General features: G+C 35.5%; 1 protein-coding gene and 2 pseudogenes across 29 annotated transcripts; all 3 read right to left on the bottom strand.

The window, feature by feature from the left end:
- Positions 1-55,802: 55,802 nt before the first annotated feature.
- On the bottom strand, positions 55,803-66,087 carry LOC141494065 (NADH dehydrogenase [ubiquinone] 1 beta subcomplex subunit 5, mitochondrial pseudogene; annotated as a pseudogene).
- Positions 66,088-71,289: 5,202 nt separating this feature from the next.
- On the bottom strand, positions 71,290-142,640 carry CREM (cAMP responsive element modulator). 29 transcript variants are annotated; one of them, XM_074193171.1, is made up of 10 exons: positions 142,295-142,640; positions 134,369-134,396; positions 131,630-131,732; positions 129,210-129,333; positions 107,825-107,971; positions 100,883-100,980; positions 100,584-100,726; positions 90,421-90,609; positions 79,743-79,899; positions 72,016-72,519 (listed from the first exon to the last, which is right to left on the bottom strand). In XM_074193171.1, the coding sequence occupies exons 3-10, from the start codon at positions 131,671-131,673 to the stop codon at positions 72,375-72,377; spliced, it is 1,047 nt and encodes a 348-aa protein (XP_074049272.1). In that variant the 5' UTR covers positions 131,674-131,732; positions 134,369-134,396; positions 142,295-142,640; the 3' UTR covers positions 72,016-72,374. The 29 variants fall into 29 exon arrangements, with proteins under 29 accessions (XP_074049268.1, XP_074049273.1, XP_074049282.1 ...); XM_074193169.1 differs by lacking the exon at positions 142,295-142,640 and adding an exon at positions 142,024-142,288; XM_074193176.1 differs by lacking the exons at positions 134,369-134,396; positions 142,295-142,640 and adding exons at positions 73,258-73,310; positions 142,024-142,288 and having other exon boundaries at positions 72,430-72,519.
- Positions 123,091-124,216, bottom strand: LOC141492643 (serine-threonine kinase receptor-associated protein pseudogene; annotated as a pseudogene).
- Positions 142,641-144,179: the final 1,539 nt, after the last annotated feature.

Raw genomic sequence — 144,179 nt, 5'->3', positions numbered from 1 at the left:
GTTGTCTGACTGAAAATTGTCTAAAGAAAAAGATATGCCCATACTATCAATCAGTTTAGATTTTTAAAAAGAGAAAAAAATGATGGGGGAACCCAGGATGAATATAAAAGTGACACAGTTTTGTAAGGACACTGCTGGGAAAGCTAAAACTTGAGGTGTGCCGAAGTTGATTGGAAATGTGGAGGACCAAAAAGGGTGATAGTGTTATTCCACTATATTGGAGAAAAGAAAAGAATCAAAGGATGGCTAGAACCAGTACTTGGGTAGATATTAGGAAGATAATGGATGATAACAAGAAAGCAATATTATATAATTCAAATTGCTTCTTTGGGCTGGAAAAAGATAAACATAATAGCTAATAAGGTTTTGAAATTCAAGATAAGTAAGGAAATTAAATGAAAGTATTTGGCTGCCTGTGATGAATTCAAGTCCAAAGGAACTACAAGTATCCAAAAGCAATTGGCAAATGTGATGCTAAAAAACTGCCACTGTGATATTTGAAAGATCAAAGGAAATTAGGGGAATCAGGATGGAGAAGAACAAATGTCTCAATTTTCAAATGACCAAAAAAAATGAGGTCTATAAACTTTATACAAGTGAGTTTGCTTTCTCTACTTGCCAAGATTCTGTAATTTATCATTATTTTACTTTTATTGTGAACTTGAAAAATATGATATATAAACATACAAAGAACACATAAAGAGAACAGTATATGAAACTGTGAACTTAAAACAAAATCCTATATAAATTTGTATGATATTCTTATTGTCATTTGTGTGCTCTTACAGTCAGTCTCTAAATATTTATTTTTATAAGGGATTCTTTAAAACTTCCCTATAACTCTAGATGTTTGAGACATTGTGTTCTGTAGTGAACTATCAAGGAGATGTAGGAATGGGGTGATATAGTCACCATTGTAATGGTCAGTGATCTCAGTCACCAAGGTGAGAAACCTTCAAATCACAAAAACCTATTTCCAAATCAGTAAGTAGTCAAAGGATATAGACAAACATTTCTCAAAATAAGAATTGCAAACTTTTAACACGATGATTATAATGTTTGTCCTTAATTCTCAAGGAAGACTGTGACATCAGGGAGCTGATGCCATGACAAACAAATGAATTAGATTTGAGTGAGTCAGGCTGTGCTAAGTCACTGGTCTCAATTTCTCCTCCAGAGTCATCTGGGTTCAGTGGCCAGATAAAACTTTTAACAACAACATGGAAGAATACTCCAAGTTATTAATAGAGAATATAAATCAAAACAACTCTGAGCTTTTACCTCATAACTGGAGAATTGGTAAACCTGACAAAAGATGGGAATAGTCAATGTTGGAGGAGTTATGGAAAGATGATCACGTGTCAAACAATTCTAGAAAAATTTGGAATTATGCTAAAAATATTAAAATGTTCTTACTCTTTCACCTAGAGATCCCCATTGTTAGGCATGTATCCCAGGGAGGCCAATGATTTAAAAAAGGTCTCACTATAAACTGAAAAATTCATAGTACTTTCTATAATCACAAAGCACTGGAAACAAAGAAGTTGCATGGGAAATGATTAATTTGTGGTACATGAGTGTGATAGATTATTCAGCTGTTAGAGATAAGAAACCCAGAAAAGACATCAATAGGGACACAGTGAAGCTAGTGGCACAAGGAAAATAGTATATCATGACTATAACAATGTAAATGGGGTAAAACAATAACCAAAATGGAATGACCAAATTTTAACCCCCAAAAAGAGATACAAGAAAACACTTTTCTTTATTCTTTGCAGATATGGAACTATATATAAGTATGAAACATTATATAGTAGGCTTTTTTGACCTTTGGTTAGTTTTGCTGTTCTGTTTTTTTCCTTTTTTTTATTCTTCATTATTGGAAGTGACTCTCTGGGTTAAAGAAGGAAAGGCACTGAAACAGAGAAGTGATATTTAAAAACAAGATGATTAGTTGTCTTTAAATTCATGATTTCCTTCACATACATATTGCCAATTACTAATTCTTATTGATCAGGCTATAACTGTGATTCTTCCTTCTAATGTGTTGTGAATCTTTTGTTTGCTTTTCATTTCCCCTGTCACCACCATCCCTCATTATCTCATGCATGGATTTTATCATTCCCATTGATCTACCACCAGTCTCTCCTCTCCTTGAATTCAGTCTGTGTACTTGATTTCCTTTCCCTGCTGCCAAGTACTTTCCTTTGGGAATGGGCTCTGGAGGAAAGTTAAGTTTTGGTTGGATTCTCCTAAGTTACATTAAATAGAGTCTGAATTTACAGCTCCTCATCATTTGCTTACTCCACCCTGCTATAAGAAATTAATAGCTTCCAATCTATATAACCTTTAACTGAGACAAACACCTGCAAGCACACATACACACACACACACACACACACACACACATATATATATATATATATATATATATATATATATATATATATATATACACACATACATACTCCATAGTATGTGTATATGTGTACTTACTTATTTGGGAACTATGTGCATTTGTGATTTGAAGGTTTCTCACCTCCATACTCCATAGAAAGGGATCCAAAGTCATTTAATGACATGCCTCTAATGACAGGTCTCTCATCTCTTCAGTACAACTCAATACTCATCATAATCACTGATTCTTCTTCCATACTCAAACACTCTCTGCACCCACACTAACTTAGCACATCGCCTTCCACCACCTTGAATTATAAAGTGGTCTCAAATATTTCCCAATAAGGGAACAATTTGCATAGAACTGCAATCAATCTCTCTCTTCCTGACCTATTCAGTTATGGTTGCTACTAGCTCTGTTGATCTACTCTATAACTTTGATTGTTGAGGAGACATCTCACAGCTCTTTTAAATTTTCAAAGCTCACAAGGACATACCTTGGTCAATTTTAAGATAAGGAAAAAATAAACACAAAAGAAACAAGTGGAAGAGAAATATCATGTATTCATGGACCATAGTAGATGGGTAAGGAAATAGGTAGCTGTTCTCATGCTTCTTGCCTGGAAACTTATGGCAGTATTCCTTACTCAAAAATCACCATGGAGAAAAGTCAAGAACTGCCCAAATCTTTTGTACTTTCATCCAGTTCTGACTCATCTTCTGTTGAAACATTAGTCCTTCAAGCTCTTCAGTCAACCAGAAGACTTTTCATGATCAAATAATACTAACCCTGAGTCATCACGCCTCAAAAAGACTTTTGAAGTTCCTCATGTTGGATTGGCAGCAGGCAGAGAATAATGTGTATACTCATTAAGAAAGGGTATATCTGGGTGTACATTAAGGACTGGGGCCTCTTTAGTCAGTTTTCCCCCAATTACACTAGAAAAATATATCCATCATGACTTCCAGATTATCTGGAGTGAGATACTTAGATAATTTTGGCAGTTCCTCACTCAAACCTAAAAAGACCTTAAACATCATCTAGTTTAATTATCTCATTTTTCAGATGAGGAAATAATGGTTGAACAAGGTTGATTAACATGTTGAAAATCTCAAAAACAATAAATGATAGAGCCAGAATTTTAACCAAGGTCTTCCATTTCTGTGCTCTCTCCACCTCATCATTTTGCCATTGAAAGCCCTTTTGAGAAGTTCTCTACTAAGACCACTTCCAACTCCCAGGACCAAATAACTTTTAGCCACCACAAAGGAGCTGAGTTTCTTGAACAAAACTCAGCCTCAAAGCATACACTCTCCAAACAAGAGTTTCCCTCTTCTAATACTTCCAATAGTCAAGGGTGGCCACTTCCAAATTCCCAGTCCTGAAAAGCTACCTGCACCTGATTGGTGAGAATATATAGGGCTGCATCTTAAAGAGAAGCTGGTATTGCTCCAGAGAAATGAAGTTGGTTTTCTGTTGGGGGGGGTGGGGATGGTTGGGGTTATGCTCTCTGGTTGTTAAAGATCAGTCTTATATGTTAAAGCAGTTATTTTCACCTGGATCAAGTAATTTTGTGGAGCTCAATTCAAACAGGGAACACCTGGAACTATTGTAATTTTTCCCTCCTGAAGGTTCTGCATAAATACAACCAACCCAACCAAGGAGGTGAAAAAAAGAGGACTCTTTCCATGGTACCGGTGGGGTAATTTTAAGTTGCTGCTGCTCCACCAGGCATTCTTCTTTGAAAATTGGTACTGAGGCAAGCTTGGTACTATTCAGCTAGGTCATCCAGGACAAAGCTGATCTTACATGTCTCATCATGGCCTGCCCCATACTGGCATATGCCATAGGGGAGTATCACAAAACCTGTCACCCACTCACACAGCACAACACATGAGGAGGTCCAAGATAAATGCCATATCACTGAAGCCATTATGCCCTCCTTTCATTCTTCCCAATACTTGCTCATTTCTCCTATGAAGGAACACACAGTTCATCATGGTCACTGCCATGCTGTACAGACTGACTTCATTTCTTCTGGCATATGCCAGCCATCTGCCTTTTTCACAACCCTCTCTCCCCAATTTATCAATTTACTCTCTCTCCAGTTGCTTCACAACAGTGAAAACCATAGAGTAAATTTTCCCACACAAAAAGCAGTCCCTGAGAAAGCTTCTCTCTCCCCCTCCCAGCTCCTCAGTGTTCCAATCTCCTAAGAATAGCATTGCCACATTAAATTTTCTAAACTCTGATTTCATTTTTTTCTAACTTTTCCCAATCAAAAACCTTCCTTGACTCTAACTAAACTGCAAGATCAATCAACAAAATAACCAACAAGGATTTATTAAGTGCCAAGGTCTATGGGCTTTGGACTTTGGACAAATATCAGTCCCAATCCTCAAGGAATTTCGATTCCATTAAGGGAGATATTTAGACCTTTATATATATATATTTATGTCCATATGCAATATTCAAATTAAAGCCAATAAAATTGTGGTGGAGGCTAGGCTCATCCAAAGCTTCATGTCTAAAGTGGTGGGGTTTTTTTTTTAAGGTTTTTGCAAGGCAAACGGGGTTAAGTGGCTTGCCCAAGGCCACACAGCTAGGTAATTATTAAGTGTCTGAGACCGGATTTGAACCCAGGTACTCCTGACCCCAAGGCCGGTGCTTTATCCACCTAGCCACCCCTAAAGTGGTGTTTAAGGTGAGTCTTACTAGCTATGTGACCTTGAGCAAGTCACTTAACCCTGATTGCCTCACATTCAGGGCCATCTCCAGTGTACTGATCCATATCTGGCTCCTGGATCCAGATGATTCTGGAGGAGAAGGTGAGGCTGGTAACATATCACAACCCCCTCACTCAAATCCAATCCACATGCTTCTCATGGCATCACCTCCCTGATGTCAGGGTCTTCAAGAAAGAAGGACAATCATCATCAAGGGAGCTGGGCATTTTAAGAGAGAGGTGAGGAGAGTGCATTTCTAACAGAAAGAGGAGTCTAATGAAACAAGGAAGACTCATAAAGTGACACGTATGAGTAGTTGCAAGAAAGTCAACTGAACCTTACTGAATAGTTTGGAAAGAGTGCAATATATATAAGAATACTAGACTCATAAGTTGGAGTTACTTTTGCAAAGGTCTTTACATGTGAAATTGAAGTCTGCACTTGATTCTAAAGATCACCAAAGTTTATTGAGAAGGGAAATGACATGTTCTTTTTAAAAATATTCTATTTTATTTTTTTTCTCAATTACATGTAAAACAGGGGCAGCCAGATGGCACAGTGGCCCTGGACTCAGGAGGAACTTAGTTGAAATCCGACCTCAGACATTTAATAATTGCCTAGCTGTGTGACCTTGGGCAAGTCATTTAATTCCATTGCCTTAATAAATAAACTTTTTTAAAAATTACATGTAAAACAATTCTTAATGAGTGAGTTTTTGAAAATTTTTTTATTTCCAAATTCTTTCCCTTTCTCCTTCCCCTCCCCCTTCAGTAGAAGTCAAGTAATTTGATATAGGTTATACATGCGGAGTCATGCAAAACATATTTCTGTGTTGGTTATGTTGTGAAAGAAATCAAGGAAAATAAAGAAAAAGACTGTTCTGATCTGCTTTCAGGCTTCTTTCTTTGGAGATGGATAGCATTTTTGTCATAAGGAAATGGCATGTTCTTGAAGGAAAAAATAACCTTTGGATTGTCTTTCAGGATCCTCTAGCCTGTTCCCTACTTTGTCTACCAACCTAACCTCATACTTTACCTAAGTTGTTACTAGTTCAGCCCTCTCAGTTAGATAGACAGTTGTAGCATTTCTCAGAATAAGGAGAGCAAAGATGTGGGTCTCTTAGTATGAAATTTCTGGAAAGATAGGGTGAAGACAGTGGTATGTGGGAGCAACCTTGGATAGATTTCAGGGGGTCAGTGAACTTAGATGGGAAAAAAAATTACAGTTTTATTTTTATTCACTTCTATATGAAATTTAGCATTTTCTTGAATTATAAATGTAAGCAATATTATTTTGAGAAGGGGTCCATAGGCTTTACCATATTGCCAAACTGGCTAGTTGAATGCTAAATTTTCAGTGTGGGTAATTTGTATATGGGGAATTAATGCTTGATTCATTGTTTTGTTGATTATATCATGGGTACTGAATATTTTAGCTTTTCTGAGCTGCATCACCGAACAAAAACTTGTCAAGGGCCACACATATAATCTAATATTTATTTATGACTATAATGTAATCCATATTACCAATGATTATAATAATAAAATGTAATATTGTAAGAAAGTATAATAAAATATAATAAAATCATGAATATAATAAAATATTTACTTTTTCAAATAAATCTATATTAATTTTTCACTATATAAAAGAAAATAACAACAATAAAATTGTCTGTTGCAAGTCAAATAACATTTTAAAATAAAGATCCTAATTCCTATATGCATATCTTTTGTAAAAAAAAAATAGGGCAATCTGTAAGACCATACAATAATTACATGAAAAAGTCAAGTGCTGTTAGTTAAGGATTAAGTTGCAATGTTCCATCCTTGGCACAAACGCTCACCTGTTCATTCATTTTCCAGAGACTAGTAGTATCAGGCAGCCTAGATTTAAGTGATTTAAGATAATTCACATTATACATAAAAATGACACCACTAGTTGGAGCCAAATAATAGAAGGTTTGTTTGCCTAACTAAGGAATTTATATTTTATCTTAGAGGCAACAGAAAGCCAAGAACAGTTTTTGAATGGGGGATCATCAGACTTATACTTTAGGAAAATTTTGGATTACTTTAGGAGATGTCTTGTTAGGGGCAAGACTTAAGGGAGAGAAAGCAATTAGGAGGATTTTGTAATAATCCAAGTATGTAAGGAATACTCCAAATAATTGGGGGAATATGACTTGAAAAGAATAAAAGGATATGAAAGACAGCAGAGAAATAGATAGTATTGGCCAAAATTGACTGTTTATTGGAAGAATGAGGTGAGGGAGAGGGGAAAGATCAAGAGTGACTTTGAGATGTGGAACATTCTGAATGTCTTGTTCGATGGAAGTGCCTGCTATCTGCCACTCACTATCTGTTTGTTTTGTTTCCCTCACTAGGTTCCTCTTATGGGTGGAGTTGACAGTCAGTTTAGTCAGGGACCAGAGAAAATGACAAAAATTACCTGTAAAGAATTTTTTTGAGTCATAATGGCCTCGAGGCCAGGACCACTTTTACAGGAAAGTGATCCTGAAGCTTGATAAAGTCTGAATTCATGAAGGACAAAAGTCAAAGCAGTTGAGGCAAAGAAGGGAGGAAAATACCAGGTTATAGAGCACAGAATCAGAGGAAGAGGGAGGAGACAGAAACAGCAACAGTGAATTGGCAAAAGCTGAGTAAGGATCAACAAAAACAGGGTAAATCAAAGAAAGATATTTAGATTGAGAAAGAGATCCCCCAATTTGTCACATGATCAGGGACATACCCGAAATCTTTTATGCTCAAATATTGGAATGTTCTCTTTCCTGGTTTTTGTTGGGTTTTTTTTTAGATGTGCCAAATTGGAGGTGTACTTCCATTTTTCCCCTAGGAGTATCTAAGTGAATGGAAAGTGTATTACCAACAAATCTGCTATTACCAACAGATCTGAAAGGCAGCCATGGTGCTATATTGCCAGGTTCACTTATACCCTTTCCAGGTTCATTATAATGGGTTCATTATAATATAACTGTTCAGTTTTCCCTAGAAGGGGGTAATTAAACTAAGGTCCATGGACCATGGATAGATTTCAGGGGTAAACTTGGATGGGGAAAAATTTATTTTTATTTTTATTCACTTCTAGATGAAATTTAACATTTCCTTGAATTATAAACATAAGCAATATTCATTATTTTGAGAAGAGGTCTATAAGGCTTCACAAGACTGCCAAAGCATTAAGAACCCTGACCCTTGAAGAAGAGTTTGAAAAAATTCCCCTTCCCACAATTCTCAAGTTTTACTACCCTTTCCTACCATTATCCTGCTCTTTTTTTCCCTATGGTCATCAACAGATTGGTTTCTGGACTGTCAAAAGCTGCAGTGGACAAGAAACTAAATCTGTATGTTTTTCGAGTGCATTATCTATGTACATAGCTTAGATGGCTCCGTGGATAGCACAGTAAGTCTGAAGGAAGACATGTCCTCAGGTACTTACTAGCTCTGTGACCCTGAACAAGTCACTTAAACCTCTATTTGCCTTAATATACTAGATAAGGAAATGTCAAAGCATTCCAATATCTTTGTCAAGAAAATCCCACGTCTGGCCTCAGACACTTAATAATTACCTAGCTGTGTGGCCTTGGGCAACCCACTTAACCCCACTGCCTTGAAAAAGAAAATTCCATGGGCAGCATAGTTCATAGGCTCATGAAGAGTTTATCACAACTGAATGACTGAACAACAACAAAGTAAAATATATAATAATATGTTACATATTCTATATGTTATTTGTATACATAATATAATGTTTCTAACATATGTACATGGATATGTTTATGTGTTTGCTCACAGAGATACACTCACACATGTAATGTATACACACACAGTACCTATCTGTCATTTGATGTAATCTCCTAAAGGCAACCACAGGTTCCAGGTCTAGTTAAGTAAGAGCTCTTGGGAAATGAGAAGTAACTCTCATTTTCACAAAAACAGGGAAGCCAAGTTAATGCAACCCTTTCCCAAAACCTCTTGACAAAATAAAACAAAACCAAAAAAGGAAGCCTGTAACTGTAATTGACTGAAGGGAGCAGTGAGAAGACTTGAAAAGTGAACAAATATTTCTTGGATGAAGCAGTTTTGGCCATTTGGCTAAAAACTGGGCTTGAATACTAAGGATACAAAGGGAAAAAAAAACAAAAGTCTTTAAGAAGCCTAAATTCTGATGGAAAAGGCAACACAAATATAAAAAAGAATATATCAGATACATACATAGAGTGTGCATGGAAGATAGCTTTAAAGAGAAATGCTTCAGTAGCTGAGGTGGTTCCATAGAAGGTGACATTAAGACTTGAAGAAGGAAAACATTAGTTTTAACAGGAAGAAAGGAGTGGTGGAGCATTCTGGGCAAGGCAGACACAAAGAAACAGATATGAGAAATGGAGTATGATCATTGAGGAACTGTAAACAGGCTACTCTGTCTGGATCATAGAATAAGTGGAGTAAAGTCTACGAAGGTTGAAAAGCTAGGAAGAGATCAATTGTGAAGAGCTATAAATTCCATACCAAAGAGCTTATATATTTAATCATCAAACTAATTGAAAGCCAGTAGAATTGATCCAGCAGGAAGATGACATGGTCAGACCTATGTCTGAGTATATTTTTAATGCGCACAACTAAATAAATTCTGAAGGGATCATATTTCTTTCTCTTTTCTTCCCTCCTTTCCATCTTTAGATTCACTAGATGGTTTCACATATTAGGTTTTGATGTGTTGCTATGCATTTTATTTGTGTTTTTCATTTCATTGGGCTTGAAAAACAAGAGCTAATTTTTGTGGATGAGTCCAGTCTGGGCTTCTCCTGAATATGGCAAAAAATAAATCCAAAAATGAAGAGACATTTTGTAGAAAATTCTGATTTGGTGAGGTTTGTTGTATGCTCACGTGCTTATTCCAAGTCAATCGCCATCTTAATGAGAAGTGAAAAAAGAGGGCCTCTGTTATTTTCCCATGACTAGTTTGCTTTTAGAGCTACACAGTAGAATAGTTTAAGACATCCCAACACTTAGAGGTTGAAGAAAAAAATAACTTGAAGAGCACAGTGGTACTTAAAGTACTTGAGGGGGTCTCCAGACAAGGAGTATATCCATGTTTTTCTCCCTTAATAAACTGTTCTATAATATATAATTCTATTGAAATATCCTTTACTATTACTTTGCAGTGGTTAATCTAAACTTGAAAATAGTTTACTCTGCTCCCCAAATATAGACCATTTTACATAACAAAAAAAATCTATTTTTAAGAAGGATTCTAAGGGGGTAAAAAGAAAGAGAACCCTTTTTCTTGCCCTTGATTCTTCAGTTAGGATAGTGATAGTAGATAGGAAAGCCAGAATCAGTCCTAGGAATTATCCTCTCAATATACTCAATTAAGCTTAGAGTGTTGCAGGAAAACCTGCAGTATTAAAGTTTTCCTAGCTTCTGGGGAATTTGGAAACCACAAGAGAGTTGTTCCATATGGATCCTAAAAGCAAACTGTTCACTCTCACCTTCTATGGTTATCCTCCTTTAACCAGAAAGAGATTTGCTGGGGTTTTAATTTTTATTGTTTTCATACTGCAGCTTACCACAGACAGAACTACAAGCCAAGACTATTGTTTTAAAAACCACACTAGAAATATGAAATGACTTCCTAAAGGATGCCCAATGAATAAATTCCAGTAATTAAATGTTTTGCAAATTAATTTAAAAAAAGACATGATAAAGAACTCTTGCATAATAGAGAAAGGAAGCCAATATGGTGTTAAAAAAAAAAAAGAGTGCTAGACAAGCAGGCAAGAGATATCTGGGTTTGAATCCTGCCTCTAGCACTAATTAGCTATGTATATTATAGTATAGTCTCTCCGCCCCATCCAATCTCCATATAGCTGCTACATTGATAGGTTTTTTTTTTTTACTTATTTTATTTTCATAGCATTTTTCCAAGTACCTGTTGTTAACCATAATTTTCCTTGGGTTAAAATGAAACAACAAAGTTAGTTTTATAAATGAAGGTGGATGGTATCCTTACAAATGCCAACAAAAACAGAAAATTTGGGGGACAAGCTATACAGAATGAATACAGAATCATACTTTTGGTGGCCAACCATTCAGGTTATATATTTGTATGTCATTGATCACCTTTGATGATTATCTAACCTATCCATAAGATCTGTTCCTGCATCAAAACTAGCAAGATCTGATTTTCTCCAGGATTGCTGTCTCCTTTTTTTACCAGTGTCAAAAAGATTATAATTCATCTCTTGTCTAGATGACCAGAGCAGTTTTCCTATCTTCTTGGGAATGACCCTCCATCTTAATACACAATTTGAAATGAGATGCACATTTGAAAAGGTCTGTACAGACAAAGCCTTTTCCCTTAGATCTATCAAAAAGAACAGACCCTGTGGGAGGAGCAGAGGTAAACATCCTGAAACCTACAGCCCTCAATCAGAGCTGATAGAACAAATTTTTAATCAGAACTATAGAGATAAGAAATGTTAACAAACTATTAAAGGATATTAGATTAGACAGTGTAAAATTTTGACATTCACTTTAAAAATATCTAATTTATTTATTTTTCCAACTACATGCAATAATAGTTTTTTTTTTATTTTTGCAAGGCAAATGGGGTTAAGTGGCTTGCCCAAGGCCACACAGCTAGGTAATTACTAAGGGTCTGAGACCAGATTTGAACCCAGGTACTCCTGACTCCAAGGCCGGTGCTTTAACCACTACGCCACCTAGCCGCCCCAATAATAGTTTTCAACAATCATTTTTGCAAGGTTTTGAGTTTCACATTTTCTCCCTCCTTTTCCCTTCCTCCTCCTTCTGACAGAAAACAATCTAATATAGGTTAGCTATACACAAATATAACTATAACTATTTTTTTTTTAGGTTTTTGCAAGGCAATGGGGTTAAGTGGCTTGCCCATGGCCATACAGCTTACAGCTAGGCAATTATTAAGTGTCTGAGGATGGATTTGAACTCAGGTACTCCTGACTCCAGGACCAGTGCTCTATTCACTGCGCCGCCACCTAGCTGCCCCTCAAATTTTAAATAAAATTTTAAGTTTCAAATTTTCTCCCCCCTCCCTAAGGTGGTAAGTAATTTGATATAAATTCTACGTGCAATCATACAAAATCCATTTCCATAGTAGTCATGTTCACAATGATGTCTTTAAAGGACAGGTCTGACTACACCATTTCTTTGCTCAAGATGCTTCCATGGCTACCTGCTGTCACTAGGATAAAATAGAAACAGATTTTTCAGCCTGTATTTAAAGCTCTTCACAGTCTTACTCCAACCTATCTTTTCCAGACTGATTTCACATATACTCCCATAATGTATTCCCAAAGTGGCTTATTTGTACTTGTGCACATATCCAGTATAACATTCCATCTTCCACCTCTATTTCTTTGTCTGAATGCTCATGGTCCTCTTTGAGAATGAAGGAGAAACGACAAGTCTTCCTCCTTCAAGGTGGGGACTTCAAGAACCTTCAAGACTCAGCACACACAGCACTTCCTATAGGATGCCTTACCTGGTTTCTAGTAGTTAATGTCTTCCTCTTTCTATATGTGAAATTACTTTATTTATATTTTTACCCATTTGCATTGATCCTTCATCCTCTTAGAAAAATATAAGCTTCTTGAGAACAGGGGCTATTTTTATTTTTTGTCTTAATATTCCCAGGACCCAGACAAGTCCTGGTTCATAATTGAATTAAGTTGGAAGTGATGTACAGAATTATGAATTGTAGCAGAAACAAATTCTATAATCTTAAAGGCTGTTAAATTTTGTTAAATGGGTGGAAGATCTTTGCTGTTGAGATGTAAATTGACTCCTTATTGTTTCATTGTTTAATATAAAATTTGTATCCTATCTCCTCATTTCCAACCCCCAACCTTCTACCCGGTTCTGGTCTTGTAAGGGGTAGGGGAGAGTTTCCCCTTCATCTCGAAATACTTTAGACACTGACATGACCAGAAATGACCTGTTGAACTTAGAGGTTGAACACCTTGGGATAGGAAGGACCAGTACATAGTTTGCCATGGAAGATACCTGGCCCAAGGTGCAAAACCACTCCCCAGGGGCCATCCCTTGCTCAATCTACCACAGAAGGGTATTTACTAGGAAGTGCCAATCCTTCTTGGTCTCTCTTCTTGATTTTATCTTTTGATCCTGAAAGATGACTACATCTCTCTTTCCTTCCTGGGCCATATGTTCCCATGCTAGGTCCTGGTGGTCCACCATGGACCCCCATTCCATGTGATCAGAGCTATTTCTCTCTCTCTCTCTTTCTCTCCAATTACATGCTATAGTTTTTCATCCTTCACCCTTCCTTCCCCCATTTCTCATGGCAGCAAAGAGCCTGGTTAAAAAAAAGTACATGTACATTTGTGTTTAACATTTTGTGTTTAACATTTTGTGTAAGAGAAATTACAACTACGGGGAAAATAAGAAAACCATGAGATATGAAGGGGAAACATAGGAGAAGATTTTAAAAAGTAAACATTGATACCAAAAAAAATAAAAAGGAAATATTGTATGCATTCAGATTCCATGGTTTTTTCCCCTCTGGTTGTTGATGGCAAATTGATATTTTGATATCACTATTATAAGGAAATTGATTGTTATCCTTATGATGCTTTGAAATCTAAGTGATTTTTTTAACAGCTAAATCTAATATGAAGTGTGAGCTGACAGTAGATGAAAGAAGAACCAATGAGAGTGTCATTGTTGGAGTAGCAGAAAAGAGAAGACTGCCCATATCCTTCAAGAACTTATAGAATACAAGGTGACATCATTTGTTCAGAAATCTTAAAATTTATTAAATCTTAAAATTAATCTAAAATTAGAAAATTTCAGCTTATATTTTATGAAAAGGTAATAAAATTATTTTAAATATCTGTTTTGAAAAGAATTTTTGTTTTAAAATATTTTGTTATGGTAGGTATGCTATTATTTTGAAAGTTAATTTTATAACTGAGCAAATACCAATTGCTCATGGATAGGCTGAGTTAATATAATAAAAATGACAATTCTGCCTAAATTAAATTACTTATTTAGTGCTTTACCAATCAAAATTCCAAAAGATTACTTTAATGAGTTAGAAAAAATTGTAAGTAAATTCAGATGGGGAAATAAAAAGTCAAGAATTTCCTGGGATTTAATGAAAAAAATTACAAAAGAATGTGACTTAGCCCTACCAGATCTAAAATTGTATTATAAATCATCAGTCATCAAAACTGTCTGGTATTGGCTAAGAAATAGATTGGTGGATCAGTGTAATAGACTAGATGCAAAAGAAATAGCAGGAAATGATTATAGTAATCTGCTGTTTGATAAACCCAAAGAATCCAGCTTTTGGAATAAAAACTCTCTCTTTGATAAAAGCTATTGGGAAAATTGGAAGTTGGTATGGTAGAAACTTGGATTAGACTAACACCTCACACCCTATATCAAGATAAGATCAAAATGAATATAGGATTTAGACATAAAAGACAATATTATAAGCAAACTAGGAGATCAAGGAATAGTTTACCTGTCAGATCTATGGAAAGGGAAATAATTTATGACCAAGGAAGAACATCATTAAAAACAAACCTGATAATTTTGATTACACTAAATTAAAAAGTTTTTGCATAGACAAAACCACTGTAACCAAGATCAAAAGAAATGTAGTAAATTGGGAAACAATTTTTACAACTAGTATTTCTGCCAAAGGATTCATTTCCATATATATATATATTCCAAATATATATATATATATAAATATATATATATATATATAGAGAGAGAGAGAGAGAGAGAGAGAACTGAGTCAAATTTATAAAAAAAAAGCCATTCCCCAATTGATAAATGGTCAAAGGATATGCAGAGGCAATTTCTACATGAGGAAATCAAAATGATCCATAGTTATATGAAAAATTTCTCTAAATCATTACTTATTAGAGAAATACAAATTAAAGCATCTCTGAGGTACCACCTCACACCTCTCAGACTCACCAATATGGACCAGAAAAGACAATGATCAATGTTAGAAGGAATGTGGGAAATCTGGTACATTAATACATTGTTGGTAGAGCTGTGAACTCCTCTAACCTTTCTGGAGAGCAGTTTGGCACTATACCCAAAGAGCAACAAAAATGTGCATACCCTTTGATGCAGCAATACCACTATTGGGTCAATACCCTGAAGAGATTATGAAAAAAGGATAAAAACATCACTTGTACTAAAATATTCATAGCAGCTTTGTGGTGGCAAAGAATTGGAAACTGAGTGAATGTCCATCCATTGGGGAATGGCTGAATAAATTGTGGTGTTTGTATGTCATGGAACACTATTGTTCTATTAGAAACCAGGAGGGATGGGAATTCAGAGAAGCCTGGAAGGATTTGCATGAACTGATGCTGAGTGAGATGACCAGAACCAGAAGAATATTGTACACCACAGCAGCAACTTGAGGTTGATGATCAATCTTAATGGACTTGCTCATTCCACCACTGCAACAATCAGGGACAATTTGGGGCTGTCTGTGATGGAGAATTCCATCTGTATCCAGAGAAAGAATTGTGGAGTTTGAACAAAGACCAAAGATATTACCTTTAATTTAAAAAAAAGTTATTATGTAATTTTGCTATCTTATTATGTATTTTTGCTATCTTATATTTTAATTTTTTCCTTTCAATTTAGATCAATGTATAGCATGGGAAACAATGTAAAGACTAACAGACTGCCTTCTGTGGGGGGTGGGAAGAGAAGTGAGATTAGGGGAAAAATTGTAAAATTCAAAAATAAATAAATTAGTAATAAAAAAAGTTAATTCTAAGGAACTTTCTTATACATGATCCTGCTGTGATATGGCTCTTGGGGACAATAATCTCAGCAGAAAGGAAAGGAACCATTTACATTTATAGCAGTACCAAGTTTGTAATAACTTATGTGAATTAGAGGGTTTCTAAAAAAAAAAGAAGAAATTAATTCCCTTCTGATTGGAGTCCATGCTGTGAGCATTGAAATAAATCTATGTATATCTACAATTACTACAATTACTATCTTTTTGCTCCTACTACATGTGATGAAAGTGGAAAGGCAAATTAAAATAGCATTCCTGATTACCTGAAAGAAGTTTAAAAAAAGAAAAGATTCTCTTCCAAGTAGAGGGTAGCTTTTGATTCTAAACTGACTTGAAGTTTAATTTAAAAAGCATAGTGTCTAATTGCCTAACTGTGTGACCTTGGGCAAGTCACTTAACCCTATTGCCTTAAATAAACAAAAAAAATCAAAAATAAAACTGGATTCTTAAAAAAAAGCATAATGACTAAGGGGTGGCTAGGTGGCACAGTGGATAAAGCACCAGACTTGAAATCAGGAGTACCTGAGTTCAAATCCAGCCTCAGACATTTAATAATTACCTAGCTGTGTGGACTTGGGCAAGACGTTTAACCTCATTTGCATTGCAAAAACCTTAAAAAAAACCTCATAGTGTCAGAGGAACCATATTTTTAACTATTTAGAACACAATTTATGATAGAGCCATGCTGTAAAAATGAAAGAATGACTAGGAAGGGACTATCAAGGAATGACACAGTCATCATAGTCAATTCATCTTAGGTGCTTCTTTGAGTATTAGTCCATTCATGTTGGGTGCCTCAAACTCAAAGTCAATTGACAGTATTTAACAATTGAAATTGATGATTAAGTTATGAAAAGTTTTAAATCCTAATGCAAGTTAGTACATCATGGTATATATACCTATATTTCAAAGTAGTTTGATTCTTTGACATTTGAACTTATGGTAAGATAGGTGAGAAAGTATATACAATTGCTGCTAATTCTGACCACCTCAAAACAGTTAGAAATACACCAAGTAACTAAGCATAACAACTAAAAGAGGAAAAATATCTCAAGGAATCCTCATTCCAAAATAAATAGTAGAATGATAGACAAATAAAGAAAAATTCCTAATGAAGAAAGATACTAATTGATAGAAATTCTTTAAAATAAGAGAATCCTAAGATAATACTCCAGAGAAAGAGAATAAAGAAGTAATTTAATTACTTTTTTAAAATTACAATTAAAACTCTAGAAAAAAGGATGAAAAGGCCAAGTAATGGCTATTTTAAAGCCTGATCTTAATTTAAAAAGTCAGAAGAAGACTATGTGGCTTAGAGCAAAAGGTGGAAAATCTTAGGAAAATAATGAATATAAAAAATTATAGGATAGGTGGAGTTCAAAAATTCAACAATACAGCAAGAATTATTAGAATTAAATCAAACAACTTAAGACATATAATGCTAAAAAAAACTTGGCCTAGAAAACAGACTTTGGAGAAATAATTTAAGAATTATTGAATTTTTACAACAGTATTATGATACCCCCCAAACACACAAAAAAGACCACATTTCAAGGAATAATAAAGCTTCCCAAAAAAGATTGCTTACCAACAAGCAAAGTATTTTTCCAGCTACATGCAAAAATAGCTTTCAGCAATCAATTTTTCATAAGATTGTGAGTTTCACATTTTCCTCCCCCCTCCCTCTGATAGAAAGTAATCTAATATAGGTAATATGTATATAGCTATGCTAAACACATATCCATATTAGTCATATTGTGAAAGAAGAATCAAATCAAAAAAGGAAAAAAACGTTAAAAGAAAAGAGACATAATACATAGGACACCTATCAAAAATTGAAGAAAGTAACCTTTGGTCTACATTTAAACTCCACAGTTCCTTCTTTGAATATGGATGGTATTTAGAATTGTCTTTATTGTGCTATTGAAATGAACAAGTCCATCGTAGTTGATTATCATGCAAGATTGCTGTTAGTGTGTATAATGTTTTGGTTCTGCTCACTTCACTCAGCATTAGTTCATGCAAGTCTTTCCAAGCTATTCTGAAGTCCCATCTCTCAGGATTTCTTTTAGAACAATAGTGTTCCATCACATTCATTTTACTACAATTTGTTCAGTCATTCCCCAATAAATGGATCTCCCCTCAATTTCCAATTTTTTTTTCCACTACAAAAAGAACAGCTATAAATATTTTTGGACATGTGAGCTTTTTTACCCAGTGATACTACTGCATCAAAAGATATGTACAGTTTTATTACTCTTTGGGGAAATTGCTCTCCAGAAAGGTTGAATCAGTTCACAACTCCACCAACAATGCATTAATATCTCCATTATGTATCCCCCCAAAACACTGCTAGTTTTTCCACATCTCCTATAACATTGATCTTTTCCTTTTGTTATATTGATAAATCTGACAGATGTGAGGTACTGCACAGTTGTTTTAATTTGCATCTCTCTAATCAATAATGATTTAGAGCAATTTTTCATATGACTATCAATAGCTTTAATTTCTTTATCTGAAAATTGCCTGTTCATATTCTTTGACTATTTATCAATTGGGGATGACTTGTATTCTAATAAATTTGATTCAGCTCTCTATTTTAGAAATGAGTCCTTTATTAAAAACACTAGTTGTATAAATTGTTTCTCAGCTTGCTTCATTCCTTTTAATCTTGGTTGCATTGGTTTTATTTGGGCAAAAAAATTTGAATTTAATGTAATCAAAATTATCCTTTTTGCATTTATAATGTTCTTTATCTCTTCTTTGATTCTAAACTGCTCCCCTTTCCATAGATCTGACAGATAAACTATTTCTTGTTCTTCTAATTGGTTTATGGTATCACCTTTTATGTCTAAATCCTGTACCCATATGAACTTTACCTTGGTTTAGGATAAGAGATGTTGGTCTGTGTCTACTTTCTACCATACTATCTTCCAGTTTTTCCAGCAATTTTTATCAAAGACTGAGTTCTTATCCCAGAAGTTGAAATCTTTGGGTTTATCAGAAATAGATTATTATAGTCATTTACTACTGTTTCTTTTGTACCCAAACTATTCCATTGATCCATCACTCTATTTCTTAGCCCATATCAAACAGTTTTGATGACCAGTGCTTTATGATATAATTTTAGATCTGGAATGGCTAGACTCCCTTTGAATTTTTTTCCCATTAATTCCCTTGATATTATTGACCTTTTGTTCTTCCATATGAATTTAGTTACTATTTTTTCTAGGTCAGTAAAGTAATTTTTTGATAGTTTGGTATGACATTGAATAAATAATTTAATTTAGGTAGAATTGCCATTTTTAATTATACTATCTTGGCCTACCCTTGAAAAATTGACTTTTGCCCAGTTATTTAGATCTGATTTTATTTATGTGAAAAGTGTTTATAGTTCTTTTCATATAGTTTTGAGTTTACTTTGGCAGGTAGACTTACAAGGATTTTATGTTGTCTACAGTTATTTTATTGGGGGGGAGGTGTTGCAAGGCAATGGTGTTAAGTATTTTGCCCAAGGTCATACAGCTAGGTGTCTGGGGTCAGATCTGAACTGAGGTACTCCTGACTCCAGGGCTGTACCACCTAGCTGCCCCACTAGAGTTACTTTAAATAGAATTTCTCTACCTCTTGTTGCTGTGGTAGTATATAGAAATGCTGATGATTTATGTGTTTATTTTATATCCTCCTAAAGTTGCTAATTGCTTCAAGTGTTTTTTTAGATTATTTTCTAGGATTATCAAAGTATACTATCACATTTCCAAAGAGTGAGAATTTTGTTTCCTCACTATCTATTCTAATTACTTCAATTTCTTTTTTTTCTCTTATTGCTATAGTTAACATTTCTAATACAATATTGAATAATAGTGTTGATAATGGGCCCTGATCTTATTGGGAATGTCTCTAGCTTATTCTATATAAATGTTTATTAATGGTTTTAGATAATACATATCATTTTAAGGAACACTCCATTTATTCCTATTCTCTCTGGTGTTTGTAATAGAAATGGGTGTTATATTTTGTTAAAAACTATTTCAGCATCTATTGCATTATCAGCATCTGTGATTTTTTTTTAGGTTTTTGCAAGGCAAATGGGGTTAAGTGGCTTGCCCAAGGCCACACAGCTAGGTAATAATTAAGTGTCTGAGACCAGATTTGAACCCAGGTACTCCTGACTCCAAGGCCGGTGCTTTATCCACTCTGCCACCTAGCCGCCCCAGCATCTATGATTTTTGTTAGGTTTATTATTGATATGGTCAATTATGTCGATAGTTTTCCTAATATTGAACCAATCTTGCAATCCTAGTATAAATCCTACTTAATCATATTCTGTTATCCTAATGATAATCTGCTGTAATTTCTTTACTAATTTGCTAACTTCATTAAAAATTTTTGCATCAATATTCTTTAGGAAACTGTTCTATAATTTTCTTTCTGTTTTGTCTCTTCCTGGTTTAGGTATCAGCACCATATTGGTGTCATAAAAGGACTGTGATAAGACTTCTTTTTCACCTATTTTTTCAAAATGTTTATTTAGAATTGGAATGAATTTCTCTTTAAATATTTGGTGGAATTCACTTGTGAATCTATCTAGCCCTGGAGATTTTTCTCCTTAGGGAGTTCATTAATGGTTTGTTCAATTTCTTTTTCTGAAATGAGGTTATTTAAGCTTTTAATTTCCTTTTCTTTTAATCTGGGCAATTTATAGTTTTGTACATACTCATCCATTTCACTTAGATTGTCAAATGTATTGGCACACAGTTGGGCAAATTACTTCTGAATTGTTACTTTAATTTCCTTCTCATTTATCTTTTTCATTTTTTTTTAACATTTTAACATTTTGTTTTCCAATTATATACAATAGTAATATGTACCCATCATTTTTTGCAAGACTCTGAATTTTACAATTTTCCCCCTTCTTCCCTTCCCTCCCCCCCCCACAGGTGTCTGACAGTTTCTACATTGTTTCCACGCCATACATTGATGTAAATTGAATGTTATAAGAGTAAACATAAGAATAAGCACCCCCCCCCAAAAAAAGATGAGAAACCTCAAGAATAGAGAGAGAGAAAAAAAAATTGTACTTCAGTCTGTATTCAGATTTCAATGGCTCTGTCACTGGGGTGAGTTGCTTTCTTTATCATAAGTCCACCAGAGAAGTTGCTTCAATATTTTTCCCACAGTTGCTATTACTAGCTGTACCTCCACTCTATTTCTCCTCACTCTCATTTATTCTATTCTCTTTCTCCTTTCATCCTGGCCCTGTCCAAAAGCCTGTTACATCTGAGTACCCTCTCCCTTGATCTTTCCTCTCTTCTGTCACCTATTCCCCCCTTCCCCCCCCCCCCCATTTCCCCTCATCCTGTCCCTTTCCTCCCATCCTTCTCCAGGGCAAGACAGATTTCCTTACCCTATTAAGTGTGTATGCCATTTCCTCCCTGAGCCATTTCCGATGAGAATGAAGGCTCACTCATTCCCCCTTGCCTTCCTCCTCCTCTATTCCATTGAAAAAAAGCTTTTCCTTGACTATTATGTGAAATCTCTCAGCTTCTTCTTCATCTCCTTTTCCTTCCTCCCAGTACTTTCCCCCATCACCCATTGACCCCATCCCTTTACCACATACCATTATATTCCACTCCTTCCTATGTCCTGTCTATATATGCTCCTTCTAATAGCTCTTATAAACAAGAAAGTTCATATGAGTTAATATCTTCTTCCCGTGCAGGAATACAAACAGTTCAACATCATCAAGTTCCTCATAGTTAGTCCCTCTCTTCCACTCCCTCTGTGGTTCACCAGAATCCTTTACTTGGAGATCAAACTTTCTGTTCAGCTCTGGTCATCTCAATAGGAAAGTTTGAAAGTCCCCTGTTTCATTGAAAATCCATCTTTTCCCCTGAAAGAGGGTGTTCAGTTTTACTGGGTAGTTGATTCTTGGTTGTAAACCAAGATCTTTTGCCTTCCAGAATATCAAATTCCAATCCCTATGAGCCCTTAATGTAGATGCTGCCAGATCCTGTGTAATCCTGACTTTAATGCCACAGTAGCTGAATTGTCTGTTTCTGGTAGCTTTTAGAATTTTCTCTTTGATTTGGGAGTTTGGGAATTTGGCTATAATATTCCTGGAAGTTTTTCTTTTGAGATCTCTTTCAGGGGGTGACTGGTGAATTCTCTCGATTTCTATTTTACCCTCAGCATCTAGGATCTCAGGGCAATTTTGCTGTATTATTACTTGAAAAATGAAGTCTAGGCTCTTCTCCTGGTTGTGGCTTTCAGATAGGCCAATAATTTTTAAATTATTTCTTTGGAATCTGTTTTTGAGGTTGGTTGTTTTTTTCCCAATGAGATATTTCACATTTTCTTCTAATTTTTGGCTTTTTTGGCAGAGTTTTATTTCTTCCTGATTTCTTGGAAAGTCATCAGCTTCCTTTAGTTCCATTTTGTATTTGAAGGAGTTATTTTCTTCAGAGAGCTTTTTTATAATCTCCTTTTCCAGTTGGCCAATTCTGCTTTTTAAGGCATTCTTCTCATTTGCCTTTTGTTTTGCTTTTTCCATTAGGCCTAAACTGGTTTTCAACATATTTTCTTCAGTATTTTTTTTTTGGTTTTCATGATTTTTCTGCATCGCTCTCATTTCTTCTCCCAATTTTTCCTCCACCTCTCTTAATTGCTTTTCAAAGTCTTTTTTGAATTCATCCATAGTCTGAGCCCATTTTCTATTTCTCTTTAAGGTTTTGGATACAGAAACTTTGATTTTGTCATCATCGAGTATGTGTTCTGATCTTCCATGGGGCAGAAGTAATTCTCTATGGTCAGATTCTTCTTTTTCTGTTGTTTACTCATTTCCTCAGCCCAAGACTTATTTATAGAACTTCCAAGGCTTTGGGGTTGTTTTTGGGGGGGGAGACACCCCACCAGGACATTTATTCCTCCAAGGTCTTATGCTGTCTTGTTTGTGCTTTGATATGTAGACGACCACAGTACTTCCCTCTGCCCTTGGGGCTATAAGGTGGGATCCAGCTAGCTTAGTATGGAAGCCCAAACTGCAATATGTGAGTGTAGGCAAACAGCAGTGTCCTACCCCAGGGAGGGCAGAGAAATCTCTGCAGACTTCCCTTATTGTCTCTGGGGGGTGCAGGCTGCTTTCTCCCAATTCTCGCTGCAGATTCTACAGCCATGCTCTTCACTCCACACTTACCCAGGTGGAGCAGAGCTCTCTCACTGCCCCTTCAAGCTGTTGGTAGTGATCTCTGGGCTGTGCTGGACTGTGCTGAGCTGGGCTGGTCTGCGCCTTGGCTTTTTTCCCAACCTTGGGTCCTGGTGAAACCCACCTTTCCTGTGGAACTTCTAAATTATCTTGGACTGGGAAAATGTATCACCCAGTCTTTCTATGGGTTCTGCCCCCTCTAAATTTTGGCTACAGTCATCCTTTGTTTTGGGGGGGGGTTTGGGGGGTTGGAGTTCTCAGGAAATGTTGCCTTCACGTGGCCATCTTGGCTCCACCCTTCCCTTTTTCATTTTTGACACTAGTAATTTGGTTTTCTTTTTTTTTAATCAAATTACCCAGAGGTTTATCTATTTTGGTGGGTTTTTTTATAAAAAAACAACTCAGTTTTATTTCTAAATTCATTAGTCTATTTTTTTCTTAATTTCATTTTTCTTAATTTCTCCTCTGATTTTCAGAATTTCTAATTTTTTATTTAATTGGAGATTTGTAATTTGCTCTTTCTGTAGCTTTAAGTTGCATGCCCAATTCATTTATCTCCTTTTTCTATGATTTGTTACTTGAACCACTCATTTTTTACAATTGGGTTATTTAGTTTCCAATTAATTTTAGATCTATCTCTCCATGATCTTTTATTGCACATGGCTTTTATTGCATTATGAACTAAAAGGATGCATTTAATATTTATACTTTTCTACATAGTAAGGTTTTTATGCCCCAGTACATAGGCAATTTCAATGTAGATGCCTCTTCTCCAAATTTATTACAGGATGGGGGTAAATGACTAGCCTAGGGTCACAGTGTCTGAGATCATATTTGAACTCTGGTCTTTCTGATTACAGGCCTAGCTACTGTTTCACCCTTTGAAGAGATTATCTTTATTTTTGCTTTTTTTCATACTACTAGTTCTTATTTCAGGACATAATAAACATTTAACAAATACTTGTCAACTTAGCTTTTTTTTCTATATAAAACTATTTTTTATTGTCCAGGGTGGCTCTCTGGAAAGGGTGGAGGGTAGGGAGAAATGAAGAGAGAAAATTAGACGTTATAAAAGATAATAAATATTTATCTTTTAAAAAATTAAAAATTCAGAAAAACTTAGAAACTTATAAGAAGCAATATAAGTCTAAGTAAGTTGAGCTAAAAAATAAAAACAATAACTATAACAATGAAAATAACGTAAACATGGAACTGTAACAAAATTTTGGTCCAATACTAGAGTCAATATTACAAACACAGGGTCAGAATTAAAGGAAATGTCCCTCTTTTCATCTAAAAAATTGGCAAACTCTTTTCATGGGAATATAAAGAGATTTGTTTGACTATTTTGTTAAAATATATTTACTGAGTCAAAGTGAGATATATTGATAATTTTTTAATCTTATTGCAGAAGTATCAACTTTACTGTATAAGCTATTTTAATAAGGAATTCTATTCTTGTATCATACATTTCTATTCTGGAGATAATTTGTCAATATAATCCATCTTGAATAAAATATGTCTGCAGCCTAAGTTTACCTCTTGGTTTGGTTCTACCAATTCTATCTGGGTGACCTTGGGGAAATCAATCATCTTCTCCAAGTCTTAGCTTTTTCATCTGTAAAATGAGCTCAGACTAGATGATCTCTAAGGTCTCTTCAAGCTTTTTGTCTGGCAACAAGGTTATAATAAAGACACTACTATTCAGTGATAGATTAACTTAATTATATGCACCATACTTGAGGAAAAAAAGTTTCCTGAGTTCTAAATTTACTAACTTATAGCAGCTTTTAAACCCTTTGGAAATCTTTCACTCTTTTTAATCTAACAGTCTTATTTACTTTCACAGTAAAATAAGTTAGTAGCTGTTTGTCTTAAATTATTTATCCTATAATGATTTATCTCCCCCTATACTATGTTAGTCTCCACTTTTATTTGGTGTTCTGTTGTTTCAGTCATATTAAACTGTGACTCCATTTTGGGGTGTGTTTGTTTTTTGTCACAGATACTAGCACAGTTTGCCATGTCTTTTCTCCAGTTCATTTTTACAGATGAAGAAATTGAGGTAAACAGGGTTAAGTGACTTGCCTAGCCAGTAAGTGTCGGAAGTCAGATTTGAACTCTTGAAGATGATTCTTCCCTGGCTCAAAGCCAAGGCCTCCATGCACCTAGCTGCCCCCATGCTGTAGTAGTTATTATCATTTCCTGAGGGTTTTTTTTGAGTATTTTAATTAAATAAAAAAGCTTTCCTCTCTATTATTCCTAAGTCTCTTAAAAAGTATAAGGTTGAATACTCTTCTTCCCTTACCCTAATTTAATGCAGCAAAAATATTTGCAGTGATAGATTTTCACAACCAAATTATCTTTTCCCCTTTTATTTCCTTTGAGAACTTTGCTCTTTAGTAACTTCCTAAATAATATTAATGAGTTCTAATAATTTGTTTTCCTATATTTTATCCAGTTGTGCATTGGACCAAGTTATTCACTTGATCAGTCTTCCTGGAATGGGTACTTTATCTTATCTATGGGTTAAGGGCTATTCTCGATTTTTTCAGGATTTCTCTAACTCAAATGTTGGCTTAATATTCCAGTAAATCAAACTTGGAACTCCTTAAATCCAATTTTTCTAAACAGAAAATTTAAAATCAGCCTAGTTAGACTTAACCCTGATTCTCTGAAATTTATCTGTAGAGTTCATGCTACTAAGGCTTCATCTTTGTAAAGCATTATCTTCAGAATTTAATAACAAAGCTGTGGCTTCATTAACATATATCTTTCCTAAATCTTAAAGACAGGCACAGTTTTTTTAATTTAGATAACTTAAATGTAATTATTAAAACTGTTTGATCAGTGACTAAGTGTTCCCAACATAGGTGCCATTGAGTTCTTTGTCAGGAGTTTGGTAAATGGAAAGGAAAATTTCTCAAAGTGTAATGTTGGCAGTTGGGCAGGGCAAAATATTGAAGGTTGAGAGGTTGCTTGGGTCCATTATAAAATCAGTTCTTACACTTTTCAATTTAAACTTTCATTCCAGGTGACAATATTCTGGGAAACCTAAAAGGAAGGTTGGTGATAAGGCTACCTCTACCCAGGCTTTTTTTTTTTTTTTTTTTTTTTTTGGTTTTTGGTTTTTGCAAGGCAATGGGAGTTAGGTAATTATTAAACACTTGAAGTCAAATTTGGACTGAGGTCCTCCTCCCTCCAAGGCTGGTGCTCTATCCACTGGACCACCTAGCTGTCCTGCTACCTAGTTCTAATCATGGAGAAAGAGAGAACAGCAGCAAAAGAACCATACTCATCTATGTGATAAGATTTGAAGGATACTAAGCAAGCCTTCCCTGCCCCGCCCCAGACCCTAAATGTATCTGAAATTCTACCACTGCAAATTTTCTTCTCCTTTAAAAAAAAGTCAAACATTCTTGGGAAAATCTTGACATAATTTTACAAGTTAATTTAACTTTAACAGTTATTAAAGCAAGAACAGGGAAGTATTCAAGTAGGATGATGGAAATGATAACTCTTTAAAAAGAGGAGAAATGTATACAAAGTAGAGGTAAGATTCCTGAGGACAAATTTTGTATGCTGAAAGATCATGCTGAGGGGCTAGTTCCAGAAGTGTCAGTGCTTTGATCTTAGCATAAAAATTATATATAAGGTCCAGGGATTTTCTTCTCCACCTGTTTGCATGTGGTGACTGGGAGCCCAGGAAATAATCACAAATTATTAAGTTAGGTGATAAGGATTTGCCCACAACTCCTACTTCAATCTAGCCATACTAAATGAACTTTAAGGTATAAACAAGATGCCACTGTGCCCTGGTCTCATTACCTGTTGTGAATTCCTCCAAGAAGTAAACACTGGCATTGGCCCCACAAATAAAGCTAGCTACACCTCTTGAAGGTTTTAAATAGGTGGATAAACTACAGTTATAGGTTCTTGAGAGAACAGACTTCACTTACATCAGAGAGCAGCCTTCCTCCCTTCCCTCCACTTGGCTATGTCATCAGTCCTATAAAACCAGAAGGCTTCAATATACCAGTCTGGCAGTAGGGACATATCCAAGGAGAGACATGGATAAAGAATCTCCTGAAAAAGGAAAGCTTTCAAGGAATGTAACTCCTCACAGCAGAGCTATGTAAGGAGCCTATAAGAGAAAAAAAGACTTCCAGTACTTACAGCACCAGAAATTGTGAAATACTCTTTGCCACAAATATATCTTATATATTACATCATACTTTAAATTTCAGCCCCCTCTCTCTATGGATGTTGTATATATATATATATATATATATATATATATATATATATATATATATATATATATATATATATATATATATATATATATATATTTGTGAGAAAATGCAGCCAAATGGGTATATTTTTGGTGGAGATGTCTTATACCAACCCTTTTTTTTAAATTTTATCACCTTAGAGATAATTATCTATCAATTGAATGTTCCTGGGAAATATATAGATTGGAATTCATAAACTGCAATAGTAGGAGTAACTAACTATCCAACAGGTTAGTCCCAAAACATGGAAAGCCTACCCTTAAGTATTAGTACCAAGAGAGAAGTAACCCAGAAAAGGTATTAAACATAATATTTGCTGTTGTTGTTGAATTGTTTCATAGCTGACTTTTCATGACCACATTTGGGATTTTCTTGGCAAAAATACAGAAGTGGTTTTCTTCTCCAGCTCATTTTACAGATAAGGATACAGAGTTAAGTGACTTGCCCAGGGTCACCTAGCTAATGAGTGAGAACAGATTTAAACCCAGAGAGATGAATCTTGTTGACTTCAAGCCCAGGACTTTAATCCATTTCACCACCTAGCTGCCCCGTAACAACAATAACAATAATGCTCATATTTACATATTATTTTTAGGACTGCAAAAAGTTTTAGTCACCATGGTTCTGGGAAGTAAACAGTGAATTGCCAAGTTGTTAGAGGTGGCATGATTTCTTCAATTTTCTATTCTTTTTTCAAGTAGAGATTGAGTCTTTGAGGTCCCTTCCAAATCTAAAATTTTTCCTCCATGCCCACAAACATGAGCATGTTTGAAGTATTTGTTTTTGTAGTGCTTCAAATAGTAATGATAAGAGTACTTTACTTTTTCTTTTTTCTTTTTTTTTTTTTAGATTTTTTCAAGGCAAATGGGGTTAAGTGGCTTGCCCAAGGCCACACAGCTAGGTAGTTATTAAGTGTTTGAAACTGGATTTGAACCCAAGTACTCCTGACTCCAGGGCCGGTGCTTTATCCACTGCACCACCTAGCCGCCCGAGTACTTTACTTTTAAGTTTTACAGACTGTCCCATATAAAATATCCACAATAGTAATGATATAAGTTCTTTATTTCTTTTAATTCTTACAGAATGTCCCATATAAAATGTTCACAATAATATATAATTAGAGATTATAATATTATGGAGTTTTCATACTTATGTATACAAGATTTTTATATTATAATTACATGATGCAAATTTTTATTTTGCTCCTTTAAGGAGGCAAATCTCATCATTGTAGTTATTATAAACACCTGAGGAATAAATCAAAAAGAGTATTTTAAGTAGTGAATCCATTACCTTAAGGGTAAACAAGGCATTTTTTGGTGTGTAGTAAGGGGTTCTCAGAATAATGTTGGCAACAACTGATCTAGTTGAAAATTTCTCCTTATGTGAATGAAGACACTGAAGTCCAGAGGTAAACTGATTTTGCTCAAACTCCTACAAGCTTCTAGAAGAACTGGTATTATAACACAATCTATAATAGAGTAGAAAAATGCAGCAATGGTTAGGAAGGAAAGAAATTTGGCAGAACTAATACACACTAATGTGTGAATCACAGTTCCTTACTCAAGTAGAAGCATCTGTTATGTTTTTAAAGACAGATGTTTATTAAAGGACTCTAACTGGCAGAATTTCAGCCACTGTACACAGCAAATTTAAAAAATCAGACAGTGTGGGAGAAACAATGGTTTGGGACCCACAACAAACCCTAGCATTGAACCCAGGATCTAGCCCCCTGGTCAGCTGGTCCTTATTTTTCACTTTTCTTCTTCCAATCCAATAAACATTTTATAGAATCACAGAATTTCAAAGTTGAAAGGGACCTTAGAGACTATCAATCCATACTGAAAAAGAAGAATAGAAAATTTCATTTATATGGTATACTTAAGTTTACAAAAGGATAATGTGTGTGTGTGTGTAAAATTTTATTTGATTCTCACAGCAAACCTTGGAAGGAGGAGCTGCTATTAAACAAAACTGAGAGAGGTTAAGTGACTTTCCCAGGGTCACAAAGCTAGTGAGGATCTGAAGCAGGATTCAGCTCTCTCCACCTTGGGTAAAGTAGCCATCCAATATTTGCCTGGAGACTTCTCGGGAAGGGGAACCCATTTCTTCCTGAGATAGTCCCTTCTTTTCATGAATCACTAATTGTCTGGAAGTTTTTCCTTATATTAAACTTATATTTGCCACTTCGCACGCACTCCCACTGTTACTAGTTCTGCACTCTCTGGAGCCAATCAAAATAAGATTAATTCCTAATTTAATAAGGCCTATGAAGTCAAAGACATTTGATACATGGGTACTAGGTATTCAATGAAGAGATAGAAGCCCTGTTCTCAATATGCCTCAATATTAGAGATAAAAAAACCTGTAAAGAGGTTGTCATTGCTTCACATCCAATTCTTTGCAGCAAAGATGCTGCAACAGTTTACTTTTATTTTTCCAGCTCATTTTTACAGATGAGGAAACTGAGGCAATGATTTACCCAGGATCACACAGCTAATCAGTGTCCAAGGCTGGATTTGAACTGAGGTCTTCCTGGCTCCCAACTGGCATTCTAGCCATTGTACTACCTTTCTTCTCCATAGATAAAAGATTATTTGAAGAGGCAGGAAAGAGAACTAGTTAACAGTTAGAAATGCTCCCCAGAAGAGATCATATATGAGTTGAGGCTTGAAGAAATCTGATAGGAAAAAATGGAATATAGGGAGGCAATTTGAAATTTCTTCTACAGTAGCAGTGACATTGACACTATTGCCCTTCATATGTATATGTATATAAATATATATATAATTGCATATTATATTTATATATTTTAATTTATTATTTACACACACACACACATATATATAGATATAGATATATAAATAGGTATAAATAGCTTCAAAGTCCCCTGATTGCTCATAGCTAGACAGAATAATTGTTGATGCTGAAATTTATTGGATGCTGGTTCAAACAATTAGTACTAAACAGTACTTGAATGGACAAACATTCAACAATAAGACCATGCCTTATTTAAAGTTTGTAGCTCATTAGAATACATTGTCCTGCCCTGAGGTTAAAAGCACAAGTTCAAGGTTCTGTCTGGGCTTAATGAGGATCTCCCATCTATACCTAAATGCAAAGCTGATTGGGAATCATTTTTTAGAAATGAAGCAAAAATCGTTTAACCAAAACATGCAATTTCAAAACAGCTTCAAATACAAAAGACTCATCGATTCTCGGCCTTTTGGCTAAGATCACGTGTAATCAGGGTATCTCAAAAACGTAGCATTTCTAGAAAGTAACTTTGCTGAATAATTAAGTCAAAGGATTAAAGCAGGTATTTAATTGATTTATGTGTTCTGTTTATTAGCCAACTTTTCCAGTCTCTTCCTCTCAAAAACAGAGGGAAGAAAAACTTCTTCTCAAAAGGAAAAATGACTTATTAACTTTGAGGAGTATAGACAACTCTCATTATGTAAGCAAAAAGCTAATAATACAGTTTAATCCCAGTTCTGTTCCTCCTGTCAAATGTGACACTCTAGATTTGAGGTCTCTTGAAACTAACTGAAACCCCACTTTCATCCTGCCCCCAGATTCCTCATTTATAAAAATGGGCTAGCAATCTACCGTACCCACAAATAGAAGTGCAACAAATAAAATGACTGTAAATCCCTTTACAAATATAAGGTGGGAGATGACTATATTGACTTAATTCTCCTTAGTCCTTCTACAGCCCTCCTATATTTTAAGCTTTAAGATTAAATTGTTTTTTGTTTGTTCCTTTGTTTGTTTGCTTTGAGGCCTTGTTTTATATTGTTCCAGTTTCCTTAATCATTCTTGGACTCCTATTCTGCCCAGGGGTGAAATTACTTACCACTTTTATTGTCCAATTATTCTGCACAGAATGAGCACCTTCCCACACACAATACACATTCTTTATCCAGGAAAGACAAAACTTTACTTCATTCCATTTTAGGCCTCACTGCCCCTCATTGTTCTCACCCACTATGTTGAAAAAAACAAAACAAAACCAAAAAAAAGCACAACTGTAAGTGATGACTTTGATTTTAAATTGGTTGTAGAAACTGCTGCGTCCTTGAATTAGATCTACTGGTCCCCCCCTTGCAGCTTACCTTCTTTCTTTCTACTGGGCTTACCTTCTATAGTTGTGTTCCTCTCTAAAGGCTTTTTAGCTGCTATGATTCTGCAGACAATGGGACCTAATGCTGCTTAGTTAGTTTCTGAAACTTTAACTTTTATTAGACTTCAGGGTTAGAAAAAAGTGTATGTGCATGTATACATGTGTATGTATGTTTATATGTGCACGTGTGTTGTGTCAATGCACGCACGTGTTACTGTGTGCACCTGTGTGTGCATATGCATGTGTGTATGTTTGCATTTTGTCCATGTGTATGTGTATATGTGTGTGAATGCATGTGTATCAATGTGTCCATGTGGATGTGTGTCAGTGTGTATATGTCTGTGTTTGTGGTGTATTGTGTGCCCATATGTAAATGTGTGCATGTGTTGGTATGTATAATTGTACATGCGTATTAGTAAGTGCATGTCAGTGTGTGCATGTGTTTCAGCGCATGTATTTTATGTGTATGCATATGTGTGTACATGTTTGGAGGAAATTTTCCACTGGTTTGTGTGTGTGTGTGTGTGTGTGTGTGTGTGTGTTTGTGTGTATGTGTTTGGGAGGGGGTTTCCTTCCACTAATTGATTTAGTCAGTTTGGTTATGGGATCAAAGATAGATATGGAGTGGGGGGGCACGAGAATAGGAGCAAGAATAAGGAGGCTAAAAAAGTCATATAGATTCTAGAATTCAGAAAATTCAAAGCCCATTGAAATAATCACCTTCTCCATGCCATCCTATTTCTTTCAACAATCTCTGCCTCACCCAATACACAGACACACGCAGACACACACACACACATACACACACAGAAAGCATTTCCTAAGAAAGTAAATTTTTTCATCCCACATCTGGAGAAATAGTTCAACTGCCAAGAAACCACAAATAGCCAACAATTACATTATAGAAAAATTAAGCTTGGTACTTTGTTTCATGCCCTTCATCTTGGAAGAGAAGTAAATGTAGTCATATGAGTCTCCTGGTGTAATAGAGAAAGAGCCTGGAGAACCGAAGAAAGATCTGGGCTCTTCCCAAGTTATTTCTCTTTAAGCATTTCACACAACTTCCTAAAGTTTAAACTAACTAGAGTGAGGTCTGTGATACTGATTACAATGCAGCTGTATCTGGGGTGGATGGAAAGCAGGACTTGTGGCCAAGAAGGCTTGAGTTCATGTCAAGAAAAAAGGGGGATCCTGGGCAAGTCACTTAACCTTTCAAATTCTTGGTATATAAATGACAAATCACTTCTATATTAGGAGTTACCCACATTGATGAATGCATAAATCTAGATGAAAGAAGAAAGAAAAGGGGAGAGAGAGAGAGAGAGGAAAGAAGAAGAAAGAAAAGAAAGAAAGAAAAGAAAGAAAGAAAGAAAGAAAGAAAGAAAGAAAGAAAGAAAGAAAGAAAGAAAGAAAGAAAGAAAGAAAGAAAGAAAGAAAGAAAGAAAATCTCCTTTATCATCTATACTATCTCCTGTAGCAACAGCAGGGAATGTAGAAGAATGAATTGCCACCACCACCTTCCCCCATCCCAATATTTCATTTTAGAGATTCCCTAGGGAAATCTTTTTTATCTATATATTTATAAATGCCCTTTAAAACAGATGATTTTAGTGATTAAGTTTTTATCGATGACTTATCATCATAAGGCAGTTTCATAGTTCAGTGGCTAGAACTGGATTCGGGAAACCCTGAATTTAAATTCATCCTCAAATAATTACCAGCCATGTGATTCCTAGGCATGTCAAACTGTCAGACAAGCTCCATCAGTCTCAGTTTCTGTGTCTGTAAAATGAAAATTATAACAATACTTACTTCCCAGGCTTAGATGAAGATATAACAAAATATTTATGAAACATTTAAATATATAATGTATTAATATTAATACACATAATAATATGTAAAGCATATTATTACAACATATTTATAAAGTATTTTGCACATCTTCAGGTGTTCAGATGCTGGCTTTTATTATCATTATTGCTTTGAAGTCTGGTATTTTTCTGTGCAGTCACAGTCATCTGGCTTTTTTCTTGTCCTCCATATCAGGTTGTCAATAAACCCTTATACTGTATTCACTGTGTAGATTGATTCTAGTCCATCTGCCAACCACCTTCTAGGTTACTGCTTCTAACCTGCTGTGAAGTTGTGAAATGAGACAATCAAGCTTTTTTAGGGATGATTTGTTAAATAGACCACAAAAGGACCCTGAGTAAGAATCTAAGTGGTAAAGTGTGCATCTCTATGTCAGAAGCTTCAGGACATAGGTTTCTGGGGTTTTTTAAAAATGTATTTATGGCCTATGTTCTGGAAGTATGACAGATAAGTATGACATTAATATATAAATAACATGCTTGAACATGAATATACAAGCAAAGTTAGGAACTAGGTCCATTTATCTGGATATGGATAGTGAACACATATGATGGTGTTCAGTAAATACAAATGAGTGGGATACTTAGAATAAATAAAAGCCTGGGACTCAATGGAATTTTTATCTCAGCCATGTCTCTAGCTGTATTTCTTACTGTCAGCCTGCTCAAACCCACAATGTACCACTCTTTTGACCTTTGGGTGATTTTTCAATTTTAATTCTTTGGAAACTATTCCACAACTCATAGCCATACAATAGCAACAGAAAGACAATGGTATTAAAACAATATAGGCCTTTTATTTAAATATCGAAGGTCATTAAAAAAAACTCTTCAATTTCCCAAAATATAATCCAGTCAACTTTGCTACCTCTTGTTCAAATTTGGCCCCATTATATAGTCAAGTGAACTGTTTGGATATTTATAATTTGAATATTCAAAATTGGATATTTCTAACTTGATTATTCAATATCTTATATTTAATGCAAGATGTTCTAGCAGATGGGTTGCAGGGTCCTTTAAATACAGAGATTAAATTGCAGATAATTTATAATATGAAATATAGAGAATATTTACTAAGAAAGTCAATATGATGAAAAAATCTGGCAAAAATGTATAGAACCATGAGCACAGCTTCCTGCTGTTAGGCCACCATAAGGAAAATGTTGCAGCCAAGACTTCAACTGAAAGAACTGGGAGTTTACTTTATTGGTAATTATTCTTTTTTTGCAAGGTAATGGGGTTGAGTGACTTTAACAAGGTCACACAGCTAGATAATTATTAAGTATCTGAGGCCGCATTTGAACTCAAATCCTCCTCATTCCAGGGCTGGTGCTTCATCCACTGCACCACTTAGCTGCTCTTATTGGTAGTTATTCTAATGGAAATAACCTTTCAGTGAGTACAAGAAAAAGGGCAAGAGGGATTTGATAATTTTTTTCCACCCATTTTAAACCATTATATTCTTGGTTCCTGACTCAAGTCAGTAACCACTTGCCTCTGGGTGTCTAAAAGGCAAAAATGCTTTAAGGAACACTCAGGTGGATCCTCCCTTCGAGAATTTGTATTCAAAATATTTACCTAATTACAGAGTACACATGCTAACAAGGTTTAACCACCTGCTCAATGCATTGTGGATTTGACTGCTTGCCACCAGGTGTCACGATACGGACTTGGATCAATTATTAATTGATATACCTAATATCTAATAAATAACTAATTTAATTACCTAATTAAATTCATCCAGTTTATACAAATATGGATTTTTTGATCATGTGGTCCACTACTAAAAAACCTGGAAGACTCTAATCTAGCCAGCAAATCTGCAAGAATTTGAACAAGGGTTTCCTCTCAGATTTCTCATGATAACTATGCACCTCTCCTATGTATTTAGGTATAATTTTGTGTTATAATTGATTGTGTGTCATATTCACCTACCAGGTTGCAAATTCCAAGAGATCAGAAACTGTCTTATCTAAGCTTTGTCTCCCCAGTGCCCATCACAGTAGGTGCTTAATGTTGAATAAAGAAGTGTGATCCACATGTACCACCTGTAATACCTGTTACCTGAGAAGAGTTGAGACTAAGATTGGTCGACGACTTGGACTCAGGAGTTTTGAGTTGTAATAGGTCCAGGGTAATTAGGTGTGGTGCAGTGGATAGAACACTGGCCTTGGAGTCAGGAGGACCTGAGTTCAAATCCAGTCTCAGACACTGATTGTCTAGCTATGTGACCTTGGGCAAGTCACTTAACCCCGTTGCCTTAAATAAAAATGAAATTTAAAAAAAAGAGTTGTAGTAGGTCTAAAGCTGATTAGGTATGTGAACCAAACCTGGACTCAGTATGGTGACCATGCCCCCATAATCCCCTACCACCACCTCACCCAAGTGGAATGAATCTGTAGTGGAATAGGCTTCATGAGAGGTGGCTGCATTTTCCGTCTGGGAGGAATAAGAAGACCTAGATAATTGAATGAATAAATTGCTGAATGAATGAAAAATTCAGTAATTCTAACATATTGTAGGAATTTCCTTTCAAGAGCATGACACCTCTTAAGGATTAGAAAATGTGTTCATTAGAATTTTAGAATTCAAGAATTGGAAGGAATCTTAGAAGTCTTCAAGGACCAATGGTATCAAACAAACTCAGATAGAAACAGTAGATAGAAAAGCATATAAAGGGATTCCTGCTTAACACATTTGACTTAGTTTTAAAATATATTATCTATGTTTTATTGCTCTTTTGTTAATTTTCTTAAACATTTCCCATTTACATTTTGTCCTGGTTCATGTTGTACTCATGAGTGTTGGCAGCTGCATGAACTGACATCTCTGATCTAGTACAAGTCTCTTACCAGGCGATTCTGGAATCATTACCACAAAAATCCTTGAAAACCAAATTTTCCTTAAAGGTCTCCATTGTGGGAGGAGCATAATTTCTTCTTTGCACAACTGCCAGGAGGGTTCTCATTGCCATCTTCTCCCCCCCACCCCCATAGATAAGTTTTATAAAGGGAAGTTTTGTGCAAATTCATCTGAAATATAAAGACTGAATACATTAATTATACTAACCAAAAACTTAATACTCACCAAATAGGAGGCATTTTGAACAAATATGTTGAAATTTAAATCTATACAAAAAAAAAAGAGGTCATCCAAATTTGGTTGTTTTTTTTTAAATCAATTTGGGGGCAGCTAGGTGGCACAGTAGATAAAGCACCAGCCCTGGAATCAGGAGTACCTGGGTTCAAATCTGGTCTCAGACACTTAATAATTACCTAGCTATGTGGCCTTGGGCAAGCTACTTAACCCCATTTGCCTTGCAAAAAAAAAAAAACCTAAAAAAATCAATTTGGCTCCCTTTAAAGTTTGAATAAAACATGTAAATTCTTAATAAATCCTAATTTTAACATTTTGTGTCCTAATTTCAAAGGGAGGCTGATGTCTTGTCATTTGAAGAGAAATATTTTGCAAATATTGTTAGTATTGTTAGCCATAGTTTAATTTTGTTATGCATCTCTTACTAAATCTATATTCTATGTTCTGGGATAAGCAATCCCTTATTAGAAATGTTATATATACCATACATACCATATATATATATATATATATATATATAAAATATATATATATATATGTATGTATATATATACATATATATATATGTATATATATATATATATACCATAACAAAAGAGAGTCCTGGTCTTGAATTCAGGAATAAATAGTTTTAAATCTAACACTTTGACACTTACCAAAAAGCAAATCATAAAACTTTTCTAAACCACATTTTCTTAATATGTTATTTGAGGATAGTAATAATTAAGTAATAATTAAGGTACAATCCTCACAGGGTGCTTGGAGATTCAAATAAGATAACTAACACATGTAAAAGTACTTAAATATTAGCTATGGCTAGATGATTTCCAGAAATTAGGACTTCTAGACAGGAAAATAAATTGAAGCATCTATCTGAAAATATAACCTATATTTTTAAATCAGAAGAATTTTTAATTAACTATTTCAGCTTGGCTCTGCACTATGCATAGGAAATGATGTCTATGTATTTAACATCATTCTAGAACCTTGATAAAGGAAAGGTCATATCCATTATATTTCATTTTTGTAGGCCATTTACATCCAACCATATCCAGCAGATGAATAAATTCACGTAGCAGATAAACAATTAAACAGCTCCAAAGTTTTTGGAGGAATTAGACTGAAGTCAGTATGTCGTACTAACAAACATGCTCTTAGATCAAAGATTTCTCTGAAAGTTTTTCATTTTATTGGGCATAGTTTTGTAGATTCTAATACTCTCAGTGACCTGTGATCTCATCTATGAAGGTCTAACAATCTGACAATGTAGAATGAAACCTATCTCTCTACCTGCCCATCCCATGAATTTTGTTTATATTCTCCCATAAATTCACCATGATTAGTAGTGGAGAATTCACTCAGAGGATTGGATGCTTTCAATGAGTTTTCTTTATGTTCATCAATGGAATATACAGGTTATTGGTTGTCCACCATGATTGGCCCATTATTTTTTCCTCTTATATGACACATAATTGCTTATATGTAATGTATAACCACATGCTCTTTAGGTGATCTCTAACTGTGCATTTTAGCAAAGTGGTTTCAAATTTGAACAGAAACAGTGTATCTGTATATAGGGATCCCTATGGGTCACATATTGACTTTGCTTTAAAATACAATGTATCTATATTTATTTTCTTAAATATTCTCCAATTATATTTTAGCTTTGTTCAGCACACTCAGGAGACATAAACACTTATCCTTTATTTGAAGGTATAATCTAACATATACAGTAGCAATAGCTAAATTAATGTTTATAGACAGTACCATGGGATTCTTCAAACCTACACTCTGTCCCACTAATTCTGCCACTGTCATGGACAGTAGGGGCTGCGTAGAACTGAGGAATATATTGTAATTGTCACCGTTTAATCTGTTGCCATCATCAAAGAATTCAAACAATGATGAATCTCTCCATTTTTAAGCTGATCCTTAAGCAAATGGCATGTTACTAGAATAATTAAAAAATCTAGGAGTCACCTTCACACTATGAGGAAGTATAAAGGTAGCCAAATGCTTCTTTAACCTTAACACTTTCTTTGAGAAAAGAATTGGTAGTTATTGGACTGAGTGAAGAGCAAAGATCAAAATAAATTCTATTTTGATCGCAAAAAGCTTATTATTGATATAAGATTATCTCTGAATTACCTGTCTGGTATCTGGTGGTCTATGATTGTCAGTATGTTAGATCAATATGAATAAGTAAAAGAATAGGAAGAAGCAAAAATAATGGAAAAAACAGCACACAGTTAAAATAACAGCTCTGAACTACTATATTTAAACAAGTAACTGTGTATCAATAATGGAAAATGAACCACAGAAATTATATCGACTATAATCATTTTATCTAGAAACTGAATCAATGTACATTAACCAAAAAGAGCACCCTAGTCATTAAACAACATCTTACCATAAGCAGAAATGTAGCATTCAAAGACTGGTTTTCTCCCTTGTTAAGAATTTCTCCCTTCGTATTTCTGCCTCTTGACTTTCTTCTAAAATCCTTTCTTCTAGAATTTGGAAATAAAGATAATGTAGTTCAGGACCTAAACAGCCTCTTAGTCCATTTAGATCATACAAATACTGTCCGAGGTGGTATTCAACTACAGGTCCTTTTGACTCCAAAACCAAACCAGACCTCCTTTCATTTGACCATACTATAAATAAACATTAGATTTAAAAGAAATAAAAAATTTGGACAAAAAATAAAAATCCTTTCTTCTGTAAGAAATCTTTCCCAATCCTTAATTGTGCCTTCTCTCCATTAATTATTTCCTATTTATCCTGTTTGCACATGTGTTTGTGTCTCCATTAGATTGTGAGCTTCTTGAAGGTAGGGGCTATCTTTTCTCTTTCTTTGTATCTCCCCAATGCTTAACAATGTTGGGCCCATAGTGCTTACTAAAGGCATATTGACTGATTCTGAATCATCAGCATAGAGATGATAATTAATTGAATCTGTGAGAGTTGATGAGATCATCAAGCAAAATGGTATGGAGAGAAAAGAGAAGAGGGCTTAGACAAATTTAGAACAAAAGTTTTACTTTTGTTTTCTAGTTTCAATAATAGCAATAATGTCAAAATTTATGATTCCAATCTTCCAGTATCATAATGACTCATTGATAACTATACAAAATCTCACATTTTGAATATAAATGGTGAGAGAAATTATTTTTCTATTACATTAATATCAATTACCAAACTAGATCCAGGTTTTTTAGTTTTTCATTCAGGGACCAGTCCCTATAGGTCAACCAGTCTCTGAAAGATGTGCCTGAGAGATGAGATTGCCCAAATCCTCCAAGAACATTCTCCTGGATCTTGGTCAGGGCTCTGTCTAACTAGGAGACCTTACTTCTGATTAGAGTGTAAACAGAATCAAATCTAATGTCCCAAAGTATTAAACCCAAACCCCTGGAGTTTAGAGAAACCCAGCTCAAGGAGACAACAAACTAGAGTAGTCTGGGTAGGGATGATTAATTCTCTGGTCAATTCTCATGATCAAGCCATATTCTCAGCAGGAGGAGCTGAAAACTTACAGTCCACCAACTAATTGTTCATACATCATGGCTGATATCATCAGAGGCATTTCTTTAAAAAAACATTTAAACTATTCAGTGTCTACATTAAGTGTCTGGTTACTGAAAGAAATCACTGATCATCAATTTATTATGTTACCTAGAAACTCTGGAAATGCTAATAAAAAGCAAAGATAAAGTTTTTACTCATATAGAAATTGATTAAAAGTTATATAAATTTTAGCTATTATTATTAAAAGGAAAAGAGTAATAAATATTGGAGGAGAAAACTAATTTTTAAAATTATTGTTTTGAATTTTACTATTCTAAATTTTCCAGGAAATAAGTTTCAAAAGGGAATAGAAAATGAAATTTATAAATTTACCTTGTAAAAGAAACACATTTAAAGTTCATCCAAGTTCAAAATAAACATTGGAATAAAATATATTGTTCTGCCACTGAATTCAAAATACACACGGGGCAGCTAAATGGTGCAGTGGATAGAGTACTGGCCTTGGACTCAGGAGGATGGGAGTTCAAATCAAGCCTCTATAACACTTACTAGCTATGTGTCCTTGGGCAAGTCACTTAATCCTGACTGCTCTGCATACAGGACCATCTCCAGTCATCCTAATTCATCTCTGGCCACTGGACCCAGATGGCTCTGGAGGAGAAAGTGAGGCTGATGACTTAGCACAGCCCCCCTCCCTCACTCAAATCTAATTCGTTTGCTTGTCATGTCATCGCTTCCCTGATGTCATGGCCTTCTTCAAAAACTAAGGACAAGGGGCGGCTAGGTGGCGTAGTGGATAAAGTACCAGCCTTGGAGTCATGAGTACCTGGGTTCAAATCTGGTCTCAGACACTTAATAATTACCTAGCTGTGTGGCCTTGGGCAAGCCACTTAACCCCATTTGCCTTGCAAAAAAAAAAAAAAAAAGAAAGTACCATGTTGAATGTATCATTAGGGGCAGCTAGGTGGCATAGTGGATAAAGCACCGGCCCTGGAGTCAGGAGTACCTGGGTTCAAATCTGGTCTCAGACACTTAATAATTACCTAGCTGTGTGGCCTTGGGCAAGCCACTTAACCCCCTTTGCCTTGCAAAAAAACCTAAAAAAAAAACAAAGGACAAACATTATTATTACATATACATACATAAAATATAAAATATTATACATATATCATTAAGAAAAATGCACGATAGGGTTAAAATTACTATATATGTGAAAAATATAATTTCTAAATACATATTTCCAGAACTGATTAGGTAGCCAAGTACATTTTAAAAAAGCTACTTGAAATGGAAAAAAGAAAGCTACTTGAAATTAGACATTAAATCTAAGTAACTTTGAAATTCCTCTTTCAAAGCTGGACAAATACAACAAAAACAATAAAGAAATTAAAGATTTGTAAAAAATGTTAAGAGCTGAATTTTATCTAAAAGTCTTGGGGGGGTAACAAAATACTCATAATCAAAATAAATTTATTTTTTCAACTACATAGTTTTTGTAAAATTTTGAGTTCCACATTTTTCTCCCTTCCTCCTTTTACTCTCCCCTCGACAGCAAGTAATCTAAGTTATACATATATGACTATGTTAAACATATTTCCATATTAATCATGTTGTAAAAGAAGAATCAGAACAAAAGGAAAAAAATATGAGAGGGGAAAAAGCCACATAAAATTTAAACTAATTTTAAAAGTTGAAAATAGTAAGCCCAAGACTCCAGAGTTACTTCTCTAGGTGTGAGTGGCATTTTTCAGCACTAGTCCTTTAGACTTGTCTTTGATCATTGTAGAGCTGAAAAGAACAAGTCCATCATAGTTGATCATCCCACAATGTTGCTGTTAATGTGTACAACATTCTTCCAGTTCTGCTCACTTCATTCAGCATCAGTTCATTCAAGTTTTTCCAGAGTTTTCTGAAATCTGGCAACTTATGATTTCTTTCTCTTTTTTTTCCTTTTTTGGTTTTTGCAAAGCAATGGGGTCAAATGACTCAACCAAGGTGACTCAGCTAGTAAGTATCCAGCATCTGAAGCCAGAAGTCAAATTTGAACTCAGGTCCTTCTGACTCCATGGCCAGTGCTCCATCCACTGCACAATTCATGATTTCTTACAGAACAATAGTACTCTATCACATTCATATACCTCAGTTTGTTCAGCTATTCCCCAATTGATAGGAATCCTCTTAGTTTCCAAATCTTTGAAAGGCAGAACTTTTTTTTCAGCGAATATTTTATTTTTCCAACTACATGCAACGGTAGTTTTCAACAATCATTTTTTTTTGGCAAGGTTTTGAGTTATATATTTTCTCCCTCCTTTCCTTCCCTCCCTCTTGCCCCTGATAGAAAGAAATATAATATAGGCTATACATGTATAATCAAGATAAACATAGATTCACATTAATCATGTTGTGAAAGAAGAATCAGACTGAAAAGGGGGGAGGATTAAGAAAAAATCCATAATACCTAAGATAACATTGAAATTCCACAGCTCCTTCTCTGAATATGGATGGTATTTAGAATTGTCTTTGATTATGGTGCTCTTGAAATGATCAAGGCCATCATAGTTGACCTAATGTTGCTGTTAGGGTATACAATGTTCTGATTTTGCTCACTTCACTCAGCATCAGTTCATACAAGTATTCCCAGGCTATTCTAAAGTCTCATCCCCCATGATTTCTTAAAAACCAATACTGTTTCATTACATTCATATACCACATTTTGTTCAGTCATTCCCAAATTGATAGGCATCCCCTCAATTTTGAATTTTTGTCACTACAAAATGAGCTGCTATAAATATTTTTGTACTTGTGGGATTTTTTTAAGCCTTTTATTTATTTCTTTGGGATACAAACCTAATAGTGATATTGCTAGATCAAAGAGATGCACAGTTTTATGCCTCGTGGGCATAATTACAAATTGTTCTCCAAGAAGGTTATATCAGTTCACAATTCCACCAATATTAATATCCCAATTTTCTCACTCTCCAATATTAATCATTTTTTTAGTCATATTGACCAATCTGATAGGTGTGAAGTGGTACCTCATTTTAATTTTCTAATCCAATAATGATTTAGAGGATTTTTTCATAATGTTTATAAATCCCTTTAATTTGTTCATCTGAGAACTGGAAAGACAGTTTTTGGGTTGTTTTTTTTTTAGGTTTTTGCAAGGCAAATGGGGTTAAGTGGTTTGCTCAAGGCCACACAGCTAGGTAATTATTAAGTGTTGAAATTGGATTTGAACCCAGGTACTCCTGACTCCAGGGCCGGTGCTTTATCCACTGCACCACCTAGCCACCCCAGGACAGAATTTTTAAAGAAAAAATATCTCTTTATAAAAGCTTCAAAAACAAATATTGTTTTTCAAACAATAAAATGTAGAAATATTAACTTTATTTATCAATTATAAGACAAAAAATTTTAAACATAAAATATGAATAAAATTTGCTGACCTAAATGGAAATTTCAAAACAAAATCCTAAATGTTAGATGGGTCAGAGGTCAAATAGAAACCAAAAAAGTGATGAAACTGAGGCTGACAATATCAAAATTGGTATCTTGCAAATAGTTGTAGAAAGGCTGTTGGTATAGATAAAAACTCTAGACTGTAACTTAAGAGGGAAATAGGAAGCTTCTAGAGGGTCAGGAAAATCTATTTTAATGCCAAAGGCATTAAAGTACCAAAGGCACTCAAAGAGTGGAAATGAGGTTGATAAGATATGTGATTTACCAGGGTCACAAAGTTAATCTTTCTGATTTATAATTTGATCCTAGATCTTTCAAGACTCAGTTTGGTGTTCTAACCATTATGTCATATGTTCTGTGTTACTATATGATATGTTGGTTAAATACATGAATGTTACTGCAGTAAAATCCAATATGAATCCTATGAGGTGCCTATCTATACACTATATTTTGTAATTAAGGTTGCCATAAGCACATTCTTTTGAGGCTTATATGTTCACTGCTGCTCAGGTGCATCTGATGTATTTGTAAGAAACTACAAATGTCTCACTGAGGGAAAATGCAAGGGAGTATATAGTCATTAGGCAGCTGTTTTATTATGTACTGCTTACTTTCTTCTCTCCCCAAAGACAATGGTATGCAGTTGAACTTCTGTTTCTGTGAGTAGTGGTTTCATTATACCAAATTCCATTAATTTTAAGTCTCTTAACTAGGACTCAGTGATATAAAGCAGATTTATTGAGAGGGTATGGTTTCTGTTAGGACAGATGATTAAAATGGATTCTGATTGAATAGATCAATCCATAATAATCCATACTCCCTAGACAGTGAGTCTATTACTAATCACTTATTTGATAGTGAGTCTATCTCTAAAGGGATTAGGTCCTCCCTCCCCTTCTAGAGTTCTCTGAGAAACAGAAAACTGGATTAAGTACAGGACCACCCAGCTTCAGAGTTTTCCTCACTGACATCAGTAGAGTAACATTACCACCTGGCCATGTCAAAGGTATTGTAAAATTCAAATGAAATAAAGTTCATAAAACACTTTGGAAACTTTAAAATCTATGTAAATGTAGGTTATGAAGCACCAATATGTATTCTGTTCCTTTTAAATAATGCTATTTAGACATTTGAGTTACTCTCAATTACATCATGCTCATAGTTTGCTCATAGACCACCCACCCCAAACACTTTTTGCCCAGTGGAAACTTCAGTAGGCTCAGAAAATACTGATCATATAAAATCTAGGATATCAAAGCTTATTCATAATTATTCATCATTAAATTCAAATATGGGTTTGGATCTCAAAGCCTATCCCTTATCTCAAGATTTACTTTTATTCTAAACTTACAAACTGCTAGAATGGCAAGCCCTCTCCTTCCTCCTAAGTTAACCTTCCTCAAAGCGACCACCATGACTTAGCAGAGTCCTACATTCTTTCTTGCTGATTTCTTGTTCTTTGCACCAATTTCACATATTCATGTTATTCTCTGCCTACAAACTCAGTCATCTACCCCAAATAAACATTTCATAAATGTACCCATAGAATGACTTGACAATTGCAAGTTACCCTACCTTCCAAAATACCCCTCCAGAGTCACATTTTAGGCATGAATTCCATTTCACTGTTAAATTCTATTACAATTAGATTCAGCCTATCATTCTGGCCAAGATTTTTTGGAATCTAGATTCTGCCCACCAATTAGCACTTCCTCTTGAGCTTCATGTCATATAAATATGTATAAATATGTTATGGATACCTTCATCCAAGTAACTGTCCCTCTAGTCGGCATTCTGAACCCCCAGTAGGCAGGAAATCATTTGTATCCACCAGAGGGTCAGGAAAATTTACCCTGTCAAGGAATTTTCTCTTAAGAGTGGAAGAGAGATTAAACCAGAGGCAATCTCTTTTTAGGTTATTTCATCTCTTAGATATCTAAAAGTCAAATTTTACAAATTATGAAACTGAGGCTTTACCCAAGGACAAAGAACCAGGGAATAACTCTTTTCCCTTAGCTAACATATGAGATTTTTATTTCTATTCCTCTCCTTTTCAGAGCCTTAATCCAACACCACTATTTTCTTTTGCTATGCCCTCTAAAGTTGAAGTATAAACATCTATTGATTTGAAGTCAAAGCTCTTGGGTTTGAATCCTGGCTCCACTTCCCATCCCAGGTCCTCTAACCTTCCTGGGCTTCAACCTTCCTATCTGCAAAATACACAAGGTATAATATTGGGATTTTTTTTTTGGGGGGGGTGGATAACTGGTAATGGAGAAACTAGGAATTGTCTCAGCTAGGAAAAATACAATGGCTATTCACATGGGTAAAATATATATTTCAGACTTCTTATGTATCTGATTTCAAAAATTACCTACTCTAATTTTGTTGTAGTAAAGGTAAAAATGTACTTTCCAAATAATGTGTCCTGAATATTAAATATGGCAAAAATGGTCATTAAAGCCCATTATCATCAATCCTCTATGTAGTTGTTAAATGTATCATTTTAAAGTGCAAAACCAATCAAGTTACCTCTCCATATTCAGCCAAATCCAGTGGCTTACTTCAAGAATTAAATATATGTTTGGTCCTTAACTTGAGCCCCTCCTGCCAGTCTTCCTGTCTTCCTCATCCCCATGAACACTGCAATCCAGTGACACTTGCTCCCTTACTATTCCTCCAATAAGACCCTATCCTCCCAACTCTTGTTCCCTATTCCCATAATACTCTTTCCTTATCTCTGTCTTGCTTAATTTCTGCCTAAAATCACACCTTCTACAGGAAGACTGCCTCGATTCCCTTTTATTCCAGTGTTTTCCCTGGTTGTCTCTCCTGTACACACATTTTTTTGTGGTTAATTATTTGCATATTGTTTCCTCCATTAGAATTTCAGCTCCTTGAGAATGAGGAATGTCTTTTTTTTGCCTTTCTATTTCCAGTTGATACATGCTTAATACTTATTTACTCGATAGTTCCTATTCCAATCCTTGAAACCTGATATTTCAGTGTAACTGTTATATTTAATGCAACAGTTCAAATTTCTTCCAAACCCCAGAGTAGTATGGTAAAAGCAAATTGCTACATAGATCAAGTTTATTTGTATATTTAATAAAAAGGATGAAATTAGTATTTTATTTAGCTTAATAAACAGCACTAGCAACCCCTTACTCTTCTTTCCTCAGATGAAAAAAAAACAATTGGATGAGTAAAACATTTTCCCTATTTAAACAGTATGAACAATCCACAATCACTTTCTGTAGGTGTCCCACATATAAGAATAAGTATAGTCATACATTCAATTTTGAGTGTAAGCCAATGTCCCAATAGTTCTCATTCTTCATCATATCTTTAAGAGTATTATTACTGAGTCACTGATCTGGTGGATGGATTTACATGTTTAGTGGGAACTTGTGTTTTTTCTTGGCATAATTTAACTTTGATTGATGGAGGTGAATTTAGGGTCAAGTTGGAAGGTTTGGGAGGCAACAGTCTGGGTCATGCCTTCTATGTCAAAAGTTGACTGTCAATTCCTTCTTCACTAAATTAAAGAGAGCATTAAAGGCATTGACAGTTGCCTGCTGACAATTATAAAGTAAATTGAAGAGCTAAATCCAGATTAAAGTTCTCCCTCATTCCCTGAGAATATTCAAATTCTTTTTTGTTACCTAGAATTTTAGATAGTTACAGTCAGACAAGAGTCATGGATTCAAATTTTTCATCAAGCTTTTTTTGTCTCCCACCTCCTATGCTAATGGAAAAAAATCCTACTATGTATAGTCAAACAAAAACAAATTATTGCATTGTTCATATACAAAAATGTGTCATATGGTATCTTGATTCCAGCTCCTATCAGAAGGTGGAGCACAAACTTCATCACAGATTTTCCCAGATTTAGAATTGGTCACTATATAGATCAGAATTCTTAAGTCTCTCCAAGCTGTTTATATCATCATTATTGTATAAAGTTTTCCTGGCTCTGTTCACTTTATTAGTTCATAAAAGTCTTACAAGGTTTTTCTGAAATCCATTCCCTTTGCAAATTCTTACAGTCCAACAAGATTCATGTCCATAATATTTCTGCCATTCTCAAATTATTTATCTGCTTTAGTATTCAGGTCTTTGGCACAACCAATAGAGTTGCTATATTTTATACACTAGGGGTCCTTTCCCTCCTTGACTGATTTAAATTCCAGCTGGGTATGAACTATTAGCCAGGTGCCCTGTGGCAAGTGAGTTGAGTGTCTGATTCTTTATTCATTAAATGGGGATAATATTTGAACTATCTATCTTATAGGCTGTTGTGCAAAAATGTGTTTTGCATGCTATTTGAAAATAGTGAACCAATTCCTGGAGCTGTATTTTGAGAGAAGATTTGCCCAAAAGCAAGTTGAGAATTCTCTAAAATTAAGAGTTTTGAAAGATGTTTGATACTATGTACAAGACCCTGTGGTTTTGATCAAGTTACTAATCAGGAGCACCACCATTCTTTCCAGTCAAATTCAGGATAATGGCATTTGACTCTTAATATCCCTATTCCTCACATCCAATCACTTGACAAATCTTACAGATTCTATCTCTTTAGTTCTCCATTCAAAGTCACCATTCAAAATTAAGTTCCTCCAGAAGTCTCATCCGGACTACTAATCTTTTTTTTAATAAAAATCAGACTCACTGGGAAGTCTTTTAGACAATTATCACATCTGAGACAATGGTTCAGATAGAGTGAATTCTGGTTGCCCATTTCAGATGGGAGTATTTAGAAAATATAAAATTAGGACAAATTTTTTATTAGAAATTTGAGAAATAGGGGCAGCCACAGAATTCACAGTACTCTGTACCTGGCTTAACTCTGAGACAAGGACACATACTGAACTGTTAACATTTAATGAAAATAAAAGGTCCGGAGCAGCTAGATGGCGCAGTGGATAAAGCACCAGCCCTGGAGTCAGGAGTACCTGGCTTCAAATCTGGTCTCAGACACTTAATAATTACCTAGCTGTGTGGCCTTGGGCAAGCCACTTAACCCCATTTGCCTTGCAAAATCCCCCCAAAAAAATTGAGAAATGATTAATCAGCTAATGGTGTCACACATAATGATGATAATAATATCTACATATAGTTTTAATGTTTTCAAAGTACTTTACAAATATTTCATTTGGTCCTCACAACCGTCCTGGGAAGTAGGAAACATTATTTCCTCCATTTTATAAAAGATCAAACTGAGGCAGATATTAAATAACTTTTCCACTGTCAAACAACTAGTTATCTAAATATGAAATCAAACTCAGGTTCTATGTCTAGAGGACCAGTGCCCCAGAGCACTGAGCCTGAAATCAGAAAGATCTGGGATCAAATTTGACTTCCCTCATTTGTGGGAGTCACTAAACTTTCCTTAGTCTCACTTTCCTCAATTACAAAATGCTGATTACAGCACCTTGCCCCCCAGGGTATTTTTGGGGATCAAATAAGATAATTGTAAAGTGAGTAGCAGAGTTGAGGCACTTGGTAGGCACCACTTAGAGGAGGAAGAGTAGACCCATTAGTTTTAGAAGTAGAACAATTCAGAAAAGGTCATTTGGGGTTGGATTGTGGAAGGCCTTGAATTTTAGTTCAAGAGTTTGAACTTTATTCTGTTGTAACTGGGAAGCCACTGAGAAGGGAGTAACATGGACAAAATTGCATTTTAATAAGTTTCACCAGGTAGAAACAGGTAGGAAAGATTAAGAAAAAGAAATAAGGAGTTGAAGTCAAGATGGCAGAGAAAAGAAAGGAATCACTCCAATTTCCCTCAAAACAACTTTAAATTATGCCTGCAAAGGAGTTCCAGAATCACAGAATCCAAAAAAAGGACAGGATGAAACTAATTCCAGTCCACAATAACTTAGAAGTCTTGAAGGGAAGGTCTGTCTTCCTTGAGTGGAAGAGTTAGTGTAGCCCAGCACAGCTGGTGTCCAGGCAAGCAAACAAAGCCCCTAGGCCAGCCCAGATCAACAACTGAGGTATCACGGTCCAACTCTGCAGGCCGGCAACACAGAGGGCCAGGCTGTGAGACCCACTCCCCCATTCCCACAGAGCAGGCTAGTGGTCAGGCCTGGTTGGTACAGAGGCCCCAGTGTAGTAGGCTGGACTAGGCCAGGTGATGCCAGCACAGAAGGCAAGCTGTCAGTTCTCAGGGTCCCAGAACAGCAATCCAATGACCAGCCCTAGTCCCTGGTACAAGGTACAAGAAGCTTGGGACCGTGGTCCTTGTAACCCAAGAGAAAAGCTCAATTTCAGGTCATGAAACAGGAAGGAAAATGAGCAAAGAAGTAAATAAAAAGCCCTGATCTCAGAAAACTAGTAAGTGTCAGGAAAGATCAGAAGAGGGCAACAATGACAAAATGCCTACATTCAAAGCCTCAAAGGGAAATATGAATTGATCTCAGACCCAAAAAAATCCTCTTCAAAGAGATCAGAAAGGACTGAAAAATTGAGCAAAATAGAAGAAAATTGGGAAGAGAAATGAGTTATGCAAGAGAATCATGAATAAAGAGTCAACAGGCTTGGTTAAAGAAATGCAAAAAATAGAAAAAGATGTACAAAAATTCACCAAAAAGAAAAACTCCAATTCCCTAAAAAAGCAGAATTGGTCAAATGGAAAAGAAGTAGAAAAATCCACTGAAGAAAACGACTCCTTTTAAAACAGAATTAGTCAAAAAGTTCAATGAAGAAAATAATTCCTTAAAAATTAGAATTGGGCAAGTGGAAGCTGACAGCAAGAATCAATGAAATAAAACCAAAAGAATGAAAAAATAAAAGAAAATGGAAATTGGAAAACCAACTGACCTGGAAAACAGATCCAGGAGAAGTTAAAAATTATTAGACTACCTGATCAAAAGAAAGCCTAGACTTCATTTTTCAAGAAATTATCAAGGAAAACTACCCTCATATCTTAGAAAGAATAAAATAACCAAGAATCTACCACTCATCCCTTGAAAGAGATACCAAATAAAAATTCCCAGGAATAATGTGGTCAAATTCCAGAACTCTAAGGTTAAGGAGAAAATACTGCAGAGTCAGAATCAAATAATTGAAATACTGAGATATCTTAGCATCACACAGGATTTAGTAGTTTTTTACATTAAAGGATCAGAGGATATTCTGGAAGGCAAAGGAACTTGAATTATAACCAAGAATGAACTACCCAGCAAAACCGAGCATAATCCTTCAGGGGGGAAAATGGACAATGAAATAGGGGATTTTCAAAACATTCCTGATGAAAAGAGCAGAGCTAAACCAAAAATTTGATATTCAAATACAAGACTCAAAATCAAAAGAAGCATTAAAAAGGTAAGCAGCAAAGAAAAAATGTTATTCAATAAGCTTAAACTGTTTATGTTTCTCATGGAAAGATGATACTTGGAATTTCTTTAAGAACTGAATCTCTATTGAGGCAGTTAGAAGGAATATATGTAGACAGAGGGTCTTTGATGGGATGATATAAAAAAGTTAAGGGGTGAGAGAGAGGATTGCACTAGGAGAAGAGGAGAGGGAGAAGTAAAATATGGCAAATTGTATAACATAAAGAAGCATGAAAACTCTATTATAAAGTGGAGGAAAAAAGAGGGGGGAGTGATCATTGCTTGAACCTCATTCTCAGTGGATTTAGTTCAAAAAGGGAATAGAAATCTATATTACCCATAGGAAAGTAGGAGGGGAGGAGAATAAGAAAAAGAAGCCACTGATTGAAGGAGAACAGATTGAGGGAGATAGAGGTCAGCAGCAAAACACTGATGAGAAAGGACAGAGTGATAGGAGAAAGAAAGAAAAGTGTTATAAATATAGGAGGAGGCAGGGGGAGAGAATAGGATGTAAGCAAATGAACAGTAATTATTTTTTTTTGAACAGTAATTATTAACTGTGAATAATACACCCCCAAAATGGAAGTGGATAGCAGAGTGGATTAAAAACTAGAATCTTACAATATGTTGTTTACAAGAAACAAACCTGAAGTAGAGAGAGACAAAAATAAGTGTAAAGGTAGGGAACTAGAGAAGCATATATTATGCTTCAGTTGAAGATTAAAAAAAAGCAGGTGTAGTAATCATGATCTTAGACAAAACAAAAAGAAAAACAGATTTTTTTTCTAGAGTGATTAAAATGGTTTTTATTAAGATGTCTTAACAAAATGGTGCACCTCTCTCGGGGTGGGAGAGAGGAGCCAAAAACCAGTTCTAATTAAAATAGACAAGGAAACTAAATCTTGATAAAAGTACCATAAATGATATATCAATGTGAAACAAATATGCACCTAATGATATATCATACAAATTTCTAAAGAATAGGCTAAATGACTTATAGGAGGAAATAGTCAGTAAAACTATACTAGTAGATAACCTAAACTTCCACTTCTCAAAATTAGAGAAATCCAACCACAAAATAAACAAATTAAGGAAGTGAAAAAAAATTTAAGAAAAGTTAGATATGACAGACCTCTGGAGAATATTAAATGTGGATAAAAAGGAATATATCTATTTCTTTATATTACATTACATCTAAAGAAAACTTGGTCATGTATTAGGGTATAAAATCCTCACAATCAAATGAAGAAATACTAAATATATCCTTTTTAGATCATAATGTAATAAAAATTAATTTAATAAAAGGCATTGGAAATACAGATAAAGGGGTGGCTAGGTGGCATAGTGGATAGAGCACCAGCCCTGGAGTCAGGAGTACCTGAGTTCAAATCCATCCTCAGACACTTAATAATTACCTAGCTGTGTGGCTTTGGGCAAGTCACTTAACCCCATTGCCTTGCAAAAAAAACAAACCTAAAAAAAGTTTAAAAAAAAGAAAGCTAAAAATCAAAGTTAAATTACCTAATTATAAAGCATGAATGAGTCAAACAAATCATAGAAAGAATAAATAACTTTATCAAAGAGAAGAAAACAAGACAACATCCTAAATTTATGGGATGCAGTCAAAGTAGTACTTAGGGGAAATTTTGTTTCTTTAAATGTTTATATCAATAAAAAAGAGAAAGAGTAGATCAACGAATTGGGCAAGCAACTACAAAGACTAGATTAAAAATATCCAATTGTAAATAATGAAAATCAAAGGAGAGATTAACAAAATTGAAAGAAAACCACTTAATAAATAAAATCAAGAGCTAGTTTTATGAACAAAAAATAAACCATTTGTTAATTTGATTTTAAAAAAAGAAAAAATTGGGATGGAGTCAAGATGGTGGAATAAAGGTAGGAATTTCCATAAGTTCTCCGCTACACCACTCTAAATACCTTTAAATAGTGATTCTAATCAAATTCTAGAGTGGCAAAATGCACAAAAACAACTTGGAAGATCCACAGGAAAGGCTTGTGGCACTGGGATTAGAAAAGGTCCCAACACAGCCTAGGCTGCAACCATCCAAGAATAGCCCATGGGGCACCTGGATCCCTAGGGACATCTGGGTCCATGGTAGCAGTTGGCAATTTCCAGACCTCTCAGCCAAAGACAAATGGGAAGCTCAGGAGGAAAAACCTGCCACAATGAGAGAGGAACCCAGTCCACTGCAGATGCAGATGCAGATGCAGACCCAGCCCCAGTCCCAGCCCCAGGAATCAGGAGCAGGCCTGGGGAGCCACACAACTACTACTTCCAGCATGAAGTATAACCAAGAATCAACTATTCAGGAAAGAAAATTTGAATGTCAAGTACAGGACCCAGGCAAGGCATAAAGAGAATGGACAGAAAGGGAAAATGAGGGATTTAGTGATGCTGAACTGCTTGTATTCCTGCATGGGAAGATGATACTAATAACTCTATAAACCTTCTCATTTATTAGGGCAGTTAGAAGGAGCATATATAGACAAGACACAGGCGGGAGTTGAATTTGAAGGTTTAATATATATTTGGTTTTTGCAAGGCAAACGGGGTTAAGTGGCTTGCCCAAGGCCACACAGCTAGGCAATTATTAAGTGTCTGAGACCGGATTTGAACCCAGGTACTCCTGACTCCAAGGCCAGTGCTTTATCCACTACGCCACCTAGCTGCCCCCGAAGGTTTAATATATTAAAAAGATGGAGTGAATGGGTGAGAAAGGAATGTACTGGGAGAATGGGAAAGGAGAGGTAGAACAGAGTAAGTTATTTCACATAAAAGAGGCAAAGGGAGGAAGTGAGGAGTGAGTGAGCCTTACTCTCATCAGAAGTGGCTCAGAGAGGAAATAACATACATACAAAAAATTATCAAGATTCAAAAATGTAAAAGGTGAATTCACCACCAATGAAGAGGAAATTAAAGCAATAATTAGGATTTTTTTGTCCAATCATATGCAAATAACTCATATATGCTAAGGGAAAATGGATGTTCACAAAAATTTTAGTTGACTGGATTAACAGAAGAGGAAATAGAATATTTAAATAATTTTTTTCTTTTTTAGAAAACATTTTAGAAAAAGAAATTGAATGAGCCATCAATGAACTCCCTAAGAAAAAAATCCCCAGGGCAAGATGGATTTGCAAGTAATTCTAACAAATATTTAAAGAACAATTAATTCCAATACTCTATATTTTGGGAAAATAGTTGAAAAAGAAGTTTTACCACTGGCCTTTTATGGTGTTGGACCCTAAACCAAGAAGAGTCAAAATAGAGGAAAAAAAACTAGATGAATTTCCCTGGTGAATATGGATGCAAAAAAATTAAATATGAATAGTAAGCATATTATAACAATGTATTACCAGGATAATACACTATGAGTAGGAATACAGGACTGGTTCAAAATTAGAAAAACTAGCCAGACCAGATTTCAAACTATATTATGACATAGCAATCATCAAAACTATCTGGTTTGGGCTAAGAAACAGAGTAGAATAGATCAGATAAGCAAGACACAGTGGTAAATAACTATGGTAATCCAGTATTTTATAAACCCAAAGATCCCAGTTTCTGAGATAAGAACTATTTGATAAAAACTGTTGGGAAAACTGAAAAATAATATGGCAGAAACTAGGTATAGTGCAACATCTTACACCATATGTCAAGAGAAGGTGAGCAAGGAATAGTTTATCTGTCAGATCTATGGGGAAAGGAAGAATGTCGGACCAAACAAGAGATAGGATTTTACAAGATGTAAAATGTTTAATTTTGGTTATATTAAATTTAATATATTTTTCACAAACAAAACCGATGCAACCAATAAAACAGAAAACTGGGAAACCATTTTTACTGAAAATGTCCCCATAAAATAAGGCCTTTTTTTCTCAAATATATAGAAAGATGAGTCGAATTTATAAGAATACAAGTCAATCCTGTGATAAATGGTTTAAGGACATGAAGTTAGATTTCTGATGAAATCAATGCTATCTATAGTCATATTAAATTTTTTTTCTAAATCACTACTGATCAGAGAAATGCAAATTAATATAATTCTGAGGTACCACCTTTCACCTATGGATTGACTAATATGACAGAAAAGGAAAATGATCAATGTTGGGAGAGGATGAAGGAAAACTGGGAATCTAATACATTGTTGGGAAAAATTATGAACTAATCTAGCCATTCTGGAGAATAATTTGTAATTATGCCCAAAGAGCAGTCACACTGTATACTCTAGGTGTGTACCACAAAGAGATAATTAAAAAAGGGCTAGAGGATCTACAAGTACAAAAATATTTATAGCAGCTTTTTGCGGTAGCAAATAATTGGAAATTGAGGAGATACCCATCAATTGAGGAATGGTTGAATAAGCTGTGGAATATGAATGCTATAGAATACCACTGGGCTATAAGGATATGAGGTGGTGGATTTCAGAAAAAAAAAACCTGGAAAGATTTACATTAACTGATGCTGAGCAGAACCAGAACATTGTACATATTAACCACACCGCACAATGATTAATTATTAATGACTTTGCTCTCTTCAGCAATTCAAGGACCTAAGGCAATGACAAAGGACTTGTAAAAGAAAACATTATCCATATCCAGAGAAAGAATTGATGGAGTCTGAATGCAGAGAGAAGCAGCTTTATTTTTAATGTTTTTTTTCTTTTGGTCTTTTTCTACTTTCACAACACAACTAATAAAGTTATGTTTTTCCTGATTGTATATGTATAACATATATAAAATTGCTTACCATTTTTATTAAAGGTACAGAAAAGGGAGGGAGAAAATGTGAAGCTCAAAAGTTTTTTAAAATTAAACATTCTTTATGTATAATTAGAAAAAATGAAATATTTTAAGATTTTTTTAAAGGGAAATGACTAGTTTATTCAAAAAACAATATAGTAAGCATTTCTTTATTTAACCCCCATTAAAAAAGAGAGTTTTACATCAGACATGTAGAATCAATAACTTAATAGTCAGGTACTGCTTTAGGATCATTATCAATAAGTTCCTTATCAACAGTTGGGTAATGAAACCAGGGTCCATCCCCTCTTCCTCGCATAAGTCTTTCTGTTTCCCGAAACTTTAACCTCAGATCAGCCTTTTCAGCTTCTACCTGAAGGATTGCCATGATTCTTTCATAATTCTTTTCAGGAGGCTCATAAACATAACGAGCAATACATTTGGTTATAGGGTGCTTGAAGTACTCCCAATGTTCTGGAACGTAGCCTTCGGGGATTTCTGCTAATTCAGCTTCACCAATGAATATATTCACCAATGTTATGCCAACTGCTCCTGGAATCCCAGTCAGCAAGAAATAAAATCTCAGCAGTTTCAGGAACCTCTTGTCGTAGAACTCGTAAGGTTTGATGACGAACATTCTCTTCCTGTGGCCCCCGCTGTGCCGGGCCAGCAGGCCGCCGAGGCTCAGCTGCGGCCCGAGCCCGCGGCGACTCAGGGCCGGGCCCGTGGCCGCCCAGGCCGAAGCCCGCAGCAAGAGGCAAGATTTTTTTTTTTTAAAGAGAAAGATTAGAGGTAAGAAGATCCATTTCTCTTTCAGTGATTTAGGCTTGAAAAGGCATCATAATTTGGATATGAAATGAACCATAGCAGTCACTTCATCTATACCCCCAAAAGAATCTTCACAAACTTTAGAAATCAAATCTCTTTTCTTTTATAATTAATATTTCCTTTTTATCACCTTTAGAAATTTGATGGTTATTCTTAACCTTTTCCTTTTCTTACTAAATTCTTATCTTTCCTTACCTTATTTTGTTTCTCGCCTTCTCTTTCTCTTTGAATTCTTTTGTCCTCTTCGGATTGAGTCTTCTGCTCAACTTTCACTAAGGTTTTCCCAATTTCTATAAATTATTCCATCCTAAATTCAAATGTCCTTTATAAATCCACAATCATCCAAATCACTTCCACATCAATCAGAATCAAAAGCAATGGGAATTTAAACACAGTTAAGAGTTTTGAAGAACATTAGGAAGAATTGACAATAATTTGTGACTTGGGAATCTAATGCATTGTTGGGAAAATTATGAACTGATCTAGCCATTCTGAAAAATAATTTGTAATTATGCCCAAAGAGCAGTCAGACTGTATACTCTTTGATATAATACTAGGTGTGTATCCCAAAGAGATAATTAAAAAAAGGGCAGATGGCAAGTATTCATATATGTACTTTAAAGTATTGGGGAAATGTTTTTATTTTAATGTCTGGAGGGAAGTTATGTTTTGAGGGAGCAAGAAAAGTATTAGGCATACAATTAGTTTCTTATCCAGATGAGAAATGTGTAGTTGAAATCTCAGTCAAGAGGCTAGGGCTGTAGATTTGGAAGTCATCAAGACATAATAGGTGAAATTTTGTTTTTTTGCAAGGCAGTAGGGGTCAAGTAACTTGCTCATGGTCACACAGCTAGGTAATTTTTAAGAGTATGAGGCCAGATTTGAACAAGTCTTCTTGACTTCAGGGTTGGTGGTCCATCCACTGAGCCACCTAGCTGCCCCTCAATAGATGAAATGTTGAAGGGAAAGTATGGATAGAGAAGAGCTGATTAAGATTTGAGGTATGTCCATTTTTAGGGTGTGGGAAGAGGAAAAAGTCAGATGAGGCAGATGAACAGTCTAAAGGTAAAGAGAAGGAAATTAGAGCTACTAGAGTCAAGGAAAGAAGATTGTGTGGCCAATAAAAAACATCCTTCTACTTCCTTACACCTTATGAAGCCTTTGCTCATCCTCTTTAATGATAATGCCTTCCCCTTTGTTCATTATTTTCAATTTCTCTTGTATATACTATTTAAATCGTTGTTTTCATGTTGTCTCCCTATTGGACTATAGTTGTTTGGGGGTAGGGTCTATTTTTATCCCTGACAGTATGGCTATGTAAGATGATCAGGAGAGGAATTACTACCTTCAATTTTTTTTTCCAACTGATGAGTAAACTAGTTTGTTTTCCAAGGCCACATGGCTAATGAGTAGTGGAACTAGGACTAGAGACTAGGTCTTTTGACTTTTAGACCAGGGTTACATTTCACTCTACTGTATTGCCTCTCAATGCTTCAGAGAGGTTCAGATGATTCAGGAAAAGATGTTGGATTTGGCTGTTGGGAAGTGATTGTGAAGAGAACCATTTTTCTAGACTGCAAAGAGATAAGAAATTGTGAGAGAATGGAGATATCAAGTTAAGAACTATTCTTTGGTGAAAATGTTACACTGGAAGAAAATAGAAAATGGGCAAGTTTTAGAGGAAAGCTTTTTCAGAACAAGATATACTGAAGCATATTTGCAGGGAAAAGGGAATGAACCACTACAGAGATAAAGAGAAATGGAGTTTAAGTTAGATGAAAGAACTTGAACCAGATGACCCCAATTTACTCCAGAAAATAGGAGGTAATGTCAAATGACAGAAAGGGAGATAATATTGAAGATAGGGACTTATAGGAACAGCCTTTAGAAAGAACATGAAAGCAAAGCAAGAAGGGATGAATAAAAGGAATTCTGAGTGGTCATGACAGCTCAGTTGATTATATATACATATAAGATAGCATGGATTTGCATTTAACTTAAGCCCTCATATTTTTGTGATTTTCATGCTTGGTAGCCCAAAAGTAGAAGTTAAAGATGGAGGAGGAGAGGCATAATTAGAGGTGAGAGAACTTTGTGAGCTAGCTAGAAAGATTGTTATTATAAGAGGGATGAAGGACTAGAATAAGGGAGGGGCTGCAATTCACTATGAAGGGAAAAATTGATAGGTGTGTGAGCAAATGAGAAAGGCAGGGTTAAGATATTTTAGAAAAAAAAGATGAGAATTGCTGACCAAACTTTCTAATTTAATTTTAATTCAATATAAGTGTCTTCTAGGTACAAAGTTCTGTGCTCAATAAAAATTGGAACAAAAAGCAGGGTATTGGACATTATATATTATATATATATATATATTATATATATGTCCTCCTTTCAAATATTGCACATGACAATAAAATGGGGTAATGGGGTAATAGCTATTTACAGTCTATAATTAATTCTCCTTACAGGCCTTTCTAAATCCAGGTCTTCTATAGTTTTTCAATATACTTCATGTTGGAGCTGGTATCGTAACTAAAGATGAGAAATAAGACTGGCCTATCATCAGCCAACTGGAATTAAAACTGGTAATCAAAGCCAAATCAAACCAATATTCTTTTACAGGATACTTTTCTGTATATACTCAGATCTAATTTATTTCAATTTTATTTTTAAAAAGTTTTCCTAAATTAAAAGTTCTTCTGTAAGTAGTGATAGTTTGGTGTGCATAGGCCCCTAACACAGGCAGGGATGGTGCTTCCTATTTTTAATCAGTGCATCTACCAAGCATTTCTTAATTGTGCTAGATGTCACAGAAGGATAGAAGATATATAAATCTATTCTGACTTCCAAAGGCTTAAAATCTAGCTTGGGAAACCATACACAAATTAAAATTAGTTTAAAATTAACTGACAAAAGAATTGTGAACAATGCAAGCTTCAAGTTCAGAGGAAGGAGAAATCACTGTGTGAAGCATTCTGAAAAGACATTATGAAGACAACTTCTAGATGGGTTTGCAAAAATGGATATGATTGAGAATAAATTGATGGAATAGTCTAAGCCTCTGTCTCACTTCTTTGCTATGTTTTTGATCTCACTATAAAAACCAGGATGAACAAGATTATAACTTTTTAAATCTAAATACCTTTCATACAGGTTTTTCTTAAGACAACCTTTACATGTGCTATTTGCATCCCAACCTGTTCTGCCAGCATCTAAATCTGAGAGTTTGGAACAAGGTTACAACATTTAGAGCAATAGAAGGCCTTGGAGATGAAATGGAAGACTAGCATAGCAAACTGCCTTGCCTAGGGTCAACTGAAATCCAGGTCTTCATACCCTGGTGCTCATTCCCCTTTTAACAACTTTACCTGATAACAAGGAGATTAAGGAAAGGTAAAGGAATCCACCTAAACATATATTATGCTTTCTTCCTCCTCAGCCAAATGTAGGCTTACTATTGATGAATTAACCAATCAGGTGAGTTTACAGTACAAACTATTTTTCCTCTGAAACTGGCAGTGTCTGGAGAAAATGCATTCTAAAAGCATTCTGCCTAAAAAGCAAATGATAGATTTAGTTAGGCCTGGTTTTCCTGGGACTTGGTGTCTTTTCTCAAACAGAGGCTTAAGAAAAGGATTCTTTCTATACACCTCAAATGAACATTTGAACCTTCAGATATTAGAAGAAAAAAAATTTCCAAAACTAGACTCTGCAATGCTTCATATGTCCACAAGAGGTCAGACAAAGGCAATCATTATTAATTTTTCCTTGATTTCTATCTTTCCAGAAAGACCAACAAGAAACCTTTAGATGTAGCAACTCAGAAACTTAAATTCTTTAAAACCAAAACAATTAGGAAATACTTTCAAATGCCTGCTTGATACAAATCTGTTTTTGAGTTCAAAGTCACTGTATAATCTTTTTACATCAAATTACAAGTGAGTAGTCTCTTTAAAGAACTGAGGTAGTAAATAATTTCACATGGACAAAAATTCTTGGAACAATGGAAGTTCAGGCTTTTATTAATAGTAAAATATGATACAGAAAATTTTAAATAGATTAGTTTTTAGTTTATGAAATTTATTCTGAATATTCTTAGTTTTATTTTTAACTACCACCTGGCTTTTGCTGTTTTTTTTTGCAAGGCAATGGGCTTGTGACTTGCCCGAAGTATCAAGTATCTGAGGTCACATTTGAACTCAGGTCCTCCTGACTCTTGGACTGGTATTCTATCCACTGTGCCACCTTGTGCTTTCCACCACTTTTTAAAGTGTACAACACTATATACTGGAAGATACAAGAGAAATTGATTTAAAATGCCAAGAAAAAACATCTTAAATGAATGAAACATCTTAAATAAATGAAAAAAATCTTAAATGAATCAAAAGATTTCGAGAAGAAATTTAGAGAACCAATGAAATATCAAGTCACAAGCATTTATTAATGTCAATTATGCACCAGAGACTGTGATAGGCTCTAGGGTTATCAAGGCAAAAATAAACAGTCCCCGCCCTCAAGCAGCTTTTATATTTTTCCAATGGGTTGAGGTGATCTAACCTAGCTCCCTCAAATGTACAATTTATTTTTCCAGTTGAAGCTGAGGACCAGAGGTGAAAGAACTTGTCCAGTGTCAAATAACAAGGGGAAGAACTGGGATTTGGACCCAGGGCACTGACTTCTTTCCAAAGCCTCAAACTGCCTAATAACTCATTGTATAAAAAAAAATTACAGCATTTTAAGCTTTATATAAGTGAGCAAGTGCAGTTATTTCAATTTCACAAATGAGTCCAAGTAGTGTCATATGTAAGTCCTTTTCTGACCTCTCCACACCCCAAATTTTTCAAATAGAGAAATGTCTCTCCAATAGAACAGAAACTCTTTAAGGGCAGGAAGTATCTGCAGTTTTGTTGGTATAGCCTTGACATATATCACATTTCCTGGCAACATATTAAACCCTTAGTACATAATTGATTTTTTTTGCCTGATAAGGGACAGGGCAAGGTTCTCTTCAATATACTTCATGTTGGAGCTGGTGTTATACCTAAGATGAGAAGTAAGATTGACCCATCATCAGCCCACTGGAATTAAAATTGGTAAAGCCAAATCAAACCAATATTCTTTTACAGAATGTTACTTTTCTTTGGAAACTCCAATCTAGGTTATTTCAATTTTATTTTTAAAAAGTTTTCCTAAATGAAAAGTTCTTCCATAAGTAGTGATAGTTTGGTGTTGCTTCACTGGTTCATTCTTTCAAGAACATCCATAGAGCTGTTAATGGAGAATCCTAAAACATTTTTAAAATTGCAATGATTATACCACCAGATATATCATAATTTTCCTTTTTGGAAAGTTCATAGTAAACTCACTCATCCTAAAAGGAGGACACTGATCTTTAGGAAGGCTAAACAACATTAAGTATGTTTTATCTGTGGCCACAGTGGAGTAGGACAAAAATGATTCACAGGCCAAGTTGTCAAACCAATGATTGTGATCTCATCATTATCATATTCTCATCAATAAAAGGAAACAGGTTTTTAACACTGCTGCTCATAGTAAGTTTCCTTTGAGTTGCTGTCTGATTTAAATGTACTTTGAATAGTGCCTTTAGCAACAATCACAATACATCTACAAGACTCTTTAAAAAAAACAAATCAATAGGAACAAGATTTTGCATGTGTATAAATTAGTTGAAAATGTATGACAATCTTCTAGTGAGAATAAGGATTGACAACAGCCCGAATGTTTCAGTTTGCTATAAAAGGAAAAAGAACCTGGAGTCTATATCCCAAAAGAGGGAAGACTGGGGGAAGCAGAGGAAGAAGGAAGGGATGAGGAAGGTGATGATGAGGAAACCCGTATGTAAAAAAATATTTATAGCACCTCTTTTTGTGGTGGCAAAGAATCACCTGGGGAATATATGAATGTAATAAATACTATTATTCTGTTAAAAAAAATGATGAAGGGGATGGTTTCAGAAAAACCTGGCAAGAACTGGCAACTGTAACCAAAACAGTGACCTACCAAAATTCCAAGACTAATGACCAAACATCCCCCTCCAGATAGAGAACCAAATAGTTTTTTTGATAGAACATGAAAATCTGTTCTACATGACTATATATATATATATTGGAAATAGGCATTTTGTTTTTTGCCTTCTCAATGGAAGAGAATTTGATTTTAAAAATAAAATTAAAAATGAATTAAAAAAGACTTTGAGGATGGTCACTCCACAAGCTAAGTAGAGTGACCATCTGTGGCAAAAAAATCAATGGGAAAACCAGATGAAACTAGAGGCAAGGTCTGGGACTGGAACTGTTGGAAGGAACATTCCCTATAAGTATGTTTGAAAAAATGTGTGGGTGTACTTTTTATTCAAATTATTGCCTATAATGCTGATTTTTAGGACTGTGAGAAATCTTTTCCTCTTTGTTGATAAACATTAAATAGAATTTAGAAAAACATTTTGGGCTCATATCAGGAAAAGGTGAGATGGGAAACAGAACCATGGTCATTTATCTCTATTCTACCAATGAACTGGAGCAGCCCTTTACCCTGGAAAAAGGAACCTGGTGGACAGGAACTGTAGGTAAGTTTTTTTTTAATTTTATTTAAGGCAATGGAGTTAAGTGACTTGCCCAAAGTCACACAGCAAAGCAATTATTAAATGTCTGAGGCCAATTTGAACTCAGGTCCTCCTGACTCCAGGGTCGGTGCTCTATTCATTGTGCCACCTAGCTGGTTCTGTAGCTAACTCTTTAGGGGAGGTTGGTCTTTTATGGAACAAACTATGTGCTGAGTAGATTTAAGAAAAAAGGTTATTTTAGCTGCCTACTGGCCCTTTCAGAAAGTGCATCAGATATGAGTATAGAAAAGCTAAGGATCATCAGGTCAGAAACCACCATGATGAGGTAAGTCAACTTACTTTAGGAAGGGGTTTTCTCTTCCCTTCTCCTATAGTTTCAAGGTGAATTAGGATTTCTACTAGGTAAGGAAGTTATGTTCTTGCAGAATAACATGAAAGCTATGAGGTATTTTTAAAGTGTAGAACTCAAGGATTATAAACTCAGAACAAGAAAGGACCAAGGCGATTATCTGTCCATGGTCAGGAGTGAAGGTGGGATGCTAAACTGAATGGATGTCATTAAAACCCAGAAACATATGAGAAATCTTTGGGAAGTCAGATTAGTGTCTTTTGTTATTCAGGAGCCTGAAATGTGTAAATAAAGTTGATAAAAAAAAAGGTTCCAGATGATAACCAAAAACGTAGCAGATTTGATAAAACTAAATCCTCTCAGGCTACAAAAACCCAAGTATCAGCACTGAGCTTTTAAAAAAGCGGGAGAATGACTCAAAAAATCTTTATTAGAAGGATTTAGTTTGCAGAGAGAACAATCTAGGCATAACTAGCTTAACTTTTAAATCTCTCTAAACCTTTCCCCCACTTTTAAACACCTGCACATTTCCTTCTAGTTAACTGAGGTATAAAAATTCAAGGAGTGTGGGTTAAGTTCAGGAACAGCAGGGCAGAAGAGTTGGAGATCTGTCTCTTTTGCCAGTCTGAACAGAACCTAGAACAGGAGGGGTGAATGAAAAACCACCAAAAAAAAGTGTAGCTTTCATTTTAAACATGCCAAGAAGCCCAGGAGTCCCTGCCAATCTAGGTTAGATGAGAAAACCCTTCTAGTCTAAGAAGCCAGTGAAGGAGCCTAGGGCTGTTTAAAGGGGGATGGTAGAGAAGAAATTACTTTGCATTTGAGGGCTTTAATGATGTAAGAAATTTGGCTCTCAGCAATGAAACCCGGATTTCCTTAGATCCCCAGGTAGTGACTGCTTTTCAGTTCTTGCTTCTCCCATATAACTTACCACAAAGTTATGTGCTCATTAAATACTTAAATAAAATTGAGGGATTAGATGCCTGGGGCTCTGTCAATCAGGTGCTTCTCTGACATGTGCCGACTTATTGATTAGGTGTTATCCTCACATAATTCATGAAAATGATTACTGTAAGAAATCATGGTTAAACAGTTAAAAACATTGACTAATATTACTCACCTTTTTTTTAAAGTTTTATAATGTCACAAAAAAAAACTCTCAATGTTCATAAATGCTTCATTCTCAGACCCTTGGCAGTGAGATTCTCCTTTTAAATTCTCCACTGCTCCTAAGACCTAATCTTGTCCATTTTGGATGGGGAAAGTATACATTCCTAGGTGAAGATTGAGCCTTTGCTATCACAACTTAGTATATAGTAGTACATTAGGTGAATCTCTAAAAGTGAGATACCTATGATTTTTACTGAGAGGTGTTCACTAAGGAAACTATAGGTCAGATACCTTTCCTAAAAAAAAAAAAAGCTTCCCAAATTTACATATCATTCTTGCACAAGGGACATGCTAATAAAACTATTTCCAGTTTTAGTATGTATATGTACTTTTCCTCCCAGATTATTATTTTTTTTGACTATGAAAAAAGGCTCTTCTTGACCACTGACTAATTCCTTCCCAGGTCATTCTTGGTCTCTTATCTCATCTTTCTCTAACCTAACCATTAATAACCAAATGAACTTTTGCCCCCATCAAACTGACCTAGGAAAAATCTTTAAAAGGCCAAGGTCTCCCACCACATCAGGGACAATTTTCAGTGGTCCTGATCCATATCTGACCACTGAACCCAGACGTCTCTGGAAGAGAAAGTGAGGCTGGTGACTTAGCACAGCCTGCCCCTCAATGCTACACTTTTTTTTTTTTGGTGGTTTTTCAATCACCCTTCCTCCAGTTCTGGGTTCTATTCAGACTGGAAAAAGAAAAAGATCTTAAATTCTTCATGGCAACACCTCCTTGATGTCATGGTCCTCTCTGAGAACAAAGGACAAACATCCATCACTCAGGCCCACGAAGTATTCAACTTCTCTATGCTTCATTTATGATGGTGTTGAATTTAAATCTCTATTGTCTTTTTTGACTTGATAAATCAACATTTCTATTTCACTTTGCTTTGCTCTTCATGGGGTGTCAGCCTGAGTTCAATGTAACATCTCATTTGATCCTAACAAGCCCTAACTTATTAAGGGAGGTGCTGTTCAGAGGTGAAGTGATTTGCCCAGGATCATACAGCTATTGTCTGAGGCTGGATTTGAACTCAGGTCTTCCTGACTGCAGGTCCAATGCTCTATTCACTTAACTGCCTATTCTTTTTTCAATCCCCAAAACTAGTTAGCCTTAATTTCCAATTATTCTACAAGGTAGTCATCTTCTGTACACCAACACATGGAATCTTAATTCTGTAAGACAAGTATAAAGGAAGAAGCAGATCGAACAAAGGTTAGGTACTTCTAAAATATCAAGCAAGCAGAATGCCAACTTACTCGGGATAGATAGTGTTTTTTTGGTGCAAAATTCTCCAAGTAACATGTCCTTGCTGAGAGTTTATGTGAAAGTAATTGTGCGAGTCATTCTTCCTTTTCCTAGGTCAGCTTCCCTGCTTCTGTCTTGGCCATGACCTTCTCCAATAAAGCAGTAACAACATGAGTTGGACCATACCAGTCCCCCACCCACCCACAGTAGTTATTTTTTCAACTTTTTACTTCCATATTGTGATTTTCTTTTGTATTCCCTGAGTTTGGTATAATGCGTCACAGAGAAGTTGTACTGCATGTTACAGCAGAGCTGACCCATAGCTACTACCCAAGTGTAGGTCCTCATTTTCTAGCCACTGGCTACTTTTCGGTTCTGATATTCAAGAGTCACTTAACTTTTAGCCAATGTGGTTCTAATAATCGTTTTGCTCTTATTTCCTCGCATCTTCAGGAGGCATTTGTGCTCGAGCCAACACATCTTGCTGCATGCATGTGTATTAACAACTCCTATAAAGTGCAACTCCATACTGAGAAAAATACTACAAGAAGTGACTTGGATGCAAGATCCCCCATTCCACCTTGAGCTCCTCTTCCTCTGGATCTTCCTGGAGCTCCTGGTTACTCTCCTTGCCAAGTCCCTTGATTATTCACTTGTAATTGTTCTACTGCTTTTTGGCTCTTGCCTACTTAAATTTGTCTCCTCTAGGATTCAAGCAACAGGTCTACAGTTAGTGACCTCAGGCTGAACAGCAGCCTCTATCTGATCCTGATTGCCCCCTTGGATGTGGGGAAAATAATCTAGGGAATTGAAGGGGGGGAATATGATGCAGAGAAACGTGGGTTAAGGTGGTGAGGAGTTCAGTTGGAAACCCACGTGGTCTACTCTTTAAACTCTTTTCTATCACCTTTCTTATGTGTTGTAATTTCTTTTAATAAATATCTGTCTTCTTTCCAAAACCTGCATTCCAGAAATCTTAGTCTCGATTCCTCGTGGGACAATTATCAAACTCTAGAAAAAACCAGCAGCTACAATTTCACCTCAAGCCTGGGCTATGGCAATAGCCTCCTGGGTTAGTCTCTGATGACTGTCTTCTTCCCAATCTCCTTTAGCCTTGAAGTCACTTGAGGGGAGGGGATGTGTCATTTTTTCATCTCTCGGGTCTTGCCCAGCATTAGATCCTTTATTAACATCTGTTGAATTTATTTTGATGATTGATATGTCCAATTTTTGCTATTTCTCTTGAGAATATGGATTAAATACATGAAATTATACTTTAACCACCTTCATTCTCATTGTGGAGTATCCCTTTGGACTTCTAACATGCTGCAAGTTTTGTCCTTTTACCTGCTTCTTGGATGGACACAGGAAAGCAAATACGAGTGCACCTCAGGGCTTTGTCTTGGTCTCTCTTCTCTCTCAATGCTAAGCTTCTCTGGTCTCTACTTCAAATTCAACAAATTCAAAAAGGGACCTCATAATTATTCCGCGCCAAAAGCTGCTGTTTCCTACACTTTGTCAAGGGTACCATTACATTCAGTTCAAAATCTTAAGAGTTATCCCCTTCCTCTTCCTTCTCTATCCTATGTGTCCAAATAGATGCCAATCTTGTTGATTCTACCTCCTAATCAGACCCATTTTTTCCTCTACTCAAAACAACTACCACTCTAGTTCAGGGCCTCTGCACCTCATAACTGGATTATTCCAACAGTTTTCTATTAGTTTCCTTGTCTTCAATCTTTCCCCTACTGCAATATACAATTACCAAATTGGTATTACTAAAGCATAGATCTGACCATGTCATTCCCCCTCATCAATAATATGGCTCCAAACTATTTTAACTCGTTTCACTGGACAATTCCCCCTGGACAAATAATCTACTTTTCAGCCAAAGTGGCCTGCTGATTATTATTCCCTAAACAAGACATTCCATTTCCTCTTTCTATGTCCCTAATCCCCATGTCCCATCATTGACGTTCAGCTTTCAAAGTCTTTGACTACCTGAGGTCTTTCCACATTCCTCCAGTTTTTGTCTCCCATCATTAAATTATTATTTATTTTATATTTCCTTGTAGGATCACATAGCCCCTCATGTTGCATGTGTTGTTTTCTCTAGGAAGAAGTTAAGTTGTGGAGGCAGGAGTAGAACCAGGAAAGCACAAAAGGGAGTGTGATAACTTTGTGACCCATGGTTATTCTATTTTTTTCCTTTCTCCAAATACAGGGAGAACCTAATGGCATTACGATTGTTTCAGAAGTGTTAGGACGCTTACCCTTAACTTCAAACCAAATAACCTTGAGCCTGCTTTACTTACATAAGAAAGAGGAAAGCCCGAGTAAAAAAGTCAATAATGCTTATTGCCAATGGTAGAGGGGAAAATAATTATCTAATAACACAAGGCAGTTGGGTGTTGTACTTTTTTTTTCCTCCTTCAAGAAATTCAAGAATCTTTTCAGCTGTGTTTTTCCCAGTTAGGACTGATTCAGGATTAGCTAAAACCTATTCTAAGCACCAAATACATTAATTAGGTTTGCAACTGATTTTTTCCATTCCTTAAATAAGATTTGAAGTTTATGTTACAGATAAACTATCAGCAAAGTATTTCTACATCTCATGATAAAAGAGATCCTCAAAAAGCAATGTTGTGTTAAGTAACAGTAACATACACCAAACTTCTCAATTAAAGGAATATTCTAAGAGCCTTCCAGGACCTATTTTAAAATCTCATAGAAAAATTTTAAGCATACAATATAAAAATGAAAATGTCTACAGCAGTTGTAAATATAAGGAATGGGTGAAATTTGAGTTTATTTACTTGTGCTTCCTTAACACAATTTATTAGATGTAGTCTTATTTTCTAGGTTAATCTCTTATAGCTAGATTAAATATTTCTCAAAGGCAGGAAGTATTTTATATTTATTTCTGTATCCCTCTCAAATATCTTGCAGAATGATAGTAATATATATGTTTTTAAATATATCCAATGACTGATCAATTAAAAAAGGGGCAAAAAAAAAAAAAGGAGGATGCTTTCTGCAAAGAGGAAGGTTGTGAAATTCAGGTCTGCTCTTGTTCTGTGGGCTTCACTGAGTCATTTTCCTGTCACTGACCTTTAAGTGTGGGAAACACCCTCAACTCAATTCCTTGTTCTGCTTTCTTTTGTTTATTCTCAAAGTGGAGAATTCATTCACTTTCAGAGCCTCAACATCACCTCTTTCAGAGAGAAATCCAATTCTTCCCAAACCATTCCCCCATGTTATGCCTATCTTGTCATCTTCTCAAACAACAGATTACTAACCAGAACACACTTCCCTCTTCTAATTTGAGTTCTTTCCAACTTTCCTTTCATGTCTGCACCAACTCCTCTCTCTCTCCCCCCTCAGTGACCCTTTCTTAAATCTTTGTATCATTGACTTTTCCTCAAATTTTGCCTTTATCTCTTATCCTCTATTCACTCCTCCTCAGAAATAGTTCAGATTCATTCCTCCTCCATTACATTACATTACCATACTCTGAGCCTTTTACCACCATATACCTAGATGACTGCAATAGCTTAATTTAACACTTTAAATCCATACTGCAGCCAGACACATTAAAACATTTGCTCTATGTTAAATTTTAATTTGTTAGCATGAAATTCAAGACTCTAAATGAACAGGAACCCAGCATACAAACTTTTCTGTCACTAACTCAACGCAGACCCACTACTCCAATCTGACCCATCTGTGTGCCATTCTCAACCATCTGTGTGCCATTCTCATTTAAATCTCTTGATTTATCCATGCTCAATCGTCTACCATAACTGTTCCCTCTTCCCTCTCTTTTCATTAATTCAAATTAAAGGCCATTCTCTTTCCCTCAAAAATGAACCTTTACCACCTTATACCTAGATGACTGCAATAGCCTAATTTAACACTTTAAATCCATACTGCAGCCAGACACATTAAAACATTCGCTCTATGTTAAATTTTAATTTGTTAGCGTGAAATTCAAGACTCTAAATGAACAGGAACCCAGCATACAAACTTTTCTGTCACTAACTCAACGCAGACCCACTACTCCAATCTGACCCATCTGTGTGCCATTCTCAACCATCTGTGTGCCAATTCTCATTTAAATCTCTTGATTTATCCATGCTCAATCGTCTACCATAACTGTTCCTCTTCCCTCTCTTTTCATTAATTCAAATTAAAGGCCATTCTCTTTCCCTCAAAAATGAAGCTTTCCTTAGATTAATAAAAACTTAAATGATACAAAATTTAATTAGATCATCTCTTTGCAATTCTATAAAAGAGCCTTCTACTTTTTCTGTTTCCCTATGAGTGTGCCTACCCCAATTATGGGCACATAATGTTCAATTAATACTCTCCATTTCTTCACCTGAAATTTTGGTTTTCTTTTCTTTCCTCTTTCTTCTATTTGTCTTCCTTCCTCACCTTATTTTTCTGCAGGAAAAAAGACACAAAGTTTGATAAGATGACATGAAGAAGTTGGGGAGGAAAGAACATGTCTTCCCCGTGCCCCCCCCCCCCAGAATGTATGGCTAACAGGTCTTAAGTCTCTTATTTCTTAGAAGCTGAAGATATACAGCCTGGGGGGAAAATGAAGGGAGTAGAAGAGTAATAATAGGCAAAGAAAGGTACTCTTTCTCTCCGGGTATGTATTAATCGCTTATACAACTTAAAATTGGGTTGATATTTAACCAAGGGAAAGTTGCCACAGTCACTGTGATTTAAAATACAAAAGTAGACAAAATATGTCATTTATAAAAAAGATTCTTTATCTTGGGAAAACTTTTTTTGGGGGAGCTGATATATAGTGACAAGTAGGAATTGGTCCTAGAATCTAAAATGTCTATTTACTAAAGCAATTATTTTAATTAATGAACTGGGGTAGCAGGTGAAATGCAGACACATACAACCTGTTATTACAAACATAGTCTTGATATACTGAATTTGTAAATCTTGCTGAGTCTTTACTGATTGCATTGAAATATAACTGTTTCCTAGACTTCAAATTACTTTAGAATAACAATGAAAACTGCTTCTTTAGGACTGCCTCAACTGACAGCGAATATTCAGGTATGAAGCACATTAACAAGAAATCTCCAAACCTTTTTTACTTTTTTCCAGGGAGAGGCCTATTCCAAAACACGCAGACACACAATACACACACACACACACACACACACACACACACAGAGAGAGAAATTTTTCACCACAGATCTTCTCCTCTATGTGTAGAGTTCCACAGGTCTGGAAGGTCTCTGGATCAGATGGGACAGCTCAAACAGCCTCAGGGCGAAGATCATGGAAGCATGTAGAAATATTTGAGGTGCAGATATTCAATTTTAGCCAGAAGCATTTAACTCATTCCAGAAGTCGAAAGTGTGTTGTAAGATAACTGCTAATTATGTAACATAAAACTGACACTAAAAACTTCTGCAAGATCTTTTATATTACACTATAGATTAAAAACTGCAATAAGTGTTTCAGATATTTAAATGAGCACCAAACACTACAAAGTGTAACCAACATGGTTCTATTAAAAACTATCTTCAACCATGGCATTCAAGGACAGCAATACAGTATTTTCTTCACAAAGCAACTAATATAAAAATCTGAAAAATGCCATAAATTCATTTAGGAGCTACTATTGTCATATAGGTATGTAATAGAACATACTTTCTATTAACTACTTCCTGAGGTATTTTTGGTGGTTTAATTTTATTGTACTGTTGGATGCATTATCTCTGATCATCCTTTCCTAAAATGATTTTTAAAAGACCTGCAAAATATTTTATTGCGTAGGACACTATTAGTGACACAAAGAGTGGAAACTGCAAATATGTGGCAATGGAACAAGTCTTACAAATATTGCATTTTAAGAATCTGTTACATACATTTTTTACAGTTTGTCTCCTTTAAAAAACTGAAGTTACAGCTAAGAGTCAACAAAGTACAGTAAAGCATTTCAGGAATGTTAGAAATTATAGTATAAGATGAATGATACAAAGGAAAAAAGCCATAATTCTTGCCGGCTATATATTGTATTGCCTTCAAAAGCAACTGTACATGTTGTAATCAGTTCATAGCGTAAATATTTCTACTAATCTGTTTTGGGAGAGCAAATGTCTTTCAAGGTTTCAAGTTCCTCTATAAGCTTCTTGTTCTGAACTTCCAGCACTGCAACACGACTCTCCAGACATTTTACATATTCTTTCTTTCGACGTCGACATTCTTTAGCAGCTTCCCTGCAAAAAGCAGAAGCAAAAAGGGCAAACAAAAAACCATTTGCATGCTATTGGCAAACAGATTGAAGAAAGCTCTGTATAACTGTGTGATCATGGTTGCATTCCAAATTTTGGAACAACACTCCCAATTCAGTTTCAAATACTAAGCCAAACTGGATTCCCAAGGGTCACAAGTGTCCCTTCCACAAGTCCACCTGGCAATTTGTAGAATTGCTGCATCTCATGCCTTGATTAGAGTTCACAGTAAACAAGGTCCAAGTCAAAGACAGTTACTCTGCTTTATGGCAATAAAGATCTTTGAGGGCCTTGAGTTCCTCAATGAGAGTCTTGTTTTGGTTTTCAAGAACAGCCACACGATTTTCAAGACATTTGACATACTCCTTCTTCTTCCTGCGACACTCCCGAGCAGCTTCCCTGGAACCAACACAAGGCAAATGACTACAGGAACAGCGCCCATCACAACAAAGAATGGCTCAATGAAGTGTTCTTCTGCCCCCCAGATTCAACAAGCCACTCAAACCTGATGCTGATTAGTACAAAACCATACAACAATTACAACCAAGCACATGCCTTTTATAAATGACTGTAATACAACAAACAACTACATTCAATTTGACCAGCATCTGTGTCAAAACTGGGTTTTCATAGGACATATGATTCCATAATTACAGTGATCAGATTAATGAATTACTTTTCCATCACACAAAACAGTAAGACTACATTGCCAACTCCATTTCTATATGTGACATTTATATTTTCTTTCAATTCTCCTGATTATTATTATCTACCAGGAATCTCATAATTCTACAATCTGAATTGAATTTTACTTGATCAAAATGCTTAGAAGAATTAAATCTTCAGAAAATCTTAATAAAGTATCATTGGTGGAAAACACAAAACAGACAGATTCAACTGCCTTTATCAAAAGATAGTTTTTCAGCTACAAAAGATAATATGTATAAGACAAGTCACAAAAGTGCATTTTTTTCACTTCAGGCCCAAAGTGAAAGGGCACGACTAGTGAAAATAAAAGAAATAAGGAGTGCACAGGATGGAACACTGGAATCATCCCTCTAGGCCATTTAAACACTAGACAGGCAGAATAGCAAAACAACACAGAAATATGAAAGGAAAGCTGCCAAAATAACTCACACGGGAAGGTCAAAACTTTTTTCTACGATGACATGCATTTAACATCCATTATACTTCATTTAAAAGCACCAGAGGCATCCATGAAGAAAAGCAGCCAAAGCAACAAAACAAATAAAAAGGAATATGTAAGATTAAATTGGTTATTTTCACACACACACAATGGCCACCAAAAAGTAAAGAATACAGCCAAAATTCCCTTTTTTTTCAAGTGGATTGGGGGGGGGGAGCAAATGTTACTCTTAACTCCTTGCAGTATAAACCCTATAATAGCAAATTTTTATGAAACATTACCCTACTTCCTTTGCAAATCTAACATGTAACAAAAAAGTATATTTTCTTAGAATAACCATCTTGATGAGACAATTTTGGAGCTCTCTTTATTTAAGAAACATTAAGGAGCAGCTAGATGGCACAGTGGGTAGAGCACCAGCCCTGGAGTCAGGAGGACCTGAGTTGAAATCTGACCTCAGACACTTAATAATTACCTAGCCGTGTGGGTAAGTCACTTAACTCCACTGCTTTGCAAAAAACCAAAAAATAAAGATGACTTTATTTAAGAAACAATATTTGAACAGTTGTGCTAATTAATCGTATAAAATAAAACTAACAATAATTGGAATTACTTTCAAACTTTAATTTAGTGTAAATGTATCCCAAAGAATAATCCTTTAAGGATCCAATTTAAAGACTAATTGCTGAATATTTCTATTTCAAAGAGCAGACATTTCTCCTGAGGAAGTCAGCAGTTAGAACCCTCAATGAAGTACAACAAAAAGAGCAGTGACTACTTTCTAGCTAACAATAAAAGCACTATGTCAAAGTTTCCAGTATTCTCAACTAGTAAGAAGTTAAGAGAATATCTGCATTTCATCTCCTAAAAGATGCTGAATAATGTATATGATACACATTGCTAATTTTAAAAGCTATTCACACATTTGCCAGTTTTGAAAGATTTTCTGACTATCATTCCCACTAGGACTGAAATTATCTCAGGAAAGTCAAAATACTCAAAATGCAATTATTTACTTTAAAAATGACAGATCTGAAATAAAGTTAATAATGTAAATTAACAAGAGTGGAATTTTAAAGTTCTTAACATAGTTTTATAGGTTTCCAAAAACCCATAATAGCATCTTTTTTTCCTTATATACTTTTGTAATCCTATATACTAAGTCAGAATTTCCAAGCCCAAAACTTTTAAATGATCTCACCCATAGATAGTACATATCTAAACAATGCTTAGATAGGGAAAACACCTGCTATGCCTATTTATAGCTGGCTCAAGTTTCACACACTGTATGTCTATATATTTCTCTGAACCTTTGCTGCCTCCTCTTATGCAAGAGAAATCCATGCCAAGTAAGGAAAGATGAAAATGCTGGAAGAAATGAAAAATTTCCCTTAGGTTAGCAGAAAAGTAGAAAGTAGAAAAGTCGGGAGGGGTGAGGAGGGGAGAGGAACACACAAGAAGGGGAAAAAAGGAAAAAAGGTTTTGAAGAGCTCTTGATTTGGACCATGAAGTGTGTGTGTGTGTGTGTGTGTGTGTGTGTGTGTGTGTGTGTGACAGGCGCGCACACATTCAGTAGACCTCCTGATTTGGACCATGAAGTCTGTGTAGAGTGAGTGTGTATGTGTGTGTGCGCGCGCATATTCAGTAGACCTCCTGATTTGGACCATGAAGTGTGTGTGTGTGTGTGTGTGTGTGTGTGTGTGTGTGTGCACATTCAGTAGACCTTCTAAAGATGGTGACCTGAACTGAAAGAGACCTCAGAGGACTAGTTCATTTTACATATGAACAAACTGAAGCCTATGTCATACAAGCAGGATGCAGGAGAACTCCTAGTGGTTCCAAATCCAACTTCTCTTGTGGCCCCCTCTGGCCACAATATGGGGAAGACCCACAGGAGTGTGCTGCCTATGACTCCATCATCATACCTCCGGCAGAAGTTCCTGGGAGCACTGAGACTAAGCCTCACCCACCATTCATTCTTCAGTAAGAGTGAGTTTTTGTCTTTGAAATAAGTGCCTGAGACCCATAAAGCACATAATAAATGCTTGATGACTGATGATTTATCTGATGCCTCAGGAAAACTTCAAGAACTTAATGAAGCTATGAATGAGCTAACCCAGTCAACGCATAACAAAGACCTCTTCCAGATAGGGTTCCTCAGTGAACATCCTGTTGCCTGAAATGCTGTCCTTTATACAACTGACAAATTTCAGGGTGCTACAAAGGTAGAAAGTGTTGAGAAACACAAGAACAGGGAATCCTAGTTCTCCCTTAGGGCAGCTGGGTGGTGCAGTGCAGAGAATCCAACCCAGGAGTCAGAAGGACCCGAGTTCAAATCTGACCTCAGATACTTACTAGCTGTGTGACTCTGTCAAGTCACTTAACCTAGTTTGCCTCAATTTCCTCATCTGAAAAAGAGATGGAGAAGGGAATAGCACATTATTCCAGTGTTTTTGTAAATAAAGTTAAGGAGAATCAAGACACAACAGAAAGGACTCGACACAGTCCTCCTTCATCCCCAGTATATGCTACCGATCATACAAAGAAAAAGACAAAAGAGACGGGGGGAGTGGGGTTTCAAGAGTCTGGTACAGAGAGCAGGGAAAGGAGACATATCTGTCTGACCACCAGAGCTGGCTCTCTGATGCTTATATTTTTTTTCCCTCTTCTGTAATTCTTTCTCTGCCAGAAGTAGAGCAGATAGTCAATTTTTTGGCTGTACATATCCCAAATTTTGAAAAACAAGAATAGAATCTCAAAATTTTTGTTATAACCCAGTGAGCTTGACTTCAATTTCTAGCTAAATTCTAGAACACATTCTCACAGGAAAAGTTAATGAAGATGATAGAAAAATGAAGTGGTAAGAACAGAAAGTCAACATGGCTTCATGACCATGTCAGACCGGTAGCCTGCTATACTCTCAGACCATAGGAACTGCTTGTTAATATTAGCTGGCCAAGATTTTAAAAGAAAATTTGATCAAGTCTCTCATGTGGTAAAAGACAGAAAAGAGTGTGACTAACGATTACAAGGACAGTTCTGTTGAGTGTTCAAACTCCTCTTTGAAGGAGTTTTCCAATGGAAAGACTCAGGGAGTCCTGCTCTGAATAAAGGCCTTGGAGATAGCATGCTTACCAAATCTATAGATAACAAAAGGCTAGGAAGAGCAATCTGGTTTCAAAAAGGTACAAAACTAGTCTTAATATTCTGAGGTGAAATTTAATTTTACACTTAAGTGTGAAAGTCAGATACTTAAGATGGGGAAAAGCATGGCTTTTTTTTTCAACTAAAAAAAAAGGTGAGAATTTTAGTGGCCTACAAAGCTTAATGAGTAGTGTGAGAAGGCAGCCAAGAAAGCTCACATAAGTAATCTGCTTTAATGGAGGCACAGTGTCCTAGAATAAAGAAATGACAATCCTGCCATTAGTTACCTTAGAACCAAGGGCTAACTAGTTACTACATTTAATGAAGGAAATCGCTATGCTCAAGAGAATTCAGTAGAGCAACCAAGATCTCAAAGAACATTTTCATGTTAATATAAGAAAAGATTCAAGGCATTTAGGATGCTATTTAGCCTAAAGAGAACGGGGAAGGAAAAGGCATTGTAGTGCAATCACAAGAAAAAGCAATTAGATTGCCAGGCTTGGCCAGGACAGCAGAACTGGGAACAAAGGTACTAAGTTTCAGAGAGATAAATGTAGCTGTGAGGTAAGGAAAAAGTCCTAACACTACTAGAGTTTTTTCAAAAATGGAGATGGAATTGGTAAGGGGATTCATTTGTATGACAAAATAAGATATAAATGAAGTACATTCGAACAGTTGTTAATTTGTCTATCTATGGACAACTGAATATGGTATTGTGCTATCTCTTTTAAATTTGGGGCAAGCTAGTAGAGAGCAACAGATAATTTTTTTCATTATTAACATCTAGTTAAGGGCTTCAAACACTAAGGTTCACAAAAATCGCCTTGTAATCATACTGATTTCTAATATGGGCATCTAAGACCACAGAACTATCATTCCTAGCAATCTTCCAGGACTGACAATGCAATTTAAAAATCAATCCACCAACAAGCATTTCCTTAAGCATCTGCCAAGGGCTAAGCTCAACTCTAGGTGCTGGGCATTCTAAGAAAAAAATAAAACCTTCCATGCCATCAAGAAACTTACATTTTATCAGTCAAGAATACCTCCTACATAAATAAGTACAGAAAGAATAAACTCAAAATAAAACAAGGCAATTCTTTGAGGAAGAGGGAACTGAAAGGGCACTACGGAAAGTTTCCAGGCAAAACTTGAGTGCTCAAGGGAAAGAGATCTAAACAAGAACTTGTTGAGGACCAGAGGCCAGCCATAAGGCCCAGTCTGAAGGAGAGAAAGTCTGGAAAGGAAAAAGGGGCATTCGATTTTAGACAGGCTAAGTCTGAAATGTTCATGGGACATCCAGTTTGACATGGCCAAATGGCAGCTGGTGATGAGTTCAGGAGACCACACTAAGGCTGGAAGCTGCTATCTGGTGACTTCTGTGCAAAAATGATCATTATACACAAAGGAACTGAGAAGAGCACCAAGAAAAACTGAATATAGAAAACAGAGAGCTAGGACAAAGTTTCAGGTCCTCCCACTCACCCAAAAGGACATTGAGGATAGTGTGGAGAACAGTCATAAAATCCCAAAAAACAAGACTATGTAAGAGAAAGTGTCCAACAGTGTTAAATGATGTAGGTGTCAAGAAGTAAGAAAAGGTGATCAAATTTGGCAGTTAAAGAGATTACCTGTAAATTGGGATAAAGCCGTTTCAGCTGAATGATGAACAAGGGGTTCACAAAGTAGGTGAGGCAAGAGAAGGGGGGGAAACAAGAGAACCTTTTCTGTGAGTTTGGTTACTAAAGGAAAGGGAGAGATATAATGACAACTGGTAAGGACATTAGGGTTGGTTTGTTTTGTTTTTTAATGGGGGGGAATCTACATAAAAAATTAGCACATTTGAAAATCAGTTCTTTTCATGAAGTAACTGGGACTTCTGAATGAGAACTACTCATATCTTTAGGTTTTTAAACATGTTTAAATGTTGGGTTCCATGGACCTAGAAATATATTAAGATGCTAGTGGACAAGTATTATTTCCCTGGATAATAATGATTTTCCCAGTGTGGCAATATTTGTTCTGATATGGAAATAATGAGATTGGAATCAACCAACTATTCTAGAAGTATATCAATTTATGCTATTTTTGGTCAATAATAACTACTATCCATAAAATGGAGGTGAAAACATTTTAGCATCTCATGCTTTTATGCTGGTTACTACCCTGAATCCAAAAGGGGTGTGATGAAAATTGTAAGTACTGCAATTACTGTTTCAAATGTTTTTAAGTATCTCTGAACAAGAAATGGAGGGTAAAATTTCTAGATTAAGTTGACTCCTCTAGCATTTAAACATACCCAAGTGAACTTCTAACTTGAGTCTCAAGGGTAATTCTTTACAGGCTATGATTACAGCTAATGCAAATCAGAATAACCAAAGCCTTGAAATGCCCTTTAAAGCCCATGGTTCTCAACAGAAACAAATACATATATTTAAAAGGATCAGAATGCTCTGAGGAGAACCATAATATGATAAAAATTGTCCAAATAGTTCCTGGATTGTTACTTTGATTCTACAAGAGTCAACTTACCACCCTACTGTTACAATCCAAGATATAATAAGCTTTTCAAATGCTTCACTAAACAGAGAAAATATTTTCTCACCTAAAGGCATTGATGCTAATTAGATAGATAACTAATTTATGTTTATATTATAATGCTATATTAATACGTAACTATTAAACTTTCATTTTCTTTAGAAAGTGAACACACTAAAAAGTTCCTGAGGATGTGAAACTAATAACAGCTAACAATCATGTGGCACTTTAAGGGTCTTCAAAGTATTTTATAAGTCTATATTAGCTCATTTGATCAAATCCCTCCTTTCTCTGCAGAGGCAGAGGATGAGTATGTATGGGTATACACACACATACACATACACTAAAGATTGACTGGGTTGATATATTTTTCACTTTTTGCTTAACTGTATCAAGGCATGGCTTTCTGAGAATAAAGATATACATATCTGAAAATCAAGATGACAAAAATAAAATATATTAAAATCTTTAAAATAAGTTTCTCATCAGTTTTCATGAGAAAAAAAAGGGATAGTGAAAGTAACAAACCATCATCCTTAGCCAACAGAAAAGAATGCACCTTTAACTGATGAAGTAGCTTAACAACTGAGAACTCCGAATATAGGCCAACCTGATTTTCACTGAATTGTGGAGAAAGGTGTCATAGAACACTTACTGTGATAGGAATATATTTTTTAAAAACCCAAACCTTTTAAAACAAGAAAACTTCTCCCAGAGAAGTTTTAGAAAAATTCCTAGCAGATAAAACTTTTGCTTTTTGAATTAGATTCACATTTTCAGTGAGACCTCTTACCTATTTTTCATAAGTCTTAATTCTCGTTTGCGGGTTGCCTCTTCCGCTAGTTGCTGTGGACTATGCAAGCTTCCTGGAGAGGCTGCCATTACAACTCCCTGTGGCAAAGCAGTAGTAGGAGTTCGGATCTGATAAGTTGGCATGTCACCAGTAGCTGCTGCAAAAAACAGAACAGCATAAATTTTATATTAACAACTAACAATCTTCAACTTCATATAAAACTTATCTTAATGAAATGGATGGAAACAGCAGACTTTATCTTACAAATTATAAGGGGCTTTTGTTAAATCAACAATAGTTTTGTTAAAAATGATGGGACAGAGGCTTGCTTTATCAAATGAAAATTTAAACAGTTAATCCATCTGCCATGCAACCTTAGTATTATACAGTACCTTCTCTATTCTCCCAAAAGCTTTAACCATTTCCTGGAGTTTTAAGGCTTAAGAAAATGCATCACTGTTTTAGTACTGCAAAACACTAACTAGAAAACTAACCAGAACCTTTAAATAAACAAGAATCTTGCATGTCACTTTTAAGAAATAAACGTGTGTGTGTGTATGTGTGTGTGTGTGTGTGCGCGCATCAGTAAACAGACTAACTTCACATGGTTTTCTGAGCCTCATTGGTTTATTTGAAAAATGCTATTATGCCATTACATCTCTAAGATTTCTTCCAGTCTTAAATTCTATGAATTTAATTCAGTTTCTAATAAATTAATCAAATATAGCTAAAGCATGCAACTCAACAAATATCTAATGAGTGAATGAATAAATAGCTTTGGGGGAAAGTATTGTATAATGAAGCTTCAAGATTACCACTACCCTGGGAGAAAAAACTCTGTATACAATCAAAGATATGTATTCATTACATTATAGTTATTAAAGTAAAATGTATGATAATACATTTTGGATATCATTTCAAAAGTTTAAAATAAGTTTTCTGCTTTTCGATTAAGCTTCCAATTCACCACGGTAGAACATCTACATACCATTAACTGAGAGTTTACTGTATCAAAAAGGGAGCACTGAAAGAGTAAATGTGTCTCCCTCAGGGCCAGTCTTTTTATTATGAGGAAGTGAATGAGGTATTCGAGAAATTTAATTTAATCTATACCTAATTTCTTTTAAATATATTTTATACTTTTGTAATTCATAAGATGGATTAATTAAACTTTAAGTACTTATTTCAAATAAGTCTTAAAGTTTTCATACAACATAGATTAATTTTGTAATGAATTCTTTCAACTGTAGGAGGTACCTTAGTGAAATGACCTTTACTACAACATACCAATAAATAGATGATTCTAGACTGTAAACTGTATGGTCAGCTGCTACCCTAAGAACTAAGGCATGCATGATCAATGCCCATTGTCACAATACCCTTCAGTCTCTGTGTCACTGCTGTTAGAACAGACCATGTAATATAGTCTCCTCATTTAGATAATCAATTCCATGGGGACAATGATTATCTTCTTTGTAAGGATGACTCCTAAATGATTTGTTTCACATTAAGATGGTCTATCAAAAAATCCTGACTGGTGGCTCCAATCAGGAGAATAATAGAATCAAGATTAATAAATTACAGAAGAAGGAAGGAAGGAAAAACGGAAAATCAGGCAGCATGCATTGTTTAAAGTACCTACTAAGTCCAGGCACTGTGCTAGATGCTAAGAATACAAAGGGTGAAAACATTCCTTACTTTCATGAAGCTTACAGTCTAAAAAAAAAAACAAAAAAAAAACCTTTGTTTTAAGGTGAGCAATTTTTTTTTTTTAGGTTTTTACAAGGCAAATGGGGTTAAGTGGCTTGCCCAAGGCCACACAGCTAGGTAATTATTAAGTGTCTGAGGCCAGATTTGAACTCAGGTACTCCTGACTCCAAGGCCGGTGCTTTATCCAGTATGCCACCTAGCCGCCCCTTAGGTGAGCAATTCTTTAAGGAAATCAGAACATAATAACTGAAGAACTGATCATCTACTCCAATTTTTTCAGGCCCAGCTCATGCTGGGTAACAGAGCTGGAATTCAAACTGAAGTCTGCTGACTCCAAGTTTAATACTCTTCAACACACCACACAAATGTAAAACTAAGGTTTTCATTATAGTTATCTTCACTTTTCAATATTTGGAATTATTCCTTTTTGTATCATAGACCTTTCACTAATACCCATTGAAAAGATGCTTACCTATGTAAAGAAACTAATATAGTACACTCATGCCCTTACAAGACAAACATCTGTCATTTTCAACTACTTGAAAGTGCTCAAATTGCTTTATTTGATTAATTTCACTATTAACAAATATTCTGCAAAATGAATAATTATATGAACATAGGATCAGTTGGAGAGGGGCAGACTGGATTAAAATTCTGTATCTGACACCTATTAGCTATGTAGTTAAGGGTAAGTCACCTAATTTCTTAGAACCCTGAGCAATTCTGTGAGATTATAAATTAGACAATTGATCTATTTATATTCATGGATCACAGAAGTTCCATATACCAATGAAATCAAAAGTCTGGAATAAAAAAATGATCCCCAAACACTTTCAGTTGAGGTTTGAAAAAAAATATTTTTTTTTAGGATTTTGCAAGGCAAATGGGGTTAAGTGGCTTGCCCAAGGTCACACACAGCTAGGTAATTATTATTAAGTGTCTGATGCCAGATTTGAACTCAAGTACTCCTGACTCCAGAGCCAGTGCTCTATCCACTGCATCACCTAGCTGCCCCAGAAAAATGTTTTTTTTTTGGTTAAAGGTTTTCTGCTGTGATATAACTGTGCATCTATATGAAAAAGAAAATAAATGAGTTTAACATATATACAAAAATATTTTCCATACAGTTCATTTCCAAGAAGGCAAAAACTGACCAAGAAAAGCACAGGCAAATACCTAGTGAATTCCAAATTTCTAGCTTCTCACTACGATTTTGTAAAGTCATTTAAAAAAAAAAGAACCTTTGGAAAAATATACATTCTGTACAGTATCAACCAGTTCCACAGAAAGTACAACCATTCCCTGAGATCATGGATTCTCTGATGACCCAGTGATATATAAAAAGCATATACATGGATGCTGTCCTTATAGCTTTACTTGGCAAGTCAGCTATGTATCCCTATAATTATACAGAAAATTCAAATTGTATTTTCCAACATTTTATAGAAAAGAAAATTCTTTAATCCTTAATTTGAATCTAAAAGAAAATGTACTAAAATGTGGTGTACAGAATATAAAAATGTTTCTCTCAAAAGTTTCCCCTTGGAGCAAATAGGATAAGTACTGAACTCTATTCTTTCAGGAATTATTGTTCAATTACTCATTATATCTATAATATACCCATAGCCAATTTCTGAAAAGAATGAAAATATACAAATGTGATACAGATCATCTTTTTAAAGATTACTTTTAAAATGACTAAAGTTCAGAATCACAGAGGACCAACTATTAAGTAAAATAAGCAGAACACACAATAATCCACAAGGCAAGTTCTATAGGAGCAAAAGAAAAACTATAAAATGTCATGAAAGGGTACATTTTGAATGAGTTACTTGTAAGATGACTAATTTATTGTTACTACAAATGAATATTTACTGACTCTCCAGTCAGTACAGAATCATCCTTTAATCAAGTTTCCCATGACACCTGGTCCAAGGATAAAGTCATTATAAAGTGGCAATGTTTAATTCATCAATTAATCCAAATTGAAAATATTTCAATTATATGTTTTATCATTTTACCAAAAAACAATTGAAAAACATTTAAAAGGCTTTTTAAAAAAATCTCTTTGGCCTTATGTTCATGAGGCACTTTTTAAGTAAGGACTTATAAAATTAAAAAGTCAACGCTTTAAATCATCAAAATAAAGCATGAAAAAAGTCCTTTACCAATGTTGCTAGTCAGAGTTATAAAGAATGTCCAAGAAGTGGTTTTTAATATGCCAGAATAAGCTCATTATTATCTCCAAAAAAAATTCCAAAAAAGCAAGAACTTCTTTAGAAAAAGGAGTCTTGACTAGGGATTAATGACCTTAATTTAAAAAGGTATAGCTTTATTTCAACACATCTTTTGGAATCTTTTTTTTTCCCCCTTAGGTTTTTACAAGGCAAATGGGGTTAAGTGGCTTGCCCAAGGCCACACAGCTAAAGTAATTATTAAGTGTCTGAGGCTGGATTTGAACTCAGGCTCCTAACTTCTGTAAATCTTATGAATTTTAAAACATTTAGAGAAGAGGTCTAAAGGCTTCACCAAACTATAAAAGGGGTCCACTAAAATATTTTAAAGTGTTTTATATAAAGAAACAATAAAGCACAGTTCTTAGAGAGCTGACCTCAGAGCTCTGATGCCCCACACTCAAATCTTGTCCAACTAGAGGTGCCATCATGGGCAAGTCACTTGCTTAATGTTCCAGGGAACTAATGTTCCAAAATTAAAGTGTAGCAAAGATAATGATCTGCTCTGGTTGGCAAAGGTCATCACTGACATGACAAGGAACTACAACCTTGATGAGGTCCTACACACACACACACACACACACACACACACACACACACACACACACACTCTCTGCCCAGATAACTTATTGTCTGGTAAATATAAAATGCTTCTATCAGTCTATCAATCAATTTCATCATATGAAACAATTTTTAAAATGCTATGCAATGATAACATTAAAGTTTGTTCATTCTATTGTAAGCAAATTTCCAACTACCATATCTGACTCTTCTTACTGTAGTTTTACATTCTACATTCTTTTTATTATTTTTATCATGCCTATATTAATGCCCTCACAAGAGGTCAGATGGGTTAGTGAGAGCAGCTGAGTGTCTCATTCCCATTACAATGATTAATTTGAGAAATAATCAATCATTTTAAATCTGTGAATTCTATTCCACGTTAGAGATTTGTGATTATACACGACTGAAAAATACATCCAGAAAACTAAATTTCTAATCAAAGTTCCTTTAGCCAAAGATTCACATCTTTAAATTACTGCTCAAGAAAAAAATCTTTTTGCATAAAAAAGGAGTAAAAAAAAAGTCAGAAACTAAATTTTCTTCAGGTTGTACTCAGTTTGCTTGATTTTTTAAGAGCTAAACCAAGGCGGCTCCGAAAATAAACGTAAGGTAACGTATGCCGCTGCTGTGGAACGGGGCGAGCTCGGCGCGTCGGCGGCGTTAGGGGTGCCGCGGCCCGGGCCGCCACCCGCCCACCTGCCCACCTGCCCACCTGCCCACCTGCCGGCCGCACTCCGCGCCCCCGCCGCTCCTGCGCCTCTCGCCTCGCCCGGGGCGGGGCGGGCCGGCCCGGGGCTGCCCCTCCCCCCGCCCCCCGAAGGGAACTGACTAAGCGCAGGCCGGCTGACGTCAATGCGCCTCTTGTTTGGAGTTTAACTTTTCCACTTCCCTCCCGAAACAGGATTCCTGGAACTGCAGTGACGTCAGCCCTCCGACCATTTGCAAGCGGAGGAGGGCTGCCCTCCTCAGGCCGCTGCCCCTGCCGGGGCTTCGGGCGCCCGCCGGGCACGCTTGTCACTAGGCTAAACTCCCAACAGGTTGCAGAAAGGCGACGTGACCACCGACTCTGGGTGAGCAGAAATCTAACTGACTCAATATTCATCAAAGACAACGAGTGCCCTGAACAAGCAATGAAATTCCGAACTGCACCGTCCAACCACGTTACGATTTTACAGCCTTTAGAAGAGAGAAAGAGATGATGTCCTTCTGCATACGATTCTAAAATTCCTATTCTTGAGCCGCACCTTGACATTCCTAAATAGTTTATCTTTTTGTAAATTCATTCCGTAAAAGTCCTACCTGTGTCGTCTCCAGTTACAGCCATGATCAGCTGCTAGCTTCTGCTTACAGTTTCTTGCTCCTCTAGCACAGTTCAACTGAAAGTGTTCCAAACTAGCAGCACGGGCAGGACGGCAAATAGGAGCACTGACATCACAATGACATCACTAGCCTATCAATGTCATCAATTTACTTTTGTCACTGAATAGCTCATTGCCAACAGAAGCTTTAATGAAAGCTCTTGCTAATGAGATGAACTCATTTTTTTCTTCCAAAATCTACTAACAAAACTGGCTCTACCAATTCAAAGAAAACGTTTGACACACTAGTTTCAAGACTACAAACCATTTTAATCTTATTTCTATATATATATTTTTTTTTGCTGAAGATTTTCACACAAACTTTTATGGAAACCTAAAAATACATTTGTTTTTCTTGGTTGGTGTACTGACTAAACTCTAATTTATACATTTAAAGTTTAGGGGGAATGAAAAGTTAAAGAAAAATGAATCCAAAAAAGAATTAGAAATATTCTGATTTTCTGTTCTGCAAAGGGAACCAATAAGAGCTTTCAGATGCTGGCATATAAGAATATTTGTGGGTTTTATTGGTGGAATATTTTAACTTTTTGTTGCCTTTTAAGTCATCTATTATGCCATTTATATGCTACATCATTTTTTAGAACTCTAAATATCCATGACACTCTTGGCATGGATATACCCTTTTACTCAGATGCCAGTCCTTCAAGAGCTGCTATGTCCAAAAAAATTACAACCCTGTGGCTGATCTGACTCCTCAATTTAGCTAAGCTGGTCCTTAGCCAGCAGACAGGAATGAAGTGCGTGGTCAGGGCCATACTGGAAGGTTTGTACCAGTTTGGCAGTACCTCTTGGACCTTGTATCTACAGGCTTTCCTTTGCAAAGCTAGGACTTCAAACATACAACAACAAATCATCAGAGTGGCTCTTTTCTTTAAGATTAAATATCATAACTATAGAAATTTTGTAGATGTTTCATCTGAAATCATATTAGGATACCTGAACATATTTAATGCTGATAATTATAGTTATCAAATTTTAGTTTAAATATCAATCCATTCCCCAATTTTGGGTTTTATTAAAATACTCCAAAATTCTACCTGTCTTCATTTATGTTCCACATATGCTCATGTTTTCTAACCTAAAAGCATTTATGACCCCTGAAAGTAGAGACTTTCATTCTTTCTATTTGTATCTTGAAGTGGGGGAGAATAGAACTAGATAAATAGGAGGTACTTAATAAAATCTTGCTGACAGATTGTTCAATTATCAAAATACACTGATTGAAAGAAAGTCTAGCATAAGCAGATAGAGAGCTGACCTCAAGTATTGTCCCTGGCACACACCAGCTGTATAACCCTGGGCAAGTCATTTCATCTCTCACTGCTTGGGGCAACTCTGAGAAAACAAAGCTGCAGCGGAGCTGCCAATCTTCATTAACAGAGGGAGTTTGATGGAGAGTTCCTTGCACCAAGGGAATACAAGTTCGGACAAGAAACAAAAAAAATTTATCCACAGTCTGTGTATGTTTGTATAAATGCTACCCCCCCCATCAATTATTGCCCACCATGCCAGTTGAGGCATGCCAGTCTCCTCTCCACTCTGCTAGTTCAGACCCTCATCACCTCTCACCTGGACCATTTTAATAGCCTCCTAAGGGGTCTCCCTGCCTCCAACCTCTTCCGTCTCCAATCCATCCTCCATGCAGCTGTCAAACTGATATTCTTAAAACACAGGTCTCACCATCAGGTCACTTTTCTGCTGAAGGTGTGTCAGTGGCTTCCAATTGCTTCTAGGACAAAATACATACCCTTCCATTTGGCATGGAAAACCCTTCATGAACAAGGTAGCCCTAGCCTAGCACTCCAAGGTTAGTTAATAGCAGCACCCTGCTTGCCATCACACGCACATTCCCTCTCTCCTGCCTCCATAACCCCGCACAGGCTACCCCCCTCCCAGTGCAGACCTACTGCTTCCTTATGACCTCCTCTGCTCCCTGAAGACTAAGGTCGAGGACCACGGCTGCAGTCCATATACCTCCCCTTTTGTCCCCATCCCATTCCCTGCTACTGCCCTCTCAATGCAATTATTTTGAACTTACTTGGCATTTTGCAATTTACTTTTCTTGGGATTCATTGTTTTCCTTTAATACAGGCCAGATCTTAGGGCAGTTTTAAGCTTTAAAAGTTACTGTAAGCTCCTTGAGATTGGGGACTATTTCAGTTTTGTATTCTCCAGCTCCTAGAACAGTGCTTAATTTGTGTTCAGTGAATGAAAATTTCCACTTGTGGAAAAAACTAAATCAAAATAAAAATTCTTGTCCTACCAACAAAGATCTAGACTGGTTATATTTCTTAAGAGCTAAAAGGTACATATTATATTATCACAATCAGACTAAAATAGAACATCTTTCAAAGAAAGCATCATTTTCACCATTTTACAAATGAGGAAACAAATTTTAAATAGTAAAACCGAGTTTCTAAGAGTGATCAAGTTGGTGTTAGGACAGAAATAAATGAGTGCTGAATGCTCTGAATTCAATACCAGGTGTCTGCACTTTCCCTAGGAAGTTGAAGATCTGAAAGACTGAATAAATAGCCAAGTTAAGTCCTTCTACATCCCCCCAGGGAATAACCACCTTACTGCCTCTGCTTCCCACCTGAGGAGACCTAAATCACTGGGAAGGTTCTCAAGCCTCTAGGAAATAGGATGAGTCCTAAAATTCACCACATTTTAGGGGCTTAAGAATCGTCTCATGCAAGTCTTCTCATTTTACAGATGAGGAAACTAAGGCTTAAAGCAGTAAAAATACTTCCCTCAAGGTGAGAAAATAAAGAGCAGAGTCAGCACTAGACTTCAAGTTTCCTAATGCCTACCCCAATACTTTATTAATAATTTACTGCTTTTTGTGGGGTTTTGTTTTGTTTTATATGGTTTTTCACTAAAAATAATACTATTACTGTGTTCTTCTAAGGGATAGTTTAAAACCGATTCCCCAGGAACCTAGTTCCAGTCTGGACCAAGCATAGTGGATAGTGTGTTGGCCTTGTGTTCAGGAGAACCTGAATTCGAATCCTGCCTCGGACACTTACTAGCTGTATGATCCTGGACAAGTCACTTAACCTCTTTCAGCCTCAGTTTTCTTATCTGTAAAATGGGGACAACAACAGGGTTGTGAGGATCAAATGAGAGAATATAAGGGCATTGCAATCCTTTAAGCGCTATGTAAATCTTAGCTATCATCATTATCATCATCAATATCATCATCATCATCATCATCATAATCTACCAACAGAATAGTAGCACTGGTTGGAAAAGTGACAATGTATCTAGAGATCTCTTGACTCTAATGGTGGCAGAAGGACAAAACTGACTTTCATTCTGACACAATTAAAATATATCATTTAATGTCTCAATATTTAAAATACTCAATCATAGCTTTTTTTCTCATCAGTTTTATACTTTGGCCAGATAAATAAAATACTTAAGGTATAGAATGAGAGGTTGCAAGAGGGAGGAAATTATTGCTCACCACATTAAAGACTATATCTTTATCCTATATAAAACTTACACTAAGAGTTAAATAAAACAAAGTTTCTTTTACAATAGGAAAAAATTCTGACCAAGAATTAGGGATGTACTACCTATGAAGTATAATAAGGTATATTTTTCACACAAATGAACATTAGAAACAGTTCTTCAAATACTGTATGTTTTAGATTAACTATATAATAGGCAAAGCATATAAAAAAAAGCAAGTATTTTTATGTTATATATCTGTTCTAAATTGCTGTTTCCTATTGTAACAAAAATAACGACTAAAGAGCCCAAGCTTGGTAACTTCTTAAAGCAGTGCCTTAAGTAAATGCACCATTCGAGAAAAGAAATGAAACTCTGGATTTTAAAAAGTTCTATCACTTCACACATAATAATAAACACAGCACTTTTAACTAACTAATTAATGTTTAATGCCCTTAAATGAATATAGTTCATCCAACAGAACAAAATGATTAAAATAATTTATAACACAGTCTATGGAGCTATCTGGTCATTGAAAAATAGCAGGGAATTATTGCATAATTATGGTTTCATTTTATTTATAAATATTCAAGAGATGTAAGGGAAAGAACAAGGGAACTGAGAAGATCTAAGCTGGACCTCTGATTTCATTGGTTTAGGAAACTATTCATGTGGAAACTTCTTCCATTGTTGTAGATTTACAATTCTTCTGCAAATTAAGTCTTAGAGACACAGCGAGGTTGACTTGCCCATAGTCACAAAGCTAATATGTAGCTGAGGCAGGGCTTAAACCCAGGTCTTCCTTTCTTCAAGGATAGCCCTCACTTTGGAATTCCATGACTTTAAAGACAAAACCTGGATTTGTTTTGAAATTATTTGGTGGCAATTTGACCGCAGTATAATGACTAAGGGGAAAAAAAGTCCACCACAACCATTTAACTAAAATTAGGCTAAATTATCTTAAAAGATATATAATAAAGAATGGAGTTCTTATCCCTCAGGGACCAGAAACTTCTAGAAATTCATTATATATTTGTGACTCAGAAATTAAGAACATTTATTTAAAGGAGAAACTCAATAGAATTTAGATTCTGTTTTATAATTTTAACATTAGCTTTAATTTTTCTAAATGTTCACAACATTTTACTACTAATAAGAATTAAGCAATTTATGAAAATAGCTGTTTGATGTACTAAGAGATTATATATCTTTCTCAGGCTTTTCCTTGTGAGGTGGCCAGTAAAAAACTCCTAATGCCATTTGAAAAGCCATACCACTGCATAATGGTGTGAATCATTTACAACTATCTCAACTTATTGTATTAATAAAATATACCTTGGACAACAACCTGGCTGCCTGGTACAAAGAACTGCTGAGTGCCATCAGCTGATTGAGCTGCATACTGTACAATTGTAGCACCTGGTGGAGGAGCTCCTGAATTTGTCATTGTTAATGTCTGTAGTCCCTGAACACCATCAGATCCTGGATTAGAAATCTGGATTGTTCCACCTTGGGCTATAGCAACTTAACAGAAAAAAGAAAAGACACATTAGAAACTGTGAGAAATCATACTTAATCATCCTCTAATGGCAAATATACACGTTGACACTTGTATTCTTTGTTGGTTTTCTAGTCTCAGGTACCAAGACTGCTCTGCCTTACTGGAGCCTTCATTCTCAGGGTGAATAGGGGAGGGGCCATCAGGTTAGTCAAGGGACATTCACTCTTCTAATGCTTCTTCTGGAGGTGGGTAGGGGGTCCCTTGGGAATAAAGGAGCTTTCCCAAGAGATTAAGTTCTACCCACCCCTGCTACTCTCTCATAAAGAGCTTGAAAGAGGCCTGGTGCCAAAATTTGAATTTGCTGCCCATACAGTTTTCTCTATTCATCTTGAATGATTTAAGGATTGGTGTCTTTAAGAATGGTCCAAGGGGCAGTTAGGTGGCGCAGTGGATAGAGCACAAGCCCTGGAGTCAGGAGGACCCGAGTTCAAATACAATCTCAGACACTTAAAAATTACCTAGTTGTGTAACCTTGGGCAACTCACTTAGCCCCATTGCCTTAAATTTATGAAATTAAAAAAAAAAAAGAATGGTCCAAAATGACCACCAGGGGATCCCTTACAGCTTCAGGATCTTCTTATTTCATTGAAGCACTTCTAATTGCAGAAAATTAATACTTTTCTCTCTTTTAAATATATTTTTTTCTTTTAAGTATAAGAGAAATTGGCAAATTTTTTTATCTGAATGTTTCTACTACTTAATGATAAATTGGTCCATTTTTCTATTTCAGTCATAAAAGGAAAATAAAACTTTAAATCTCTCATATATGACTTTAAGGAGTACAGATAGCACTTTTACAAATCTAATAATACAAAGACAGGTTCTAAGCAGTTTTATCCCTCCTCCTATGCCGGACAGGAAAATGTAATATTTTGGACAGAATATCACTTTCTTAAAAACAGCTAGGTGATGCAGTGGATAGAGCACCAGCCCTGGAGTCAGGAATACCTGAGTTCAAATCTGATCTCAGACACTTAATAATTGCCTAAGCTGTGTGACTTTGGGCAAGTCACTTAAACAATTACCTTAAACAAACCAAAAAACCAAACAGTAGGGTTTATAATCACCTTTTTATCCTAACATTTAGCTCCATTTAATATCCTAACATTAAAAAGACAAAAGAATATCAGTCTTCTTCAACCACCAAATTAAAATACATGGGGGCAAGGGGGAGGCAAGGAAAGCTTTAGGGTTAAAAGTTATATTTAGGGACTAAGGGATGGGCTTAAGGGTAATAAAGCATTTTGGGGGGGAAAGGGAGTTCTTTCATTAAAAACCTAAATAGGCACCCAGACTTTAGAATGAAGATCAAAATAAAATGCTTAAAAATAATATAACAACAATTATACAGAATTCAAAATAATTACAATAATGAAAAAATGCTATTTAAAAATAACACATCCAGTATAGTTGTGGGTCAATTTCAAACTTTCATTCTTAGTAGAAGCTAAGCAAATGACTTTTTAGAGATTCACATACTGGGGGGGGGGGGGGTAGGGAAGGGGGCAATTTCAAATAAAACATCCATACAAAATTTTCAACCAAAGATTCTGGTACTTCCATAATAGCAAGTAAGAGTTTTGGGAAAAGTTTCTTAAATCTTAGGATACCACTGGGTCTAAGTTAGACATAACAAATGAGAGGAACTAAAGAAATTCTTATAAAACAATTAACAAATTGTCACTGAATAGATTTAGCATGAAAGATGAAATAAATATCCATCCAGCATGAAAGATGAGATAACTATCCATCCTAGGAGAAGGGGTTCAATATTGAATTGGAACATTATAAAAGTCTCATTAACAAGAATACTTGGAAAATGTGTTTGTACTTTTTTTGTTCATTGAATTTTAAAATTAAATCTGTTTCAATTATTGTTGAAAATCATTCTAAAACACATTACTCTACTTCTCCTACCTTTGTAAGTAGACTATACTAGATAGTCTTTGATGATTCAGGGTCTTACAGTGCTTTAGGACCATCACTGTGAACATCGCTTCCCAGGTAAGGGACTATAGAATGGAAGGGGTAGCAGGTTGGACTAAATATACCCAGAAGTTTGTTTTCCCTCTAAATTCTTGACAAGAACTCGTCTTGTGATTTCCCCTTCTTCTAAAAGTACAATGTCAAAAAGGTTTAGCTTATCAAAGTTTGCTACATACAAATGCTACAAATACTCTTCTATAATTCAAATTTGGACTTTCTATATTAACATCAGGGCTTAAGTGAAATGCATTCAAATTTAATAGTGAACAGATTCAATTTTTTAGAAGCTGGGGTAAGGTAAAGATAAACAAATGGCTTAATTTTTTTTTAAATGACGTTTTTTGGAATTAGTATTTCATGAATGCATGATAAAAAAAATGTTATAATTGCCAAAGACATAGAAAACAGGCAATCCATATAAACAACATATGGGCTCTTCACAACTCACAACCAGCAAGAAAAAAAAATCTTCTTAAAGATGCAAAAATAGAAAATCATAAGTAATATCCTAATATTAAAATATCTAAAAATTTGATGATTTTAACATCATGGGATCAATTTAATATAGACTATAAATAACTCAATTCAAAAGTTTCAAAAATACAGTAAGTAAAAATGTACTGTACATTCGTATCCTTCAGAGCATTTAGGCATTTATCTTTTTCCTGAGATTACCAAAAAAGTTGTCATGACTTCTTGGGCCTTCTTCCAAATTCCTAGATTATAACAAACTTCCAATTAGCCTGTGTATCTATGCAAGTAATTTTTGCTGGCAAGTATGAAAACATAAATTGCTTTACTGCTTTTTTCAGTGATCTCATTTATTTCCCCATGATATTCAAACCAGTATTTTCCTAATATACTACCCTCCAAGAAGAAAAGTATATCAATCAAGAGTCTCTTACTTTCTTAGTAATTTTTTCTTTCATTTATATATCCAGTTCTTCTATTATAAGTAGACATTAAAGATAACTAAATAGTATTACTTTATCTATTGTTTGGGTTTATATATTTTTTATCTGGCATAAGAAGAAACTATTCTCTCAATAAAGGTTTATAATTTAACTTTTAATATTCCAAACAATCAATCCATGTATTTAATGACCTATCTTCCCATTTATTCCAACTTCCTTTATCAAGACAGTCCCTACTGCAGGGCATATGTTGTTTATATGGATTGCCTGTTTTCTATGTCTTTGGCAATTATAACATTTTTTTTATCATGCATTCATGAAATACTAATTCCAAAAAACGTCATTTAAAAAAAATTAAGCCATTTGTTTTTTATCTTTACCTTACCCAAGATCATACATATATAAAAATTTTCAACAAGAAGTAATGCTCCTGAACAAGAGCAGAGAAAAGTTAATAACAAATACCACGAATATTACCATCACACTTCTAATGTGTTAGTGGATCACTTGACTAAACTTTAGTGAAGGGACATAGGTGACTATGGGTAATAAAAAAAAAAGTCTTTCCCACTTCTCATTAGGAAAAAAAGACTTAGTATTTTCCTAAAACAGTCATATAAAGGCATGAGATCTGAACATAACAGTAAGACTTGTACAGTAGCAGCTTAAACAAAAGCATAATTCATTACTTTAATAATTGTTCCTCTCCACAGTAAAAATCAATAGTTTTTATACACAATTTCTCAAATTTTAGGTGTCTAATTTTAGGCCTGGAAACAAAATAACATGTCTTTAAAGATGAGATTAGAAACCAAGTCTGCTAATGCTAAATGTAATAATACTCTTTACACAACCCCCATGATGCCTCTTTTAAACAGGCTTAGATATAGAATTTTATCAAAAAATGTTTTGAAAGACCAAATGTCCAAGGTTTCTCCTTTTTTTCTAGATGCTTCTTAGCTGTCTAAGAATTCCACAGCCCCCAAAAGAAAGTTAAAAGAAGTTAAACTAATTCTGGATTATCTTTAAAATACTGGTAATAGAGATCTATACATATTTCATGCACAAATGATTACTATTACTATTCACCTTCTTTCACCTTGGAGTAACATAGTACATTTGTAGAAAGCACAAGAAAATTTTAGAGCATGCCTTTGAGTCCCACAGCACCACTGATCACTGCTCTCACTGTCCTCTCTTCACTTACAAATCAAAGGAAAAGGACCTCAGCACTACCACATCAGAAAAGAAGTTAGCTGCTTCTCTAAACCCAATTCACTCTAGCTTGACCTGAACTTCTTGACCCCTCCCAATTTTATCAATACCTTTACCTTTTCATTCACTATAATTAAATGTAGAATGCATACAAAATATTGAGATCTGCGTAAGCAGTATATTAAGGTCACTCTATCTCAGCGGGGGGGGGGGGGCAGTGAAGGGCAGTACAATGGAGAGAGTATGAGGCCTGGAGTCAGGAAGACTTATCTTTCTGAGTTTAGCCTCAGACACTTCCAAGTTGTGTGAGCCTGGACAAGTCATTTCACCCTTTTTGTCTGTTTCCTCACCAGTAAAATGAACCTGAAAGAAGGAAATGGTAACCAGTATAGTATCTCTGCCAAGAAGACCCCAAATGAGGTCATAAAGAACTGGACAGGACTGAAACGACTGAACAACAAAAATCTCTGCAAGACAGGATTCAGCTGTCTGCATAACACCTACCACCCAGGTAAGCTAGCATAGTGTAATGGAAAAAATCAATTAGGGAGAAGTTGGAAGATATGAGTTCAAATCCTGGGGCTGCTACTTACTATTGTTATTATTACCTTAGTCAAGTCAGTCAACCTCTCCCAGGGCCTCAGTAATCTCTTCTAAGGGACAGAACTATCTAAATTCCATCCAGTTCTATGTCCTATAGAACCTGCTAAGAGAAATCTAGCACATGATACAAGCTCTTGATGAGGATGGTGCTAGAACTAAATTGCATCAAAAAAAAAAAGTATCCTAAAAGTTAAGTCTTCTAGAGGAATTTCCATAGCCTGAAACAGTGACATATCTGTGAAAATGAAAAGCACTGTATAACCCACAACATAAGAAGATAAAGGCAAGAGTAAGTACAAGAGAGGGGGCAAGTTAGATATGGCAGAAAGGATGGTTAGGAGAAAAAATTTTATAGCAACAGAAGATTAGAGCCTACCCTCTACCAAAGAGGTCCATGGAGGGAGGATATGGATTTGGATTGGAAAAACAAAAATATCACATCTTAATTTTCACTCAGTAATAGCATTTCCTCCAGTTATGAATTTAAAATAAAAATGTGTCCAAGATACTAAAAATGGTAAGAACCCTTGCTCTTTATCAATTCCATGATTTCATAGATGAGTAAACTAAGAGAATTTAAGTTACTAGACTACAAACTCTAAGTCAACCTGGAAGATCACTAGTCTGTCCTATGATTTGATATGATTTGATCAAATATATTTTGAATCCTAAGCATGCAAAGACATGTTAATTTATATACTGACTCCACTATTTCTGTCAGAGAATAGTACCATTATAAACTCCATACCATGTTACCTTTGATTCTTCTTCCCTCTCTCACTTCTCATGTCTAATTGGTCACCAAGTCCAGGCAATTCTGACTCAGGGATTATACCCACACTCTATACTCAATACCACCAAATTGAATTATTTCTAAATAAGTCTTCCACTGATTTATCATACAATCTAATCTCCCTGAAGCATAAAACTTCAATCATGTTCACTTTTTTTTTAATTTGCTTTTTCATGTTCACTTCTGATCAAAAATCTTTAGTAGTTTCCTACTGGTTGAAGATAATTCAAATTAATGAACTTCACCTTCAAGACAGTATCCAAACTTGAAACACCCTTACGTTTTCCACCTTTATCTCAGTACACCTTTTGATGTGATGGTCACATAGCCATTATACTCTATTAGCCACTGGTACTTTCCAAACTAACATTCTTTGCTCATGCTCAATACTTGGTAAGTTCTCCTCTTTAATTCCTGTCCATCTCTACAAGGCCAATTCATAAACCAACTCCTAATCAGTCGAGTGAAGTCTTCTCTAATCCCCACCAATTGTAACTAACCCATCTGACATAGGTTTTAAGACTTGAATGCACTTTTTTCTCGATGTATGTTAGTTTTAGCCCTCTACCTCACTGAAGCAGAGTTCCTGTTCTCCAGAAACTAACCTGAATCACATTTCCCTAGAGCCTTTATCACAGTACTCTGCACACAGCAGGGGTTTAATGTAGGTTGTGTTAGTCAACACAGATATGCATAATCTATTCCTAAAACCACCCTGACTATATAGATTGTGATAAAACATAAAATGTTAACATATCTGAAAAGAACAGCAGATTCTTAAAACAAATCTTCAGAATTTCCACAGAAAAACCTGGAACAAAATTAGAGTCATGGAACACATTTGCCTTAAGAAATCCAACAAAGGGCAGATAAAGAAAAAAGGGAAGCTCCTATCACATAGGTGACATTATTTTATATAAATGTGGGTAAATGAGATAATTAAGGTAGGCATTACTATTGCATTTGTCCAAGGTCATTCAATTCAGTGGCAGAGTTGGGATTGACCTCAGGTCAATGAAAGTATCACAACAAAGTGACCTCATGAAAATAGAATAGATTTAGTAGGAAAGTAAGTTTTTGGAATATATATCAAATTGTTCCTGATAAAAATACATTTTTTATAACATACATTAAAGTTTCTGGTCTATATCTCTGAAAATATACTGCATATAATTCCACAGTCAAAGGCACAATCAAACAGTTAATTACTTTTAATTTTTATTAACTCATTGAATAATAATTGACATTTTTATAGTAATTCAGGTTTAGAAGCTTTTTGTCTATCATCTCAGTTGGATTGAAACTTGGACTCTACTAGTGTAAGCCAAATTCCCTCTATAAAGAATAGACTCAGCATAAACCTATGACTCTCTCAATAACTCTGAATTCTTAAGAAAACTATCAATACCTCTTTTCAGTATGCAAGTCTTTTTTTATAGACTGATTAACTTTTGAAATGTAAGTTCCCAAAAAATCAAAATAATAATAAAAAAAGATATGGGTAAAATTTCCAATGCAATAGGAGCAAGGATTTGCAGGCAAAAAAAAAAATATGATCAGAATATATGTTTCAAGAGAGGAATAACTGATATTCCGGAACATGGGGGTAGAGAAATAAGTCTATGTTATCAAGTGAAAAGACTTTATAATTCATTGTCTTTAAAGCAAATTTTTAATACCACAAGCTATTTTATCAAAAATTAAACTTAATTAACAGTAAGTTTCCCATACTATATCTTTGAGAGAATTTCTCATTTATGTAGCAAAATTTTAAAGGAAGACTTCTTCCTGGAATATGAGTAATATCTCATTCAATAATCTCTATATAATTATATTTCTAGGACTAAAATAAAGACCATTTTTATAATTTCTTCAGAGGGTTGCTCCTAAGGTAAAATAGCTAAATAGCTCCAGGCAACAATATAGTTAATAACACTATGCTGAAATATATATGAAGACTTAGTGAATTCAGATCATGTGCATAAGGCATGAATGTATTTCTCCCTACTTTTATCTTTTTCCTGCCCTCTACTATTTTAACTAAATATTCATTTCTCAATTTTTCCAAGAGGGCAATATTTATATTATAAAAGTATTAGAAAACTTATAACAAACAACTAACTTCAGGTCCTATTCATAAAAGTTATATTAATATTTAGGTGCACATTTCAATATATACTAATGACCATCTATTTGGAGTGACTATGTATTTATATTAGTATTTTTTGATTTTTATAAATCATCAACCCTTCAAATAATAATAATGACAGATTAAGTTGTTTTATTAAAAAAATAAACATAAAAGGAAGGCAAGCAGAAATTAAACTAGAAAAGAAAAATAAAAACTACATTTTTGCAACAGGAAATTCTGAAAAGCTCTCATGAAGAAGATCTAAATGGAAACTTTCTGGATGTTATAGTGGCGCAAAATTCTACCATTTGACCTTTGTTGACACCAGCAACTAACACTATTTAACCATGAATGCGTTGACTTGAAAACAAGAGTGTTACTGTCTAAAAATTAGGTTTTACAGTAAGCATTATATATTTATATTCTAAACAAAGGTACATTGAGTTTAGAAGCTTCTTCTGTGGATATTATTTTACTAACTAGTAATACTTATTGGTCCAGGGATATGAATTCAGAGAGATACAGTGTACCTTTCTAATCACACTACTGAATTAACAAAGGTCAAGTATTATCAGGAAACTGAATCTACAAAACAACCAGGAACTGTTGTTTAAATGACTAATAATATGATTGAGACAAATCAGAAACTAGTTCTTCCAAATGCCTCAAATGGAGAAAACTAATAGATGGTAGATCTTTTTTAAAGAAATGAACATCCACAGAACTAAAAAAAAGAAGTCCTTTTTCATCTTTACAGTTCTCTGAAGTGAAAAACACTCTATTACCCCCTTTACACTATCTCCAAGGATATTTTTAGTGCTTGACCATAGGGTGCAATAAGAGTTGGATCCAAAATTGCCTTGAAGAATGAAAGTGTCCTTTGTTTGGACAGAAGCAAAATGTCCTATATTAACAACAATACTGTTCATTTATGTCTCCTTGTTTTCCTAGGACTTTCACATAAATTATCTTTTTAACCATATGATAAATAACTTTGTAAGGTAGAATAGCAAGCACTGTTAAATTGACATGAATAAATGATTTTCCCTAAATCTAACTGAGTGCAGTCTATAAACAATCTTCTTTTTCTGTGAAAAGCTACATACTTTTTTCTTTTCAAATCATATGATTTTAGCAATAAAGCTCATGTTTGGAACCAATATGGTATTACTCTCTCTTAGATTAAGTGATTTGCCCAAGGTCACAAAGTCAGATAAGTGGCAGAGTCATACTAAAACTAATTCTTCCAATTCTCAGCCAATACTTAGTTGTATTATATAAATATATAATACCTGTCGACAAAGAGGCAAAACAAACTTTGTAGATGGCTTAGTGTAAAACTAACAGCACAATTGGAAAAATAACCTAAAGCACATTAAACTGACACAAATCTTTCTAGTTCTCAAAGGTAATTTTGTATTGCCCAGATTAAAGTCTGTGAATATAATAATAAGATTTTTCATCCAAGATGTTCAATCTTGGGTTTTGGAGAAAGAACATTCAAAATTTAGTCCCATACTTGACCAAGAAAATATTTAAGTTTCAAATATACTTCAGTACCTGCAACACAGATCCTCTTTTACAAATGTATTTACATAGCAAACTTGTTCTTTATTGGAGGGGTAACAACTAGTGCCTTAATTACAACAAGCAGCATAAAAATTTACAAAACATTAAGTTGTATAAGATTAACATACATTAAATATCAGTTTAATGATTTCAATTAAATTGTCTGTCCTATTATTGTAGTTTTAAAAGTTAAATATTTTTCCATCCTCATTTTGGCAAAACTACAATTTAAATGAATAATGAGAGGAATGGAAGTAGAAATACACTTAAAACATTTTCTAAAAATACAAATATAAGCTTTTCATATTAATAACTAATAGATATTTTTATATTAAGTTAACAACAGTAAAATACAGGTGTAGCTCTATTCATTGACTTCCAACCTTAACAAACATTACAGTAAAATAACCAGAAACAATAACAAAGCAAAAATCTGTAAAGGGTAAGAGCCTTGTATATACATGATTATCCAATTCTTTTTAATTATTTTATTTTGATTATGAATATAAGCTGACTTTTTCAAAGTGAAAATGGCTTTCAGTACAAATCTCATTTTATTTAACATTCATTTTTAAAAATTCTGTAATACATACAGGTGGGAAAATTGATATATTAAAATAATCGGTGCTGAAAACTAAGTTATTTTAATTCAGTAAAGTATAATCTTAAGTATAACTACAGAGGACTTAAAAATAAAACGATCATATTGTATCTTAGCATACATACTGTATTGCCCCGTGCTAGTCTGATATATGCTAGTTGGCACTGCCATGGTAGCAATGTTAGGTGGCGTTCCTTCTTCCTCAGATTTTTCTTCTTCAATCTTGGGAACACCAGGCACATCAGATGAAAGTTCATTCAGTATTTTTCTAAAACATAATTTGTGGAATATAAATGATCACTTTTAACTTTTCTACAACATGCCTTTAAAATATGAAACAAAAACAAAAGCTTAAAATTAAGATTTTGATGACTATGCAGCATTATTCAACAATTACAATAGAAATTTTTTTTAACAAACTTACCTATATGAAGGTCTTCTTGAAAGGATTTCTCTACGTTTATGAGAATCAATTACACCCTCTGCTTCTGCAGACTCATCTGTCTCTGCAATTGTTGCTACCTAGAATACAAGAGTTTCTAAAAATTCATCATAAAATAAAAGGCCTTCTAATTAATTCATTCAACCAATAAATATTTATTGAAGACTATTATATACATAACACTACATTATATACTGTGGCAAATACAAATAAGGTCACAAATATGAATCCAAGCCCTCAGGGTACTTATAATCTAGCTAAAGAAAAATATAAACACACAAAACACTTAAAACACAGGAGAATGGTGTATTTAATTGAGTGTCAAATAAAGAGCACAGAGGATAAGCACTACAGATTTGAGAGAAAGTCATGTCACTTAAGATTTGGAATAATCTGGAAAGGTTCTATGTAGAAGGTGGAGAATTCTGAACCAAAGATTCTTACTCTTCAGAGAAATTTTACATGCCATTCAGTCCTGCAGTACTTGCATAGAAATTTCTTCCTCAACATTCTTAGAAAGTAGTCGACCAAGCTCCACTTAAATATTTCCATTAAGGTCAGTCCTTCCATTTGAATCATTTCAACCATGTCACTTCAGGGCAGCTTTAATTATCAACAAGCTTTCCAGACCTAGAGACCAAATCTGCCTCTACAGCATTCACCTTATCACCCTCTTGGGGGGGGGGCAATCAAAATCTCTCTTCTACAATGAACACCATTCAAATTCATGAAGACAGAATGAAACATGTTGTCAGACACAACTTATTTGTAAATTTCTTCAGCTTCACTGTACTTGTTTAAAAAAGGGGAAAGAATTTTGAGAGAGTAATTGTGAGAAAGAACAAGAAAGTCATGTCATGAAAATTTTTAAAAGAATATCAATAAAATATTAAAAAAGAGATGAGAAAGAAGTTCAGAAGCAAAGATAGACAACCAAGACATGGTTAGCACATTAAATTGGAGTGTTAAATTTAATATGCTATAATTTTTTAAAAGAAACAATTTACATGTAATAAAGACGCACAATTCTCATTCTATCCCTTTTATCTGCTCTCTTCCATATAGAAATATTTATACATTGATTGTGGAATTCCTAATTAAAAAACATTTGAGAAAAAAAAATCTTTGAAGGCAACTATCATGGCACCCTTAAGTCTTCACTTCTCCAGTGAAGGATACTCCCAGGTCCTTCTTGTGTTCTTCATATAGCATACTCTCTTGCCATCTCACTTTCCTGGTCACCATCCTCTGGACATATTCTAATCTGTCAATGTTCTTCCTAAAATATAGGTGCTACAATAGCTAGATGTGGTGTAACCAAGGAAGAGTGGTAAAGTAGAAATTTCATTTCCCTTGCTGTTGGTACTATGCCCTTCTTAGCTAAGCTTCTTTGGCTTCCATGTTGCAATGTTTCCTCCAAATACTCTTTGAACCCTTCAGAGGATGTAAAGAAGTGGAGAAATGGAGTAGTTGGAGCTGGCATTTGGAGTTGGAGGGAATATTACAAAGAAATCACAGAAAAGTGGGTGTTTTCATGGTATGCTTTAGGGGTAGTAAATAAGACTGTTTTGGCTAGGTGCTATGTAGCAGTAAAAAATTTAAGATTAGAAAGATTGAGTGGTATTCAAAGCCCTATAGCATAGTCCAATATAGCCCTGGCACCAGCATCAAGACATTATCATCTTGTAATAACAGTATACAAGAAGAGAAAGTTAGCAGAACAAAAGATACTCGGGATGAAATATGGAATATGATATTCTCTAATTAGCTATGTGCCTTTGAAAAATCATGCTATGTTTCTTTAAAAAAATTACTTCATAAAATACTCAGTTGGTACAAATATTCTCCAAGTTTCCTTCCAAGTGAAAATCCATTATCAGACTGGGAAGTCTCAAAAATGTGGAACACAAAAATTTGCTTATCTCTCTTGAAAAGGATGAGTAGGTATTGTTTGATTTTTAAATCTGAAGGAAAGCTGGGAAAATTTTAATTTCAATTTCTAAAACAATATAAACTCAATCATTCTTAACTTAACTGAAACCTAAATCATAGGAAACTCCTAATAGCAGGACCATTTTGACTATTAAATGAAAAGATATGTAAAATATTATTAATTTGAATTTACTAATTAGTTCAATTAAGTTATTGATGAGCACCTTATACGAACAAAGCATTGCACTAGGTATAGAAATTCAAAGACAAAAGCCATATATTCCTTGCCCTAAAGAGCTTACAATTTCCTGCAATCATAGAAATGTGAGCGGTTATTGATATCACTCACAACAGCAAATTCAGTGCAGTAACAGGTACAAGGCCAAAACCTGATGTAAACAAAAAAGCCCTGATTAACCAAAGTATCAGTCACGTATACAGCTGTATGATGTACATAGGTGTACAGACTCATAAAACAAGCACTTTAATAAGGACAGACTTTGATGAAAATTTGATTTCCCATCAGATAATGCTGTACTAATACATACTAGTTTTTCAAGATAGTATGCATGTGTTTGTGTGTTTAAACACACATACATTATGTGTTTCCAGAGTCATTTATAATATTCTGCCATGAGAAGGAAACTCTGATGCAATTATTCATAGATTCCTATCAAAATAAGGTAGTATTAATATAATTTAAGCATATTTCTGAAATTAAAAATAATCTATACTTCTAATATAATTTATATTTCTCAATATTTTCCATATTGGGGTAGGACAATAATTATCTCATCAAATTTGTCCTAAAATTCAAGAGACCAAAAGAAACACATTCATAAGATAAAAATGAAGGGCTACTAAAATGCCTACTCTCTCATACTGTAAAATGTGAAAACATATTTTGGCTTCAAAAGTTTCTATTATTCTAGCATTCTGATGGAACATCTGCCAACTCCCTAAAACATACTAACAGCCAAAATTATCTAATGGCACTCACTCAAAAACTTTAAATTCTGAAAAGGAAAGTAGATGAACCTACTAGGACAAACTTTAAAGGGATCAAACTTAAAACATTTCTTCCTAGGTTTATCCAAACCTAGAAATGACTCCAAATCTCAGAGAATCTATTATTATGATGTTTTGAATTTCCATGGAATAATCTAGTCACAATTTAAACTCCCAACCTAAAATAAAGTTTACAAGAAAGAAAACAACCAACAGTGACCAAAATTATATAAAAGAACATCAGTGGAACAAACGAGAGAAAGAAGAACCAAAGAAATAAAAAATAGCAAACCTAAGATAAAAAATTAATGAAAACAGGACTTCCTATTTAACAAGAACTACTGGGAAAATAGGAAGGTAGCTTAGACCAGCATCTTATACCATACTACATAGTAACAATCAAATGGATACACTCCCTGAAAACAAAAGCCTACACAAAAGGAAATGCTCATCACAATTTCAGTTAAGGGGCAACCTTTAACTGAAGAGCTAGAGATTATTATAAAAGACATGGTATGAACTAATACAAAGTGAAGTGAGCAGAAGAGAGAACACCTGTACATAGTAAAAGCAACATTATACATGATGATGAACTGTGAATGATCTAGGAATACAATGATCCAAGACAATCGTATATAACTCATAATGAAAAATGCTATCTGCCTCCAGTGAAAGTACTAATAACGACTGAATATATAAACGTTGTTCTTCAGTTTTTTCTTTCTTTTTTTTTTTTGCTCAAGTCTTCTTGAACAAAATGATTTATATGGAATGTTTTATAAGAATGAACATGAATAACCCCTTAACAGATTGTTTCACATCTCAGGGAAGAGGGAAATCTGGAAAGGACAATAGAATTTGGAACTCAAAACTTAAAAACAATGAATATTAAAATGTAATTAGGAGAAATAAAATATTTTAATTTTTTAAATTAAAGACATTTTGGGGTACAAAATTTTGATTACAAAAAATAAGAATGAAAACAGAATAGAGAAAATATTAAAAGGGAGAGGAAAAAGCATTAATATAATTGATAAGTCTGATATTCAGAAAACACAGGGAACTGATAAGATTATAACACCAAGAGCCATTTGTCAATAGAGAAGTAATAAAAGAATATGAACAGTTTCCAAAAGAAAAAATGCTAACTATAAATGACCATATGGAAACCATACTTCAAATCTCTTTAAATGAAAATTTAAAAACTTCAAAATTTACATTGCAATTTGCAAACTCACAAAGATAACCCCAAAAAAGGGACTAAATCAGTATTATGTGGACTGAGGGAAAATATTCACACAAATCTATTAAAACATTTTGAATCTGAGATAATGTAAAAAAATTACGTTTAAGCTCTGTGATCCAGTTGTTCCAATTCTGGAGAGATATCATAGAGAGAACAACGATAGAAAAAAAAATCTGATATATTATTATTATACTAAAATCAGTCAGACCTTCAATTTTTTTTGTTATGGTAGAGATTGGGGAATTGTCCCAAAAAATTCAACTATGAATGTAATTAAATATTATGCAGTAGAAATGATAGTTATGAAAAATTCAGAGAATTATGGCAAGATTTGTGCAAATTGAAACAGAGTGAAATAATTAGAAACCATAACAAAGTAGTGACAATTTAAATGGAAAAAAAATCACCACTAAAACGAGGCACAACTTTCAACACTTAAAAAACCAATAATGAAAACTATCACCCTTCCTCTTGACAGAGGGGTGGAAACAACTTAGGTAGAATATTATACATATCATCAGATGAAATTATTCTATTAGGTTTCTCCATCTTTGATATCAGAGAAAGTTCATTTGGGAGGAAAGGGTTATTTCCAAAAAAGGACTTCAATGTAAAAACAAAAGACAATAAAAAGCATAAAAATAACTTACTTTGAAAAAGGGATATTATATAATCTGAATACAAACAAAAAAATTTCTCTCTTATAACTTAGCAAAAGTTTTAAGGCGTTAACACAGTGAGACGAAACTAGGCTTGGAATCTGGATGAATAGGTTTCATGGTCTGCACCTGATATATGTCAGTTTTGTGACTGACCAGAGTTAGGTCACTGAACCTCTGAATGGCCCACATAACACTCTAAGACAAAATTACAGTAGAGCTCTCATGTTGGGAGTGCATTACTATGATCAAATCATTAAGTCCAGTTATTTTCTTTTCTTTTCTTTTTTTTTTTAGAACTTTGCAAGGCAAATGGGGTTAAGTGGCTTGCCCAAGGCCACACGGCTAGGTAATTATTAAGTGTCTGAGCCCGGATTTGAACCCAGGTACTCCTGACTCCAGGGCTGGTGCTTTATCCACTAACACCACTTAGCCGCCCCCAGTTATTTTCTTTAAAAAGCTCTGCAAAGGGGACCACTCAGTGGTGCAGTAGATAGAGCCCCAGCCCTGGAATCAGGAAGACCTGTCCAAATTCAGTCTCAGATACTTGATACTTATTAGCTATGTGACCTTGGACAAGTCACTAACCACATTTCCCCACAAAAAATAAAAAACTAAAAAGCTCTGTACTTTTATACAAGGAAAATACATTCGTTCACTATGACTAAATATCTAATATATCCAAGGCTTGATGTTTTCCTTAAACTTCAGTCATGTAAAAATTAGAGACAAAGAATGACATGCCCATTAAGCTAAGAATGTTTTTTAAATTTTAAGCTAAGAGATATTTAAAAGTCTAGATATTTAACAGTCAGGAAAGTATTAAAACTTCCTTGTAAATCATCTACTCACATAGAGAACACAGATTTGCATCAAATTCTCTTAATCTGAACAGCTTAAGAAAAATAAAGATGCACAATGCACAAAGGTAACTGAGTTTTTAGGAACTCATAACTACAGTTTAAAATATTATGCTGCCAAAGATATGGCAACCTGGGTAGAGGATGAGAAAGGATATGTTTGGAAATAAAAGTAATGTAAAGAAGATTTAAATTTAAAATAAATTAAAAATCAAATATTCAAAATATTTATTATAATGCTGGATCCAAGCTTTCAAAAATGGAATAAATGAAAAATGTCAAGTCATGTTTTCTTTTTATGGCCAATGACAGTATTTGAAAAGAAAAAATTATTCACCAAAGGGAATAAAAAGAAAATGAGTAAACTGAACACAAATAAACATGAATATGCATTCCTAAATAACTCTTTCAACATAAAGGATATGAAATTTTAGCCACAAGAGGTTATTAAGATTTAAAATCATCTTGAATAAATATTAACTAGAAGTATCATGAGATTATAATTAGAAGATTATAAAGAAATCCAAGTGTTAAGAATGCAAAACGTGAGAATATATAGTGTCAAATCAGATGGAGGTATCTCTTTTCTGAATATTATGAATGATAATTTCAAAATCAATTGAATCCATGTAACAGTACGATACTTCTAAAAACTACCACCATCCTAATGCCATCATACCAATGAATTTACCAAATGTATTTAATGAGGAACTCCCAAATATATACCACTGATTAATTTTTCTTTTTTCAGTCTGATTTTTTTCCCCTAGGGAGAAAAAAGGTAATGCTTTAAGGTTTGCAAGCACTTTACAAATACCTCATTTGATCCTCACAATCAACCCTGAGAAGTATGTACTATTAAACCCATTTTTACAGATGAGGAAACTGAGGCAGAGGTTAAGTGATTTGCCCAGGGTCCAAACAGTGTCTCAGGCTACATTTGAACTCAGGTCTTCCTGAGTCCAAGTCCAGAGGTTCTAGCAACTGTTCCACTTAGCTACCTTGTCGGGCATTAAATTGCAAATTAAGTCCTAAGAAGAGACCCCAATTCCTAAATCAGCACTCTAAACTATCAAAGCAAGACACTTCACAGAATCTCCTTTGCAACATCTAAGGTTTGAATCAGAACAGCTCTACAGAGAAGACAATAACAACTTGGGCATTGGGTTTTTTTTTGGAAGCCTAAGGAAGTTCAAAGTCATCCAGAAAGAAAGCTAACCTGAACAGTTTGTATTTGTGGTGACTGGATAACCGATGGCTGTGGTGTCTGAATCACTCCCTGGACATGTACAGTTTGACCTGAAGGCAATTGCACTAGAGTTACAGCTGGAGAGCCTCTTCCGGTGCCTGATCCAGCTACAGAAACCTGCAAAAATGATCATTCAGGATTATAAAAATGCTACAACAAAAACAAATGCAACAATGACCAAAAAATAGACACGATTCATCACTAAGACTAGTTTATTTTTCTTCTTTTTTTCAGCTATCAAGGAATGACAGACAAGCTGCTGTATTTACCATTAGGATATGATTATCCTAGAACAGTTCTCTGATGTTATAGATATTAGAAAAAAACCCATGACCCTCACTTTCAGTTCCCATGCTTAGGTGGGCTAAGAATGTTTCCAGCAAAGGATTCTAAGACAGTTAAACTACCTCACTACTAGAGAAATTGAGCCTCCTTTAGGAAAGAGCAATGATAAGGTTAAATTCTCATTTGACTAATTTGACATTTTCCCCTGTAATATTTTAGGAATGAGGAAGCTAAGTCAAAATTAACTTGGGAAGTCATCTTAATCTAATGTTACTTAAAATCTCAAGTTGATGACATTCTAATGTACTTCTGATCACAGGACAATAGCCTGCAGTCTCAGGACTGACAACTCTAGATATTAAAATCACAAGTTAATGCACACCAAAAGTAAAACAAGAACTCCATGTCTTTGCAGGGGGTCTTTAACTCAGATTAACACCCACCTTGCTACCCCATTTAATTCAAATGCTTTGTACAAAGCTCAGACCAAGCTAAGAAGAAAAACTTCCTCCTCCTTCACTATGTGCCCAAGGTCATCTCATCAAAACTTTCCATCAGCTAAAAAAGCACAATATTGCTAAAGCAAATTTTAAAATTACTGAACCTCTTAATCACAAAGATTCCTTCCATAAAAAAGGAAAGTTAAGAAACAACCTTCTATCTAAGCCACTCTCAGAAAATGGCAAGTTGTGCCTCCTATGGTCTGCTCCTGAGAAATGAGTATTTGCCTCCGTGACTCCTAATTCTCAAAAAGCAATGACCAAGTCCTACAGTAGGTCTTCAGGACGTTCTAGAAAACATGATGCCCAGCCTGCATCCATGTGAGCTACAAAGAGCCACCATCATGCCAACAGGATATCTGCAATTTCCACCACTTCTCCAGACTGATAAAAACACAGGCCAGCCTCAGGGAAAGGGTAATGGAATCTGATGCTGCTGGACACTTAAATTCCAGCTGTCTCCCTCTGAACCTATACATAGAGGACAATTAAACAGACCCATCTTTCTACCTCACTGGGCTGTTACATCAAAGAAAAGGAACATACATGAAAATGTTCTGTCTATTTTAAAATGCTTTGCCATCATAAATCACCCTGACAGTAAATGCAGACTATAAATCAATCAGCAAGTGTAGATAATACATATTTTAAAAAAAAATGAAAGTTCCTCTTTACATTGCATACTCAAGGTAAAAAATGTGATCTTATAATGGATAGTTGCTAAGTCTCAGAATCAGAAAGACTGACATCCAAGTTCTGCTTCTGATGAACACTCCTGAATGATCCTTTCAGCATCCTAAGACCCTAAGTTGCAGAGAAGCTGTTACTCTATATTGGAAGAAGTTCCATATAATATAAAATTACAGATTTGGTTAAAAAAAATATTCATAATAGGTTTCTTGCAAAAAAGCAAATTCCCCTTCTAATCCCACCAGCCTCTAGCATGCACATAGCATTGTGCAATATTAAAATATAGGGGGGCGGGAAGATGAAATGTGTTCCTTGATCAAAAAGATATTACAGGGGCAGCTAGGTGGTGCAGTGGATAGAACACTGGCCCTGGAGTCAGGAGTACCTGAGTTCAAATCTGACCTCAGACACTTAATAATTACCTAGTTGTGTGGCCCTGGGCAAGCCACTTAACCCCATTTGCCTTGCAAAAAAAAAAAACCCTAAAAAAAAGATATTGCAATTTAGCTGAGGTGCCCAGTTGAATACATTTTAAGAATAAAATTGACTCAGACTGTTAAGAAGATCAAAGTTGAAGACTAGAATAGTAAAAGAAAGCTTCCAAAATTGGCCTTGATTTGGGCCCTAAGGGATGAGTAAAATTAAGATTGATGGAGGGGAAAAATGTCTATTCAAAGAAGAATTGATTAAGGCATTAATGTGGGAATGCACATTGAATGTTCATAGGACAGTGAGGACACTAGACCAATTTAATAAAATGTAATGGGACATAGTGATCTGGGTCAGATTATGATGAATTTTTAATGTTAATCTAAATAAAGTTATTTATAACTATACCTTTATCTTAGGCCCTAGAAAAGCATGGAGAGTTTTTGGGCAAAGGAATGTGATTTTTTTTTTAAAACAAATTTTAAGATTAATCTGAGGGGTGGCTAGGTGGTGTAGTGGATAAAGCATCAGCCCTGGAGTCAGGATTACCTGGGTTCAAATCCAGCCTTAGACACTTAATAATTACCTAGCTGTGTGGCCTTGGGCAAGCCACTTAACCCCATTTGCCTTGCAAAAACCTAATAAATAAATAAATAAAATAAAAAGATTAATCTTCTGTGGGAGGCAGCTATCGGATAGAGCAGGTTTAAATAAGACTGGAGTTCAAATCCAGTCTCAGACAATTACTAGTTATGTGATACTGGGCAGGTAACAAGGTCTATTTGCCTTAAGAAAGGAAATGGCAAATCACTCCAGTATCTTTGCCAAGTAAACTCCACAGCTAAGTAACAACAACAAGCTGTTATTAGTATATAAAATGAACTGGAAGTTGACAAGCCTGGGGACAGGAAGACCAAATAGGAAATTACTGAAATAATCCAGTAGATGAGGGAGAATAAATTACAATGGGGGAAATAATGAATATTGATTCCACTGAAAAAACTAGGCAATGATAAAAAAAAGATTTGATGGGTAAGAGTAAGAACTCTTCATTCAATTTTGAATACTGAGTCAAGTGATATAGTGAAAAAACTAAGTGAAAAGTCTAAAGGAGGGCCTGTTGTAGAACTGTAATTCAGAAGAAAGATCAGAATAGGAAGCAGATATTTATCTCAAAGAAGCTCCCTGGGAAATCTATTCTTAAAGGATTCTTTTCCTAAAAGGAATGAGGATAGCAAAAAGCTAAAAACATATTACTTGGGCAGATAGGTGGCGCAGTAGATAGAGCATCAGTCCTGGAGTCAGGAGTACCTGAGTTCAAATCCGGCCTTAGACACTTAATAATTACCTAGTTGTGTGGCCTTGGGCAAGCCAGTTAACTCCATCTGCCTTGCAAAAAACAACAACAACAACAAAAACAAACCTAAAAATATATAACTGCCAAGAAATTCAAAAGATTGTTTCTGCATTAATATTAGAAGATTCTGTTCCAAGAAAGAATTTTTCTCTTTTCTGAAGTTCCCACTAAAATGCAGGAAAAAAAATATGACACTCCTTTCAAATGGTCCTATTTCAGGAACTTGGAATGTTAAAAGCTAAGTCATCAAAATAAAAAATATGCAAGTTTTTAATTAATGAAAAACTGAATTGGAATTCCATGATTTGGAGCTGAGGTAAGTGATATCTTAATAAAAATAGATTATTATGTCTGAATCCAAAGAATATGCATAAATAAGGGGAAGAGATTCAAATATCAAATATCCATTCCAAGATTTTTATAAGTTAAAAAATCTTAGCACTGGATACATTTATGTATATTTAACACTCTCCAGATAGTCACATTAAAATGAATATTAAATGCAGGTTTTTTTAGTCACTTAAAACATAAATTATATTCACAAATTAAAAACCTTGTTAATTTGTATGTCTTTATTTACAATAAAGATGTTGCCCAAAAGATGTATAAAGTGATCTGTTTAACCCATAATGGGCTTGTATTTTACCTTTTTTTCTAGATCCCCTAAAGAGCAGTCCTCCTGTGTGTGATGCCTGAAACATAGATTATGCTGATGCCACCACATCCACTGAAAACCCCACTATAGACAGTTAATCTGAAGAGATAAATTAGATGATGCGATTTACAGCCTTACTTGGCTTTGCAATTTAAAAAATCCTATTAATGACACTTATAACTGGGAGAAATCTCACAATGTTGTAACACAGCACTTGATTTAGACCTAATAGACTACATCCAATCTGTTGCTAGGTTCCCTGAAGATGGATTTGTGATGTCACAATGCACCTTCAAATGTCACAGAGGCCTATATTTTAAGGGAGCTGATAAAAGTGAAAAATGTGTTAACATCAATGTGAACTAAATTCTTGTATTAGACTGTGACCAAGGAATCAAATGTCTATAATCTCCAATTTAATTTCAAGCAGAAAAAAAATGAGATTCCATTTAACAAGTTGAGATTTTAACTAAAAAAGTTATCACAATTCCTGTACTAAAAACAGGTATCAAAAATCTGCCTCAATTGTTAATTTGACTCAAAACAAAATTGTTAGAAATCGAAGCAATAAATTCTATACAAAAACATCTTACTTTTACCATATTAAAATTTGGGGGAAGGAATCTACCATTTGCACTAGAGCAAAAAAAAAAGAAAAAAGAAAAAAAGATCAAGAGGAAGGAAACACTGAAGTAATCCTCATTTAAGCCAGTATCTTCATTCTGCTGCCACAAGAACGTTTTTTGTTACCAGAATAGGAATATAAATTGCAAAATAGACTAGGCTGTTTCATAGAGATCTTCTTACTTACTCAAAGAAACAGTTGCTCTTGAACAAGAGCAAAAATGGAAGGTTGGGAGGATGTAGAAACACAAATTGGAACAGAAACTACATGATTTTAGAATGTTCATTTTAACTGACAGTGGGTTTTTAAAATTTTATATTCAAGCTATAAGCAAAGAGGAAACACAAAAGGTTTTAAAAATACCTATTTAAAATTGGTTGCATAAACAAAAATAATGCTCCAAAAAAATCACTCTTTTTAATGTTATAGAAGGTAAAATGATATAATTACAACTTTGAAAATTAAACTCAATTCCTGAGATTTAAAAAAGTATACACATACATAAATCATCAGTACAAAATCATTTGCTTTCAGGTTACAAGAAGAATAAGCAGTATCTTAGTAGCTTGAACTTGATTTTGGAATTGAATGATCAAGAAATATAAGGGAATGGAGGGAAAAATTGTCTCTAAAAATATCACCTGTTAATATTTTCTTTAGAATTTATCTATTATTACAAATATTAATAAAAACCTACCAAAAAGTATATATTTAATACCTACAATGTCCTAGGAATTGTGCCAGGAAATTGGGATACAAAGCTATATTTGTTCTCATTCCTTTCTTTAAAGGAGTTTACAATATATCCAGTGGAAAAAAAAAGAATACATGTACATAAATATAACATAAAATTAAATACATAATAAGTCAAACAATTTTGGTAGAAAATTACTGGTGGGGAATGGAAGAATTGAGAAAGATCTATAAGGCCTTCGCAAAGCAGATGAATTCTGAGTTAAGTCTTAAAGAAAATTCAGGATGTGAACCAATTAATAAGTACTAATGAAAACACCTACTTGTATTTGTGTGAGGTACTGTGCTAAGCAAGTGAGATAAAAATACATGAGAATGATGTAACCCCTACTCAAATATAAATTAGAATTTACATTCTAATTGGAAGACAAATATATATAAAATGTTTTCAGCATAAATATAAAGTGAATAAATACAAATATATACAAGGGGCTGTACCTTCAAGGAACAGATAAACTCTTAAGATATAGAACTAAGGAAAAGAATTCCTCCTTGGACATGGGGGACAGCCAAAGCAAAGGCACAGAGTTGGGAGGTGGAGTAATGCCCAGTGAGGTTATAAAGATGGCTTAGAGCCAAGTGGTTACAGGACTTTAAAAGCCAGAGTTTATATTTCATCCTCAAGACAAAAGAAGTCACTGGAAATTTCTTCAAAATTTCTTCAAAAGTACATGATCAGACTTATACTGAAGGAAAATTACTTTGAAAGCAGTGAAGAGGATGAACTACAATGTTGAGACAGAAGACCAATTAGGAGACCTCTGAAATAATCTAGGGTCTGAACTCAAGTGGCTAAAATGGTATATGTGTGAGTGGAGAGGTTACAGTAGAGGTTAGAAAGGTTAAATAAGTTAAAGATAGATCTGGAAATTATCAGAATGATATTCATAAACCCATGAGTTGATGAGGTGGTTACCAAATGAGAAAGAGTACAGAAAAGAAGAAAACGAACCCAGAAGAAAAGTCTTGAGGTACACTCCAAGGTGATATGATGAGGATAACAAATCAACAAAGGAAAAAGAACTAGTTATAAAGTAGGAGGAAAAAAAACAGTCTCAAAAAAAAGTACTCAATAGAAAAGAACAGTCAACAGTATCAAATGCTGCAAAGAGGTCAAGAATTGGGACAGAGAAATTGCAACTAAGATGTCATTGATAAATTTAGAGATTGATTTCAGTTACATGATGAAACTAGTAGGCAGAATGCAAATTATTAATTAGTAAGGGATGAGAAGAAGCAAAGGCAATGAATGACTACAGACAAATTATTCAAGGTTGGCTGAGAAAGAACTATAAGGGGATGGTGGAGTCTGGTAAGGGTAAGATAGGAAAGACTTGAGAGTAAGAAGACCACTTGATAAAGAGATTGAAGATAAGAAGGAAGCAGAAACCAAATAAAGTTTTATATCTACTTCATTACTCCACTTTATAGGTATGTATTAGTACTTAAATGCCTAACCCTTTTTCTGTTACTAAAAGAAATGTCAGATCAACTAATTCAACAACAAAAGAGATTTTAAGTTTAATCTCATCTCATTTCTCCCCTTCAACCCAACTTCTAAGTAAGAAGTTAAAATATAATACTCACTCCAGAAAAATAGTAAATTGAAGTGATGATCCACAAAATAATCTAACTTACCTATGGAAAACCAAGACTTAAAAGAACCTAATGCATTATTCATTACTTTCAATTTTTTAAAAATAACTGTCTTCCTAAAATCTTTATGACTCAATGAGTGACAGCAAAAATCTGTACAAGACTTTGTTTTAAAAATGTTTATAAGTTTGTAAAAAGTATTTAAATCAAGTTTTTGATTTGAGAGATTTAAAATCAATATCTTCTCAAGTATGATTAGACAAAGGTTACCTTTACCCCCAAGTTTGCAATTTAAGCAATTTCTAATGGTCATGGGATCACAGAACTAACAAATGAAATGGACCTCGAAGTCTAACTAGCCCAACCCCTAACATTTTGTAAATGGAAAAAAAAAATGGAGGTTCAGAAAGGTTAAGAGACTTGCCCAGGGCTAAACAATAAGAGTATGATCAGTAGAATTTAAACTAAAATTCTCTGACTTCAAATCCAATAATATTCCAATTATACCATGATGGTGCTACAGAGATTTTTCACCATTTAGGCTATTATTCCCCCCTCCCCACCACATTAAGGAATCTGAAATTAGTAAGCCTGTATTTTTCCACAAAAATTCTCAGAATCATCCTATAAATGATGTGTGGTAAGAGCAAAAGCAACCTACCTTTTTAAAAATATCTTTTTTTTACTTTAGATTTGTAGTGTCTTCAGATATAAAAAAGAACTTCCAAAATATCCAATAAAACCCAAAGTATTATTCCCAATCTCTATTGTTATTTACTAACTCAGAGGAGTCAAACATTTGGTCAGAAGCTCAGCAGAAGAAACCAGACTAAAATGCAACTGGCAAATATTTAACAAAATAAAAATAGATCATGTTAATGTGTGATCTTTTAGGTCAAATGTAGCCCACAAGGAACCCTACGTATGACTTAGGTAGCCCCTATTTCTATTTTAGTTTGGCACATCTACCTTAACTTATTAAAGCTCAATTCTAAGAAAACAATTTGTCTTTTATCAATAATAGATACATTAAGTAATGTTATTACATATCATGAATATGGCACTTTAAGAACCTACATTCTAAAATAATTTTATTAATAACAACAATAATATTTTTATGTCAATTTAGGTCATTAACACTGAAATCCAAGTAACATTTTAGAATCTGAAGAAGCAAGAAAACCTTCAAAGTATAGCAAAATATTGACTGGAAAAATTTTTTTTAACTAGTTTGTGTTATTTCTTCAGTTACACTTATTTTTATTAAATAAGTATAAATTAACCCTTTTTCTATTCTTTGAAGGCCCTCTCTACAGAATATAAAGTGCATCAGTTCACTTCATCAAGTTCACCTGATCCAACTTCTATTTTAATTAGGAGCACATTGCAGTACTGCTTTCTTTTGTTTTACAATCATCTCTCAATGAGCCTAATCACCCTTATCCCTAATTCCCATCAGACTACCCAGATTTTCTTTTGTCACCAATTATCAGAATGAACATCACTATGTCAAAGAACATTTTTATTTCTTGCCTGCTACACCACTTTTGGAAGGTTTTCAAAAGTACAACAGAAAAGATATTCATTAAATCAACCTAAGTTCCATAAGATCTTTCCCTCATAAGAATTCCATAGGAAAGTGTCTTGATGTTTTACCAATAATAGAAATCAAAAGTTCAATTCTAGAGCAATTAAGAAATCTCCCAGAGTAAAGTGGCACCTCTTATTTCAAGAGCCATTGAAGTCCTGAAGTAACCACGTACTTAATCATTTCACTGAGCATTGTGGTTCGATATGATGTAACTACTAGCTACCTTGCTTGCCTTGAGGAATGTAACAAAGATAAAATCTTTTCCTTGGCATAGATCAGCATGAAGTGCAATGCAGGGGGAAAAAAAAAAGACTGAATTTTTAAGTCAGAAGATGGGGCTGAAATCCCAGGGCAGCTACTCACTTTCTGTGACCTTGGGCAGGTTCCTTTTACCTTACTGGGTTTTTTCCCTCATCTCTAAAATGAAGGGATTGAATTAAAATTGAATTAAATCACCTCTAAATTCGATGTTCTCATGAATTATGCCTAATCATATTTCTCTCTCTCTTTTGGGAGGCAAAAAAAGGGACAGGGAGAGTTTATTCAACTCCTTTCTCAACAATTAACATTATTTCCTGAAGGTCTATTGCTTTTTTTTCCCTTAAGAGCGCTGGGATGGTACATTCCTTTGCCTGCTTTCATGGATACAGAAGGGGGCCATCAGTTGAATATACTTCATCACTGCTTCTCCATTTTTTTGTGTTTAGGCTTGTGTTCTCTCTTATTTCCCCTGACCATTTCTCCCTTTCCTTATGTATGATATATATGGGTGCCATGCTGTTATATCTTATGCCTTTTTACACATCATGAGTCTTGTATTTGGAGATTGAATTCTCTGTTCAGTACTGGTCTTTTTTGTCAGGAAATTTTTCAGTCTCTTATTTCATTGAACATCCATCTTTTCCCCTGCAAAGTTTGTTGCATTTTGCAGGGCAGTAAATTCTTGGTTGTAATCTAAAGTCCTGTGACCTCCAAAATATGGTATTCCAGGTCCTCCCGTCCTTCAGTGTTGAAGCTGATAAGTTCAGTGTTAAGTCTGATTGGGACTTCTTTATATTTAAATTGCTTCCTTTTTACTGCTTGCAGTATTTTCTCTTTTATTTGAGAATTCTGGACTTTGGCTATAACAAAGTTTTTGGAGTTTTTATCCTGAAGTCTCTTTCTGGAAGAGTGATATGTATTCTTTCAATGGCTTTATTGTCTTCTTGCTCTAGTATTTTTCCCTGATGATTTCCTGAAAGGTATTTTCCAGGATACCTGATCATCTCAAAAACATTGGCAGGTAAAAATCAACAAGGTGGTCTCTTCAGATCAGGACAAAAGAGGAACCAACAAAAAAGATCATACCTGTCAAGGGCGCTTGTACATTAGCAAGAAATTGGTATAAAAATAACAATTTTTGAACTCCTGTGCTCCTGCCTACAAGGTCAGTGCTAAATATAACAATCTTAAAGATCGAGGATTGGGTTTTTTTTCCAAAATATTTCAAAAAGAAAAAGATTCCAAAAGAGTAGGAAAAGACCAGAGACAACAGAATTACCAGAAAATAAGTCAGCAACTGCTTCTTTTCTTATAAAGATGAGAAAAAAATCAATGTCTCCTTGAAGTAAACTGAAGTATAATTAAACTTAAGGAGGCTTTAACAGATGATCTTTCATTAAAAAAAAATCAGATATTTCCAGTCACACGATTGAAAAAATAAATTAATCTTTTTGAAGGTAGGGAAAATAGGATAACTGTCTTAGGACTAAAGTACTTTCTGAATTTAACTAGATGTATTTCAAGGGACATCATGTGGGAAAGGGCTTAAACTTGTTTTGCTTGTATATAAAAGGGAAGTATGAGGAGCAATTAGGAGAAGCTGAAAAAAAGGTAGATGGTTGCCAGGAACATAGGACTAGGTGACACTGATTATTATTCATAAGAGAACATTTCCAAATATTACACCTACCTAAAAATAGGATGATCCCCTGAGAGAGGATGGGACATTCCCCATTACTAGAAGGCCAAAATGATGCTGCTGATCAAGAGGCCCCAGGCATGATACAGCTTCAATTAGATGGCCTTGGAAGTCCCTTCTAATTCTAATATTCTGAAGATGCTATTACATGCAACCCATCAACAAGCATTTTCTATGAAGCATCTACTATATGTCAAGACACTATGCTCAATGTTAAGGATGCAAAGACAAAAAAGCAGCCCCTGTATCTTATGTATACATCTGTAGGTTTATATAAGGTAATCAGATGAGAGGTCACTAACAATTTGTGGAGGAAGAACTGCAATCAGAAAAAAATTTCATGATGAAAGTATTACTTGAACAGAGTCCTAAAGGAAATATGGGGTTCTAAGAGACTAATGTGAAGGACAGCCAACACAAAGGTGGGAGCTATAGTTCCATGTATAAGGAATAGTAGTAAGAAGGCCATTTTGGTTGGATCCCAAAATAGATGGAAGTAACATGTATTAAGCCGAAAGATATGTGGAGGAAAAATTATAAGCCTTCATTTAATGGTATGCTTGTTTATTATGGGTATTAATAAAGGTAAAAAAAAGCAAGATGTGTTCATCTACCATATTGATTAGAGTCATATACAGGTGGCTAGTTTCTCCAACCACTCTCATGCACAGATGATATTATTATTAATGACCTCAACTCCTAGAAAATTTGAAAATTTAATAAGTCACAGGAAATTGAAATCTTAGTCCATCCCCAATGGGGGAAAAAGTGGATAAAAAAATCCTTCAATTCAAATTATGGAATGTAGGCAAATCTGATAATCTATTGATAATCTATATATTATAGTCCATTGTAAATATACACCTTAGAAAAGACAATTAATGAACTGAGAACCAGACAGGCAAAAGAGATCAGTTTATCAAATCTGGAAAGTCAACCGATGCTGTTGATGCTCATAAGTGATTGATAACATAAAAGATATCACCTCTACAATCAATATTCCCATGATAATATGCTGCAAATCAAAGATTACTACTATGAAAAAGCTGAATTTCAGGTGAGACATAGGCAAGAGAAAGATATATGGTGAGTGTAAATAGAGTACTCATTATTAGAAATAACTCATGTGTGACAAATAGTCTAAAAGAAATAAAGGAGAGGCAACTAGTGCAGTGGATAGAGCACTTGCTCTGGAGTTAGGAGGACCTGAGTTAAATTTGATCTCAGACACTTACCTAGCTATGTGACCTTGGGCAAGTCACAGCTAGGCTGTGCAGTAGATAGAGTACTAGTTCTGGAGTCAGGAGTTCAAATCCAACCTACAACACTTGATAATTATTATCTAGCTGTGTGACCTTGGGCAAGGCACTTAACCTCACTGCTTTACAAAAAAGCCACCCCCCCCTCCAAAAAAGGATATGAAAGAGTGGAAAGAAGACAGAGCAGTCATATAACAAGTGTAAAGGAAATTAGGCAACTTGAGTACAAAGAAGCTATAGAAACAAATGGTAAAAGGCTTCTTCTAGTAAGTTAGTGGGCGATTCCACTTTGAAGGACCATGAAAGTGGTCTAATATGCACAAATGGGAATATCTTCATATTAATTTTTTAAGGTTCTATTTGTAACTGAGTTCTATATAAAAAATCCATTTTGAGATGCAAGTTGTAATAAGAGTTTTTATTAACTTTATGTAAGCAAATCTAAAAGCTCTTTTTTAATAGTGAATTTTTTAAAAAAAGTTAATGAAAAATTCTGAGAAAAAATAAAAGTACATAGCTCTATAGGTCTAAAATACTCTGAAGATAAAATAAGCAACCAAATGAACACTATAACAACATCTTTATGTTACTATAACAACATCTTTAACTATTTATCAAGTGTTTTATAATGACTAATTTTGGCTGGTCTAATAGTCTTTTAAAATTTGCCTGTGCAGTGCATAATCTTTTTAAATATGCGTTTCTCCCTCATACATTCAAATATTTTAAATTTGGTATGGATAAGAAAATCCACAGATCTGATGAAAACAAATAGGAGAGAAAAGGAGAGAGAATCTCAGGAAATATCTCACAAAAATCTAGATTAAGAGACCTGAAATTTTTCTATTAGGAAAACCAACTGCCCAATGTACAAATGGTGTCCAAGAGTATCAACAGATAGCTTTTCAGAGTAGAAATGTAAACTATGACTCATTATTAAAAAAAAAAACCTATTCTGGGGCAGCTAGGTGGTACAGTGGATACAACACTAGCCCTGGAGTCAGGAGGACCTGAGTTCAAATTCGACCTCAGATACTTAATAATTACCTAGCTGTGTAACTGTAGACAAGTCACTTAAACCCCATTGCCTTGCAAAAACTTAAAAAAAACCTATTCAAACTCTACTCAAACACATAACAATCTTTTGCTTATGCCAATCAGTCTAGTGAAAAGATGTATGAACTAGGGAATTTTGATAACATGCTTCTCTAAAATATAAAGTCAAAATAATCTGCAATTTTGTGTCCACTTTTAAAAATGAAAATGACAAGGATACATCTGAAATAAGGGATTCTTTTTAAGGTTTACTTTCCATAAAAGTCACCAGAATCAATATAAATTCATCCTAATTTCTTATACCCATTTTATTTTTTAGGTTTTTGCAAGGTAAATGGGGTTAAAGTGGCTTGCCCAAGGCCACACAGCTAGGTAATTATTAAATGTTTTGAGACCAGATTTGAACCCAGGTCTTCCTGACTCCAGGGCTGGTGCTTTATCCACTGCACCACCCATTTTAGATCTACAGCACAGTAGGATCATGAATATTCATAATGATGAATTTGAGGCTATGCTAAATCTGAAGTCATTAAGAAAAAAACAACTCAACTTTAAGAATTAAGTGTATGACTCCATTTTCTATAATGTAATAATCCATGTAGCTGGTTGGCTGCTTCTTGTCCATTCCTGAAGATGGTTACAGACAAGTTACAGTGTGTCCTACTGAGGCTGATCAGATCAATATGAGCTTGTAATCCTCTCCCACAGGTTGGGTACAAATAGTCTCATGTTTCCTTGGAGCAGTTTTAATTTTGCTTTGCCCATAGGGGTCAGCACCCCTCTGATGAGGGCCCACCATGCTGGGTAGTTCTGTACCAGTGCCTCCCATGCTGCACAATCAGTTTAGAGACTTTCAGAATGTCCTTTGCCCCCCACCCCCACCCCCCCCGTGAGTGCTTGTCTTGTGGGAGTTCTCCATAGTCTTTTTGGCAAGTGTACAGCAGGCCATTCAAGCAATATTGCCAGCCCACCAGTGTTGCATTTTTGTAGAAACTTGAATGCCTGGCATTTTAGCTTGAGAAAGGACTTCAGTGTCTGACATCTGTCAGATAATCTTCAGAAGCTTCCTAAGTCAATTTAAACGGAAGTGATCCAGTTTCCAGGCATGGCATTGGTAGATTGTCCAGGTTTCACAGGTATACAGCAATGAGGGCAGCACAAAACTCTGTAGACTTGTTCTAATAGCTCTCCTCTCCCACATTTTCTTTCAGAGCCTCCCAAATATGGCAACGCAAGTGTCGACCTCATTGTCAATGTCTCTCCCAGGAAAGGACACTGCCAAGAGAAGTGAACCTGTCCATGTTATTCACAACTTCTCCATTTGCTGTAATCAATGGTTCTACATATGAATGGTGTGGTGCCAACTGATGGAGCACCTCAGTTTTCTTGGTGTTAATTGTTAGGTCAAATGAGTACAAACAGCATCCATACTTTGCTGCTTCTCAGCTTCAGTCTACAAACATTCCTGTTCATGCACCACCACTCCCTCCCTCCACTTTGGTCTTGGCTTGCAGCTTTTGCAAGTTACAGAATTTACCATTAGTGCAGTAGCTGAGCTTGAGGCCATGTTCATCCTCAGGGACGGCGTTTGATAACATGCCTGAAACAACCAGCTAAAAAATATGGGAACAAGAACACATCCCTGTTTCATTTCATTTGTGACTGGGAAATCAAGAGAGCATTGTCTACCATTTCAGAACCACTCATTCAGGATAAATGAGAGTTTAGTAATAGGAAATACTGTGTTTTTTATTGAATCTATCACAAGAAAAAGGTAATATCTTAAATGAGTTTACAAAAAAAGCATCAATTTATTGGTCCAAATTTTTTGTAGCTCTATAGATAATTATAGCCTGTACAGGGAATCTTGCTATCACATCCTATACAACACTGATTACCATGAAACACTAACCATAGCAATAGCAAAGATTTTAAAGATTTGTTCAGAATAACTTAAAAAGCCCCAAAACACAGAAATAGTTATGTTGTTATTTCCATTCAACTTGTTCAGATTTTCATTGTATTTAGCAATCCTTTTTTCCAATTACACCCTATTTCATTTCCCACAACACCTATTTCTTTTTTTTTCCCGTTGCAGAGGCATTTTATTTAGACAACTGAAAACAATTAGATGTTCAGAAGCAGTGTACAATGAGAGAAATCAAACCAAATACTTTATCATGTACTCCCTTCTCTACAACTAAAGCAAAAGTCTTTCTGCTTTCAGAAAAAAAGTAAAATAGGCCATTACATTTTTTTCCCTCCATAATAAAGTAAAATGGCTACAAGAAATCTAATTGAAATAGGAGAAATTGGATGTTGGCTTGCACATGTTCATTCAAAAAGGCAGTAGGATAGTGGACTAAATGAGCACAATTCTACCCGCCATTTTATGAGTCTCAAGTTTTCACTTAGAGACAACACCAAGCTAGTTCCAACAATGGAGCTATCGCATTCCCCATCATTTACTGCCCATGTTTGCCTTAAGGCTTCTGCTAACTGCTGCCTGTTTTAGTCCACATGTGGCATAACATCCGTGGCATTTTCCAGGTGCTCAGGCCTTCACTTCAGGAGTGGAACTATAGATGGAATCTGAGTTTTCTGAGCCAAGATCTTCTAGTTCTTCTTCTGTTGTTTCTGGAAAACTGATCTTCGGTTTTGCTAGTTCTCCACCCTCTTCTTCAGGAAGCACCCATTTCCAAAGGCCATATGTTTTCCCTACCACAGTCTGCCATAGTCTCAATGTCCCATCCTCAGAACCACTAGCATATAGTTCTCCATCAGCACTAAACCTTACACAGTGAATAGGACCAAAGTGCCCTTTGTAGGATTCTAGCTCTTCTCCACTATTATAATCATATTTATAAAGTTTAAAATCTTCACCACCTGCAACAAGAAATTCTTTCTCAGGATGAAGAGATGCAGAATTGATGGGAGCAGGAGCTTCAAAAGATTTAATTGGCTCCAGACTTGCTGCACTATGAAAAGCAATAGATCTCCCATAGGTTATTACCAGAATCTCTCCTTCAGGAATATATTCCATACTGCTAACTGACATACTAAAATTTAGAGACTTTACTTCTGTCATTGAAGCTCTATCCCAGAGGGGGACAGTTTTGTCATCTGCTGAAAGAATCTGTGTATCATCCCTGCACCATAAAGCCTTTTTTATACCAGAGGTGTGACCACTGATTTCCTTAGGTTCTGCTTCAGATTTGTTCAAATCACATATGCATAAAAGTTTATCCTGACCACCTGTCAATAGATAGTTGCTATCCTGAGTGAAATCCACACTCTTGACAATGTGTTTATGAGCCAAGGTCATCAGTTCATCTCCTGAAACAGCATCCCATACTTTGGCTGTAAAATCTGCAGCTGCTGTAGCTGCTTTTGTAGCATCTTTATTCAATGTAGCACCCCAAACAGCACCCTTATGACCCAAAAACGTTCCGATCCAGTCTCCTGTGTCTCCTTGGCGTAGCATAGGTTTACCATCTTTGCAGGCGCTAATTAGGAAATAGCCGTAGGGGGTGATGCCGCTGAAGGCCAGGTCCACCACAGGCCGTGTGTGGCCGGAGCAGTAAGCGGGGTCTGCCTCATCACCATGGCGGCAGCGGCTCCTCCTCAGCGGGCCATTGCAGGGAGGCGCCGTGGGCTCGCTGGTGTGCTCCGGAGGCCGCCCGGGCCCTGGTGCCACCGCCCACCGGGGCTGGTGGGGGGGAGAGGGCACGAAGCTGACTCGGCGGCCTCCGAAGCAGCACGGGGTGGGCTCTGGCCGCCGAGGGAGGGAGAGCACAACACCTATTTCAAACCTTTTCTTCTTTCAAGTCCACTCTGATTTGTAGAAAGCCTCCTAGTTCCCCGAAAAGACTAAAGCCATCTGACAAGATCTCCCAGAATTTTCAACTTCCATTCCTCAAAGTTCACCTGGACACTCATAAACCACTCATTTTTTCCATGCTTCCCTCTCACCTCATCTAGGAACTTCCTCCAGGACTGATAACCATGCACTGACAATCTCCCAACCTACCCAAGATCCTTCCTAACAACAAACATTTTCAAATTTCCTCAAACCTAAAAAGATTTTACTTGGACTTTTCTATTCAATACTGCTAATATTCCATTTTCTTCTCCCCTTGAATGACCAAATTTACATCGTCTCTCAATGGATCCAATTCTAAAAAATCAAAATAGCATTTTAGAGAGCATAAAACTTAGAGGAACTGGATTCATATCACAATTTGTTCATTTATTAACAGTGATACTTGGGACAAATCTTCATCAAAAAAGATATAATAATACAACTTGAATACCTATCTTTTGTGCTGAAATAATCAAAAGAGAATATTAAGTAAAAGCAATTTATAAACAGAGCACTATCACAATTATATTCAAAAGGTTTAATTACATAAAATGAGAATCAATGATGTCATTCATTTTTTCCTTTACTTTCTTTCATATGTCTTCAAATGATTTCTATTTTCTCATTTATTACTATTTCAACTTTAACAACTATAAGATGCAACATACAAATGACTTTTATATTCTGTAGCATTCATGTCTTATGAGAATTTAGAAAAGAAATGAGTTTTAAACTTGACTCTCTGTGAAATTTATTTAATCTATTTCAGATGAACTAAAATCACAAAATATTTAGGCACAGGAAGAGGAGTTTGTTGGTTTATTAAGAAATATGAATGTGTTTTTTTTAAAGCATGACTTCACACCCAACACTTACATGAAATGTTAAGAGACTAGAAACTTAAGAATATCAATTGCTATTTTTCTTCTTTGTGTGTGTGTGTGTGTGTGTGTGCGCACGCGTGCGTGCACGTGCGCACACACACATTCTCTCTACAATGCCTGGCATGTGCTTAATAAAGTCTTATTGACTGATGATTTTTAAAAACCTATTTACAGCAAAACCTCAGGGGGGCAGAGCCAAGAGGGTGACAGAAGAGCCTCTCAGGTGCTCTCTATCCATAATATTTCAAAAATTATAAAATAATGACTCTAAATTTTCGAGAGACAGAACCCACAGAAAGATCCAGTGAGGCAATTCTCCAGCCCAAGGTAACCTGGAAAATAGTAGAAAGGGCTCTTGGGGCTTGGAATATAATATTCCGGAAGGCAAAAGAGCTTGGAATGGCAACGGAGAATCAACTACCCAGCAAAACTGAACATTCTGTTCCAGGGGAAAAAGATGGACTTTCATTGAGCCAGGGGAATTTCAAATATTCCTGTTAAAATGGCCAGAGCTGAACAGGTTTGATCTTCAAATACAGGACTCAGGTGAAGCATAGAGTGGAGGAGAAGAGGAAAATATGAGGGACTGATGAATATGACTTCATGATGAACTACATGTATTCTTGCATAGAAAAATGATATTGATAATGTTCATAAGAAACTTCTCATTTGGGGTGGCTAGTTGGACCAGTGGATAGACACCAGCCCTGGAGTCAGGAGTACCCGAGTTCAAATCCGATCTCAGACGCTTAATAATTACCTAGCTGTGTGGCCTTGGGGCAAGCCACTTAATCCCATTTGCCTTGCAAAAAAAAAAAAAGAAAGAAAGAAAAGGAAATTCTCAGTTAATAGAGCAGGTAGAAGGAGCTTTTATAGATGAAGCACAGGAGAGAGCTGGATTTGAAGATATAATATATTGTAAAAATGGAGTCAATGGCTAAAACGGAAATGTAATGGGAGTAAGAGAAAGGAGAGATGGAATAGGCTAAGATAATTCATATAAGATTTTTTTTCTATTACAATGAACTATTGCAATGATATGGAAGGGGGGGAAGGTGAGGAGGAATGAGAGAACCTTTGCTCTCTTCAGAGGTGGCTAGGAGAGGAAATAGCCTATATACTCAATGGGGTATAGGCATCTGGAGTAAGAAGGGTGGGGACAGGGGGAAAGGGGGGATGTGAGTGATGGAGGAAAAGGTGGACCATGGGGGGAGTGTGGTCAGATATAACACACTTTCTTTTTTACTTCTTGCAAGAGTCTGGGTGATTTGTTGGGTGTCTGGGGCTGGATTTGAACTTGGGTGCTCCTGATTCCAGGGCTGGTGCTCTACCCACTATGCCACCTAGTTGCCCCTATTATTATTATTTTTTAATTTCAATTTTTTCTCTTTCCTTTATTGTTCATGAGGGTCTATATTTTGGGGGGAGGGGTATTATGTTTACTATTAAACAATAATATTTTAGTAATATATAAAACATCATTTGTACAAAAATAAATATAATAAAAGATAAACCCTTCAAAAACAACAGGAAAAGAAGTCTCCAGTGAAATATTCCAGGAATCTAAGATCTGTGCTGCCTGATATTTTTATCAATGACTTGGACAATGGCACAGATAGTATTTTTTCATCAAATCTGAAAATAACACAATTTTTTTTCATTTTTATGTATTTTACATTTTAATTTTTTTTCCAATTACATGCAAAAAGTAGCTCTCAACATTCATTCATTTTCAAGTTTATGAGTTTCACATTTTTTATACCACCCTCCCTTCCTGCCCCCCTCCCCATGGCAGCCACCAATCTGATAAAAATTGTACATGTATAATCCAAATAACACAAAGTTAGAAGGGATAGTGAACACAGTATACAATAGAAGATCAAAATGGATCTTGACAGCTAGAACTCTGGGCTGAATTGAATTAGATGAATCACAGTCAGGATCACGTAATATATGAAAACTTCTACAACAGCTAAGAGAACTCAGGTTTCAATATTCCAAAAGACAACAAATAAAGTTTTATTGTCAACCTGCTTGCAAAGCTGGGTATAGTATTGTGGGGACAAAAATAGACCTTCAACAGAATAGAGCACTTTCAAGCTTTCCTAATGAAAAGACCAGAGCTGAGGAGGACAGTGAGATACTATTTGTGAAAACTAAAAAGGTAAACTTATTTGAATTAGAAAGGACCACAACAATCATGAGGAACAATATTCTTATAAGAAAATAGAAATTTAATGTCTTCAAAAGGTATAGAGAATTTTAAATAAGAAAAAAAGATTTAGAAGGGGGAGGGTTTGGTTTTTGTTCTGAGGATTTTAAGAGGAAAAAGGGAAAAGAATAGAAGGAATACACTTAATATGGAAGGAAATACAGAGCAATGTAAATTACTTCTCCTCATAACAAATATGGGCATCAAATGACACTCTCTCATCAGAACTAGACAATGCAAGTTTGAACATCTACATAGAATTTGGAACAGAAATAAATTACACTCAAAAGGAAAACAGGCAGAAATGGGAGAAGAGTAACATAAAGAAATATAAAACTGGAAATGAACAGTCATAAAACTTCCTAATCCTCAAATAGGGGGTGGTCTATAAAAGAAAAAAAGAGGGAAAATTAATGAACTAGAAATGGAGGAGATGGCTAAATTATGTTATATAAATATAAGGGAATATTATTGGGCCTGAAGAAATGACAGTTAGTGATTTCAAAGAATCTGGGGAGGTATAAACTGATGCTGAGTGAAGGAAAGCTGAATCAGTAGAAAAATGTATGCAAGGACAGTAACACTTCATAACACTTAAAAATTTACATCAAAGAAACTACCAATCTTATCTCCAGAATACCTAGGGTTGACTCATGTTACCCTGGCTCACTGCTTGACTTGTTTATTTGTTAGAGAGATTTGAGGTTTTTTTCCCTGTTTTTAATTGGAAAAGGCTTTGGGGTTGAAGAATAAATTATTCCACTGTTTTGTTAAAAAAAGGCAACAAATTGGGTATTAAAATATTTTTTAAAGTACCCAGCAAAAAAGAAGTAAACTTAGCCAATTTTGAAAGTAAAGGAAGAAAAGACCAGCCAGTTTTGAAAGTAACATTTAGTTACACACACAGCCTCTTCTATTTGTGTTCTACTTTATATATAAAAATCTTGATTTGGAGTACATATCTTCTGAATTTTAAAAAATAAAGTTTAATAATTTTAAACTGTACCAAGTCTTTTGGGACACTGTATTTTATAAATACTTACTTGTGCACAGATTAACTCCAGGTCTTAATGTAAAGTCCAAGACAGACACTTTTACCATAGGTCTTTGTATCTACTCTCAGCCCACCTCTCACAATTCTGGACCCACCTTCCCTAACAACTCACCTCATACTACAAAAAAATGCCCCTTAAGTTATGAAATAATCAGACCCATTAATGTTTTTATGTGTAAATACTAAGATAGTCATAGAAAATAAAAGTAACTGGCAGTTTAAAAAAAAAAAGCCAAGTATTCTGTCCAATTCAGTCAAAATTTTTTTTCTTAGTACTTTCTAAGTCTTGCTCATAAATGAAAAATTACCTTACACCAATTTTGTTACATAATGGTTATGCCAACTGTACATCAACCATACTTTTTGAATGTTTTATGATTGTTATGCTTTTTGGTGTTTTTTCTTCTTTGGGATTTTTTTCTGCTATTATATGCCCATGAAAATATCAATATTCTTTTCTATATATACGTACAAGAATTTGACATTAAAGACTATCTACAAGAAAATAAGATAGAGCCACAGCTCTTACTTCCAGATATTTTCAACTTTATTATTAGTTTCTGTCTACTGCTGTTATTTTAAGTTACCTGAGCTAGAGTTGGAATAGAATTTTGACCCGACTGAGTCTGTGCATGAGCAGAATCACCATCTGTTACAGAATCTGTTACACTTCCATCCTGCTGAGAGTCAACTGTTTCCATGGTCATTTGTCTGAAAAGAAAACAAACAAAAAAGAAAACTATTAAACACTTATCTCAAGAATCATTATTTATGTTTGACTTTAACATAATTTGCAGAACTTTTTTTTACAAAGTGACTGTTTAGTCCTGTAGAATTTTATCAATACAGTACAAATTCCAAGAAAGTTATTCTATTGACATTGCTTATAGAAAGCAGATTTAAAAAACAAACAGACATTGTTTCCCAAAGGATCACCTATAACCAAATGAAATTCTTGGCTTATTCCTTAATGATCTATAATAAAACTTCTATCAAAAGTTTTCAAAAGGGACGTGGAAAAGTCCTTTGTAATTATAAAGCACTATATAAATATGAACTACCATTACTGTTATTATCACAACTAGCATGGAAAGAGAACATATTCAGAACTCAAAAGGATGTCATGATATTGCCCAAGTCCACTCACTCACAGAAATTAGTCATCTCTATTGTATAAAAATAATTTATTCATCATTTATTCAAATTGTCCGGGTCTATAACATAGTATTTTAATGAGATAAATTTAAATTTTTGGTCATACAATTAATGATAAATAATTCTACCTTATATCTTTATTCATATGAAGTTGGAAGACATGTAAGAGAACTTTAGTCACTTTTAAGAAACTGATCTATTTTTATAGGGATATCTTTTTAAATGCTTTTAATTTCCTTTTAAATTTAATTGAAGTAATCACCCTGAATGTCATCTAGAAGAGTAATTCTGTAATAATTTTAATTAAAACTAAAGAGTAAAAATATAAAATCTTTTAAATGGTATACTCACTAAATGAAATGTACAATAATTCATTTTTAAAAATGACCATTTTTAAATTCATCTTCCTGATCTTATACCCCATTTCTCACTTAGTACCAACACAATAATGTTTTGTTTTTCAAAAATAGTCTAAAAAGACATGTAAAATTTAGGTGGATTATTCATAACTTTGTATGAAATAAAAATTCTCTCCTCCACAAAACTTCTCAGACGAGTCATTATTTTTCCATTTCTGTCAGCACCTGACTTCCAAGTCTAACTTTATCTTACTTGCTTCTTATTAATCTGCCCATATTCCATTGTCTAGAATACCCTAAACAGAGCTGCTAAAACAATTATTTCTCAAAAAGCAAACACATGTTCATAACATTTTCATAACTTTTTCAATAGCCTCCTGCCATTATTTATGACTCTAAATTAAAAATTCTTTGCTTACTATTCCTTATACAGTAAATACCTAATTTTATTTATTTTTCATTTGTTGATATCCCTCAACCTGACCCTTTACTTCTAGGCCAAACCAATCTGTATACCTCTTACCATCTAATTCAGATTGATAATTCTTACATTTTTGCCTTTATTTTAATCATACCTATTCTACCTCAAGTGTCCTCCTGCATTCTTTAAACAAGCAGCACTGGCCTTTAAGACCCAGCTCAAAACTCATCTCTTTCAAAGAAGACTTCTTTTCACAAATTAAACTATCCTATATACATTAATACTTTACCTATCTGGAACTGAAATATGGCAACTTTACAATCCAGAACTCCACTGAAAACCAAGAAAGAAAAAAAAAGACCATCTGACCACTGGAAGTAGATATAAAAAGTCCAGGCACTAGAGACACCCACAGGATCTGGGCTTGGAACCTATTTACTTTTACATCAACCATTATGCAAAAAAAAAAAAAACCCCAAAAAACACCCCTTGATTATCTTGTTTCCAAGCTCACAGCCAATTCAAAATCTGGAGAGGCTGTTTGCTCTACAGGCAGACATAATGTCAGCTGCAAAAAAATAAGACCTAGAAGAATAAGAGAGACAGAAAAGCTATTAAAAAAAAAGATAAAACTAACAAAACTACAGCAGCTTAGAAGTATTTAAAGCATCAATATTTCAACAGTCCCTAAAGGCATCTTGTATTACAGTAAAAATGACCCAAATCATCTAGAAAGGTTATATTCTGTTCACAATACCATTTATAAGAAAGCAGAGGAGAGTTTAATATGAATACAATCTCTATCTCTCTGATCCAACTACTCAGCCCAATGGAGACTATTTGCCATATGAAGATCCAGTTTTCTAGTGAATGAGAGTGAGAAAGAGAGAGTGTGTGAATGTGTAATACTATTACACAAAGTAGTTCAATAAATTATCTGCTGGGTGAATGACTATAAAGTTTATTTTTATTTCTAACATAGGCTGAAGAGAACATAATTTTAATTTGTCTATCACTCTAACTTTTTAAAAGTACAACTTTTAAAAAACCAGATAAACATAAATTTACCTACCTTATATTTGTCTTAATATATTTTTTCCTGCCACATTTGCTCATTATTAAGACATTTGTAAACAATGCTTTTGCTCCTTCCCAGCTTTCTTCTTCTATTTATCCTGCAGTAAAATTATACTTTTGAATTTGGGATATTACAAAAATTCCACCAAAACAATTTAAGACTTGTTAAAATGACTAGGAAGGAGATAATTCTAATTTTCATACAATTAAAATGACAAAAAAGAAAAGTAGCAATGTAAAAATTCCAATTTTTCATTCAATCTGCTTTTTAAATACTTAATTTTGTTTCATGAGTCACATGGACTTAAAAAATTACAGTATAAAGTTAAACAGTAATTGTCTGAAATATAAAAATATGTGATATTCACTGCCCTCTCAGTTCTATTAGTTGCCCCTTATCAAAATTAAATATATATTAATAACACCTTAGTTTAAGAGCCAATAATATTCCATTAAGTCTATGAAGCACTCTGAAAGACATATGATAAAGAACGCTATCCATACTAAGAAACAGCTTTTGATGTCTTGATACAAACTGAAGATAAATTTTTAACTTTGTTTTTGAGGTTTCTTTTTTTGGAAGAAGGGTCTTATATTTTCTTTCATAACTATTATGGAAATGTTTTACATGATTACACAGTTATAACAGCAAATTGCTTGCTTTCTTAATGGGGGGGTGGAAGGGAGGAAAGGAGAGAATTTGGAGCTCAAGAGTTTCAAAAACAAATGTTAAAAATTGTTTTTACATGTAACTAAGGAAAAATAAAATTCTAATTTTTTAAATTAGCTGTAAAGCTCCAATTTTGCTGCTGATAAAACCATACTCAACTCCCATGTCTCATCTATATTTTCTATCTCCCTCACACTCTGCCTGGTAGTGCTCAACATAGTATACATTTTGTGAAAAGTTTAAAGACTTCCTTCAATCTAAAAGATGATTGTTTTCACCAATTTAATTATGCAATAAATGTCATTAATTCTAAATTTCTATAGTATTGACTTTTATGAGGCTTTCTTTATATGTTCAAGTATATGACTAGGACAACAAATTCAGGAAAATAGACTGCCACTTGGAGATGTAAACCTACCTGGGGCTGAAAGAACAAAATTGTTTTTGCCTCTGAAATCAGCAGAATGAGAACCAATATTACTTTCATTAGTTTCTCTCTTCTCACTGCCAAAAGGCTAATGTCATACCACCAACACTGAAACTGGCATAATTCATTTATCATTAAGGCAAAGGACAAAAATGATGCTGCCACACCACCATGTAGTGAGAATAATAGGTAATGATGGCACTGTCACAAATTACTAAATAGGAATGCTAAATATCATAGGATAATTAAAGGAAAAACCTTTGGACTACCCATTTTGACAATTAATGGGGGTTTTTTTTACACTGGTATTTGAGGGGCTTTGTCCTTCCCAAAATAATAAGCTTCCTGGGAGATCAAGGGGATGCTTAACATAGTTATGTTTATAAAAAATGAAAAAGCATTTAAGCACTTACTATGTGTCCAAATACAATCCCTGCCCTCGAGGAAAAACACAAAAGGCTTCTTATCAACCAACAGTGATGAGCACTGGTCCAATCGACACGTAAGGTGTAACCTTTGGGTCATGCACCCTCATAGGCAATGGATGATAACAGAAACCTCAACGAAATGAAGTAACAGCTTTAGCCCCATGATGGCAACAATAATATAGTTATTCTAAGAATACTGTCTTCAAAGGAAGAGAAAGTGTTTACCTGATAAAATACTACCGATATTTTGATGCCCAACCTTTTCCCTCAGCTTTTATTTAATTTTTGCACTAAGTCTGATCCTAAAGAATTCAGGGAGAAATTCAACTAGCATGTAAATCCATTTTCTTTGGCACCACAGCTAATGTCTCATTAAAAATATTGATAAGTAATATTTTTTTAAGGTAGGGTAAAATGACTAATCCAGGGTCACACAGCTAGTGTCTGAGGCTACGCTGCGCTAGGGCTGGGGTCCTAGCTGTACCAGTTAGCTGCTCCTATAAGCAATATTCTTTAAACAAAGATTTGCTTTTAAACATCTAAATCAAGAGACAGGTGTTAATTTTGCACTTAGAAACACAATCTACTATGCTATCTTCGTTGTACGCATCACACAATTACTATAGCCATTTTGGAGACAGACGTAATATTCAGAAGGTTAATATATTTCTATTCTTTTAATGGTGATTATGGGGGGAAAGTGATGCTTATAAAAACAACTCTGCCTTTCAAAGTATACATTATACACCAGAGAATTATCTATCATTCAAGATACTCAAAAAAAAGGCAGGATGATTATACAAACTATCTTTCTTGTTCTTAAGTACTAAAAACCTTAGTTCTAAGGAAGATTCTAATTAGCACTGATGAAGTCCTACAGGATAAAAATATTTTTACCTATGTTCATTGTTTTAACAAAGTCATTTCTGAAAACTAATATATTTTGTTTTTGAAAAATAATTTATGGCATTCTACTCATCCCCATAATATAGGCTGCACCCCACAAATAAGATCTCCTTTAAAAAAGAAAAAAATGAATGTAGGCTGCATTAAAGTAAAATGTTCCAGAAATGAGGAAGAAAAAAAATACATACTCTTATCATCTCCCTAGTAATTTGTAAATTACTTCAAGTCCCAAGTTAAAGTAGTTTCATTATATGGAATGATGAATATTTCTATTTCAAAAGATCTAGATCCAGGGTTCCTAACCTTTTTCTGGTTCCATGGTCCTCATAGTCTTTCAAGTTTACCATTGTATACATGAAAAACAAAATAAAAATTAATTTTTCAGAAATAAAAGCTGTAAGTTTTTATATCCCAGGTTGGGAACCCCTGATCTAGTCAAACATTTAAGAACAATTTAAAACATAAAATGACGACATTTCATACATTTTATGAAATATGGACATACAATTTGGATGCTTTCATGGAAAAACAAGGGTAATATAGAATAGCTTCTAGAATACTTACCGTAAAATGTAACTTTAGAAATATGATTTGTCTTCTACATAAATTATATTTGCCCCAAAGACATATTTTATGTACAGACTAAAAATTTAGAATTAGACAGGAATTTAAAGTTCTAATCTACTAGTCCCTTGATGCTAAGAAAACTGAGGACAAGATGATTTGCCCAAGATAGAACTTGAACCTGGGGATGCAAGTCCTTGGATTTCAAATCCAGACAATGCTTCCTACCACATGAAGTTGCCTTTATTTTTTGTGGTTTTTGCAAGGCAATGGGGTTCAGTGACTTGCCCAAGGTCACACAGCTAACAAGTACTATGTGTCTGAGTCTGGATTTGAACCCAGATCCTCCTGACTATAGAGTTGGTGCACAAAAATAAAGGAAACTGCTGCCCCAGTTTGCTTTACTTTTAAATGCCTTTAAGAAAGCCTGAAAGAAATATTTGGCTGCTTATAACTGGTTGAATCTGTAGTTATAAGCAGCCAAATATATGTATATATAATTTACAGAAAGGAAACATGATAGAATTTTAATGACTATAAACCCACTCAATTTGCTATATCAAATGTATAATCAAATACAAGTCCCAATTCACACACATGGAAGCTGTTCAGTAAGTTAGAATTTTATACAGCATTTTAACAGGTAAGGAAGCTTAGGCAGTCAAAGACTCACACTCGTGTCCATAGCAGAACTTAAGAGGCCTGTCCACTGAGTCAGCCCAGGCACTCACTGCACTGATATTTATAAAATCATCACTCCAAGCACAGGAAAACAAAGGACAAATGGTAGATAAGGCAACAGATCAGGGCTGAAGGGCAACTAAGTGGCAAAGGAGATAGAGCTCCAGTCAGTTGTGTAGGACAATTTGTGACTTCACTTGGGTTTTTGTTTTCTGAAAAAGATACTAGAGTGATTTGTAATTTCCTTCTCCAACTCATTTTACAGATGAGGAAAACTGAGGCAACTAAGTTAAGTGACTTCTCCAGAGTCACACGGTTAGTAAGTATCGAAGCTGGACAGATAATCTTCCTGACTTCTGGCCCCACTGAGCCAATTTATCTGTCCAGGAGTCATGAAATCTGAATCCAAATCTAGCCTCAGACACTTACTACCTTACTTACTCAGACACTTACTAGGACATACTTTACCCTATTTGCCTCAGTTTCCTCATCTGTAAAATGAGCTGGAGAAGGAAATGGCAAGTCACTCGAGTATCTTTAACAAGACTGAAAAACAACCAAATAAAATCAAGGCTGAAGAAAATCATTACTAATACTGTGGAGAAACAAGATAATTTTTTTCAAATTTTCCCATAAGTAGTATCCTATCTGAATTTTTCTAGTAACACTTTCTTAAATCTAAGTCATGCTCATTGATTTTTAGCTTGGAATGTTCTCTTAAGAAAATATGTCCCAGGGCGGCTAGGTGGCATAGTGGACACCGGCCTTGGAGTCAGGAGTACCTGGGTTCAAATCCGGTCTCAGACACTTAATAATTACCTAGCTGTGTGGCCTTGGGCAAGGTACTTAACCCCATTTGCCTTGCAAAAACCTAAAAAAAAAAAAAATGTCCCTTTTTTGGACAGCCAGTCCCTTAACAGGCAAAAAGATGAAAATGAAAGACTAGGAAATGTTAATTTTTTTTTTACTGTCTTTCATGATTGACTTTATCACAGCTAGAATTCTTGATTCTTAAGAAAACAAATACTTCTTTTTTGTCTGAATAAACTAAACTTGAGGCTACATGGACACTGCCCAAGTTCAATTCCTGCTATTCATCAAGGGGGCTGGGGCTGGGAGAATTCTATAAAGTTATATAAATGGAGGAGGTTTGTATTCCCTTTTTTTTGTACTTGTTAGGGGATATTATCACACTATAAAGGTTAAAAAACCAAATCAAAATAGTGTACATGTATTTTTAATGACCTATGTTTATCCATTGAGAGCTTTTAAGATAGGCAATATTAACAATGATGACATTACAGCAAAAAGATGGATACCAATAGTACAATGAAAGCATTTTTCCAGTCATAAATAAATAGGAGGGAATCTATCCTTTCCCATTTTATTTTTCTTTAAATTACTGTAATCTTAGAGGGATAAAGACAAAAAGTCAGAGGGTAGGTGAGAAAAATTGAAAGATAACAAAAGGTGAGGAAGTGATAGCAAGTTGTTCTCATTTTATCCTGTGTTAACATCCCAATGCCTTAATTTTTAAATAAAATTGATTATATTCTTATAGGTTTTTTGGGCTGGGGACAGAGAAGGACAAATAATTTTTAAAACTGAAGGATTAAAAAAAATATTTCCTTTATAACATAAAAACTACCTTCTCCATAAAAAAAAAATCTAGATAGTTAGCCAATTTATTTCATCAAGAATTATATAGAGGCAGCTAGGTGGTACAGTGGATATAGCACCGGCCCTGGAGTCAGGAGTACCTGAGTTAAAATCTGGCCTCAGACACTTGATAATTGCCTAGCTGTGAGGACTTAGGCAAGCCACTTAACCCCGGTTGACCTGCAAAAAACTAAAAAACTAAAAACATAAAATATATATATATAAAATCCCTCATGTTTCTAAAGTTTTAGAACAGGAGTTTCCAACCTTGGCTCTTTTGGGCTTCACAGCCCCAAATAAACTCATCAAGAGCCACACAGGGAATTCAATGTCCAATAATAAATATAATAGTGCAAACCTCAGCACCAAGGAGCAAGCCTGCTTTAAAACTTTTAAAGCGTGACTTCACAACTGAATGGGGTAGGCAATTTAACATTTTACAGATTTTACAGATTTCATTTTACAGATAGGCAACTGAGGCTCAAAGAAATTAAAATTGTCCATGATCACACAATCAGGGGTTGAGTTGGGATTTGAACCCAGGTCCTTCAAGGTCCAATTCCTGAGACCTTTCCATGGCAAACCACTCAGATTTTCATATGAAAAAAATCAATGGAACATCTTGAGGTTAGGAGCTTGGTGGTGGGGCAAATGTCATGTTTCATATAAAGTGCCCTTTGATTAAGATTAAAATTTACTTTGTAACTCAGTTGTAAGTCTCACATGCTTGGAGGCCACCTCAGATTACCATGATGAAGAACTGACTCACTTTGATTTTACCTGAATTAAACTCAAGAGTATTAAAGTTGAGTACTGTGTGACAAGAGGATCATGGACAATTAAAGCAAACCCAAACAAGTAATCTGAAGATCTACCTAGACACTGCATTAACAGTTCTGAAATTCCAAAGTTATATCTAATGAGAGAAAGGTTTGAAATACAACATGATTTTACCCTACAACTACTGAGACTAATTTTCAAACTTAATTTGGGCTTTCATTCATTTACTGTGTATCAAGACACTTGTGCCTTTTTAGTATTGGTACAATTACAAGTCAATAGGAAGGCATCATAAGATTAAATTGTTTACTTTTACTTCTTCCTAGAATGACTATCACAGATATTGAATTGGACAGCTTCCATTAATTCTCTCCTCCTTTCTCCCTGATTTCATCCTCCACAAATGCAAAAACCCTTTTACTGAAGAAAATGATTATAACAACTAAAATATAGTGTCCCACTTTCTCTTTCCTCTGCCAAAAGATAAACATAGGCAACCTAGGACACTCCAAGTGTATCTCTGAGTTGAGGTCATTAAACATTTTAGGCAGTATGAACTTCCTGCTAATCCTCTGAAGTAATGAACACACTTTGGATAGAAAATGACATAATACTTCAAGTGAAACAGAGATTGCATTTCCTTCTGAAAGGAGGGGGGAAAAATACAAATAGCAGCCAAATATTTAGTTGTCAAGATATATAGCAAAAGAGAACATAGTTTTTGCCGATAAAATAGAGTCCACAAGTCAAACTAAGAAACAAAAGACAAATTAATACTTAAAAAAGACTAAGTCAAAGAAGTGGGAAGAATCCAGAAGTCAAGCAGGTAAGTCACAAAGGGTCATTTTAAGGACTTGAGGAGGAGACAGGTAAAGAGAGAAGAGTGAAATAAATAGGGCTCTAAGAATTCAGAAGCATTAAAACAGTTCCAGGTCTATAAGATCTGAATAGGATTTCTAGGATGGCCAAATACTACAGTCAAGATTATACAGAATGTTAACATGAGATTCAAGTTTAAGACTGATCAGGTTTTCCAAATGATCATTTAAGTACCACAATTTTACACAGAAATCTTTGCATCTGAATGTACCTTTAAACAAAATTAATATTTTGAATCCAAATCATAATTAAAAGAACGGAGTGAGTAGTTTCAAGAGGAGATTTAGTATCACTCCAACTAATTTCCTTATCAACTAATCAACATTAATATTTATATGAATTAAGAACATGTAATTTGGGTGGCTAGCGCCAAAAGTAGACTATTCAAAATTATCCAATCCTAGTTGGAGTTTTTTTCACATCTGACTCCTACCGTTTGCCTATTTTCTTGTTTACAAATACCTAAATCTGATTATTAAAAACAAAGTGAAATTCAAAGGCATCCAACTCAGCAGAAGAAAGTAATTTATTTGGGGGAGGGGAGAGGATAAATAAATGAATATTTTAAAAGAGGATTCATCACAGGAATTCTTTCGTGTATTAAATTCTCTTACTGAATTTAAAGAAATGAGTTACAAAAAAAGTTTTATATAAAACTGTTCAGTTAACCTCTACTGCTTGTAACAATTTTAAACTACACTTGAACACAGTGAAATGAGAAAGCCTGCGGTAAGACATTTTCTATGTATTTAATTAATGCACACTATTCCTATTAGTAAATATATTTGAGCACTCTATTGGTTCAAGCTTAAGTATTCTGAAGTTCACATTAAATCACTTTATAGAAAATTTAAGAGACAGCGGATGTATGTTGTGTTTTTTCCAATTGTGTTGAATATATGACTTTTTGTACACTTCCCATCAGCAAACAGAACTAGAACTAGAAACATCCCATCTTACTAAGGTGCTGAATTTCCCACTTGGAAGCTTTTTAAAGGGAAGGTTAACATATAAATCAAAGACATGAAATACAACTTGGACATACTTAGAATAATTTCTAACAGAAACCATGTTATTTGGATAGCTTAACATTAAAATAATTCACTATAAATATTGTTAATAAAATCAGTTTATTTTTCAAAAAGGGGCACATACAGATTAAAATGTCAAAACTGAAAACCTTTCAAACATATAATTTGCCTAGTTACCTTTCTCCCTGGTTAAGAGATCAAAAAAACGGTTCACAAACAGTACAGAATGGCCAAAAATATTTCATTTAAAATTTCATTATACTCAAATATTAGTCCCCCAAATTCCATTTGTAAACAGGCATAAAGTTTATCATAATATAAATCTTTCCTAATCCTCAACTGGTCTAACATCAAAATGGCAAGAAATCAACAACTCCCAAAACAATATTTTACCCTGGCAAAACCTTTCTAGTCTAATCTCACCTTCCTCACTGTAGGAGTTGTCTCACAGTCATCATAACATTAGTAGTCTCCATTAGAACTTTTGTGCGTCAATCACATGACATGTATGAAATAATATTGTAGGAAGTTTTAAAACCTGAAAAAAACTACTGCATTTGTTTCAGGAAAGGTCAAAATTCGAAGTAAGTTTTCATTCATTTTATTAATCTTTATATAATGACTGTCCCAAGATAACTATGATTTAATCTATTGCCTAGGAATTGTACTAACATTTCCTGACATTAATGATCAAGTCAAAAATGTATATGCCCCACAGTAACAATACCAGATTTAAATCTTTTAATCTTTAAAATGAAAAAGAAATAATTCTCGAAATTTTCACAAACACATATACAAAAGTTTATGTAAATAAATACAGTGTAGTTACAATTTTAATAACCTTAACAAACAGAAAACAAGAGCTAAAAACCCACCCTGAGAATTCCATTATTATACTACACATACACATAAATAGGTGCAGGTCTAAATATCCCAAAATTGAATTTTTGGATATTGTTTAAAAAGTCAGATATTGCTGTTGATATTGCTTAAAAAGAGTCAGACCCTTGAGAAAATCTTCAGATATTCCAGCTGAGTACCTGCATTAAGACACTCTGTGTATAAATATTTTTATTTATATAAACATACAACACCCTTACAAGGCCTAAACAGGCTGGTGTGAAAAATGCTTTAACACATTTTTTCAAGCATTTTCAAATGTTTCTATTACAGGATGAGAAAAAAAAAAATTTGCTTTATGATAAGGATGGTTGAAAAACTGCCATGGCTGTTTCTGGAGGTATCTAATCTCAAATGCCTGAGGACCATGAAGGAAGGGAGTCGGTAGCTCAAAAATTAAAAGAAAAAAACAAACGAATGTTCTCAAAGATCTTGAGTCAAAACCAGCATTCAAGTAGTAAGACCCAAGTGCTCAATAAGATTAGAAGTCAATAGTGGGGTGGGGACATACATTAGCGACTGAATGGACATCTCCCATAACATACAGCAAAGTTTATGTTATATCATTTTATAGTCAAAAGGTAGGCCTGCATGAAGTGAGATCATCTGTTTCAAATCGAACGAGGTTTCAATAATTTAAAAACTGCGCTTCGTATGCTATAAAATGATATAAAAGGCTATAAAATAAAAGCTGCTCTACTGCAAGAGGTCTAGCTAATTCTAATCCGTTTCTTCAGGCACACCCCGCCAGCCCGGTTCCAAGAAGTAAGGCTTTCCAGCCTGGCCCCGTTAGGAGGCTTGCTCAGACCCGCTAAGCAGTCCTGGCCCGGCTCTAGCTGACCACAACGTAACTTGGCGGCCACCTCCGTCCCCTCCATTCGGGGCTCAGGAAAGGCCACTCCATTAGGCCGAGCTGCTCCTTCGGGGGTGCCGTGGGGGGGGGACTTTGGGGCCTGCCCGCTCCCCCCTAACCAACAGGGCTCCCCGGCCCGGCCCGGCCCGGCCCGGCCGGCCGCTTCCTCTCTCCGGGAGGAGGGATACAATCGCAAGGGCGCCGTGGCCATTCAGAGTTCCTCAGGGCCAACTGGTCCAGTTACACCGAGGGCCCGGCCCGGCCCGGCCGGCTTCGCCCGCATCCCCGGGGCGGCTCGGCCCCGGGCCCCCGCCCCAGCCCGACTGGCTCCCGGCTCCCCGCGGGGCCCCCCGAAGACGAGCGAGAGGCCGGCGGCTGGGGATCGCGTCCGTCCGGGCGGCTGCGGGGGTCCCCGGTCAGTGCGGAAGGCCAGGCGGCGCGGGCGGGCCGGCTCCGGGTCCTGCGCGCCCCCTCACCCTCCCGCCCGCTCCCCGCGGCCCGGGTCCGGGTCCGCCGCCGCTGCTCCTCCTGCGACTCCGGCTCCGGCTCCTCCCGCTCCGGCGGCGGCGACTCCCGGCTCTCTTAAGTCGGGGGGCAGACGCGCTACTTACCCGCCGCGAAGGGGTTTACGTAGCGGGCCTCGTCACTGATTACGGGCGGGAGGAGGTGGAGACCGGGGCCCGGGGCCGGGGCCGCCGCCGCCGCCGCCCAGCGACCCCGCCGACGGCGGCCGCTGAGGCGGCTCCACGTAAGCCCACGTCAGCTCGGGTGCGACGGCGGCCTCTTCGCCGGGGGGCCGGGGCCGAAATGTAGCTCCGAAGCCGCGGCCGCGCCGAGCCGCCTCCTCGCTCCCAGTCCTCCCCTCCCCCACCGCCTCCTTACCTCCCTCGGGCGCACGCAGCGGAAAAGTTCAAAGCTCTAACTCCGCCCCCTGCCGGCCGCGAGCGCGCGGGGGGGCGGCGCCCACAATTCAACAATTAAATAGAACGAGCTGGGAGGGGGCGGGGGAGGGGCCGGCCCGGAGGAGGGGGAGAGGTGGGGATCCGGGGCCTGGGGGGGGGGGTGGCGGAGCGAAACCGGAACCGGCCGCGGCGCGCGCGGCGCTCCGAAGCCCCATTGGCCGGCCGCACGCCCAACGGCCGTCGGCCCGCCCCCGCCCCCCGGCCCGGCCCGGGCCCGCTCGGCCGGAGCCCCCCGCCGGGGCCGCCTCGCAGGTTCCAAACCGTCTCCTCCGGCGGGGACGGCGCCGAGGGCCCGGGGGAGGGCGGCGGCGGCGGGCCGGAGGGCGGCCGCGGGGGCCCGGCGAGCCCGGCCGGCCCGCCCGCTGTGAGCGCCGCGCTGGAGCGCCGCGCGTCCTCCCTTCGCTTCCTCGCCGTCACAAACGCCCACTTGACAGGACTCGAGGCCCGCGGGTTCTCGCTCCTCCCGAGGCCCAAGTGACGACAGGGACGACTCCCGGGGCTCCAGCCCGAGGCCGCCGCCGGCCCCGGCCCCGGCCCCGGCCGGCTGGCGGGGGAAAGCGCGCTGCCCGGGGCCGCCCCCGAGCTCTGGCGCCTTCCCTTCCTAAGCAAGCCCGGGCCGAGTGCAGAGAAGCAGGCCCGGGGACACCCGGCGGGGCGGAGGGTGCCGGCTCCCCAGGGGCTGACGTGCCAGCGAGCCCGCCGGGCCAGGCTGCCAGGCCGGGACCGGGCGGAAGGGCTGCTGGTGGGAGGAAATCGCCTGCGGCACCCAGTCCCAGCACATTGCCTCCACTGGATCAAAGTTCTCTTTTATTGGAGGCTGCTTAAAAAGAGTAGCCTAGGTGGCACAGTGAATAGAGCACCGGCCCTGGAGTCGGGAGTACCCCAGTTCCCCGGGCAAGCCACTTAACCCCACTACCTTGCAAAAAAAGAAAAACTAAGTATCTTCAGAGGCAGTCCACAGGTTGCACCAGGCTGCCGTAAGCAGTCCCAACAAACAGTAATAGGAGTTTTGGATGTGCCAAAAGTAGAAAATGTTTTTCCTGGACTATACATATTTGCTAGGAGGGCTTTTTTTCCTCATTGGTTTTGCTCAGATTTGCCCTTTGGGGGAGGAACTGATAGGGGAAAATGTTAGATGTCGGTATCTCCCTATGCATACACACACACACACACACACAGAAATATTAAACTCTAAGGAAATTTTTTTTGGAGGGTATGAGGAGGGATCTTCACCAGCTGTCTTCCTATGGAAATCTACTTAAGTTGTGATTTAACATTAAATGTTACCATTCTCGGGGATTTGGTGCCGTGGTAGCTGCTGTTCCTATCCTTAGAGAAAAGCAGGAACTTGAAAAAAATTGAGTGTAAAGGAAAAAATATATCATCATTTTTATATCAATATTGGTATCCATGCAGTGAAAAGCCACCACAGTGATGCTTTTATGAAATAATTTTTACTCCCTGGAATCAGGAGTGTGAAGAAGATACATCTATATCCATATCCATGTATATATATGGATATGGACATAGATATAGATGCAATAAAAATAATTGATGAATCTTAAGGCACCATAGATAAAAATGAGAAAGTGAGGCTGGTGACTTAGCACAGCACCCTCCACTCAAATCCAGTTCATTGGATATGTCAGGGCATTACCTCCTTAGTGTTATGGTCTTTTTCCAGAGCAAAGGACAAACATACTACTCTGTAATACAATGCTAATTACAAACAGTATTCAGATTCATAAGGCTATGGGAAGCAGTGAAAAGAGTGTGTTGGACTTGGCATCAAGAGATCTGGGTTC

Source organism: Macrotis lagotis, chromosome 7 (genome assembly GCF_037893015.1).
Source record: "Macrotis lagotis isolate mMagLag1 chromosome 7, bilby.v1.9.chrom.fasta, whole genome shotgun sequence".
NCBI lineage: Eukaryota > Metazoa > Chordata > Mammalia > Peramelemorphia > Peramelidae > Macrotis > Macrotis lagotis.
Note: the sequence above shows the minus strand (reverse complement) of the source record. Positions and strands in the feature narration are given on the sequence as shown.

Coding starts and splice junctions, on each gene's coding strand:
- CREM (XM_074193171.1), bottom strand. CDS start 131,673: ATGAGCAAATGTGGCAGGAAAAAATATATTAAGACAAATATAAG. Junction 100,981..107,824: donor CACAAATACAAACTGTTCAG/GTTAGCTTTCTT, acceptor CTTGTATTCTAG/GTAGCAACAATTGCAGAGAC. Junction 79,900..90,420: donor CAGCCAGGTTGTTGTCCAAG/GTATATTTTATT, acceptor TGTTTTTTGCAG/CAGCTACTGGTGACATGCCA.